The 144,179-nt window shown below is 42.2% G+C and overlaps 6 protein-coding genes across 8 annotated transcripts in view; all 6 read left to right on the top strand.

Annotated features, from left to right (window-relative positions):
* Positions 1–2,187: 2,187 nt before the first annotated feature.
* ftcd (formimidoyltransferase cyclodeaminase) lies at positions 2,188–12,327 on the top strand. Its single transcript, XM_030067923.1, has 14 exons — positions 2,188–2,249; positions 3,084–3,267; positions 4,914–5,042; positions 5,661–5,749; positions 6,158–6,337; positions 7,356–7,493; positions 7,970–8,101; positions 8,836–8,897; positions 9,194–9,320; positions 9,506–9,667; positions 10,248–10,291; positions 10,439–10,577; positions 11,684–11,779; positions 12,214–12,327. Exons 1-14 carry the CDS (start codon positions 2,196–2,198, stop codon positions 12,295–12,297), a joined length of 1,620 nt encoding a protein of 539 aa, XP_029923783.1. The 5' UTR covers positions 2,188–2,195; the 3' UTR covers positions 12,298–12,327.
* An 849-nt stretch (positions 12,328–13,176) lies between these two features.
* adgrg7.1 (adhesion G protein-coupled receptor G7, tandem duplicate 1) lies at positions 13,177–34,244 on the top strand. Its single transcript, XM_030066386.1, has 13 exons — positions 13,177–13,263; positions 18,793–18,933; positions 19,276–19,364; positions 23,104–23,252; positions 24,282–24,395; positions 24,931–25,121; positions 26,587–26,739; positions 28,766–28,878; positions 30,524–30,876; positions 31,592–31,673; positions 32,748–32,906; positions 33,159–33,321; positions 34,029–34,244. Exons 1-13 carry the CDS (start codon positions 13,177–13,179, stop codon positions 34,242–34,244), a joined length of 2,010 nt encoding a protein of 669 aa, XP_029922246.1.
* Positions 34,245–41,056: 6,812 nt separating this feature from the next.
* LOC115370820 (growth/differentiation factor 8-like) lies at positions 41,057–44,734 on the top strand. The gene is made up of 3 exons (XM_030067982.1): positions 41,057–41,330; positions 43,481–43,851; positions 44,300–44,734. Exons 1-3 carry the CDS (start codon positions 41,057–41,059, stop codon positions 44,678–44,680), a joined length of 1,026 nt encoding a protein of 341 aa, XP_029923842.1. The 3' UTR covers positions 44,681–44,734.
* A 6,659-nt stretch (positions 44,735–51,393) lies between these two features.
* Positions 51,394–110,919, top strand: stat1a (signal transducer and activator of transcription 1a). 3 transcript variants are annotated; one of them, XM_030067838.1, is made up of 25 exons: positions 51,394–51,513; positions 53,385–53,513; positions 54,437–54,581; positions 55,133–55,228; positions 56,201–56,287; positions 56,595–56,673; positions 56,938–57,029; positions 57,841–57,992; positions 58,884–59,042; positions 59,908–60,000; positions 60,333–60,392; positions 60,497–60,517; positions 61,131–61,221; positions 61,367–61,408; positions 62,018–62,107; positions 62,683–62,781; positions 62,892–63,027; positions 63,740–63,795; positions 64,476–64,567; positions 64,819–64,958; positions 65,743–65,931; positions 66,403–66,478; positions 67,478–67,574; positions 68,704–68,742; positions 70,620–71,400. In XM_030067838.1, exons 2-25 carry the CDS (start codon positions 53,386–53,388, stop codon positions 70,659–70,661), a joined length of 2,301 nt encoding a protein of 766 aa, XP_029923698.1. In that variant the 5' UTR covers positions 51,394–51,513; position 53,385; the 3' UTR covers positions 70,662–71,400. The 3 variants fall into 3 exon arrangements, with proteins under 3 accessions (XP_029923698.1, XP_029923712.1, XP_029923705.1); XM_030067852.1 differs by lacking the exons at positions 51,394–51,513; positions 68,704–68,742; positions 70,620–71,400 and adding an exon at positions 110,139–110,919 and having other exon boundaries at positions 53,386–53,513; XM_030067845.1 differs by lacking the exons at positions 51,394–51,513; positions 68,704–68,742 and having other exon boundaries at positions 53,386–53,513.
* On the top strand, positions 76,053–95,965 carry LOC115372813 (NACHT, LRR and PYD domains-containing protein 5-like; the record flags this gene model as incomplete). Its single annotated transcript, XM_030070957.1, has 7 exons — positions 76,053–76,126; positions 78,134–80,161; positions 82,239–82,409; positions 85,371–85,541; positions 93,621–93,783; positions 94,319–94,358; positions 95,395–95,965. Coding segments are annotated over 7 exons (3,195 nt in total), but the record flags the coding sequence as incomplete, so codon positions are not given.
* Positions 110,920–143,824: 32,905 nt separating the features above from the next.
* LOC115371026 (stonustoxin subunit alpha-like) overlaps positions 143,825–144,179 on the top strand; it is a 1,873-nt gene continuing 1,518 nt past the window's right edge. Inside the window, exon 1 of the mRNA XM_030068145.1 lies at positions 143,825–143,847. The gene's annotated coding sequence lies outside the window, so the exon portion shown is untranslated. The remainder of the gene's footprint in view (positions 143,848–144,179) is intronic.

A 144,179-nucleotide genomic window follows, 5' to 3' on the forward strand; every position in this document is an offset into this window, starting at 1 on the left:
AACCGTTATGAGTTGAGAGATTGCCCAAATATTTATGTAAATGGGCAAACTATTAAGAATGTACGTGAAATTAAATATTTAGGAGTCACACTTGACCCGACCTTAAGCTTTAAGAAGCACGCGAAAAAACTAGCTAACTCGCTGAAGTTCAACATGGCTAACTACCGACACATAAGGAGTTCTCTGACACTTGAAGCATCAAATACATACCTGAATGTAATGATACTCTCTCACCTTTCTTACTGCATGTCAAGTTGGTCGCAAGCAGGCAAAACAACACAACGATCTCTTGAATCACTATACAAAAACGCCCTCAAAACCCATGATAAGAAATCCCGAAACTATCATCACTGTCATATTCTTGATAAGTATAAGATGCTGACTTTTGAAAATTTGATCATGTACTCAAATGTTCGGCTACTGTTTAAGATCATCCATAATGATGCTCCTCCCCCTCTGAGACAGTTTGTGACTCTGAACTCTGAAATAATGACCCGAGCCACTAGATCAACTACTCAGGGGGCGTGCAGGATCCCACAACGTAAGACTGCTTTTGGTAAATCGTCTTTCATCTTCACTGCCATAAAACAGTGGAATAGCCTCCCAACCAAACTCACAACCACAACAAATCTACACACTTTTTCCCGCTTAACAAAGCAGTGGCTACTGTCACACCAGAGCTGCTCGCACCTGTAGTCGCACCTGCGGCTGTGTGCGTGTGTGTGTGTGTGTGTGTGTGTGTGTGTGTGTGTGTGTGTGTGTGTGTGTGTAAGCACATGCGGGGGGGGGGATTTTGGGTTTTAAGGGTCTGAGCTTTGTATTAGCTTTGTAAGTAACTATGGCCGATGGTTTATTAGTTTACAATATTTTAATGATTGTACATTTTGTTTGTTCAGGGACTAAGGGTGGAAATTAGCTTTAGGGCTATAGCCTTGTACAGTGCATCTCTCCCTTTCGGGTTAATGTCCCCTGTACCTTGTCCCTGTTTTCAAAAAATAAATAAATCAAATCAGGAACCACTACAGGAACGTCCTCTCGGCCCTCTCAACTGCCGTGTCTCCACTGAGAAGAAGGTTCCTGTAAAGTTACTGGGCTCTGGATGTGACGTAATCGTTGCGCGACCATGACCGAGGCATCAAAATGCGTGTTGTTAAAAAAGCGTTAGCATCCCAAAAAATGCCAGCTAAAAAGTGTGTTGTTAGCGTTAGCTAATGTTAGCTAGCACATTAGCGTTAGCTTGGTAGTTGTGGCCGTGTTGCTAGGGATGCCAACGTTAGCTAATGTTAGCTAAAACTAACAATAGCATCCGACTATTTTGTCGTTTTCTGTTGACACCACATCCCGCCGTGAGTATATCCAATCAGCACTAGGTAAACCCCAAGCCCTACCCAGGAGTTTTTTGGGTCTGTTCTGAGTCCCTAACCCGAGGCAGGAACTGTTTTAGCCCCTGTAAAAGTTCAGGAACTCTCTCCTTCGGGGGTGGTTCCTGCGGTGGAGATACACAGCAACGGCCCCGGATTGCAGATGTCTGGTTAAGTTAAGCCAGATAACTAAGAGAAACCCCGGGGATGTTAATCCAGCTTTATAGTACAGGCCCCTGGTGACTGAGGACTTGATTATGCCTATATTGTTAATGGTGCACTGTATATTGCATTTTTAAATGTCATAATATCATACTCCTTTGTCTATGAAATATACTTTATTATTGATAATGCCTATATTCTTACTGGTACACTTTATGTTGCATTTTGTGTGCTTATCTATCTGTTTGTAGCATGTGAGTAGATATGTTATTTAACTGTTTATAATAATAATCCGATTTGTTTCCAATGCTAATCAACTTTTTGTTTGTTTGTTTGTTTTGAGTGGTGGGGCAATCAACCTGGTAACATGTTTTTTTTTTTTTTTTTGCAGTGAGAGGGTTCAGTGATCAGGACAAAGGAGGTGAATCAATGCCAGGCGACCTACATACACACAGGCCTGAGCCGCCGGTTAATGATTGAGCTCACACGTCTGCAGGACCGTTGCTTAAAAATGCAGTTTAGGGGGTAAGGCTGTGTGTGTGTGTGTGTGTGTGTGTGTGTGTGTGTGTGTGTGTGTGTGTGTGTGTTAGGACTGTCAATGCACACAAGCTGTAGGCTGCTGCCTGGTCACAGTTTCATTTGGGACAGCAGTGTGTGGGACGTGCAGCAGCCATGGCCAAGCTGGTGGAGTGTGTGCCCAACTTCTCCGAGGGCCGGAACAAAGAGGTGAGGGAGCCGGAGCTGCAGCTGTTCACCTCTCCGCTTGCCTTCTTTCTGTCTGTCCGTTTTTCTCTTTGCACTGGAGAGAATTTTGGTGATGCTAGAAATCCTTGAAAGCAATTGAATTTAAGCGTGGTATTTTCATGAGGTTTGAAAAGTGCTTGGATTTTGAATTAAAAAGTTTTAAAAAGTGTGTGAGACTATAAACCACCAAAAATGACAAAAAGAATATCCAAAGTAGGCCTTTTTTAAAATGAAAAGAGATAAAGTGAACACTGTAACACTTGCGTGGGTTTCCTTTTTTCTTTTTTCCTTTTTTTTTTTGGAAGGTTTTCCTGTAATTTCCATTTCTCTGAACTTTTTTTTATTTATTTATTTTATAGCATTTGTCTTGCATTTTAAAATATATAATCAGATGATATAATTCTGAAAAGTTGAAAAATAATTACCTTTTTAAAATATTTTTTGGGATAATTTCTGTAATTCTCGTTTTTTTATGCTTTTTGGCTGATTTTGGTCATTGGGATCATTTTGTTTTTCTTTTTCTGTTTGGATAATATTCTGGTCATTCTCTGTTCTTGTTCACCATGAGGCAAGTTTATGTTTATCCTTTAGTAATATTTTTTTCTTTTATTTTGTGATTATTTGTTGAGCAATCCAGTAAATTTGATCAGGTTTCAAAGGGTTATATAAAAACCTTTTTCAAACTGACTAAAATGCCGCCCAACATGACACATGAGATCAGAAACGTGTTTGATGACAGAAACAATCATAACCATGTGGTCAAGCATCAAGCATGTGTTTTAGTCAAATGGGAACGCATTTCATTCTGCGGGCCAGGTGATCGATGCCATCGCCGACGCCATCTCGGCCACAGACGGCTGCAGCCTGCTGGACGTGGATCCCGGCTCCTCCACCAACCGGACCGTCTACACCTTCGTGGGTTCTCCTGGCGCCGTGGTGGAGGGAGCGCTGAACGCCGCCCGCCAGGCCTTCAGCCTCATCGACATGACCAAGCACTCAGGTCAGTCCAGCTCCTCCTGCCGAGGTGCCCTGGAGCAAGGGCACCTGTTGCTGTTAGCGTTCATTTATGCAGAAAAAAAAATCACATTGAGAGCAGCGAACCTTCAGACCCAAATCTGTGAGAAGCCCGACCTCTAGTGGTGAAACGGAGGTCATGCCACCTTCTGGGGAAACTGCTGTTTTTTGTCGAGTGGAAATTATCCGGATTTAAAGTGAAAAAAAAAACAAAAAACACACACATGGACTTCTCATGAACTCGTAATTCCTGATTTGAAACTCAGGTCTTTCTCAGCAAGGGTATTATAGTTTTGCATTTTTCTTTATATTTTATTTTTTTGTTTTATTTTGTTTTTCTTTTCGTTTTAATTACATTTTTTTAGGAGGGGGATGCTTAGTTTTAGATTAATTTTTTAAAAGCATCTGTGTTAATTTTAGTCTTTTTATTATAATCTGGGGTATTTTTCAGGGGTCAGAATCAAACAGCTCTTGCTTGTGCGACTGCGTGAACAGAGGCTTATGAACCATCTGCTGTGTGAAACTGCCAAAGCTAAAGAACTGCAACATAAAATTCAAAGATAATTATACCCATTCAAAATACTAGGCCTATGTATGAAATTAACTGATAAAAGAAAAACTAAAGACATTTTCTCTATCATCTTAGTGTATTTTAGTTAGTTTTGTGAACTCGCAATATAGTGTCAGTTAGTTATTGTTTTCGGTAAAGCCTCATTTTTCTTTTCATTTTTGTTGATGAAAATGTTTAATTACACCTAGTTTTCATTATCCTTTTTGTTAATGATAATTACCTTGTTTCTCAGAGTTTGAATTTTCTTTGAGATTTCTGTGTGGTCATAACCTAAAAATGAGCTAAGGTAAGAGCAAGAGATAAATGTGTTTTGAGCTTTTCAGACTTTGAAGATCACTTTGAACATTTGGATACTTGAAAAACTTGAAGGTTGACCCATTCCTGTGAAGTAACATTTATGTTTAAACTGCACGGTTGCCCTTTAGCCGTGACGCTGTTTGTATATTGAGTAATGCCAGTTGGCAAATGAAAGCAGCTTTCTTTTGTGTGTCCGTATTTAACCTTTCAAATTTTCTTGAAAGTGGCAGGCAGGAAATGCCAAGTGGGAAGTTTTACTAATTCCCAGTTTCCTAGTGTTTTGAATGCAGCACAGTGCATTTTGGCTAAACTTTTCTTGCCCCTTTTGCAACTAACTGCCAAACTATTTGGTCAACACACATGTAGTTTTCTTTCCAGTAACCTTGTACCTTCATTTTATTTATTTATTTATTTTTTTGGAGAGAATACCCTAGTTATTGAATTATAATCAACATGTTCAAATCCCAGTGTGTAAATGAGAAAGGATCATGTGTTTATGAGGAGTTTGCACAGGCTCTTGCTCCCTGTGGCATAGATATTTGTTAATGTCATACTAGACTCACTGACTGACTCGTGGTCAGTCAAAACCTCTGAAACTTTGGACGGTGGAAGGTCAAAGCTCCTGAACTCAGAGATAACATCCCCCCAAACATCAATCACTCATGAAAAGAAAAAAAACAAAAATCAGGCTGGAACTACCCCTCTCTTCTATTGGCTCCATCTTTGTATTTTGTTTTCTATTCTGTTTTGTTTTTGTTTTTTAGGTGAACACCCGCGGACTGGAGCGCTGGACGTTTGCCCGTTCATCCCCGTCCAGAACGCCACCATGGACGACTGCATCAGCTGTGCCAACACTTTCGCCCAGAGACTCAGCGACATGCTCCACGTGCCGGGTCAGTTTTCAACCTGGGACAAATTTAATGGGTCTTGCTAATCACTGAATTGTACCCCAAAGTGCTCAGTTTCCTCAAATTACCCCAAAGTACCCAAAAGTGCTCATATTTTCCCAAGTTACCCAAAACGTCACACAAAAACAATAGTCCCCAGCTACAGGCTGATGAACAGCGAATTTCAGGAAATGTATTCCAAGAAAGGGATATCAGAGAGTTTGGTGATTTTATTTTATCCCAGGAAAGGTCCCTACCACCGAGAAGGCACAAACATATTTCTGAAACTAAATTTAGACCCTGGTCCCTGTGGTCGAAGTGCAGACAGTTCCTCAAAATGTTCCTAACACCCGGGGAAAGTTCCTAAAGTACCCAAAAACTCATGTTACAACAAATCACCCCAAAATGTCGTTTCGAAGTAAACACAACCAGCAGCACCCAGCTGCAGGTTGACGAACTGTCAGATTCTGAGGGATGTGTTCCAGGATATCAGAGAGTTGGATGAATTCTCGGGTAAATCAGGGAGTTTTAGTGGTTTTCCCAACTTGCTTCTCACAAGTTGTGGAAAAGTTCTGAAATTTTTCATCAAGGTCAATAAACACCAGATCACAACTCTGTCAACAGTTTATCTTTACGGAGAAGCGGCACGGAAAGAGTCGAGGAGGAATCTTCCCTCTGTTCGAGCCGGAGAGTACGAGGCCCTCCCAGACAAGGTAAGCATTTTTCATGATGTGTGCACACAAACACACACACACACACACACACACACACACACACACACACACACACACACACTCATCTTCAGTGTTCAAATCTTGTTTTTCTTCCAACAACGCACAAAAATCCACCAGTGGGATGAGATAGTCTCAATGGTTTCCCATAACTAATCGACTTGTTTCCAGAATTTTGTCATTTTCTTGAGCCTAGTGGCTGATGTGCCTCATTCAGCCCTGTTTCAACTCATTTATACTTGTTCTTATAAACATTCCTGGAAAACTGCATTCAACAATTGTGATTAGCTAATCCCACTGGTGGATTTTCTACCTTGTTTGAAGAAAAGCTGAGGATGAGACTGAATATCTAAAATCAGTTCACCACTGCCTCTGGCCTCTGTGCTCTAGCTGAAACAGGCTGAATGGGCTCCTGACTACGGCCCTGCCACCTTTGTCCCGTCATGGGGCGCCACGGTAACCGGAGCTCGCAAGTTCCTCATCGCCTACAACGTGAACCTCATCAGCACCAAGGAGCAGGCGCATCGCATCGCGCTGGACATCAGGGAGCAGGGCCGAGGAAAAGACCAGGTGCATGCTGGGTATTTAGCCGCTGTGGTTGATTCAGTGACTCTTTACAGATCTGTTGATTGAATTCTCAGTACAGAGTTCAGTAAGTGTGCTGCCCCGCGATGCTTTCAGATGATTCTACATTCGTGCAGGACACTCAGTAACTGGACTTTTCTCGGCTGAAATAGTGATCTAATTGCAAAATTGGCTTGGTGGTTTGTTTGTTTATTTCAACTGATAGTAAAGAGATCTATAGACGTCGGCTCTGCCTGACATCAACAATGTGCCTGAGGAGTGTTTGACGTAACGATGGAGAAGAAAAGACCTGCCTATCAGGTGTTATTTTGTTATACTTGGGAATTTTTTTTAATGTATTATGAACCGTGCCTGCAAGTTATACATTCATGCCAACAGATTTGTGCTCAAAATCCAAATATGCTGTTTACAAATCCACTGGCAATGAATTTGTAATTTGAAAACAGGGATTATGAATCTTAGAGCACATTTACACTTGGCTCTTTTTTTTAATCTGCTGACCCCGGGGGTGAGCCATAGTTTTATTTTTTGGTAAGAACTGAGTTCAGTATTCGTGCTCCTCTCTTTGATCGACAATTAGATGCTTTGATGATTAAGATGCATCGATAAAGAGGGATGTGAACGTGTATAAAAGTATCTCAATGTTTAGTGGTAGGCAATGTTGGGCATGTACACAGCAAAAAAAGAAAAAAATGTCAGGTTTGAACAGCTACAACATATACACATATGACCACTAGATGGTGCCAAAAACTGCCAAATGTCATCCTACAGCTATGATTAATCTAATTTCAAAAATCATCCTGCTCCTCATCTTCAGTGCTAAAGTATTGTTTTCATTCAAACAATCACTGGTTTCCAAAGCATACTTTTGCAGTGTGACCTTCTGTTACTCAAACTAGCAGTGGTGGTGGTTTTCTCGCTGAGGACGGCCCACCGCTGCAGTAACAAGTACAGAGGAGACTGAACATGAGGTTGATCATGACGTTGTGTGCCTGCTCCCCAGCCCGGGCTGCTGAAGAAGGTGCAGGGCATGGGCTGGTACCTGGAGGAGGCCAACATCGCCCAGGTCTCCACCAACATCCTGGACTACGAGCTGACGCCGCTGCACACCGTGTACGAGGAGATCTGCCGAGACGCCGAGGTCAGAGGTCGACTCGGCGCTCATTCAGCCCTCAGTTTGAAGTCAGACGTCAGAAATAACCCAGCCGGCTGGTTGGCTGGGCAGCATTATAAACCTGTTCCAGAAAAAGACACATGGAAGCCTGTTAGAAGCTGATTTGTTAAGATTTGGCCACATTCATAAGCGAGTTACCTCTGAAGGTTAACAAAGTGCAACGTCACATTTCAGATTCATGGATTTAACCCGCTACCATTCAGGTATTCTAATCAGTTTATGGTCACAGCATGTGGTAAATACATTACAAGTTGCACAATAAGATTTACTATAATAGCATCCAAAATGAAAGGTTAATTCTTATCAGTTTCCTGTCAAAATGAAGTTAAATTGAGAAGAGCTTCTAAAAAACTAACTTTAGGATGGTGTAATGTATTTGGTGGTGGGGTGACTTGGTGGTTAAAGTATGGCCTCATCATGAGTGTACTTCCTGGTGTCCGCAGGATCTGAACCTGCCTGTGGTCGGCTCTCAGATTGTCGGTCTGATCCCGCTGAAGGCTGTGCTCGACTCTGCCGACTTCTACATCAACAGAGACCGGCTCTTCATCATCGAAGAGGAGCACAAAGTCCGACTGGTGAGGACTCGGCGGAGGATGAGATGACTCAGATTGAAGATGTGATGGACTGAATTTGTTATTTTGCAGATGTAGTATTGCTCTTGGCTGCTTTAATTTTGTGATGTCTAGGTGATAAAATACATCAAAATGATAACTTTACAAATAGTTCTATTGTGTTTACTGTGTGTGCTATGACGTGAGGGATTCACTTGGGAGATTTTCTTGTGATCACTGCTGAGGCTGCAATTATTGACAGATTCTTTCAATATTTGGTATGGACATGGGTTGTGGTTCGACTATGAAATGTTAACAAAAAAAAAAAAAAAAAAAAAAAAAAACAGAAAAAAACATCGATAAATGCCTATTACAAGTCCCCAGAGTCCAATGTGATATCTTCAAATTGGTTCTTTAGTCTGAAGAGCAGCCCAAATTACAAAAAAAGGCATTTTAGAAAATATGAAATGCAGAAAAGCAAGTAAGTTTTAGCACATGTGAGGCTATAACCTGCAAATGTGGCATCCTTCCTTGATAAATGACAAAAATGAATTAATTGCTCATCAAAAAACTAAGTAAAAAAAAATATATTATTTTTTTTCAATTTCTAATCGATTAATAGACTAATTGTTTCAGCCCTAGTGTGCAGTTCTGAGCTGGAAACAACAGGTTTTTGAGTTGTTTTTGTTTTTTGGCAAAAGGTCTGTTCTCACTCTTGGCATAAAATTACTTAGTAAAGTTTGTCTGTCTCTCTGCAGGTCATCAGTAAGCTCGGCCTGGACTCTCTGGGCTCATTCAATCCAAAGGAGAGGATCATAGAGTGAGTTTACATAACAGAAAAGGCTCTGAATTACATGCAGTTGTGTTATGCAACACATTTGGACACACACTGGCTTCTCTCCAGACGCAGTTTCACTTGTTTGAGGGATTTTCTCCAGACGAGTGTCAATATGTTGAAACAAGGCAGATTGCTGCACGAGTATCGAGATGTGACTCTGGGACGTGATCCCACTCTGCTGATAGAATTGATTTCATTTGTTTAACAAGAAAGAGGAATTGAAGACTTACTGGGTTAATTTTGTTCTTCTAACTGTTTTATTTTTTTTCACTGTGCAGGTACATGGTGAAGTCTGAGGAGGACAGAGGTCTGGTGTCTCTGTCCCTGCAGCAGTTTGTTCACAGTGTTGGAGCCAGGACGGCAGCGCCTGGCGGAGGATCTGTTTCTGCCGCCGTGGCTGCTCTGGTGAGACCAAACATCTGAGCATCTCCTCTCCAATTTCTGACCAACATTTTTCCAACTTTTGACTGTCTCCAACTTCTAACAAACATCTCTCTAAAATACGAATTTACTGACTTCTTGTGTGTCCGTGTGTGTGTGTGTGTGTGTGTGTGTGTGTGTGTGTGTTGTTGTTGTTGTTGTCGCTGCAGGGTGCTGCTCTGGGCGCCATGGTCGGCCAGATGACCTACGGGAAGAAGCAGTTTGAGAACCTGGACGGCGTGATGCGGAGGCTGATTCCTCCGTTCCACCAGGCCATGGACGAGCTGCTGGCCATGGTGGACGCCGACTCGTCCGCCTTCAGCAGCTACATGGTGAGCAGGAGGCCGACAGGACAGTGTTCCTGTTATCGTTTGTGTGTTGACACTGAACATATCAGAGTCACCTCAGTCACCAAGTCTGCTGCATGCAGCCTGATGAAAGCAGTGCAAAGTACAAATTTGTCAAAGGCAGAGGTGATCTACAGGCAGAAATAACTAATTTTATTTATTCTACTTACCTTGTGTTATTATCACTATAACCTATTTCATTACTGTTTTACCGTCTTAGTAATTATCCTCCAGTATAAATAAGATTTTAAAAAATACAATGCATACACATATAGTGTATTTGTACCCACATTTATTCACAAGTTGCAAATTGCATTTATACATACAAATACAAAAACACAATTAAAAAAAACTCAGAACAAAGGCTAACTAACAAAAAGAAAAGAGTTTGAACAGGGAATACAATAGGACCTGCAATAACATTTTATCTGTATGATTTTACGTGTATGATCATTTGGATTCTGTGATTTGGGAATAAACTACTTGTTGCAGTGAATCCTCATTCACAAGAAACCATTATATAAATTGTGAAACTGTAATCTCTGTTTGTCTCTGTCTGTCACAGGCAGCTCTGAAAATGCCAAAGAGCACTGCAGAGGAAATGAAAAGGTAAGGTTTTAACCCTGGAAACCGCTCACACTGTGCTGAACACTGGAGGAAAGAGGAGGTGGACGACACAACATCCTTCTCTGTCCATGTAGAGAACATTTGTTTATGTCCTGGATGTGTCATTTTAATGTTTTGGTGTCATCAAAGGCGTGACGCTGCCATGCAGGAGGGTCTGAAGAAGGCGGTGGGCGTTCCTCTGGCTCTGGCTGAGCGGGTCAACGTCCTCTGGCCTTCACTCAAAGAAATGGTTGTCTACGGAAACATCGCCTGCAAGTCCGACGCTCAGGTACGACAGCGGTGTCAGAGCCCATCGGCTAAGCTCTGACCACGACTGAGCATCTGGGGGCCACGGACGCTTTGTTGAGTTTTTAGCTGGAAACCATTTCAGTTTCTCCACACAATACACAAAACATCAATCATTTTTATAGGTGAGATCCAGATGCATTTTTTGCCACCTCATTGGCTCCACACATGAACTGTTTAACTTCATAAAACCACTCTGACCACAAATGAAAACGGAAACCAGACCATTTGCAATACCAAAATCTTGTCCCACACCTACAGCTTCTTCCAGGTGAGAATGATGAAAATGTGGTGAACCTGTGATCCATCCAGCCCTCAGTGAAGGTGGGATGGTGGGAACCATATTTCTTGACCTGTATAAGGCCTTTGGTCAGATATGCCGTCTAAATTCAGTCCGTCCTGTTTTATTTGTGTTCACGTCTTGGCGGGAGAAGTGAAGAACTTTACAAATATTGACTATATTTTATTAGAACCACATGCATTTTGTTTTAAATATCTTATTATAAAGAATATTCTAATAAAGCATAATAATAAAATGTATTTGTATAGCGCTTTTCACAGTTGTAGGTGACAAAATGCATTAGATAGATAGATAGATAGATAGATAGATACTTTATTCATCCCGCAGGAAATTCGCAGTTTTTCAGCAGTATCCACAGATTACAGATAAAATAAAATAAAAAGATAAAAAAATAAATAAATAAAGAATAAGATCTAAGTACAACAGAATAAGATCTGAGTACCCAACCCAGTGTGCAAAAAGCAATGTGCAACAACAAAAACAGAAAAAACCGTGTGCATGGGTGTATAAAATGTGCATAGAGGTAGGTCAGTGTGCAAATTTAGAAGAAATTACAATGGCATCATCCAGTTACAGAATAATAGAGAGTAGAGAGAACAGAGGATAATACAAATACAAAATACAAAAACAATGAATATGAAGAACAATGTTTCAAATACACATAAACACAATAATTTTTTTAAAAAAAAGTTAAAAAGTTAAAGAAAGTTATTTCATGTTTTTGTGTGTGTGTGTGTGTGTGTGTGTGTGTGTATTTAATTCTCTGTGTGCTCTCTCGTGGCGTTCAGGTCGCAGCTAAAGCCCTGGAGACGGCAGTTTTTGGTGCGTACTTCAATGTGGTCATCAACCTGAAAGACATCACGGACGGCGCCTTCAAATCGGCGGTAAGAGCCGACTCCCTCTGACCGAGCAGCAGTTCCAATTAATATGTTAATTAATAATGAATATGTTCGATATGCACATTTCAAATAAAAATGCACAAAACAGACACTGTCATCTTTTAAATCTTCACGACATATACTTGTATCACAAAGCCAATTTATAATTTTGTATTTTCATGATTTATGTTTTATATTTCTAGATACTGTCATTTGTTTGAGTCTTTTTTCTACTTTCGGCCCTTTTTATTTATGTTTACTTGAGTTTTAGGTTTTATTCCATTCTTGCACATTGTGTATTGAAAACTGCTCTTTGAATACATCTTGTTGGTATAGTGCTATTATTATATGAAAATCAATAACCATCAAGGCAGTGAGGTGTGCGAAATAGTTACCTGTTTGTTTCTTGTTATGTATGATTTATTTTGTGTGCGCTGCAGACCCAGCAGAGGGCGTCATCGCTCCTGCAGGAGGCCAAGGAGAATGCTGCCGCCATCCTGCAGGCGGCCGACAGCCGACACTGAAGCTTCAACGCTGCAGCTTTTTTTTTTTTTTTTTTTTTTTTAGTTATGGCTGTTGATATTTTCTCTGAGAAAACCCAGTCCAGCCGGAGCAGAGGAGCGTGTCTCCTCGGTGCTGCTGCAGTAACCAGACTTGTACTTAAATGCTTCCTGCAAAAAATAAAGAATAAGAGCATCAACAGTCTTCCATCGTCATGCATCTCACTAATTAAATAATCAATACTTTATTAATCCCTGTCAGGCCCCTGCAGCTCCTGGGAATCAAAAATCCTCCTCCTCCGACAGACGAGGACTTGGTGTCGGCGTTAATTTCTCCAAACTGATTTGGCGATCAGGGGTCTTTGAGTTTCAGTACCATTTTTGTTCAGATGTGAAAGAGATTCTCAGAGAACTGATAACCTGCTGCATTATTATAAATATGAACGTTTACACAAGGAATTGACCCCAAAGCAGTTAGAATAAAAGTATGTTTTATTTAACATGACCAGCACACTAGAGCAGTCAGCACAACACACTGCAACAGACTCCGAACAAAACAATAAAAGATTCAGGGATTAAATGAATCGATAATCTGATCACCATGAATGTTAGAAATGATTTCTTGATCAGTTGAACTCAGCCATACTTCACCTCAGTTTCATGTTTCAAACAAAACAAAACAAAAAACGTTAAATCTCAGATCACCAGAGTCTCATCATGTCACGGCTAACTGCTGTTTTTGGACTTCTACCTGTCCACCTTTCCACCTGTGTCTCATTAGCCACTTAGTTAGTCCCGCCTCCTGTCTTATCCTCACCTGCTCTCCCACACCTGTCCTGAGTCTGTGTGAGTGTCCTTGATTGGGCTGTTAACTCCCCAGTGTCTCCCTCAGCTGGGGGCCTCATGTCGCACTGGGGCCTCATGTCGCGCTGGGGGCCCTCCCTCACTGAATACCACACCACAGTGTTGTTCTTCACAAGGCCACTAGAGGTCGCTCAGTTCTAAACCATAGGTAGAGCTCATAACAACCTGCTGCACAAACTAAATAACAGGTGTTTTTTTTTTTTTTTAACAGGAGAACTGTATAAAAAAACTTTGAGCTTCTCTCGACGGTGGGTATGTTGTTTAAATAAAAATGTAAAATTTTTGGCCGTATTAAACTCTTCAAAAGGTCACATATGTTGTTATTTTTAGTTGATGACCAGATAATTAAACAAAGCCATTTATTGTACATATATATAATAAATATTTTACAGAAATTTACCACAAGTCACTGAAAATTTTAAAATAACAAAAGAAATAGGGAACCAGACTGTGAAAATAAAAGCCCTCCTGTGGGCTCCTGGGTTTCTTGGTGAGGTTCTGTATGTAACAGCAGCCGTGTTGTGACTAATCTGTTGCCCACATCTTTATGATCAGATCAGCTCCTCCCACAGGTGAATATTAACATGAATTATACACACACACACACACACACACTGACAGTTAATGTAGAGGATCATGATCACGCGCTAAAAATGATGGACTTTTACTTTTTGCTCCTTTTCTCTTTGGGTAAGAAAACTTAACTGATTATCAATCAATCTGTATTTATCAATCTTTAAGTTGACTAAAACTTAACTTTTATTATTACAAACACATGAATGTAAGAATGAACTTTGAGCTTTATTAGTTATTGTTTAACTGAGGTTTCATTTTCTGCATGGTGAGAATCAATGTCCCGACATGTTTAAAATAAAAAGTCAGACATTACTGATCTGTGCAGCTGAGATTCATAACAAAAAGTGTTTAGCTGAAAATATAAAAAATTACCACAACCATCTCACAAGGAGCAGACCTGCTAGTCCATTTGATTTCACACTAATGTATTGCTGATTTGAACACATATTGCAGTTTTTCAAACATCCCAATACTTTCAGTATCAAAAGTATTATTTGGATATCAACATTATCAAAGCAAAATGTGACAGCTGCAATAACCCGAAGAAAATGCGCATTAAAATGCATTTATTTCAAACTCTGCATGACAAAAACTTAAATCATGAACAATTCTTCCCTGAGTTGCTCAATCACTCAGACATTCAAAGCATCAAAACTACAAACAGAAAGTGCCACAGGCCTTGGCTACCAGCAACTTCTCAAACTCACAAAGTTATTAAGTAAAATGAATTTTGAAATAAGCACGACATGCTGTGCTGAAATGTTTTGTACAGTGTGCCGGCTCATATTTTTGACTTCAGGCGGGACGGAACAGCTCTTTGTTGTTTTGTTTGCACTCGTACAAATGTTGGGAAGGATCTGGAGCTCAGACCCGCACGGACATCAAAAGTGATACTGTGAATTAAAAATTAACTCTTAAGGCAAAGTTTATTTGTGTAGCACTATTCATGCTCAAAGAAATGAGCATGAAGTGCTTTACAGAGGCATACAGATGCACACAAAGAAACCGCAGCCAAGCCCATAGAGGAACAATAAAACACTGAGAAAATATGAGCAGGTTAAAATCAATACAAGCAGAGAAAATAAAAGATAATAGAAGAAAAAACAAACCAAGAAAAGTTTAAAAATGTTAAAAGTAACAAAACAAGAACACGCAAAAAATGTTCTTTTTTCCTTATGATTAGGAGGTAGTATTGTGTGGGGAAAGCTTGTTTGGTTTTGATTCTGGGTTGATTGTAAAATGCACCGTGTCATGATCATAAAAAGTGACACCAAGATTTCTGCAGCTCGAGGTGAGACTGGCGGAGAAGAAACAAAGGCATGATGATGTGGTGTCTGGGCCTGTATTAATAACTTTGTACTCAGTTCAAGGGAAATTGTGCAAAAGACAGATTTCAACCTAATGTAGGCGTGCCTGGACAGTGACTAACTGGGTATGGTTCATAGGATAAAAAGCAATAAAATGAAAACTAATACAGTGTCTCTGCGTAATGTGTCCTAGTGGTAATATGTAGAGAGAAAAAAAAACACTAGAGGTAGTAGAGCCCGGGGCCGAGTGTGGGACCGGACCTGGGGCTGAGCCTGGGGCCGGGCCTGGGGCCGAGTGCGGGACTAGTCCTGGGGCCGAGCCTAGGACAGGGTCTGCGGCAGTGCCTCAGGGTCCCCTGGACAGAACTGACGAATGTGGCCTGGAAAAACATCTGGGCTGCCTCCTTCAGCCTGCGTCCACCATGACCCGGTCCTACATAAACAGTGTATTACATAAACCACCCATCTATCTTTAAATTAATTTTGTTATTACAATCACATATGCCAAAAACTATTTGTAAATAAGGTGCCTTTTTGAAGTTTGGGTGAGGCAACTAAAGCAGTTTAGTTAGAGATTTCACAACATTTCAGCAGATCAGGCTCTGTAAAACTCCTCTAACTCTAGCACCACTGTAACCTTTGAGTCCTGTGTTTCAGCATTTTTCAGTGGGGCATTTTGTTTTTTCTTTTTAGCTGTTTGTGGTGCAGGTTTGCAATACTGTATAATATAATCCCCTTTCTAGAAACTAATTACTAATTACCTCCTCTTCCAGCTGTTCCCTTGGCCTCCTCAGCAGGAACCAACCAGATCACCACTGCTGGCATCACGACTACTGCAAACCCTCCCAGTACTCTCCATACTCCTGCGATTACTGCAACTATTCTGACCACGACTGGCCTAACAACTACTAACACCCATAATACCACTATCACTACTACTACTTCCAATTTTTCTACTACTGATACTTCTATCACGACTGCAAAAAACACCACTAACCCCCCCACTACTACTACTACTAATACTACTCCTACCACCACCAATCTGAGTAATACTACTACTGTTGTCTCTACTACCACCACTGATCTATCCAGTGCTACTGACTCTCCCGGTATTACTAACAGTACTACTATTTCTACCACCATTTACCCAACAACTGCTAACTCACTTAGCACTACTGATTCCCCCACTGCTACTAATACTACTACTGTTACTACTATCACGCCTATTACTCTTACTACCACTGACTTCACAAACACTACCAACCCTGCCAGTGCTGCTACAACTAATACAACTATTTCTCTTACCACCACTGATCTAACTATTACTACTAACACTGGTCCCTCCAATACTACTACAACTACGACTAGTGACCCCTTCAACACTGCAGCTACTTCCACTACTGACCCCCCCAATACTACTACTATAACTACTACTGACCCCTTCAATTCTACAACTACTTCTACTACTGACCCCTCCAATTCTACTACTACAACTATTTCTACTACTGACCCCTCCAATACTACTACTACTACAGCTACTACTGACCCCTTCAATACTACAACTACTACTACTGACCCCTCCAATACTACAACTCTGACTGCCACCACTGATCTAATTACAACTACTACTAACCCCTCCAATATTACTGCGACAACTACTACTACTCCTACTACCGATCCCTCCAATACTACTACTACTACTACTACTACTACTGACCCCTTCAATAATACAACTACTACTACTCCTACCACCACTGACCTTACAAACACTACTGACCCCTATACTTCTACTACTACTGCTACTACTAATCCCTATAATAATACAACCACTCCCATCCCCACTACTTACCTTACAAACGCTACTAAACCCCCAAGTACTACTATTACTCTTACCACCACTGACCTGAGCAGTACGACTGCTGTCACTGCTATTATTCTGACCACTACTGACCTAACAAACACTACTGACTTCTCTAATGCTACTACCACCACTCCTCCTACCACCAGCAATGTAGTAAACACTACTAACCTTTCTAGTACTACTACTGCTTTCACTGCTCTGACCACCACTGAGCTAGCAAGCACTACCGACCCCTCCAGTTTTACTACAACTGCCACCCCAACCACCACTGATGTATTAAACTCTACTAGTCCCTCTACTACTACTACTAATACTACTGTTATTCTTACCACCACTGATGTAACCAGCGCTACTGACTTTTCCAGTGATATTACTAGTGGTAGTACCACTTACCCAACAACTGCTGACCCACTCAGTACCACTCCTGCTAATACTACTGTTATTCTTACCACCACTGATCTAATCAATGCTACTACTATCACTACCAGCACTCCTTGGACCACTGATCTAACAAATGCAACTTCCCCTAGTCCTACTACTGCTACTACCACTCCAATCAGTACTACAGTACTCACAAGTATGACTACTACTGCCACTTCCAGCCCTCTGGTTTGTGTTAATGGAGGAGAGTTGTGGGCTGGTGTCTGCATCTGTCCTGATGAATGGACCGGAGTAACATGCTCAGTAGGTAGGTGGGCTGCAACAAGTGTGATAGGAATCCAAATGCACCGTTTTTCTGAACTTTTTTATAAAGTGTTACCAGGGGCCCAGCACTGAGCCATGAGGGACACCAGATTCAGTTCTTTAGTCTTTATTCTTCGTTCAGATCCCCATTAGTTTCCAGAAGGTGGTTGCTAATCTTCCCCTGGGGTCCACACAGAAACAGCAGCAATAAAAACAAGTGATAATTAAAATCACACTGTATCAATAACACAAAACAGGGAAACAAGCCGAATGTAAAGATCAGTAAATAAAGTAAAATAATTCTATATATGAAACAAAAATAGTAAACCTACAATGAAAGCAAAAACAAAATGAATCAAATATGCAACAACAAAAATCAAAGGTAGAAACAATAAGAAGCCACAGTAGAACCAATGACACCGAGCAGAAACCAGAGTAGGCAGTTGGGGTTCAAAATCAAAGTCTCACAAATTATTTTATTTAAGCAAAACAAGATTTTAACTGACAAGATGAAATTAACTGACTTGTAAAGGTGGATGGGCTTTGTGGTGTAAGGCCCAGAGCAATGATGATATAACATTGTCAAGTCACATTTTAGCATCAGTCACCAGTTTGCATTCTCCCATGTTTTCTCAGAAAATTTCTGCCGAGCAAAAGAAATAGACGGACTGACCTTCCCACGCACTCCCATCGGCTGGTTTGGATACTCTGAGGAGGTTTGTCCCGAAGGAGCAATTAGTGGTAAGTTTCTTCCCCCCTGCTTATACACCGATCCCACCATTTATAATTACACACATGAATCCATCTAGAATATATGCATCGATCTATCTATCCATCCATCCATTTCTAAAATTTTTCTTCAGTTCTTTCCCTCTGTATTGATGGATGATTTTGTAATGCGAGGTTGTTTGTGCTTTATTGATGAATTGGTACTTCTTGTCCTCCATTTACTTGTCCAGCTGGCTTATCAAAAGCCTCAACAAGATGTTCAAACCAGACTGGACTGCCGAGTTTTGACAAGCTGCAGGTTCTCCAGTGTGACCTGACTCTTAGTGACATACAAAAAAACGTGAGAACTCACATTTTCACTCCCTTCTCAACCGTAAAAACACTCGCTGAAGTTCTCCTCTGGTATTGAAGAATGTATCATCAGCACAAAATGTGAAACAAACTGGTGACAAATTAAAGGAGACAAATGAGTAGAAAAAGCTGTTTGTACTCTTTCAGCTCAGCAGCTCAGCTGACCTGCAGACGCTGGCGGCCAGCGCTCAAATTCTGACCTCCAGACCCGACGAACTGACAGCGGCAGACGTCACCACCGCAGCTGAGATCGCCAACACACTCCTCTTGTCCCCGAATGTCACGGAGGTACAAAGAGTGGACTCCATTCGGGGATCTATCTGCCCGTTGTGCCTCTGCAACATCCAACTACGTCCTGTTTCGTTTCATTTTGTCTCCTCCACTTAATCAAGCAAGGAGAAGGAGAAGGAGGAGACATGTTTTTCTCACTTTTAGTGCATGAAGCATGGATTTGCATTTTGTCCGACTGCCAGACTTTTCATTAGCTCACCCTTCTCCTCCTTCATCACCTGTGCACATCGCACTATATTAGTCAATCTTCCCCCCGGCCAAGAAATGGCAAGAATTTATGTCTTTGTGAACAGCAGCTGCAAATCTGAATCTGTCTGTCCTGTGCTCATGTTCTTGCAGAGTGTCACGGTGGCGGCGATAGCTACTGTCAGCCAGCTGCTTAATGCCAGTACAAAGGTCAACACTGAGGAAAATGATGCTGCTCTGAGGTACATAACACAAGTTGCAAAAACAATTATACCCTCTCATTTAAACATGAACTTCTCAACATCTTAAAGTACTCCTCCAGTCATTTATTAAGAAAAGTTCCTACAATAATCTCTCTTCATTAGTATTACATATTAAGAACATCCCTTTGTGCTGTAAATGTAACTTTAAATATCACTATCATTAAAAACATGTAAATCTATGAGTATGCAAATAGGCCCCGCCCTCCCCGCTGCTTACTGGCACAGCAGCTCATAACCTCATAACCTCTTTAAGTTAGATCTTTCCTCTCTCTTTCTCTTTAAGTTAAATCTCCGTCACATTAAATCTCTGTGATGACTCCCGGGCTATTCTGCATCTTATTGGTTCATCTGGTATTACTTTAACCAATCAAATTCCTCTGGCCTAAAACCTGACCAATCCCAGCCAAGGAACACACCGTTCATGTTCGCGTGCCACGCGAGGAAGGCAGAGAAACTTAACGTTCCTCTCTTAAAAAAAACTTGATCGGCAGAATTAATTAAAAAAATATGGGTGCCAAACAATTTTAAAATTATTTTAGCAGGAACAATGTCGGCCGCTTCGTTGTGAGTGAGCCCTGAAGAGGCAGGAAGAAACATCTGAAATCGGTTGGCTCTAACGCAACATTACGGTGACGGTCTGGACTTGCTTTAGTTTTCTGTCTGCTAGCTAGCTAGTAGCTCCAGACTCCACAAAGCTACACTCTGTCTGACGTTAGCTATGAAATGACAGCGAGGCTGAAAAGACTGAAGCTGGGATTACAAAGCTTCTTCATACCCTGAGCTGACCTGCGAACTTGCAGAAGGTAGGCTACGTTCATCTACTTTGCTACAGAGCGCACTGACTGGGAGCTTGGCTAGCACTCTCTCTCTCTCTCTCTCTCTCTCTCTCTCTCACACACACACACACACACACACACACACACACACACACACACACACACACACACAGGATATAAATAACTGGTTGTGTGCAAGTTTAGAAATGGATATTTTGCTGATTTTATTGTTCTTTATTTTTCAAATGCTGCACATCCTGTGTTGTTGAGAGATACAGGTGAATCTATTGATCTGTTGATTGACGTGACTGTGGAGTAAACCCTGTTGAGATGCAGCAGGTGAATGTGAACCGCTGTGTCATACATGACACATGCCATGTTGAAGTCATCACTGTTTTTATTACGCATTATTACAGGAGACAGTCGAGCACACCCTGGAGTGTAATAATGCGATTATACAACTATTACCAACAAAATAAAATATATAATCAAAATGTATTCATACTGTGGGCATTTCACTCTCAAAATACAAAAGTTTTTTGCTAGTATTCTCTCCGTTTCAGTGGAAATACATGAGATCTGACGGTAATTAGTCCTTGTCAGCCAGCCAACTTGGGCTTATCATGTTTTCAAGACATCACGCTTTCCCAAAATTGAATAAATACCTCACACAGCAACACAAAACTGCTCTGCTAGTTCAATCATGTTGTAACTAGAATATCCACTGGAATTTTTTTTCATGGACTGATAGTTATACTTCTGCCGACGTCTCAGTCATTTTTCAGCTAACAGGTGCTGTGACAACGACTCAGCTTTTTCATCTACATTTCATCTTACATTAACAGTTCTATTTAAATACAGGCTACTGCTTTCCAGTGTCGGCCACAACAAACATCTGTCTTTTCATAAACTCACCGGCTGATGTTTTATTTCAGCTGGGGGTGTGTCACTCCAATTTAACGTCAGCTCCGATTAATGTGGCGAAGCAGCAAAAGTAAGGACAGTAAGCAGTCACATTAAGGCTGAACAGAGTTATAGAATCACCTTTTCAGGCTGTTATCAATTTACCTCTGAAATGAAGACGGCAGTTTTCACAGCTGTGTTTATTTATTAAATGTTCATTTCAATGTACAGATGCAAACAAATTGACAAATTAATTAAATCAATGGATTAGGAATCTCATAAAGACTAAACAAATGAATAACGATTAATAGGCAAATTATTAACTGATAACATTAACACATTAATAACAAGAACAAAGTTACAGCTGCACATCTCCGTGGAAGAGCTTCCAGATACAGTCCGTGGTGCTGAATCTGCCTCAGCAGGTACTGTCGGTGGTGCTGAATCTGCCTCAGCAGGTACTGTCCGTGGTGCTGAATCCGCCTCAGCAGGCTAGTGCCTGCTGTTGGTGGTGCTGAATCTGCCTCGGCGGGTACTGTCCGTGGTGCTGAATCCGCCTCAGCAGGTACTATACTGTCGGTGGTGCTGAATCTGCCTCGGCGGGTACTGTCCGTGGTGCTGAATCCGCCTCTGCAGGCTAGTGCCTGCTGTCGGTGGTGCTGAATCTGCCTCGGTGGGTACTGTCCGTGGTGCTGAATATGCCTCGGCGGTTACTCTCTGTGGTGCTGAATATGAGCTGTGGCATTTAATTCTTTTTATTATAGAAATTAAAGCTCCATAAAATTCATGGAGGATCTTGTTTAGCTCTTCTTTCCCTACAGCTGAGCAATCAGCTGTTTGCCCGGTGTTTGTCAGGTAGTCTTGTAGACATTTGACGGCCCAAGACGTTGACTGGGCCTTACCGGCTTCATTTCCTGACCTCTCCAGCTGATCCAGCTCTTCACTCGTCACTCTCGCCTATCTCTCCTTTTTCTCTTCTGACTTGTCTTCCTCGTTCAGCCATTTATCCAAACTTAGGTCGCCAAATAAATCAAAATTGACAAAACGATCCATTATGCAGGCGAACAAAGTTGATAGCAACTTTTGATGCGAGTTTCAGTGAAACGTTTCGTGTTGCCACGGAAACCACACAGAGTCGGGCAATAAGACATAGGCGGAGTAATATTTTCAGTGATGAGGTATTTTTCATTTGCACAGCTAGCCGTGCTGTCATGTTCATTTGAGATCGTTCTAAACGTCCGATTGACCCATCAGATTGTTCGGTTGGACCTACGTGTTGTATAATAGATATTTCATATGCATGTGCTATGCAATTTGAGTTCTGCTGCGTTAATTGACCCTTGGCCATGCCAAGAACCCCCTGCACGTTACTGTCCGTCTGTCTATCTAACTATCTATACAGACAGGCAGGCAGACAGAGACAGACAGACAGACAGACAGACAGATAGATTTATGTCAAAAACACAGAGGTAGGTGTGGTGAGTCTCTTTCTGGATACGGGTCTGCCTGGACACTGTGTCATGTTTGAAAATCTATCCATGAAAAATATATTTTTTCTCAGTGAATCTCTTAGTTGCACTAATATTGTTCATGGGAAGCAGCTGTTTCCAGTTGGTGTTGTTGTTAAATAAAACACCTAAGTGACCAGCAATGATATGCAAAGCAGCGCCCTGTCAGCTGGCGGCTGAGTTGCTGAGGGATTTGTGACCCAGTCTGACCTCTGTCTGAAACACACACACACACACACACACACACACACACACACACCTCCACCTTCAGCAGAGGAGTGTGAAAACACCTCTCTACTGACAAACTGAGAGCAGATACAGTCATCAGAGTCAAGATCACATGTTTTAGTCAGAAACAGAAGAAAAACACAGGACATGAGGGCACATTGGGGCACATTGGGGCACATTGGGGCACATTAGGGCGCTGACTTTAAAACCTCTATTGGGTCACACCAAAGTGCAGTGGCAGCTTGAGGTTATTAGGTTGTACATCAAACATTACATGCTGCATCAGCCTCTGTGTGTCTGCAGCCTCACGCTGACCCTGGACCACCTCTCTGTCAACCAGAGTGCCAGCCTGGGAACGTCCCAGTCTCAGGTCGTCCAGCCCAACCTGGTCATCCAGTCGGCTCAGATCCCTGTGGCAGACACTCAGGGAGTCCAGTTCACCGCACTCACAGGTGACTAATTTCATTTAATCCACTTACTTTTAAAACTTGACAATAAGACTTCATTAAACAGCTCCCGTCCTTGTTTCTAAAGTGTAGTCGCTTATTTAGGCTTGCTTGCTGTGTGTCTGTTGTTAAATAAAGTTAGACTTTATCTAAGTTGTCAAAAAAGGCTGCCTGCTGTCCGAGCCCCACCAGCTGACTTTAAAATCCTTACCAGAGATTTTTGTTGCTTTTTAAACACTTGATGGCTCATCCTGTTGCAGGTTGGAATATGATCATTATTGTTTTTAGCCAGCAAACTTGATGCTCTTGGTTTTAATAATTGGTTCGTGTTGTCAGAATCAGAATCACTAATGAACTGGCTGAATGACTGAATGAAATGTTCACTGGGAGGTGTGTTCAGAATCAGAATCAGATGTAGTTTATTGATCCCCGAGTGGAAATTGCGCCAGCTCCAGTTGCTCAAATTCTCCGGAGAAAAATACATATAAGCAGAGGTGAAATTATAAGAAATAGACAGGGGTAAATAAGAAATATAAAAATATGTGCATGAGAAATTTGTAAGAAAAAAAAGTGCATTATTAAAAACGTGCATTAATCCTACAATAATTTTACAACATCAAATATGTAAAAAAAAAAAAAATAAGAAATGTCAGGTAATTGTCTGTTAGTTCAGAAAGCTGCTACAGTTCTGCTCTGATGAGTTCAAAAGGCATCATGATTTCAAAGGTGCTTTTGGAGGCCTGATGGATGAAAAAAAATACAGCCATACTGCATTATTTAAAATTTCTGTCTACTACTGAGAAAAGATGGCCCCAAACTTTATCTCCATGTATTAAAGGCACGATATGCAAAAATGGGTCCTGCCCAAACCACAGATCCTGACTGAGCCCTGAGCCACAGCGAGCTCATAGTCTGAATATTAATGTGCACGTAAACCCACTCGATCCCGTGCCCGCACTGATCATCTCCATGTATGAATCATGACAAATAAAGGTTTCGGTAACATGCCTGACCCCTCTGACTCCTGCTGCTCAGGATCCAGCGGCAGCTTCGTGGCCGACAGAATCCAGTTCAACAGCAACACGGCAGGCGTCCAGGTGGAGGACGGCTTCGCTGCTGACGTGCTGGTGCACGTCCGCTTCCCCCCAGGTGAGGAGGTGAACCCTGTTTGTTTTCAGTGGGAGCCCCGCCCCCTGAAAATGACACGCTCATTCAACTAAACTGCAGTCTGTATTTTGAAGGAAATCGATTTTTTTGTCACGGATTACGTTTGTTTATAATGTCGCCTAACCTTTCACACCTTACATACACAGCTAGTATCAAATCAAACAAGATAAAAACAGTCAACATAAGAGACCTATTATTCACAAAACATATTAGTAGTAATAATAAGTAAAAAACAACAAACTAATGTGACTAATAATAAAGGTAATGATAACAACAAGAATACTAATGCTACTAAAACTACTAAGGATTAAAAATAATGATGATGATAGTGTTGTACAATAAATAGTACAATTTAAAGTGTGAAAAGTGTGAAAGTGCAGTGCATTTATATGTATATACAGTACATATAGTACTGCTACAGCAACAACAAAAACTACTACTACAGGTACTGTTTCTACTCGTCGAGTGCGACTACAGTGATAACAGTGTTTCCTTCTCTGTGTGTGATCTCGGGAAGCTGTCCGAGCCCAGCGAAGGTCCTTGAACGTCTCTCTGGGCTTCGTTTTGTACCAGAGCGATAGTTTCTTCCGGTCCCGGCTGTACCGGCGGCAGCAGGGCTCCTCCTCCGTCAGAGTGGTGTCGGCCAGCGTCAGAGCCCGGGGCCGGGCCGTGGTGCCGCAGCGCGTCCACATGATGTTCAGACCCACGGTGAGAGCAGCACGCCCCTGTCTGTTAATGTAGTTAAAGGGGCATTACGTACTCTGTGACCACCATCGACTTTTGTGGCCTTTAGTGTTCACTCAGGATCCTATAAAAGGGCCCTAAGCAAGCCAAACACACTGCTTATCCTCTTTAAATAAAAAAAAAAAAAATTCTTGCACTTTTTTTCATTTTTTTGGGGTAACTTAGTAGTCATTTTTTGGTGATTTGGTTCACTCACTGATGGGCAAAGTGCAGGGCTATCACAGGTGTGGTTTCCTCTCCTGGACAAGTGACGCCTGTGGACTCAAAGGATCCACTGGGTTAAATCTTCCTACCGCTGTCTGTTTCACACTTTCCTGTCTTTCTCTTTTGATCTGTCTCAGCTCTCAGGGGTCATTTAAGTTTTATTGCTCTCTCACAAGCTTCCTCCAGCAGCACCGTGAGCCATCAGCAGGTGACTGCCTCTGTTACGAGATGCTTTTCAGAAGCTATAAATCAGTATCATAAACTCTTCACCGGTAAGCAGCTGTGGCTTTACACCAAGTGAGTGCTATCTCAGTATTGTGTGAGAATGCAAATAAATCAGTCACTCATTAACTCGATCAACAGTAAAAAACAAAACAAACAAAAAAAAAAAAACACAGTCATTTCCTTTAAAATGTGCCTCCCGGAAATCAAATGCTGTCAATCCTGTTTCTCCCCTCGGAGTTAATAACTTATATAATGACATGTAATCACTGAACCAGCATGAATCCAGCGAGGGAACGTCCACCAAAGTGCCAGAAATATTGCATTATTATCGTCAGCAAACTATGATGGCACATCAGGGAGGAAAAAACAAATGGAGCCGGGGGAGGCGGGATAATATTCAGAGAAAAGACTCCGAATTTCTAAGATTAAAGTGGTGAATTCACAAAAAAATACACACATTTATGAGAAAAAAGATTGAAAGTTGTCAGATTTGCGTCACAAATTTAAGAGAAAAACAGTAGTGGGATCCAGTCAGGAGGAAATCCTGCTGGTCTGAGTCCAGAACCCCAACCTCCTCCTCAGCATCTGGACTCTGAAGAGACGTTGCTGTGACTTGGGCCGATTCAGAAGAAAACAATCTGCTGATTCTGGGCTCAGATCAGCAGGATCTCCTTGTTCCTGAATCAGAGTAGAATCTGCTGAGGGGATCAGCTGCAGGCCCTTAATCTGTTTGCCAAATTGGCCAAAGTAGCAATTTCTTATGTCATATCTCTCTTATTTATTAATATTTTTTCTTTAATATTTCCTCCTTCTCAATTTTGGGCACTAGCAAAGTGTTTAGATTCCAGAGAGATTTGTTTTCCTTGTGAAGTTTTCATCCCCTCTCATTCTCAAACTGATGCCCATTTGTAGGTTTGGTTCGTTCCTTTGAGGTCACGTTGATTTCTTTTGAATCGAGTGCGGTGCTGATGTTGTTGTTGTTGTTGTTGTTGTTGTTCAGGTGCTGGCTCACACACGCCTGTACGACTACGCCTGTGTGTTCTGGGACTACAGTGTGAATGACTGGAGCACGCAGGGCTGCGTGAAGGGGAGGGAGTCTGACGGGCTGCTGCAGTGTTTCTGCAACCACACCACCAACTTCGCCGCCCTCATGGTAAAACGCCACGCCACGCCGCACCGCGCACCTTCAGCTCCACATGAGCTGGATGCTGGATCCTCTGGTCTGTGTTTGTTTAGTTCATGGCTTTTTGAAAACATCCCGTGCCGTGGTTGTCAGTTAAAATAGTTATTATGAAAACAATTCATTCAACATTTTAAAATATGACAAAACAACAAAACAATGTTATATATGTGCACTGTATGGACAAAAGTATCGGGCCACACCTCTTCATCACTGAATTCAGGTGTTTGATTCAGTCCCGTCACCACAGGTGTATAACCAGCAGCAGCCATGCAGTCTGCCTTTCCCAACATCAGTGACAGAGCGTCTGGTTCTAAAGAGCTCACTGAGTTCCAGGTGCTGCTGGAATAGTGATGGAACAGGAAGCCACCGCTGCAACAAGTCAGCTGCTCAACTTTCTTCCCTCCTAGATATTCCACCATCAGCTGGAAGTGGGATTATTGCAAAGTGGAAGCGTTTAGGAACCACAGCGACTCGGACGGAGCGGTGTAAAGCATGCTCTGATGGACGAGTCTGGGTTTGGGGAACGCCAGGAGAACGTTCCCTGCCTGAGCGCATTGTGCCGACTGTGCAGTTTGCTGGAGGAGGGGTCACGCTGTGGGCTGGTGTTTCTGGGCTTGGCCTCGTCCTCTCAGCTCCACTGAAGGGAAATCTGAACGCCTCAGCTCACCGACACATTTTGGACAATTCTCTGCTTAAAGCTCTGTGGGACCAGTTTGGGGAAGGAAGGCCCTTTCCTGTCCCAGCATGACTGAGCCCCAGTGCACAGAGCAGCTCCATAAAGGCGTGGCGGGCTGAGTTTGGCGGCCCGCACAGAGCCCCGACCTCAACCCCATCCAACACCTTTGGGATCAACTGGAACGGAGACTGGGAGCCGAATGGGAGCTCAGAGAAGCTCCTGCAGGTGGACCAGGACTTTTGTCCATACGGTGTCTAGTTCCAGTTCACTGCCCTGCATTATCTTCTGTCACCAAAACTACCATCCAGTTTATTGTCCTTAACTGACTCTTGGCTGAACTTCAACTTTAACTTCTGCACTGTTCTCGGAGGCTGTAAATGTTTACCAAACCCTCAACACACTCACACTCACATCAGATCTGCTGTCTCCACTCCAAATGGCATGATTCAAGGTCAGGTTGAAGGCATTTATTGCTCTTAGTCAGTCTTTACAGTCTCAAAGGCCTTTGAGACTGTAAGAAAACCCTGGAGAACACTTTGGTGCTATTAGCTAACTGGACTGATATTAGGGTGGGACCCGACTCAGACTTTGTCCAGTTGAATCAGATTTGGTCATTCAGAATGCCAATGTGGCTATCTGTTGATTTTTTTTTTTTTTAAAAATTCAGACTTGATGGTAATCAGGAAGGGTGTGGCCACGAGTTCCAACATTGATACATCACATCAACAACAACAGTTACATTCACTTATAATCAAGTGCTAAGAGTCATATGGATGTATTTTGGAGCTTTTTAAGTCTATTTACAAAGATAGCTGCAGAAAGATTTTTGCCTTTTTTACTTTTTTTATTTCATCCTCTTGTTGTTGTATGTCCTGATGCTGATTTTTTTTTTTTTGTTTGTTTGTTTGTTTGTTTGTTTGTTTGTTTGTTTGTATTTTGTATTTTGAACTCTTGATTTTTCTCTCTAGCACCTACCCCTGCAGGCTTTGCGTTTTGCCTGGCTGTCAATATAAATAAGAATTTGTTCTTCCCTGGTTAAATAAAGATTAAATAAAAATACATATACATTAAAATATCATGCAGTTTTGTCAAAATCGCATCAGTGATGCAATAAAGAAATAGCACACAAGTATTATTGGGCCGTGCAGGGTTTGACTTATTGTTGAAATGAACAATATCTTGAAAAGGGTAGATTTTTTTTTTTTTTAATATCACTTGCTTTGAGGAAATGAATCCATTAAAACCCACGAGCAGACGAAGAAGATTTTGACCAAATAAACTGTAAAGTGCACTGTTTAATTGTGTTTTGTGTCTCCACAGTCATTCAGGGAGGATTACAAATACGCTGAGGCCCTGAACATCATTTCCACCGTGGGACTCTCTCTCTCTGTCGTCGGCTTGATCATAACCATCGCTCACCAAGTCAGAGAAGGGTAAGACACAGAGGACACAGGTTTACTTTTTCTTCACCAGTGAACACTATCAAGCTTATTTTCTCAGTTTTCTCTATTTTCTCAGTGACACCGATGTGTTTCAAAAGTTTCAGCAGTGAAATTTTCAAGTCAAGTGAGAAAAACCTCAGCAAACCTGTAGTTAATGTTGCAGGGATATATTTCAGTGATAATTGTGTTTTGATGTCATGACACTGTTATGACTAAAAGGCTGTAAATAATGGTAAAATAATACTTGTATGTGTTGTATCTGTTATTCACCTTCAGTTGTCATGACTGTCTAACAGTTTTCTTCAAATTCTGTCAGAAAAGAGCTCATAGCAGCAAAAAAGAACATGAATGCTTTTGTTTGAAATTCAGAAACTCTTTATGCTGTGCGGTCGAACTCTTGATTCTCCACTTAAATATTCACCACAGCATAAAGCGATGTACTCTTGTTAAAGAATGACCAGGTTTACCACCTTTCGTGCTCGAGTAACCGTGCATAAACGACCTGCATGTTCAGACCGTGGACTCCCTCCTGGTTCCTCCAGTGACAGGATACAAACCGACTCTCAGGCTCGAGCCAGTGAGTGAGGAGGTTTCCTGGCCAATGAGTGAACGGGAGGCGGATGTTGAGTTTGGTGTGTGTGCCGGCCGACGTCCAGGTGCCGGTGCACAGCTGCTTCTGCACTGCCTCCACCTGTTCAATGGTGAAGCAGACGTTCTTTCAAAATGTGACCTTAAAGCCCCGTAGAGACTCAGCGGGGAGAGCTGGCATGGACTTTGGTTGCCTGGTTCACGGGAAATAAAGAGTATTTCCGGGTGGTTCCCGTTGCCAAGACAACAGCTGCAGTGTTCAGCTGATGTCATGGTGTTGGCAGAAGAGTTTGTTTGACTTTGTTTAACTTTATTGAAACTTCCATGGTGACGTGAGCAGCAGCTGCTGTTGGCTTGATGTCTCTGTCACTGTCGCAGCTCGCAGCAACAACAAAGGAGGAAGTTCAAGTACACACATGAAATTAATTACTGTAAGTACTACTGCAAGAACTACTGCAAATACCGCAAGTACTACTGCAAGTACTGGAGTACTACTGCAAGAACTACTGCAAATACCGCAAGGAAACACAGCTACTCACACACCGGCAGGACATCCTAATTTTGTGTTGTTTTAATAAAGTTATTTAATAACATTTAGGCAAAGTCAACAACAACCTGCCAGGTGAGACTCCAATGTTTTTTATTTGAATCCAAACCAAGAGCCACAAGCTGATTTTCACAAATCTTTGATTAATTTTCTTGTGAAAACAGAACATTTTCTGTCAGCTGTGCGTCAGTTCTTCCAGTGTAAACAAACTCCTCCTACATGCTGTGAAATGACTGAACGCTGCAGCTGTTCACTGACAAGGTGAAGCACCTGGAAACACTGAGCTGCTGTGAACCAAAGGCCCATAAAAGCCCACCAGTGATGCATTCCTTTCATGACTGGATATGATGTGTCAGGAGTTGTGTTCTTTCTGTTTTGGAATCAAATTGAAATGCTTCATGCATGTAAAAACTACACTAAAGGGCAAATATCAAAAACAAAAATGAGCAGAAATTCATGCTGCAAGTGTCCTTTTAAATAATTACTTTTCAACTTCTCTAGCTTTAAAGCAAGAAGCTTTGAGAGGAAGAATGTGACACTTGTGCAGGTGAGTATCTGCGTCAGTCTCCTCGCCTTCATCATCACCTTCCTGGTCGGAGTCAACAACCCCGCAGAACAGAGCGCTGCTGCTGTGAAGGTCAACACCACGGAAATCAACACCATTCCTCACTCGGACGTTCACATCGAGCCGGATCGCGGCCCGTGTACGGCGGTGACGGCTCTTCTCCACTTCTTCCTGCTGGCCACCTTCACGTGGAACGCCGTGTTCGGCACCCAGCTGACCGTCCTCATCCGGACATCGACTACCCATCTTCCGCCCTCCTGCACCTCAGTCAGCATCGCAGTGGGATGGGGTAAGAGATTCAAGACATTCAACCCTCAAACAACCAAAACCAGAGGATCCCAGGATGCTTTTGTTGGGATAGCACACTGGCAGCTTGAAAAGTAAAAAGTGACCAATGTGAGTTATCACGGTTGGTCAGTTTAACCTTTTATTTCATCAAATAGTTAATTCCCAATCTTTGGAAGCTCTATGATGTATAATTTTGCAGTTTCCCGTCAATTTTATTTGATTCATGTCAGTATGATTTCTTTGGAGAAATGATCAGGAAGCGAGGAGTTCCAGAGTGACGGTCAACTCGGTTTCAGATTGCGCAGAGCCAGAACTTGCTAAATGTTAACTGGCTGTCGTTTGCTTTCGAATTTTACCCCCTGAAATTGTGAATTTTTGCTTTAGAACCTAAAAACCAGCAGTTCAACACATGCACTTTTTTGTGGAGGAAATGACTACAAAAATTATCTTCAATCTTAAACAACACATCAATATATAAACCAATACAAGTAGAGAGATGTTTTAGTGTCTCTGATTCCAGAAACCTTGTTGTTTTAAGAAAACTTCCCTTTTGTGAAGCAATGTTTTTGAAAAATATTAACATTCTACTGGGAAAAAAGTTTAATTTGTTGAACCCTTGGAAACTTCTTGGTTTATTTCCTACCTTGTTAAATTAAAGATGAGATGATCATGGCGGTAATTAATAAGAATCCACTAACTTGTTTTAACCTCCTCAGGAGTACCCGCTGTCATGATGGCCATCACACTCGGGGCGACCTACAGGGTCAACACACCTTTGGACTACAGACGAGAGGAGTTGTGAGTCGGTTATTTGTCCCTGTATTTAGTTCTGATGTTCGGACACATCAGCACTTTTCCTTGTTTGCAGAAGTCAGCATGTCAGTGTGTTTCCGTCATTCTGTTGCTGTTCCTGTTATTTGAAGGAACTTTGTCATTTCAAAAGGACAAAATCCACCCTCAAACATTTTCACACTGTCACACGAGCAAGGATTTTTGGCTGGTCATCCACGAAAATAAGAAAAACCACTCGTAGACGAGGTGAGGTCCCAGTTTGATGTCTGAAAATGTTTCAGCGGTACATGTCAGGTTTTGCCGTCAGTCCCTCACAGCCAAAGAGCGAGGCCCTCTTCTCTCGAGAGCCGCCGTTCAACAACCAAACAGGAGCAGCACATAGACCAGAATGCACTGCAGTTGCAACACGTTTTTGTTTTTTTTTTGTTTTTTTATATTTTACTCCAAAGCAACATATCTCAAAAACAACTGGGGCAGATTGTCATGTAATTTGTTGAGTGGATTCAAGCTCCCCAGAGGATGAACCCTATCAGTTTATGTGACCTTTCCCCCCCGTAGCACCACGAAGAGGCAACATTTCACCCTGAACATAATACTTCAAAATCTACTCGGCATCCTGTCTTGTAATTTGGAGAGCTCATTCACGCTCCCCACAGGATGAACCCTGTCAGTTCTGCTCGGCTCAGTTCTGCTGACCTTTCCTCGAGCACTACCCTCAGGCCAAAACGTCAGCTCTGCAGAAACAATATCACAAAATGCAGCCGGTGGATTCAAACTCCCTGAAGAAAGGCTCCTCTTGATTGTGGTGACCCTGTGATCTTAACTGTAGCGCCTCCCTCTGGCCAAGCATGTGATTCGTACCCAACATATCTCTAAATGTAAGGAAACACCGATAAGTAATTTTATAAGTAAGCACATTTGAATTCCCCCGACATGCACTCAGCAGGAAACTCTTTTTTGCTCTTCTTCTGTTTTTTTTGTTTTTTGTTTGTTTGTTTTTGGTATTCTGGGAAATGTAGGAAATCCCTGCCTCTCATTCCCTAATTTTACTGTCACTGATTTTGTTTTTTGATCCTAAAGTTGCTGGCTTGCCGCTGTGGACCGGGACGGCCACTTTGACTTTGGAAAACCGATGTTTTGGGGATTCCTCCTTCCAGTTGGTCTGATCCTCGTCTACAACACCACACTGCTGGTTCTCATTGCTCTGGAGACATGCAAGACGAATCCTGTTCTAGCCAGGTAATGGAGATTTTACATTAAAGCTGCAATTTGCAATTTTTTTCTATTGTTAGTCCGTCCGTTAGTCCTCAGAAAGTCATATTAAAAACATTAAAAATATTAAAAAGTCATAGTTGCCTGTAGCTGTAGATGTGGTAGTAGTTGTGTTTGTTTAAATATTTTCATGCAGTTTTATCATAATGACAGCTGCTGCTCAATATCTAGTTCCTTAAGAAAAAAAACAAACTCAATTCACCGCTTTCCATTTCGCAGCGCAAAGTCAAAGTCCTCATCAGCGGGGAAAAAGCTCCTCGTTTGCTTTTCCTTGGCTGTGTTACTGGGTCTCTCGTGGATCCTGGGCTACCTGGTACTCACCAGTGAAGAGGAGGCCCATCTCATCTTCAGCATTTTCTTCTGCATCTGTACCACCACTCAGGTAAGAATAATGATGATAATTATTATTGTTATTATTGTCGTTTATATAGCACTTTCCAACCTTAAGCTTCATTCATTCATTCATTCATCTTCTAAACCGCTTATCCTCACTAGGGTCACGGGGGGGTGCTGGAGCCAATCCCAGCGCTCATAGGGCGAAGGCAAGGAAACAGGTCGCCAGGTCGACAGATCGCCAGTCCATCGCAGGGCAGACAGACAAACACTGACAAACCTTAAGCTTAAAAGGTTAAAAAAAATACTTGGTGGCACATGGAGAACAACCTTGCAGTGGCTTTAGATTAATTAAAAAAAATTCTGATTACTCTTAAAAGACCGTCCCAGTGATTCTGCATATTTACAAAACTGTCTACAAAATGTTCCTCTGATCTCCTCCCTACCTGGAGACTTAGCTTGAAAACTTGGTGAGAGCAGGTGTAGCCACATAGCAAACAAACCGCTTGACCAGAGCGACGGCTGGCTGTGCAGTCGACTCGTCATTATTGCCATTATTATGGTCCTGACATGTTGCATAACCTTGGCGGAGGCACGCAATTCACTGTCAGTGCCTGGGAGTCCTGGGATAAAAACACTTCAGGATGATATCTGAGCAGAAAGTGGACACAGGGTCTCTTTCACCTCTCAGGCCCTGAATCAACCAAAGGGGTTGGAGATGAGAATCTAACAAACTTGTTCCCCTTTGCCTTCCAGGGGCTTCAGATATTTATCCTCTTCACAGCGAGAAAGCCGGCCTTCAGGAAAGCCGTGGCCTTGTCCTTCAGGTATCTGTCCTCTGCCAGCGGGAAGTACAGCCTGAAGAGCAGCCGGGCGTCGCACAGCACAAGTTCTGACAAAAATGGGACCTGGAAGGACCTGGACCAGGAGTTACCTGACATAGACCTGCAGGACCTCGCACCCTCACGCTAAGTTCAGTGTGCTAAACTTTATTGTCCCCAGGGGAAACTGGTCTTGGGCGAAGTGCTCCGCTCCGTCGCCTCACAGACAGAAGCTCAAACAGATTGATCACGTAAAAACATCGTGAGAAACACGTGTAGCGCTGACAACACGCAGGCAGCTGAGCGGCACACGGACAGGCCGGGCCTCGTCACGCCTCACGCGCTCTTCTGTTTATTTATGAGGGAGTGTGTGCCACGCAGCTCAAGCTTTCAAATGTAACTGTGAGCAGGAATGAACTGGTTACTGCGGAATGATTTAAAAAAAAAAAAATTACTGTCTTTCATGATTGTGGGTCTTTGTTGTTACCATAACAACAGAGGATAAAATGGCTGTTTCCATATCAATGTGGCTTTTTACATCTTTTTTTGCATTCAGGTGAACATTTTGTGTAAATGACAATAATAATAACATAATAATAAAAACATCTCTCTGGGTTTGTATCTCTCTGGGTTCGTATCTGTATTTTGCAAAACAAAATTCAAACACACTTTCAGCACCAACACCAACACAAACACACAGGATCATCACTGTAGGAACAACAAATCCCAGTTCCCACTTTTTAAATGAATATCAATATCTCATTTCTTGTTATTTTGCTCTTTGAATTGGAAAGTAGATCCGGCACATAGCATCTGAAGTGAACTTCCACATAGTAACCTTACGCCGAGAGGGAATGACTGGATTGTACTTTATTGTAATTGTATTGTATTGTTTTATAATGTGTGTACACATTTGTGTGTGTGTATGTGTGTGTGTGTGTGTGTGTGTGTGTGTGTGTGTGTGTGTGCTTAATTGCAATTACACACACACACACACACACACACAAACGGGTACTTATACTTTTTTCTTTTTTCCTATTTTTATACTTGTATTTGAATTAGTTATTATTATTTTATTTTAATATTTATTTTTTATTTAATGGGGGGATATATTAATTTTTAAAAATATGTTTGGTCATTTCTTGTAATTTTATGATAATTTTCTTGTATTTATTTATTTAGATTTTTTGTGTTAATGGTCTTATTTTCTTGTAATTCTTGCAATTTAATTTAAAATTTATAATTATATAGTTTCTTGTAAATTTTATACAAATCATTTTTCAAATTTTCTGGTAAATATTTATAAATTAATGTATTAATATCTGTTCATATCTGGCTAATTAATCTGGCTTTTTTTTTTTTTTTTGGCTAATTTGCTTTGCCTTTTTCCCTGCACTTCTCTGGAAGACATTAAGTCAATTTTGTTTTGAAAGAGCTTTTTTTTTTTTTATTAAGCATTTAGCAAACTCTGTCAGACAGCAGCTCACAGTGACACTGACAGGGGAATCAGCTTCATGATCTCAGTGACGGGGGTGAGCAGCTGTGCAGAGGAGCGAGGGAACGACAGAGTTTCCCTTCAGACTGTCCAAGATCACCTTCATGTTTTCACTTCAGATCTGTGGGTTTGTCTGTTTGCTCCTCTGGGAAAATACTTTGAGCTTTTGGCCTGAAGAACTCCTCGAATCAGAGCCAGAGGTCAGGCTGGACTCTCCCATCACGTCTCCTCGTCCCTCTGGAGTCTCGTGCAGTGTGAGGTCCGTCCAGCAGGTGGCAGCCTCCTGTTAGTGAGGTGGAAGTGAGTGCAACCTGGCAGATTTGAACAGCTTTCTCCCTTTAGAATGACCACTTCCTGTGGGATCCTAGACAGCAAAATATTTGTGTTAATCTGGTTTATTAGCTTTCAATGTGATGAGTCAGCATCAAAAACAAAACTGGGACTTTTCTGACAAAATGATTTATGATCATGGTGCAAAAACATCCCAATGAATGTCTTAGCAGGAAAAGCTGATCAAATTCTAATTAACAGATTCCAGATGATTGATCATTAACGAGGGATTGAAGAGAGAAAGTCCACTCCCGTTCAGTGCTGAGGAAAACCACGTGGAGGAGAAATGTCTCAAGACTTGACAAGGAAAATCATTTCTCCAGGTTACAAGAGGATTTGTAAAGAGCTGCTAATAAGCTGTGTGAAGCTGAGACGTCCAGGCCCAAGTGAACACCTCCATAATCAATCAATCAATCAATCAATCAGTCAGTCAGTCAGTCAGATTGGATTTCTACATCACCTTAACATTAACATTAAACTGCAATGTGCTGAGACTGCACACGGGAGGAAAACACTAAAACATGACAAAATGCAGACAATGAGGAGATTTAAAAAAAAAAAAAAAAAATGGATTTATTATTATTATTTTTTAAATCCATAAAAAAAACTGCCTCCTTCATCAAACAGAAAAAAAATATTGATGACAATGAAGACATTGTTGTTCATAATTTGGCAAAACTGTCATCCAACAAAAAAATATCAAGGAAAACGTGTTTTTTTTTTTTGTTTGTTTGTTTTTTAAAGGTGTGGAACAAGTCCATTTTGATGAGATTTGAGGAATAATAATAATCACCTCGCAGGTTTGCAGCTGCGTTTAGTTTTATTGACCTCTTTACTCTGTTTACTGTCAAAAGTCATGGAAACAACAACATTTTCCAGCCTGTAAAAAGGCAGAAATGTGCTCCCACATTCAAATATTCCTGATAACAAGAGAAAGACGACAGGATCCGGCCTTTTCTCCTCCTCCTCCTCTTTTCCTTCTTCTCCTCCTCCTCCTCCTCTTCTTCCTCTCCTCCTTCTTCTTTTTCCTTTGTTTTGTTTTTTGGTTTTTAGAAGACTAACTACCATGAAACTTTCAGTGTATTTTTTTTTTAACATCTACAAACCATTAAAGCCTGCTTAAAATGGATTTTTAGCTTTTTATCACTTTTAGGCACAAGGAGGAGAAGGAATCCAAGGTTTTCCTCATTAGTTTTTTTTCCATGACTTTTTACAGTAAACAAGGCAGAGAGGTCAACAAAACTAAACTCAGCTGAAACTCCGTTATTTCTGCTGTAACAGGAATATTTTGAAATGAGCACAGAATCTGAATATTTCTGATTCAAGAGACAAAACCCCTTTTTGTTTCTAATGAATCCCCAAGGAGCAACTTAAAGTGGAACTGAAGCAGCACACACACACACACACACACACACACACACACATACACACATACACACACACACACACACACACACACACACACACACACACAGATATGAGAGGCTGAGCTGACTAACACTGACATAACCTTGAGCCTGACCCCGCTCATGTTTTCATGTCCACAGAAAAAAAAAAAAAAAACTGAGCCCTGCATGTAAACATGTGGAGTGACGAGCAGATCCAGTCTGACGGCGGCGGCTCGTCGTTTCCTGTGACGGAAAAAAACAAACCAAACCAGAGGAAAGTCACTCAGAAACCAGAGAGACGTTTTCCTTCCCAAAGCTGCACAAACACACAGCTCGTCTCCTCTGCAGCGTCCAAACCCTGTTTCCACCAGTGGGATTAGATAATCCCACTCAGGAATTCAGGAAACCGCATCTGTCAAAGGTACATTACATTTTTGCTGTTAACATCAGTCCTCTTCAATCAAAAATGTCTTTTTAGCGTTGACAAACTATTTTTGAGTCGCTGATTGACCAGACATGTGTGTCACTTTTAAGTGTCCCCTGGAAACACTTCCTGTTGTTTTGTATTTTCTAAATGCTGCACGTGTTTTCATGGAGACGTTTTCTTAGTTTGCCTGTGTTTCTGAAGCCGCAGTGTGTTGAGCTCTCTGGGCCACCGTAGCTTCGTGACAGTTTTCTGAATGTTGTGAGACGTCCTGTCAGATCACGTAGTCGCCCTCGGAGTCGATGAAGGGCAGCTCCCCGAGCCGGACCTGAACCTGCCAGCACAGCAGCAGAGCCTGAGCCACCACGTCCTGGGACAGCTTCTGCGCAAAGTCCAGCAGCGTCCTGCTGACCGGCTGTGGGACATCCCATGCCAACCCGTCCTGTGGTGATCCATCCCGTGGCGGCCGCGGGGTGTCCGGTCCAGGAGAATCATCTACTGCTGATGTTTCCTCTGGAGCGAGCGAACACTTCGCCTCCCTCTCTGGAGCGATGAAGGCCTCCGTCTCGTCTTCATCTCGCTCCTCAGCGGCCGCCTCCCTCGGTCGGGCCGGTCGGGCCTGTCGGGTCGGTGGGCGGCGGCACAAGCACGTCGACCCGCCGCCTCCCATTTCAAACAGACGGTGAAACTTCCTCTGTGGTGGAAGATCCTCAGGGTTTCCTGTTCAGGTTCTCCTTTCCTGAAATGAGGCAGAAGACGTGAGCAGCGCCGCACCTGGAAAACCCCAAACACCTCAAAGTCATTTGTATCAGATTTGTTCACATTTTCAAGCTTTTGTCTCTTTGTTTCTCTGTTGTTTATGGAGAAATGAATCCAGTTTCCTTATTTCCAAATCATTAATTAAATGTTGACAAATGTTCGTGAAAACAGAAACAAGTCATCCTTTTGTTGTCACTGTGAACAAAGAGACAAGAAAGTGGACGTGCTGCTAACCAGCTGGTGTTTCTAATGATTTCATGCCAAATTTATAAGGCAAGGTGTTCAAGCCTTTTAAGAAAATTCACTTCATTTCATCACCAACTTGACCTTTAAATATATCATTTTAATAACTTATGCATTTTAACAGGTTTTTACACATTTCAAGTGATGATTTTGCTACTTCTTTAATAGTATGTTTTTAATTATTATTTTTGCAACAACAGGAAAATCCAACCATTAAATATGCATTGAAGTGTAAAGAAAAGAAACTAATAATAACTAATAATAAAAAAAAAAAAGTCATAAGCTGGATCAATATTTCCACATTCACATGACGTTTGTTGTAAATATTGTGCTTGTATGTTGTGACTTTGTTACTAATTTTATGTTTTATGTTTCTTCTTGTCTTGTCTTTGTTGTTTTCTTTTTCCTGTCAAACTCTGTTACAGTGAATGGCTGCTGTGTCAGAACTGTACACACACACACACACACACACACACACACACACACACACACACACACACAAACACTGCAAATCACTTAAAACACCAAACAGATTTTATACCCTCAAGCTGCTGCTGAAAAAGGAAATCAGAGTCTCTTTCTGCTTTTTTAAAAAAAAGATCAAATCTAACATCTTAATGTACAGCCGTAAACATGTAAGTAAACATGTTTCTCTGTTATCTGAAACTAAAATAAGTGTCATCCAAGCGTTTCAAAAGGAACAGAACCTCAGTGTGAAACACAGGACAGAGACTCAAAAAGGACAAAACTACAAACATCACCCAAAAGCACCAAAAATAATGATAATGATAATAATAAATACAAAGTAGAGTACATATAAAGTGCTGAGTAGTTAACTTGAAAAGCGCTCAGTTAAATTTACTAAGAATTTCTGTGTGGAAATTATTAACTCCATTTGTTTGTTTTTTAAGCAAACAGCAGGCCGACAGTGTCTGAGTGTTACCTGGCGCTCCGCTCTGCAGCTCTGCGGCTCCCTGTGAGCTCTCTGACCGCTCAGCCTGTTGTTTTTCTGTCTGCTGCCGTCGGTGGGAGGAGCAGAGAGCAGCACAGATAGCACAGCTGAGCCAAACCGGCCGGACGGCTCAGATTACTGGATTATGGCCTCCCGCCCGGTGACGTCATGGGGTGGGCGGCCAGGAGTCGGTGTGCGTCCGTTCATAAAACAGAAGCAAAACCTCCAAACTGAGGCTGAGCTTTCCACCGAGGTGAGGCTGGTCACAGCTGATTCATCATCATCAGCTTCATCGTTTTCTTTATTTAAAACGCTGGAAAAGGAGAGGAACTCTTATTCTCAGTGATGATGAGGTGACATACAAAACAGAGACACAACTAAAATCAAATAGCAGTAAAAGAAGAACACACGGCTGTGTCGATTAAAAACAAGGTAAAAATAGCTACAAAGTAAAAGTGTAGGAATTGACAGTGAGATAAATAAATAAATCAACGGTAACAAGAATAATTTAAAAAAAATTAAAAGCAATGACAGTACAGTCAATAAGCTTGTATTATTTTCTCCTTCACTACTTTTTAAATCAGACCCATTGCAGAGAACAAATACTCAGTGGCAGTCTGTGGGACCTTTCACAATAAAAGCTCAGTCAGCAAAGATGAGAAGAGGAACCTGCTTCTACTTTGTTGGTTCTACTTTTTGTCATTTCTAAAGTTTACAATAAAAGGTGCACTGGGAAAAACTGCAACCAGGACCATGTAGACTCAACTGGCAAATATGTCTGGAGATGAGACCCAAGTAGACTCAACCATCACATGATGTTCTTGTTCCACATGTGTCAGTTTTTCTCAGAATTTCCAGGAACCCTTTCTCTTCTCTCTCCTTCGCAATTTGGTGACTTTATCATCTCAGAATTTTCGATTTTTTTCTGATAAATTTGTGATTTTTTTTCATAAATTTGTGTTTTTTTCCCCCCATAAATTTACCCGTTAACCTCAGAGAATATCCCAGATTTTGCTCATAAATTTAATCTCGGAAATTTTTCTCTAATATCACCCGCCCCCTCCCCTGACACTCCGCCCTGAGGTTACTGGTTTGTTGCACAATTATGAAGAAATACTTTGGCTCTTTTATTCTTCTGTGTGTGTGGCTTTAAATTTTCCCTTTTGTTTAAAAAAAAAAAAAAAAAAAAAAAAAAAAAAAAATCCGCAGTGCAGCCAATCATAAAGAGGAGCGACACTGGAGAGTCTTTATATCAGACAGAGTTACAGGACGGACCTCTCCGTCCTCCTCCTCCTCTGACTCCTCTCCTTCAGCCCTGATGCTGCTGCCGCTCTGCCTCGCCGTCTTCCTCTCTCCGGTTCTTCCGCAGGAGATGAACGACACCTCCAAGCTGCTGGCGGAGGGGTCCGAGCAGTGTTCCACCTGCGAGTTCCGGGAGCACAGCAGACTCATGCGGCTGCACAGCATCAAGTCTCAGATCCTGAGCATCCTGCGGCTGGAGCAGGCGCCCAACATCAGCCGCGACATGATCCGCCAGCTGCTGCCCAAAGCGCCGCCGCTCACGCAGCTCCTGGATCAGTACGATCCGCGCGTGGAGGACGAGGACCTCGCCACGACCGAGACCATCATCACCATGGCCACCAAGCGTGAGTTAAAGAGGAAAAGTATCTGTTAAATATGTGCGTAACGCGGTGCCAAAGTCCGTGCATAAAATCTGCATAAAGTTGGTGTCCGTGCACCTGCAGCTGTCTGAGAGGACTGGGCTTGTCAGAGTGGGGCCCCCAGGGGTCCCCGAGGGGGTCCTCAGCCAAATGAGGAACACTTTCATCTCAGCATAATTTAATTCACAAGATATGTTTTCCAGTACAAAACACATAAGAGATTATTAACTTTAAGCTGCCATTTATTCATGTTGAAGTATTCCATATGTCAATTTAATACGCAACAAAATTAAAAATTCAGGATCGACAGGCAAAATTACTTCAGATGGGGGTCCGAGGCTCAGTGAAAGTCAGTTTTGGGGTCCGGGTCAGGAGACTGTGACACGCGGACATTTAGATTCACTCATATTTCCATAAATGTCTGTGCTTGAGGGGGTTATATATTTTGGGAAAATGTTGCTACCTGGAATTTATTCGAGAATACCCGAAAAACAAGTTTGATTCATCCATTAAATCGCACTTTTTACTCGTAATAGTCCGATGATTCCTGTCTTCAGCTCCGACACATCAGGGACGGACCTGTCAGTGTGGAAACGACACACTGACCCTTCCAGTTAAACCAGTGATTTAGTGTCAAATCTTAAAATCCCATTTTGGCAAAATGAAGTGAGTGAAATGAAAAAATCTGACGCTGTCATTGAAGTTTTACCGGTTTCAGTAATTTTCCAAAATGTCAGCATCTTTCAGCACGTTGATCTTATTTGTAATAAAATATGTTGCATAACTCAAATTGCCATTGCCTTGATAGCAGACGGAATCAGGCTGATTTTTCTGCTGCCATCAGGAAAATCACACTTGATTCACACATTTTGGAAACAAGCTGATTTGAAATTTAAAGTGTAGGCCTACTTATTTTTTATCTGGAAAATCTAAAACTCTGCCAGAGGAAATTACTTACATTTTTGAGGAGATAAAGCAGGTATATAATGGCTAATGTAAAGTATAATATTGATTTTTTTTTTTTTTTTTTTTTTTATGTGTAACTGATCAGTATGTATATACTGATGCACTTTTTATCCATGTTAGTGTATTAGTAAGCTGCTGATGGTGATATTAATATTTATTATAATTTATTTCTGTAACTATTTTCAAAGCTAAGCATTTTATTTTTTATTAATAAATAAATAAAATAAAATAATTATGAATTATGACATAGGACAGTAACAGGGTGGCTACATATTTTTCATTAACAGAAAATGTAAAAATTAACACTTAATAACCAAGAAAAGTAGACTAAAGAAATTAAAGATGACAAAGAGAGAAGTAGTTATTAATAAATAAATAAATAAATAAATAAAATAAGGTAAAACATAAAAAATGCTTGCAAACAAATATAATTTTATCTGGAAAAAAGAAAAGTGAAGGATTGCAATTGAGTGGAGGATAGCAGCAAGACAGTCACATTAAAAAATGTAAAAATGAAACACTTTATAACCAAGAAAAATTGAATAAAGAACTGAAGGATGACAAGGATGCTTGCAATTAACTATAATTTTATCTGGAAAAAAAGAGAAGTGAAGGATTTCACAAAAATAAATTAAATAAAACAGTAACAGGACAATTGAATTTTTAACAGAGACAGAGACATTAGAAACAACTAAATAAATAAATAAAAAAGAAGGCTTGCAACCAAATCCAATTTATTAGAAATAAAAAAGAAGGACTTAAACACCCCATGAAAGGGACTCTGATTTTCTTGATTTGATGTACTTCCTGTTGAAAAAGGAAGTTGGGGACAGGACATGGTGCAGGGAAGGATCGTTCTCAAATGCAGCCTAATGGGAGGGAAACAGACTTTTGAAGGGACAGGTGGATGAGAGAGGATGTTTAAAGATTTGTCAAGGTTTTATTGATTGAAATTTTAATTTGCAGCCACTGGTGCAGGATGATGTCACTGTTTTACAGGAAGTAGAGGTCATGTGGCGTCATTTCATGGGAACTTTAACAACAAAGAAAATTTAAACTAAAGAAAGCAGCATTACAAAATTTAATAACAGCAACAGTATCCAAAGCGATCAAAAATGCTAACAGGAAAGCTAAGATTTTTTTTACATTGAATGAAAAATGTCTTCTAGCCAATCCGATCGCACAGGACGACCTGGCCTCCTGCTGCCTGTTCAGCCTCAGCCCGAAGATCCAGCCCAAGAACATCCTGAGTGCTCAGCTGTGGGTTCACCTGCGGCCAGCCGACGTCGTCACCACCGTCTTCCTGCAGATCTCGCGGCTGAAGCCTGGCAAGGAGGGTAACAACACGCGCGTCCGCATCCGCTCGCTCAAGATCGACACGGATGCAGGCGCTGGCTCCTGGCAGAGCATTGACATCAAGTCCCTGCTACAGGCATGGCTGCGGCAGCCCGAGACCAACTATGGCATCGAGATCAACGCCTACGACTCCCGAGGAGAGGACCTGGCTGTCACGTCGGCCGAGCCCGGGGAGGAGGGCCTGGTGAGTGCTGGGCTGGATGGTGCTTTAAAGGCATACTCCAACATTTTGAGCAAAATCCCCTTTTTCCATCTTTGAGAGTTGCTGTAAACTTTATTTGATGGAGCTAGGCTAATGACTCCCATTGACGTCAAGTCTTTATGCTAAGCTAAAAGGAAATGCTACCCATAGGAACTGAACTACTGGATGTCCAGAGGTGGAAATGGTTTCCAACATCTGGTTTCAGTCTGGGGAAGTTGGGAAAACTGTATATTTGCTGAAACATTGGAGTATTCCTTTAAAGAATTGGTCTCCTTGTACACCTGTCGATACTCTGTGTTGATTGTTCTGCTGCTCCAAAATCTGTGGATGAGCCAAGCAGCACAGACTCAACCCAACTGTGAACCTGGATTAAATGTGGTTTATCTGCGTAATCCAACCTTTAGTTTGTGACTGTATGTTTCCTTCGCAGCAACCCTTCATCGAGGTGAAGATCCTCGACAGCTCCAAGAGATCCCGCCGTGACTCGGGCCTCAACTGCGACGAGGAGTCGGTGGAGACGCGATGCTGCCGCTACCCGCTCACCGTTGACTTTGAGGAGTTCGGCTGGGACTGGATCATCGCACCCAAACGCTACCGGGCCAACTACTGCTCAGGAGAGTGTGAGTACATGCACCTGCAGAAGTACCCGCACACCCATCTGGTGAACAAGGCCAACCCCCGGGGCACGGCGGGGCCCTGCTGCACGCCCACCAAGATGTCGCCTATCAACATGCTCTATTTCAACCGCAAGGAGCAGATCATCTACGGGAAGATCCCGTCCATGGTGGTCGACCACTGTGGCTGCTCCTGACGGGGCAGGCGCAGAGTTTTAAGGGGAACCTGGGACTCGGTGTCAACTTCCAGAAGCTATATTTCCACTCAGTGCCCACAGAGACATCTGTAATGTTGCAAAAAGTAAAACATAAATCAGGTGCAGTTGTTTTCTGTTGGCTGGGTTGAAGTGAAAGTGTAAATCTGCTCCCTAATTGTCAACAAAAGAAAAAGGTCCATAAAAAAATAAGAAATATTTTTACACCAATTGATTTGTATGGGGAAAGTATTTCTTTAGGCAATGTTGGCCTCAACCGTTTCAGCTGAAGACAAAAACACTTCAGTTTCCTTCACATCAGTTTGTAAAAGACCTTTAAAAATATTCAAAGAAGGGAGCACTGCTAAGGTGATAACATTTTGTAGCTCGTCCCATACCCAAAGTGCATAAAAGGAGAGGTTTCTGAGTGCACCATAAAAGAATGCAACTATGATCTAGTACTTTACTTGCTTGGATGTAAAACCAACAGGCATGACATCTCTGGAACTTGAGGTGTTCAGATATTTTGCAAAGACTGCAAAGCCACAATTTGCTGCTTATTCCACCACCAGACCAACAGGGCCTGGTCAGTATCTCAGACACTGAAATCTGATTAACCTTTTGGGGAATGATGTGTTTTTACATCGATATCCAGTATACACAAAATGAAACTGATCTGCCCACCAGAGCGCCACCGACAGGTAGATTAGTTCTATGCTTCCTGTCTCTCTGTGGACGATGCCATGTTTGAAAAAAAAATGAACCAACTGGGTCCACCAAGAACTACTTTGACAGGGTTCTGTATAGATCCTTTTTTGTTGTTGTTGTTAAAGTTCTTGGAAGAACCATTGCCTCAAACAACTTTTTTGATGGGTCTTTGACATACCTTTAGTGATGCTTTGAAGAATCATTTTTTAAATGGGTCTTCAATGAACTGTGAAAGGTTCTTTGTGGAATCAGAAATGGTTCTATAGCCCCAATATGATGAACTATTCTTTGGTTCCAGTCGACACCTTTATTATACCTTTAAGAAATGTTATTTCTATATATCTTTTCCCTCATCTTTGAAGAACAATTATAGGTTCATTGAAGAACCAAGGTCTGAAAGGAACTGTAAATGGTTCTCCTGTGGCATCACTCAAGAATCATGTTTAGTTCCAGTTTGCACATTTATCTTTCTGTGTGTAATAAATCAGAAATAGACAAAAATAATCTGAAAATTTGATTTTAAAAATGTCAATCAGCAATGTCTCACAAACACCACATACACAAAAAAAATTATACCATATTTCACATTAATTGAAGATATTGTTTTGGTTTGGCAAAAAGTAGAATTATTGACTATAAAAAAGACTCAATACTGAACAAAATGACTTGTAAAGACTGATTTTTTTGTTGCAAGATAGATCAATGAATTGTGGGTAGATCGGTGAGTAGACAGATTACAGAGCACAATGCAAAGCTCAGCTTCTTCAACAAAACACTGTGTTGTGACGTCCTGTCCTGCGAGGAGAAGCTGGACACTCGTCCTGCCGTGACCCTCAACAAGAACAAACCCTGCAGGGCTCCTTTACATGTGTGCCCTTATTTTGAAAACATGAACCAAATGACTTCAAACTGACAATTCCCCCTTCCTCGCCTCAACACTTGTTTGCAAACTCCTTGCTGTGAGCAGTTTTCAAGGCGATGAAGGGAAAGACAAATGTTCCCACATTGTAAGGGTGCAAGCTGGGTGAGGCTGGGTGCAGATGTGCCTTTATTTTTCTGTCAGAACAGGCAGTGCCGGAATGACACAATTTGTGTTGTGCATGATCAAAATACACTGCAAAAAATGCTGAACTCCACAAGGGTATTTATCTTGTATTTCAACTTGTCACGTGACACTTTACTCAAAAGCAACATTTCTAATCTTTCGGGTGGATTGCCATGAAATTTGTTTAGCGCATTCATGCTCCTCAGAGGATGAACCCTGTCAGCTTCACTGACCTAATAACCTTTCCCCTAGGGCCACCATCCGACTACAATGTCACAAGATATCCTGAACTGTCAGTAGTGGATTGGCATGATATTTAGGGTTTACATTCATGCTTCCACAAGGAAAATTCCTCTTGAATGTGGTGACAATTACCCCATTACCCTTTTCTTCGAGCACCAAGCTCAGGCCAAACATGCGACTCGTACACAACATATCTCTATGAGGACCCTGTGTCCATCTGGTTTTAACATGCTACATTTCAGGTATCCTGATCATAAGTGGACAGCGTTAAATACAAGTGGAAATGACCACAGAGATGCATTGGGGGATGTAATAACTCAAACCACTCACCGAGGTTGTCCAGGACAATTTTTACCATATATGTCTGTAATGTAAACGCTGACGTGTCCTGATGCATCCCAGACAAGAACACAGTGAAGGAAGTGATGCAGACAGTGAGGGAATCTGAACGCAACTGGTCTAAGACACCTTGGAGAGGACAACAGGTGTGAACGACAATGTGTAGTGGCTGGTCACTTGTGTTTAATTCAATTCAATTCAGTTCAATTCAATTTTATTTGTAAAGCGTCAAATCATAACAGAAGTTATTTCAAGGTACTTTACAGAGACCTAGCAAATTTTGGCTCATTCCATGAACCAAAATCTCCCCCAAGAGCAAGCACAGGGCAACAGTGGCGCCAAAGAAGTACTTTTAGCAGGGATAAAACGTCAGGCAGTAATTTGTTAATCATATCTGTGCTCCCCAGAGAATTAATCCTTTCAGTTTTGGTGTCACCATTACCTTTTCTCTAGAGCCACTCTTAGGCCAAAATGTCAAATTTGATATCTTACAATCTATTGGTGAGCAAATTGCCATGACATTTAGTGTATATGTTCATGCTTCTCAGATGATGAACCCGTAGCGCCACCGTCAGGCCAAAACGTCACAAGATACCACTGGATGTGATTTGTGGATTGCCACGATATTTGGTGAGTGAATTCATGCTCCACAAAGGAAGATTCCTCTTGATACTGACCACCCCGTCACTTTTCCTCTACACCCACCTGAAGGCAAAAGTGTAAAATTTGATTTATTCGAATATTTTGCAGTGATTGCCACGTAAATTTGAAGCCACATTCATGCTCTGCAGAGGACGAGCCCTGTCAACTTTGGTGGAATCGTGACCTTTCCCCTTTAGCGCCATCCTCAGGACAAAATGTACAAACCTTGTTTTCCCACAACTTGCAGTGTTCACCTCTTCCAGAAAAATGCAGCTTCTTGTGAGACATTTAACTGGCTGTTTATTTAAGATATGAGTCACCATTTTGTGACATCAGAGATACCATATTGACTTGCAGCAGGAGACATTTCTTAAACCCAGTGCTGTATTTTGGACAAAGAAATTAAATTAATCAATTGAGTAATTAATTAATTAATTAAAATTAATTTAAATAAAATAAAATAATATAGGTTTGCATATAACCAAATACTTTGCATTTAGCTTCATATTCAATACTAAAATCCCTCTGCCAGTGGGATGAAATTGTATATTTTTAGCCTTTATTCTTTTTTTAGTTAACTTTATTGTATGTTTCTACTGTTGCTGCTGGAACACCAGAATTTCCCTGGTTGGGATCAATAAAGTATATCTATCTATCTATATCTATCTATCTATGAAATAACCCCACTTGTTTCCTATGCAATTGTTTCTGTAATTTTTCAGCAAGTGGAATTATTTCATGCTGCTGGTAGATTTGAACACTGAAGATGAGACTAAATGATTTGATAACATGGAGATTTTTTTTTTTTTTTTTTTTTTTTTTTGCAATGCTAAAGTGTAAAGGTTCAATATCCATTGAAAACAGTGGTGGGCTGAGGGGGCAGCCCTGCCTTTTCACACAAAATGACACCTGGATGGAAACAAGTGGGATTATCTCATCCCACTGGCAGATTATTGACCTTGTTTGAAGAAAAACAAGATCTGAACAGTGAAGACAAGACTGAAGGACCTGTGAAGTTTTTTTCCTTCAGCGTCCAGGAGCACAGAGGGGGTTGTGATCATGATTTGCAGATGTCCCGTCCTGTTGTTGTGGATCACAGATGTGGTTCCTGACCCAAACGTCCTCTGTTTGCTGTTGGGACTGAGTGTTCTGCCGTGACACAGTTTCAGGTTTGTGTTCTTGATGTGAACTTTAGTTAACTTTTTCAGTCAGAACACTGCAAAAAAATGTCCATTCTGACAAGTTATCTGGTATCATAATCAGTTTTGAACTCTGCTTTCCTTTAATAAATGTTAAAAATAAATCTTCATCTTCATCGCTTGGCTTCAGATACAGATGAAACTATATGGCTGGTTTGCATTGGAAATAAATAACCTAAATGAAAACATTAAAAAAAAAAACCTCTCTTTCTAATTGTCTTCTTTTAAGACTCAGTCCTGCATTAAATGATTTGGTAAGACTGATTTTGAAGAGCAGCCATGTTGAAATGTTGACCCACTGTTAGAAATCCAGTGATAAATGCTTACATTATGATGCTTATATTGTAATATTTATGAAACAAGTTGTTTTACCTTGTGAATAAGGGAACTTTTCTCACCTTATTGTTAGACATTTTTGTTCTGCTTTAAGAGACATTGTTTTCAGGGTTCAGTTCCAGACTGAATGACTTTTAGGATTTGTATTTTTGTAATTTTGGTGAAGCCCAGAGCTGCTGATGAGTGATTGGGGGTTTCATTGGACTCTTGTTATTATTTATCTTTAGTGACGGCGACCTCGTGGGTAGGGTCTTCAGCCTCTGTTCACTCACAGAGTAAGAACTTGAATTCACTATTTGTCCAAATTAAATTTCACTGAACTGAAAGACTGCGAGACTAAAGACTCGCTGATGGAGTCTGGTGGTTTGTTGCTCTTGTGTGAGACGTCATTCGTCTGATGTGGCTCGGAGTGGAGATGTTATTCCTCACATGAAGCAGCAGCCATTGCATCATTCTGCTTACAGCACCGGGGGAGGTCGTAGAGTTGTGTTGAAGACGAGGATGACTTCCTGCTGGGAGAGCAGAGCAAACTGAGCCGACAGTCTGAGCGAACAGACGGGCCTGGAGCCTTTATTTCATGTTTGGAGGTGCCTGGATTCAATCTGATGTTCAGGTGTCGAACGTTCACAAAAACACAAAGGAAGGAGTGAAATTCTCTTCCACTTTGAGTTAGGAAAACTCCTGAGGCAGTTCTAAGTTCTGTTCTTTTGAGAACTGAGTGGGATTCATGACAGGGTGGGTCAGCCTTTAAAAAATTGCTGTGGGTTATTAAATCCTTCAAGCTTTCAAATATTCAGTAATCTCATGGAACCTGGGGAAAAGGTGGCTGGATTTTAGATTTTTTTTTCAGCAAAAACAAGATCCAAAACAAAATAAATAAATAAATAAATAAATAAAGATTGCATAATGTAAATAATATATATGAACACACAGCAGGGAGGCAACAGTGTCTGGAGGCGGGCTCTCTGACCTCTGGCCGTAAATGCAAATGAGCATTTAGGGTTTTAATTCTTGAGTGGAAGGGCTCTGATCCTGCATAGCATGGCACTAACACTGCAGAGGTTGAGGGTTTAATTCCCACTGAGGCCTCCCACATATCACAGCAGATAAAAACTGCTTAGGACACCTGGTGTGTGTGTGTGTGTGTGTGTGTGTGTGTGTGTGTGTGTGTGTGTGTGTGACCTCGGCCAGACCAAACTGTGTGACTTCTCAGTAAAGGCCTGTAGAGGCAGATGCAATGTAATTTGTTCGGACTGGACTTTTTAATTGTTTTATTTTTCGACCTAAAATACTGTACCCATAATTTATCTGGCTGCATGCACTGATTTAAAAAAAATAACCGTATGAAAAAATGAATAGGAAAATGATATGTACTATACTAAAGGAATACTGATATACGTGATAGAAAGAGAAAACTATCTTAAATCCTCTATAAATGCGCTAATGAGCCCATATAGATATAGTGCAGTATTTTTCTTTTCATAATGGTACAATATATACAGATGTAAATAATATACAGGCCGGATTTCACACTTGCAGAACACAGCAGTGATTAAAAAAAAAAAAAAAAAAAAAAAAAAAAAGGACTAAAACTGAGAAAGACATAATTTCTGTTCTTTTTTTTTTTTTTTTTTTTTTTTTTTTTAATTGGAAGTGAAAAAGTGTCTGACAACGTTGAAAAAAACCCTGCCAATTATATAGTTTTACAACAGTTTGGTTTGGGATTCAACATTTTTGCGTAAATTATTAAATTTTTTCCTATTTCCACACTCTGGATCAAAATGCACAAAAACAAGAAGCGTATTTTTTCGAAAGTGTGTAAGTTTAGGTTTCAGTAATAAAGCAGTCCAGCTGCTTTCGCTTTCTCTGAAAACACGTGGTTCGCTCCGGCTGTTCTGTTTACCTGCCTCTCTCCCTGGATTAGCCGACGTTACATTGAGTTTAATAATCCATCAATAATTTCAACACATAATTTGACACACACAGGGTCCATGCTGATATAATTACATGCATATATCTGTGGTTATACTCAGACTAAGCTCTTTTTAATTAAAAGCCCCCATACCGTGTTTGTTTTGAGTGGGAGAATGGGTTAACTGTCAGAAGAGCCAACGGTCTGTATTCTGATTGGCTATCGTAATTGAAGGGCGGGGTCTTGCTATGACTCCTAAGCGTTTATTGGATAACGTCACTTCCGTACAGTAGACGGACTTGAGCAACAGTAAAGAAAACCCTGTCAGCCAGGGCCACAAGCTGCAGGAGAAACGTCTGGAAATAAAGCATAATTTCTGTTAGGGATTATCATCACGCCCTCAGATTAAAAGGTAAGTTTAAGTGCTTGTGTGTGTACAGAATGACAGCATTTGCACTGGACTGGAGCTGCGTTACGTGGCGTTTTGTCTTGTGGCGACCAAGTCGTGCCAAACTGTAGACAGAAATTTGGCAATTTAATTCTTCGTGAGCTGTCAACATAAACTCAACTCGTAGAAAACAAGTTGAATCCTTTATGAATTATTACCTGACACTGATAAATTCGGCATAGATACAGAACAGCAAACAGCGTCTGCTCATTAATACTTGTAACTTTTATAGTTGTTTAGTCTTTATTTTTTGACGACTTTAATGGCGAACCAGAGCTTGAAGTTGACATTTTACAGGAAGAAGTGCACTCTGGAGGATTATATGTATGAGCCGAATTGACAGGTGGAGGTTGGTGATTCAGAAAAGCTGATGTATTTTGTTCTAGCAGGTGTACACGACTGCCGATACACACAGAGGCAGTAAAACATCAGATTTTTGAATGTTGCTTTGTTAAACGGAACTTTTCTAGGTCATTACGCGGGTTGCACTGACGATTTTTCAAAGAGCTGCAACATTTTTGGGGGAGCAAATGTAGAAAGGTAGATTCCTATGCCAATTCAGCTTCAGAGCAGCCCTACTGACAGTAAATGCGAAAATGTAGAATTGAGTTTCCCAAACATTTGAATGTCAGTGAAAACAGAGTAAATAGATCCACAGCAATCTGCAGGTTCCTAGAAGGTTCCTGTTGTCCGGATGCAGCTGACGCAGAGCCAGGGAAGTGAAACCTAAGATGCCAGCCCTCATCCTCACTCTCACTCTCTCTCTCTCACACTGTGTTGTCGTCCAGTGACTGGAATATGAATGAGCTTAAACTACACCACGTTTTGCTGTAGGACCCCCTGCAGGCCCCCACACCTCACTTTGGAAACCACTGGGGGAGCTTTTCTACAGGAATATGAGCACACCTTTTTTTCCCTCATGCAGAAGCCCAAATAATCGTATTTAAAATCCAAATTACAGCATGTATGCAAAAAAAACAAAAAAACAAAACAACAACAACAACAACAGCAACAACAAAAATCAGTATAAATAGAGAAGAAATGACATTAAGTTACATCAGTTGAAAAATCTCATGTCCAGATTAAATAATGAGTAGCTCGGTGTTATGTTCTAATTTGATGCCAGCAGAGATTGGGTTTCGTTTGTTGTGAAGTGGCAGATTTCCCACTTCAGATCCGGTTCTGTCAGTTTGAACAGGCCTCTGTTTTCAGCTGAGTGATCAGTTCATCTGTGCTTCAACAACTACAAGATTGATTGGCTGATGAGTCAACTGACAGAAATTAATTGATTATAATTTGATAATTATGGTCGAAAGGTCTTATTTTACTCTCTGATCAAAATTCACTTTTTCTTTTATTTTTAAAATTTTTTAAAAATATTACCATCATTCTTCTAATTTTTTTTACAGCTCTTGTAATTTAATCTAAATATATAATTGCAAAAATGTTCTTGAATGTTCTTGTATTTTTTTCCTTTTTTCTTTGCTGATTTCCCTGTCTTTCCCCCTCTTTTTTTTCTTGATTTTGCCAAATTTGCTGCTCATTTCCTACATTTTTTTCCTTGTCTCCTGCATATTTTTGGGTCATTTCTTGCTATTTTATTGTTCATTTTCCAGTCTTTTTTGCTGTTGTTTTGCTGTTTCTCCTGCCCTTTTTCTCTCTCTTTTTTTTTTTATGAATTAAAAAAAATATATTCTGGTCATTTCAAGACAACATTTGATGACGTCACCTCTGTCTCTGATCACCTTCCATCAGATTTAGGCTTCATTTTAACACTCCTGTTAAAACGATTAAGTGATTAAGCGAGTCCTGACAGTTTCCCTTGTTGCCCACAGGATGGCGCAGTGGTGCCAGCTGCAGATGCTGGACTCCAAGTACCTGGAGCAGGTGGACCAGCTGTACGACGACTCCTTCCCCATGGACATCAGACAGTACCTGAGCAAGTGGATCGAGAGCATCGACTGGTAAGACGCACTCGACTCCTCCCCTCGTCTCAGGCTCGGTGTCGTTTCTTTTCTGCAGGAAAGAGACTCTGCATCCTGCTTCCTCTCAGAGAAAATATGAGTAAGTAAGTGAAGCTTAATATATGGAGCACACAGTGACAACGTGCCTCACACACAAGGAAAATAAAAAGAAATGCATAGAAAAAAGAAAAACATAAAAATCTACATAGCAGAGCACAGACAGTGAAGATAAAGATCTCTGATAGAGATCTCTGGAAAGTCCCGCCTATAAAAATGAGTCTTGAGAAGTGTGTGAAAGCGTGTAAAAGTGTGTGAAAGTGTGTGAAAGTGCATGGAGTTGAGCAGGAAAGAAGTAGTCAAATAACTCTTTAACTGCGCCCAACACTCACCTTTCCCTCTGTTGCGCATTTCTTTAATAGCCTAGTTTTTTCACAATAAAACACTTGCCAAATAAGAAATGGATCAGGATATCATCCTTTTTTTTTTTTTTTTTTTAAATGAACACGAGATTGGATTTGCCCACTCAGTGATCTGCAACTACAAAAACTGAACCAACACATTATGCTTTTTAATCGTTCTAGTATTGTCTTTTATTGAAACCTTATTTATGCAGTGAAGTTGTGCTGAGATTAAAGATTAAAGATTATACTACTATATATAAAATTGGCACCTTGAATAAAAAAAGCAATTCAAAGCAATTAAATACAGTCCAAATAAAAAGCTATACCTTGATAATGATAATGTATAAAAAAGATTTTAACAATCATGTAAGTGCGTGCATCAGTTAAACCCTGTGCACTCTGTAAGCTAGGATTTAACTGCAGTACTAGTAGTAGTGTCAGTGGTAGTTGTATTTAAACTGCAGTATCGGTAGTAGTTGTATATGTTCTGCAGTATCAGCGGTGATGTTGTGTGTACTTCAGGGACACAGTGGCAGTGCAGGATTCTCTGGCCACCGTGCGGTTCCACGACCTCCTGGCTCAGCTGGACGACCAGCACAGCCGCTTCGCCCTGGAGAACAACCTGCTGCTGCAGCACAACATCCGCCGCATCAAGAGGAACCTGCAGGTCAGAGCCGGACCGGACCGGACCGCACCGGACAGAACCGGACAGAACCGGAGTAGACCTGACCAGACTAGACCGAACCAAACAGACAAGACCACACCAAACAGAACCAGACTAAACTGGACCAGAAGCAGACCGAACCGGACCAACTTAAACCAGACCTGAACTGACTTAACAGACCAAACAAAACCAAACCAGATCAGAACAGACCAGACCAGACCAGACCAGATCAAACTATGCTTTAACAAACCAGACCAGATTAGACCAGAAATGACAAACCAGACCAGATCAAACTATGCTTTAACAAACCAGACCAGACCAGACCAGAACTGACCAGGTGAGACCAGATCAAACCGGACCAGACCAGAACACCAAGTCTGATTTGAGCTGAACCATACAGACCAGACCAGACCAGACCAGCTCCACGTGTCTGATCTGAGGGCGGTCAGAGGTTTTTTTTTTTTTTTTATTGGTCACTCAGCAGAACACCCTGCCAGGACACAGCACTCCATACACATCAGGTGTGTGTGTTGTGTCTTTTGTGTGTGTGGCAGGACCGGTTCCAGGAGGACCCCGTCCACATGGCCATGATCATCTGCAGGAACCTGAAGGAGGAACGCAAGATCCTGGGCAACGCCAAGAGCACCGAGGTAACACTCGTCGTCATTTCGTAAGAAAAGAGCCAAAGTCTGATGTGACGTGATCAGAATCCAGGCTCTTCAGCTCAGAAAATAAAAAACCCAAAGTATTAATTTGATCAAGATATGAAGGGAGAAAAGGACGACAATCCGAGCACCTTAGTGAATCTGGAATCAGACGTTTTTATTTAAGAAGTGACTAAAATGATTAATCTGTCATCAAGGTATAATAAACAAATTTTCTGTTGGTTTAACTAATTAGGTGACTTATTGTTTCAATGGCAGACGATATTGTAACTCTTCTTTCTCATCTCCGTCCATCTGCTGCCTATGACCTCTGACCTTTGACCTCTTCACCCTTAGTTGTAATGTCAGCTCATGAAGTGAAGCTCATTCTGCTTGTCTCTGTAGAGCCGTGTCAGCTGAACGTGTAAAATGCAAAGTGTTTTAAATCAGCAGAGTTTACTGTGAAATTCCTGACGTCACCGCGTCGGCAGAAGAGTTAAAAAAGTTAAAAAATCATCTGCTGCTGCTGAAGTTATTTAAAACTGATCAGAAGCTCACGTTAATATGAGCTAATTAGAAGTTAATCCTAATTAGCTGCGTTATCGTGTATAAAGTTGTTGAATAATGTTCAATGCTCAGCTCCTCCTAAAACCGGCGAGCTCTTATTTGAATCCAAATCAAGAGCCACGAGGTGATTTTCACAATTCTTTGATTCATTTTATTTTGAAAAACGACGCCAACAAACTCTTCGGCCCACACCGTGACATCACTGAACGCCACAGCTGTTGCCTTGACAACGGCAACCACCTGGAAATGCTCTGATTTGCTGTGAACTAAAGGCCCACGGTGGCTCTACCCAGTTGAGTGTTTACATGTAGCCATCAGAGACAGTTGGAGGTTTGTGTGTGTGTGTGTGTGTCTGTGTGTGTGTGTGTGTGTGTTGTGGAAAGTCTGAGCTCTGTGCTGTCGGCTCTGCAGGCCGGAGGAGAGGGAACCGTGTCGGCCATGGCGGTGGAGAAGCTGAAGCTGGACAGCAAAGTGAAGGAGATGAAAGAACAAGTCCAGGTGAGAACAGCCGCCACCTTGTTGACAGTCGCTTCAGTAATCGGATTACTCTCTGATGCGCGAGCTGCCATGACAACAGAAAGTCGGTTTTCATCACCGGGTTGAGGAATACTGCGACATTTTGGGCAAAATCCTTCGAGAGCTAGAAAATAACCTCTTTCATACCAAGAAAGGAAGGTATGGACATGTCAATATCGAATACTATAAAAAAGTTATCGATCGGTCCAAATATCAGTGATAAATCGGTCTGACCCTTGACCCCTGGCATGGCTAAAGTGTTCTGAATGGTTGTAAATGTGGTTGTCAGGTGGTGGATCAGAACATCAAGAGCGTGGAGGATCTGCAGGACGAATACGACTTCAAAATGAACACGCTGAAGAACCGAGGTGAGAGGATAAAACTGAGACCCAAAGTTTGGAGGTCAAAACCCACATCAGCAGTTTGGGAGTGATTTTAGCCTCTTTGGGTTGGATTTGAATTGTTTTTAACTCAGGCTCAGTGATTTTTTTTTTTCTCCCTACAATGATCCTGAGGAGGTTTGGCAGAAACACCTGTGTTTTTTCATGGAGAGGTTTGTGCGGTCAAAACCTGATTTTTGCGGCTATGTTGATGTATTTATTTTTATTGTATGTATTTAAATCTCACTGCAGAGAACGAGATGAACGGCATGACGCCCAAGGAGCTGGAGAAGGAGAGGATGACTCTGGGGATGATGTGCTACGAGCTGAAGACAAAGCGGCAGGTAAAACACTTCCCTGAGTTTCCTAAAGGAATGTAAAGGTCAAAAGTCTGGAAAGTTATGGAAAATAAATTTAATTATCTGCAGGTCTGAAAGTGTTTGAGTCAAGTTCAGCGGCTCTTCAGGTTCAGGTTTTTGTCAGTTTTGAGATGATTTATGTTTGTTTTTCACATTTTTAAAAATCATTTCCTGAACCACTAAATATGACCAATCATTAATTAACGTTAATATAAATAATAAGTAATTGTCCAAGCACAGAGGGCCACCTGCTCACTTTCACAGCACCTTTTCACCAACACCTGTGAAATAAAAAGAAATTAATTAATTCATAATTAGCGAGGTGCTGGCTGCTGATTGGCTGGCTGGATCAAATAGTTTTAATAATAATAATTTAATAGTTTTCAAATTAGTTTGTTCTGTATGAGAAAAAAAACAAAACTCACACATGCATACACACACACATATATGTATTATTCATGCTTTAAATGGTCAGCAGTAGTTCATGTAGGATTCTCAGGATTCATTTGTGAAACTGGTTGACGTTACATAATAAATAAATGAATATTCTTTTGATAAAGTTATATGTTTAAGAAAGCAGCCCCCTGTGTGTCGCTGCAGAATCCTCAGAGAAAAGATCTCAGTGTCGTTCCAGATCAATCATTCACCGTATCGGCTGTCGTGTCAGTGTTTTTAATTCCTAATGAACTCCAATCAGTAAGAAAAAGGTATGAATTTTTGAAAGTGGACCTGTGTGCATCTGTATGTTCCATGTCTTCCGTGTGTGTGTGTGTGTGTGTGTGTGTGTGTGTGTCAGGCCGTGGTGGGCCAGCTGGCCGAGGTCCTGAACGTCACCAACACTCTGCTGACGGAGCTCATCTCCGAGGAGCTGCCCGAGTGGAAGCAGCGGCAGCAGATCGCCTGCATCGGCGGGCCGCCCAACGCCTGTGTGGACCAGCTGCAGAACTGGTGACAGCACGCAGCCAATCAATCAATCTGTCAATCAATCAATCAATCAATCAATCAGTCAGTCAATCAATCTGTCAATCAATCAGTCAGTCAGTCAATCAGTCAGTCAGTCAGTCAAATGGAGAACAAAATGCTTCACACAATAAAGTTTTTGTTTAGTTTTGTGGAAACTTTCCAGCGGATTTAATTTTCAATATTTCATATAAACTCCAACCTGTTGACTTATTCTTATAAACGATGACTGTCCTGTCTCTGTTCCTCCTCTTCCTCCTCCTCCTCTTCCTCCACTCCCTCCTCCTGCTCCTCTCTCTCTTCCTCTTCCTCCTCCTCCTCCCCCTCTTCATCATCTTCTCTCTCCTCCTGTGTCCTCTCCCTCATTGTTCTCTCTCTCTGACTCCCCTTCCTCCTTCTCCTCATCCACCTCCTCTCCTTCCTCTCCCCCTTCCTCTTCCTCCTCCTCCTCTTCCTTGTCTCCCTCCTCCTGTTTCTCTCTCTCTTCCTCTTCCTCCTCCTCTCCTTCCTCTCCCCCTTCCTCCTCCTCCTCCTCTCCCTCTTCCTCTCCCCCTTCCTCTCCCTCTTCCTCCTTCTCTTCCTCCTCCTCCCCTTCCTCTTCTTCCTCATCTTCTCTCTCCTGTGTTTTTTCCCTCATCCCTGTTTGTTCTCTCCCTCTTCCACTCCCTCTTCCTTCTCCTCCTCCTCTTCCTCCTCTTCCTCTCCCTCATTCTGCTCCTCCTCCTCCTTCTCCTCTCCCCCTTCCTCCTCCTTCTCCTTCCCCTCCTCCTCTCCTGCTTCTCCTCCTCCTTGTCTCCCTCCTCCTCTCCCTCCTCCTCCTCTCCCTTCTCCTCCTCCTCCTCCTCTCCCCCTCCTCCTCCTCCTCATGCTCCTCCTCAGGTTCACGGCGGTGGCAGAGACCCTGCAGCAGGTGCGGCAGCAGCTGAAGAAGCTGCAGGAGTTGGAGCAGAAGTTCACGTACGAGAGCGACCCGATCACGCAGAAGAAATCCTTCCTGGAGGCTCGAGCCCTCGAGCTGCTCAAGAACCTGCTCACCAAGTAACGTCTCACCACGCCACTCACCTTCGGGCCACCGGGGGGCGTAACGCTCCAACAAGAAGGAGTTTCTGAGAAAAAAATGGATGTTCTCTGAGATTAAAGTAGTAAATTGATGAGGAAAAAAACAAATTTGTGAGCAAAAAACTATTCTCTGAGGATAGTTCCTTGGCCAAAAATATAGTATTTTTCCATTTTTTGTCTATTTTGTTTCTCATAAATTTACAACTTAAATCGCAAGTTTTTTTCTTTCAAATTTATGACCTAATAACCTCAGGGAATATCTAATTCTCAAAATTCTCCAAAATTGTACGACTTTAGTCTGAGAAATTCTGCATTTTGCTCGCAAATTTGTGACGTAATAATCTCAGAAGATATTGGAGTTTATGTCTCATGAATGTACAAATTTAATCACAGACATTTTATATTTTATTCTTGCAAATTTATAACTATTTAATCTCAGAGAATGCCTAAATTATTCTCTCTGTAAATGCACGCCTTTTAATCTCAGAAATTCTTAGTTTTGCTCGTAAATTAATGATCGAACAATCTCAAAGAATATACAAGTTTTGTTTCGTAAATTTTTACATCTGTTGTCTTGGAGTGCCCCCTCCCCCGGCACTGTGTTATTTATTTTTTCCTACAATGGCCCTAAAATGCCATATCGCATTTACAGTGTTGCTGTCTGTTAACTCTCAGTCCACAGTGAGTTCTTGTGTCTATTAAAGCCACATATCAGGACGCCTTGGAAACAGTTTAACTCTGTGTGTGTGTGTGTGTGTGTGTGTGTGTGTGTGTGTGTGTGTGTGTGTGTGTGTGTGTGTGTGTGTGTGTGTGTGTGTGTGTGTGTGTGTGTGTGTGTGTGTAGCTCCCTGGTGGTGGAGAGGCAGCCCTGCATGCCCACACACCCTCACAGGCCGCTGGTCCTGAAAACAGGCGTCCAGTTCACCGTCAAACTGCGGTGAGTGGAACCACAGACACACACTCAGCTCCGGGTCTGAAAACTGGGGGCCCGAACAGATTTTGTTATGAGGCCCTGCCGGTGAACACCGAAAAACGGAATAATTTCTGCGTTTCTCTTTCCAAAGAAAATAAATGTTCCATAAGTAAGAAACAAGATCGTCCTGTGTTTAGTTTTGTCTCTCAAAGACATTTTTCTCTTTTCTTAGAGTAAAAACAAAACAAACGGATTTGTAGTGTCTGTAATATTTTATTCCATCCGGGAATCAAACCGTCAACCTCTGCCTTTGTGTTTCCTGCCGACTGATCGCTCCTTGGTGTTTGTGCTTGCAGGTTCCTGGTGAAGCTGCAGGAGTTCAACTACCAGCTCAAAGTCAAGGCCTTGTTTGATAAGTAAGCTGATCCAGGGTCAGAGGCTTTCTGTCGTTGTGTCGTCTTTGTTTGTTGTTGTGATGCGTTTGATCACGTGTCTAACTGATCTGGTTTTGCCTCCTCAGGGATGTAGCAGACAAGAAAGGGTACGAGCCAAAATCATTTCATACATATTTATTTATTTCATGTTTATTTGGTACATTTGATGTTTTTTATTTTATTTTATTTTATTTATTTTTTTATTTTACAGAATACAGTGTTTATATCATTAAGCTAATTTGCAGTGTGTCCCTCATTCGGCCTTTGACTAAATATTAAAAAAAAAAAAAAATTAAAAAATTGTAATTTTGTCTTTTTCCTTGAAGGACAAAAGTGCATTCATCGCACACTGGATTAAATTAATTGATTAATTCTCTGAGATTAAAATGGTAAATTTATCAGAAAAAAAACACATTTATGAGAAAAAAATGGAATATTGTCTGAGACTATAAACTCATAAATTTGTAAGAAAAACCTTAAACTCTAAGATTAAAGTCACAAATTTACAAGAAAAATTCCAATGTTTTTTTTTTTTTTTTTTTTTGGTCATGGAGCCCATGTCTTCTTTTTTTGTTTGTTTTGTTTTTTTGTTTTTATTTGTTTTATATATGTTTTTATATCAAGACCATAAGTCACACACTGGATTAAAACAGTGTAATGTGAACTACTCTTCAATTATTAACAGTTTATTAATCGGTGGATGCCCTCGTGTAATTTCAGTTTTCGGAAGTTCAACATTTTGGGAACCAGCACTAAAGTCATGAACATGGAGGAGTCAAACGGCAGCCTGGCGGCGGAGTTCAGACATTTGGTAAGAGCCGAGGTGTCGCGCGTTGTGTTTAAACATTTGTACAGTTAAACATTTCTGGAAAAGTCAGGAGTGCACTCAGGAGAATATTAGATGTAAAGTTCACTGCCATTTTCTAACTAGACTCTTTTTTTCCCCCTCCAAACAGCAACTGAAAGAGCAGAAAGTCGCCGGCAACCGAACAAATGAGGTCAGAGACACTTTAGGATTTCATTTGAAAACAAAAACTGAATTTATTCACACAGCACCTTTCTGATCAAAGATACGAAGTGGTTAAACAAAGAGAACAGTGGAGTTTCAAAGTGGAAAAACTCAGATGATTCAAAACTTGATTTTCAGCAGAGGGGAAATCATTCAGTCAGTCATTTTGATGCCAGTAAAATTCCTACCAAGCGATTACCTCAAACAATTTTTCTACTTGTTTTTTTTTTTTTTTAAATATATGAACAATGACTTGAACTCAGACTAGTTAAACTTCTTCCGTCTTGTTGGAAAAATGGAATAATGAGCTGTATCCTTAATTCTGCGTTTTTCGTTTTTGTAAGTAAGCAACAAGAAATGGACTTGTGTTTAGTTTTGTGACAACATGAAGAGCAATCGAGTCCCGTTTTCCCCTTTTCTGTGAAAATAAGCAAAACAAATGGCTGTCAGGTTTCTGTAATGCTGTATTTCATCTAGAAGTCAAACTGTCAAACTCTGCCTTTGTGTTGTTGTTGTGATGTTTGTTTTTCAGGTTCCCGGTGAAGCTGCAGGAGTTCAACCACCAACTTTATTTAAAATGTAAATTTTTCCTCCTCAGGGTCCTCTGATCGTCACCGAGGAGCTTCACTCCATCTGTTTTGATTCAGAGCTTCAGCTCAATCAGTCGGGCCTGGACATCAAACTGGAGGTCAGAGGTCACGGCCCTGCTGCTGTTCATGTTCTGCTGCTGTTCATGTTGTTGTTGTTGTTGTTGTTGTTGTTGTTTTTGTTGTTTTTGTTGTAGTGTTGAATGTTGATGTTTCTGTTAATGTTTTTTTATAATTATGATGTTAATGTTACTGTCATAATAATAATAATGATGATAATTTTATATATATTAATATTGCTAATGATAAGAACAATAAGAATAATGTTGTTGTTGTTGTTGTTGTAGTGTTGAATGCTGTTGTTTTTTTAATGTTTTTTTTTTTAAATAATTATGATGTTAATGTTACTGTCATAATAATAATAATAATAATAAGGATGATGATGATGAGGATGATAATAGCAATATAATAATATTGATAATGATAAGAATAATGTTGTTGTTTTTGTTGTAGTGTTGAATGTTGTTGTTTTTGTCAATTTTTTAAAAATTATTATTATGTTAATGTTACTGTCATAATAATAATAATAAGGATGATGATGATAATAACAGCAACATAATAATATTGATAATGATAAGAACAATAAGAATAATGTTGTTGTTGTTGTTTTTTTCAGACGATGTCTCTGCCTGTCGTTGTCATCTCCAACGTGAGCCAGCTGCCCAGCGGCTGGGCCTCCATCCTCTGGTACAACATGCTGACCACCGAGCCCAAGGTGACACACACACACACACACACACACACACACACACACACACACCCTCCTCCTCTGTCCTCCTCTGCTGTGGGGTTGACCTGCACCTCCTGTTTCCTGTTTCCTGTCAGAACCTGAAGTTCTTCCTGTCCCCGCCGCCGGCCACCTGGTCTCAGCTGTCTGACGTTCTCAGCTGGCAGTTCTCCTCCGTCACCAAGAGAGGCCTGAACCAGGAGCAGCTCCACATGCTGGCCGACAAGCTGCTCGGTCAGAAACACAACACAGAACCCAAACCAGAACCAGATCATGAAACAGAACCAGAACCAAACCCAGATCACAAGGAACTAATAGAGCCACTGTCAGCACCAGAACCAGACCTAACAACACAACTAGAAGCACGACTGCATCCACTACCAGAACTACAACCACTGCAGGCAGAACCACAGGCAGAACCTTAAAAGGAACCCAAATCACAAATAGAACCGCAATCAAACTAGAAGCAGAACCTGAACTAGAACAGGAGCTACATCAGCCTCAGCTAGAGCCACAGCCACAGCCACATTTAGCAATTCAGCCAAAAAAAAAAAAAAAATCCACCAGAACCAAACCCTCATCCAGAACCACAACAGAAACTGAAGAAGTAGAAGGAGAACCACAACAATCAGAACTACAGCGCCATCCAGAGGCAGTCAGGCTCCTAAAAGGGAATTAGATTCAAGGGTTTGGAGCCTCAGGGTGGTCCGGTGTCCCTGAGCAGGACCCTGACCTCTGACCTCAGGTAGAGTCAACACAAAAGACCATTTCCCTGAGGATGGCTGACATTTTAGTGACATTATAGCATTAATGCACCACAGCAGCTACAATAAATTCCCTCATGACAGTGTAGCTGTCCACATCCCCGTCGTCACAGATTCAAACTGAACTTTAAGTTTAGCCCAACAGGTGAGTGGAGTTTAAACTTACATGTGAATCTGTGCAGGTGCCAAAGCCCAGAGGAACCCGGAGGGACAAATCCCGTGGACCAAGTTCTGCAAGGTGAGCGCTTTGGTTTGGACTCACAGTCGAGATACAGTTTGTGCTCGGTTTACGTCCATGTGCCGCAGCCGAGAGGGAGAGGACATACAGACGTACATACTCCAGAAAAGACTAGTAGTTTTTAGGATTAGCTAAAACTGCTGGCTGGTTACAAACAAAACAGAGTGAAGCAGCTTTTCCTCTCTATTCACCAGGTCTGCATCAAGCTTCCAGCAGATCTGAGGTATTTTAAACCGAAGCGTAAAACTCTTAACAAAAAGACATAGGTTTTATGGATTTGTTATAGAGCTGTAACTAACGATTAGTTTCATTATTGATGAATCTTATCGATTATTTCCTAGATTCATCGTTTAGTTGTTTGGTCCAGAAGATGGTGAAAACTGTCTCTCACTGCCAAGGCGATGTCCTCAACTTCTTGTTTTGTCCACAACCCAAAGATGTTTAGTTCACTGTCACAGAGGACGAAAGGAGCCAGAATAAATGTTCATGTCTGAGAAGCTGAAATCACAGAATCTGGAAATGTTCCTCTTAAAAATGACTCAGAACAGTTAGTCGATTATCAAAATAGTTGGTGATTAGTGTGCAAGTCTTCTTTATGATCAAACTTCTCCTGATACGGTGCTACAGTGTGATGTGTGTTTTAACTGAAAACACTGACATGCTGTTGTGTCTGCGAGCAGAGCCCGAATGAGAAGAGCTTCCCGTTCTGGTTGTGGATCGAAGGAATCCTGGATCTGATAAAGAGACACCTCCTGTCGCTCTGGAACGACGGGTCAGTCCTCACCGCTGCTTCCTGATGGGGTTAACATCAACACTGAATATGTCAGAAAGTGAAACCAAGTCTCTCTTTAAAAATGAAACCAAGTCCTCTCTGCTAAAAGTGAAACCAAGTCTCTCTGCTGGTTAACTTGGACTTGGGCTTTTCCATTTCTGGTGTTCACAGAAGGTTTGAAAAGAGAAATTTAATGGTCTTTCTTTGTGTGTGTGTGTGTGTGTGTGCATGTGTGTGTGTGTGTGTGTCAGCTCCATCATGGGCTTCATCAGTAAGGAGCGGGAGAAGGCCATGCTGAGTGACAAATGTCCCGGGACGTTCCTGCTGAGGTTCAGCGAGAGCAGCAGGGAGGGAGCCATCACCTTCACCTGGATCGAGCACGACATGCACGGTGAGCAGGAACCACCAAGACATACACACATATACACACACACTTACATATATCAACAGGCTGTGATCAGACATGAGGCTTTACTGCACCTGAAAATCCTGAAAAGCTTTTAAAATGTGTTTTCCACGCCTGGAGTTTTTCAAAATGAAAAAATATCAAAGTCATGAACTAATAACTTTTTTCTTTAGTTATTTTTCACAGTAAATGCTTTTAGCATTTTTAAATCAAGTGAGTGTGTGCAGGTTGTAAACCAACATGAAGATGTTGTTGGCCGGTTCTCCACATTCCTTGTTCCTTCATTGGGTTCCAGACGAGCTATTAAAAATGTTCTCTGATGGTTTATAGAGACATTAATCCATTCACTGAGGAAATAATCTGCACATTAATCCACAAGGAAAAGAATTGTTAGCTGCTGCTGCCACCAAATAACTCCAATAAACATGAAGAACCTTTAGCACTTTAAAGAACCACAGAAAGTGTGTGGAGAACCTGCAGAGGTTCTTCAGCTGCTGATGGTTCTCTGTAGAACCAGAGGGCATTTTGAAGAACCTTTTAATGAACCAGTATTTTTCTGAGAGTGGCTGCCGCTGTGCCATCTGATGCAGCATTCACTTTCACTCGGACAGACGATTTTCACTCTTGTAAATTTCCCACCAGCGAAAAAATAATTTCTATCAGACTGTCCAAACTGGGGGGGCGAGGCCTGTTTTTAGGGTGGCGGCTGCCGGCCCGTGCCACCCTGGCTGATCGGCCGCCACCTGACGCTGTGTCTCCGTCCATCCAGACAAGCCGGTGTTCCACTCGGTGGAGCCGTACACCAAGAAGGAGCTGACCGCCGTCTCGCTGCCTGACATCATCCGCACCTACAAGGTGATGGCGGCCGAGAACATCCCGGAGAACCCGCTGCGCTTCCTGTACCCCGACATCCCCAAGGACAAGGCCTTCGGGAAATACTACCCCAAAGCCTCAGAGAGTAAGAGCTGACCCCTCCCTGTGTCCTGTTAAAACAAACCACGAGTGTGTGTGTGTGTGTGTGTGTGTGCACATCAAGGTTACCATTGATGAAAACCAACAAAATATTGAAAAATAGGTGTGAAAAAGTACTTTTGTCAACTGAAATAAAAATGAGGCTTTTGCGCGCCGTTAGAAAAACAGGAATTAACTTCACACTCACCTGAAAAGATAATTTGCATGAGAAAAAGATTTGTCCCAATAAAATCTTACATTTCGTCGAAATCTGTCTCAAAAAGCTTTATATTTAATCACCTGAGACTTGTGGAAGCCTGGTAAAGTTGAACAGTCTTCTCATTTTATCAGCCAGTGTATGTATGTCTTGTTTCATTCACATACATTTAACATTTAAGTTTTATATATTGTTGTTTTGTAACTTTGTTAAATACACAGTTTTAATAAAGTAGATGGGTGTTTCTCTTTTTTTGTCCAGCTCAAGAGCCGATGGACGTGGAGGACACCGAGAAGAGCGGCTACATGAAGACGGAGCTCATCTCCGTATCAGAAGTGTAAGTTCACAAAAATAAAAAACATATTCAACTTTTATTTACACTCAGCATCGTGGTAATTTTTAAAATCTTTTTCAATGTTCAAATGTTTAATTTTCAGTGAACATTTACTTGAAGAGTTCATTTGTAAAAACACATAAATGTCACTGCTTTGTGTTGTTGTTTTTTTTAAATCCAAAATCCAGTGTTGTCTATGCATTAGGCTGCCAGTTTGATTTTTTTTTTTTTATTGGCAATCTGGACAAAAATGATATACACAAGTAATACAATTGAAGATAATTTGATTTTGCAAATGAACTCTTTTTTTTTTTTTTACCATTTTTATTGTATCAAAACTAACTTAAACTGAGCCTCACTAAATAAAAGGCCATGAATGTTTCCAAGATCAATATTTTTGACCAAATACCTGCATATTAATAGAAAAAGAAAAAGAAAAAAGGATAGAGCGCTACTGGAATCCCCTTCACTGGTGCTCATGGAGTATGTGGGAAAAGAGGAAAAAGGAGTACAATCCAGGCACTCAAGTGAATTAATAGGTTTAAAAAAAAACAAAAAAAAAAAAAAAAACAACTATTAATTCACTTGAGTGCCTGGATTGTACTCCTTTTACCTGCATATTAATATTGTAACAAAACTGACGGGATTACTGTTGGTTCACACAGTAATATTTTTGATTAAAAAAACATGACATGACAAACAACAGAAAACTGTAAGTACCAGTTTACTGTAAAACGTGAAGAAGAAAGCCTTCAGGCCATATCACGATACTAAGACGCCCACACTCCCAGATGATACCTCGTTTTATATCGCAAAATATCGATATAGGAGACACTGCCAAACCTGAGACGTGTTTGAGTTATTTTCTGGAGGACGTTTCCTGTTCTCCCTCTTGGCCGTCAGCTGAGCGACAGGAAGATGAAAACCCTCAGAAATCAAAGAGGAAACAGAGTAAAAAGCTGCGAGTTAATAAAAGTGTGTGTGTCGTCCTCTGGCCTGCAGCCACCCGTCCAGACTGCAGGACAACATGATGCCCATGTCTCCGGACATCGCCAAGGCTCTGGAGCAGTACGTCAGCCCCCGAGACATCGACGCTGTGGTGAGCACTGCCACAAATACTGCTAAAAATACTGCTGTCTGTACTGCCGCAAATACTGCTGTCTGTACTGCCACAAATACTGCTAAAAATACTGCTGTCTGTACTGCCACAAATACTGCTGTCTGTACTGCCACAAATACTGCTAAAAATACTGCTGTCTGCACTGTGGCAAATACTGCTAAAAATACTGCTGTCTGTACTGCCACAAATACTGCTAAAAATACTGCTGTCTGTACTGCCACAAATACTGCTAAAATACTGCTGTCTGTACTGCAACAAATACTGCTCACAGCACTTGTCATAGTGGTGCTCAAAGTACTGCTGTGTACTGCTCAAAGTGCTGCTGTGTACTGCTCAAAGTACTGCTGTATACTGCTCAAAGTGCTGCTCAAAGTACTGCTGTGTACTGCTCAAAGTACTGCAGCCGTGTTTGTTTTTAGCTAACGTTTGCTAACTCTTATCGCCAAACGTTAGCTAATGCTTCGGCATGGCCGTTTCTAACCTTAACCAAGTAACTTTGGTGGCTAACAAGCTAACGTTAGCCGGCGGTTAACAGTCACATGACCCTGACGCAGGCTCCACCCCATTGGCTCTGAGTCTAAATGTTGGTGTGCAGCATATTTTTGGTTTGCAGACACGTAAAAGGTCAACGTTTTATTCTGGCCACTGTGTTGGTACTGCTCAAAGTACTGCCGTGTACCTCTGAAAGTACTACTGTGTACCTCTGAAAGTACTGCTGTGTACCTCTGAAAGTACTACTGTGTACTGCTTTGAAAGGACGGTGCCAGTTCATTTCAACCTGGGCTTCATTTTGTTCTTGTCTTTTGTCGATGAGACGATAAAACTTCTGTACCGCCACATTAGATAGATAATAAAACACGCTGCAAGAAAACCTGCTCCTAACCAGGTCTCATCTTCAGCGTTCAAATCTCATTTTTAATCCATCAAGGCTGTGAGGTAATCCCACTTGTTTCCAGAATTTTCGCAAGCGCTCATTAAACTGTCAAACCAGGAGAACGAAGCCCAGCTTGACTTTCACTGCCACTCTGTCGTCTGTACTCTGCCTTTTATTCTGCATTTCAAATTATTTTTTTCTCCGTCTTGTTTCCTTCCTGCCTTCCTGCTTCAGACCAACAATCTGCTCCAATTGACAGACTTTGACACTGAGGTAGAGTTAAAGGGATATTTCACCCATTTTGAAAACATATTGCATGATATAACTAACTACTAAGTAGTTAGTAACTAATTACTAACCTTTTTAGTGTGAATGTAGATAAGTAGTTATAGTTATAGTTTTAAGTTTTTAAGTTTACAGTCTTGTTTGTCTAGATCTACCCGGTCTCACGGTAGTTTGTGATACAGTCACCAAGTTTAATCTGCAGTTGTATCCATGACCTTGAATTGCCTTTTTTTTTTGGTGACAGTACAACTTTCAAAGTCGTCTTCAGGCATGAAACACAACCTCCAGCTGAGGGAGTGTGTGTCATGCCTGAAGCTAACGCATCGTGAGGTCCTATAAAGTCCAGACTTTATTTTTTAGCAGCTATTTTCAAAGTGCCATTTTAATCTTAAAGTCCCCATGAGACGACGTCACATGACCTCTACTTCCTGTCAAACAGAGCGTCTTAAACAGGGAGCCTTTCTCAGTTGGCGTTCTTGTCTGTTCTTGTGAAACGTCGTCAGTCCTGCTCCAATTCAAGTTCACATCTGACCAAGTTCGGTCCAAATTCCCGCATGTGTTCTTGCTCCGCCCCTTTTAGCAGGGATGCATCGGTTGGTGACTTGTGTGCACTTGGAACAGCCAGGTATCCCAGCATGCATTTTGCACCAACCAGCAGCGATGGCGGCAACACCGGAGGAGAGAACTCAGAACTGTAAAACTGATAAATGAGAACATGAAGACGAGAACGAGGCAGAGCTGTAGTCATTTTAACATCAATAGTAGCTCTCTGAGCTGTAGGCTGTAATTTATTTGAATTAAATTAGTTAAATAAAATGGAATTTATTCATAAGAAACAGAGGAGGCAGAGTAGTGTTTATATCATTTTTCTTTTTTTTATTATAAACACTACACGATATCTAGTTATATATTAAATATTGCCAAGACAGTTGAGATGGAGAAGTCCTCAAGTTGCTGCTGTTCCAGTCCGTCCTCTAAGTCTGTTCTCCGAGTTGACCTTGACCTTGACCTTGACCTTGACAAGTCCCAACTTCAGAGCTCACAAGTTTGAACTTGGTGTTGAGAAACGCCCAACGACTTCACCCTGCACCAAATTAAACTTTTATCCAATAAAACTTTCACAAAACTCTAAACCTCCTCTCATCCAGCAGTTCCTTCAAAATAAAAGTCTGTTTCTCTCTTAAACTGAGATCCAGTTGTTTTTGCACTTGTGAATGATCCTCCCCTGCACCAAGTCCTGCCCAGACTTCCTGTTTTGACAGGAAATACATCAAATCAAGAAAATAAGAGCCCCAACTCCCAACACTGGAGACTAAAATAGCACTTTGAGAAGCTTGATAATAAATATGTGCCCAGTGTTTGTTTTCATAAACATTATGTAACATTAATGTTTCTGAAGCTTAACCACGATAGCACCTTCTGCTGAAGGATAATTCACTATGAAAGTGAATTATGACATGAATTAAATTTGCGTCCAAATGCACAGATTACCGTGAGACAGGGCTGCATCCCATTATTTATGAAACAGCATCTTACACATGACATTAATCTAACGTTTTTTTTCCATCATTTGATGACTTCATCCATCAAAAGTTTGACTTAAGACGATCAGAAGCTGGAAGATCTCAGTTTGTGAGACTGTAACCAGGAAAATGACACTTTTACCAAAATGACAGTAAAGCTATCAAAATCCTCATCACTTCATTTTCTGTTGATCAGCAAATCATTGCAGCACTGTTAGGAAAGTGATGTGGCTTTTTTTTTTTTTTTAACAAGAGCAGGAAAGACAGATTTACCTCGGATGATGTTCTTGAAGTTAACATTTATAGGTTTTTATTTTTGTTTCTGTGTTCTCGTCTGTGCAGATGAGTGCCGACTTCGAGGAAGGAGGTTTGGACCAAAACTGAAGGAAGAGGCTACGAGTTGTTTTAAATCCTGATCTACGTTTTTATGAGGGGCCTTTATTTTGGTGACAGTATGTGCAGGATTATTCTTCAGGACGGCTGAGATCAGCTGGGTCACGGCTCCTTCATTATGATGGAGAAAAAAAATTTACAGAGCCGGGGAATATTCCAAGAATATTCCAAGATAAAAATTTCTGAGGTTAAAGTCAGAAATTTACTGTGAAAAAACTCACAAATTGATGAGACAAAAAACTTGGCAAAATAGTTTTTCTTAGCCCTTTTTTCGGAAACTGTATAATCTAAGAATTCACAAGTTTATCCTCATAAATGTGTGGGTTTTTTCTCATAAATTTGCCACTTTAATCTCAGGGAATAGCCAAGTGTTTTTTCTCGTAATATTTTTCTTTCTTTCTACAATGGCCCGAATATGCCATCGTCCCTAATGTGCTCACTTCAGAAAAAAGAGATAATCCAGAATGAATGAATGTAATGCACTTCTGTAACAGAGAGAATTTTTTCTCCTGAAATTATTTTTTACGATTATTTTAACTTCCTCCTCTGCCCTCTCCAAACCTGCCTGTACCTACGATTGTGTTTTCTTGCTGTATATACATATATGTGTTATTGTATAAATAATGTGAAGTCTGTCAGTGCACCTTCCTCACACATTGTGTTGATTTCAGCGACGTGGAGAACGCTGACTCTGCTGTTGCTGCTACATTAAAAAAAACACAAATGATCATACAGAGTCAGTCTTATTGCTGCCTTAAGGGAAGAAGTCAATGTTGAAGAAAACCTGCTTTTCAGAGTAAAAACAACTATGTCCCATCACTCCCATGTAGCGATAGCTCCCCCTACAGGCCATTGTTAGATTTATTTAAATCTCGATTTGAGGTTCCTTTAAATGGTTCCTCCTGTCATCTCAAACATAATCCACAGAGCGACAGTGTCATACATATTCTGCATCTGCGCCGCTGAAGCTACATCACATCAGCTTCACTTTTTCAAGATTGGCAAAACTCTCCATGGAAACTCCACCAGTGACTCTCAGCTCAAAGGCCTCCGGTGCTGCAGTGCACAGATCATCCACCAGGGGGCAGAAGAGATGTATCAGATTATATTCATGGGGCGTTTCAGGAAAGAAGATCATCTCCCAGATGTGGATGTCAGAAACTCATGAAGCAAATATGATGCACTTGGCGTTAGAGTTTGATCGTTTTTTTTTTTTTTTGTTTTTTGTTTTTTTGTTTGTTTGTTTATCTTAAAGCTGAATTCTGATTATGTTTTTAACCTGTGTGTGTATGCAGCAGGAGTCAATGTTGCTTTTGCTCATCACAACAATAACAGTTCTATTCCAGTCGGCTCAGATCCGTTCTGTTTTGTCCAGTGTTCTTCTATTCAGATCAGATCTGCTCCACTCGCTTCACTTCTATTCTAGTCAGATGGGTTCTGTTATATTCAAGTCAGATGTTCTACTCAGGGAAGTTCTATGCTAGTCTGTTCAGTTCCTCTCTATTCTGTTCAGTTCTGTTCACTGGTCTGACCCTAAGAGCTACGCAAAGGCAAAACACACATACACATTACACGTTATTTTTAAAAAAACATTTTATTTGGGATGGTGAATCAGTTTATTAAAATTCTGTCAGTTCAATAGTTATTTCAAGTTGTTTTATAGAGATCCAACAGATACTGGCTCAGAACATGCACCAAGATCTCCCCCCAGAGCGAGCACAGGGAGACAGTGGCAAGGAAAAACCCTTTTAACACAGAGAGAGAGAGAGAGAGAGAGAGAGAGAGAGAGAGAGAGAGAGAGAGAGAGAGGCGGCTTCCTCCTGGGGGGACACCGTGCTGTGGAGAGAGCAGAAAGTCCACGGTTACATCATATCTGGAAACAGCTGCAGAAGGTGCATTCACGGATCACATGTATTAAATCAGCTGATGCACAATGATGGAAAAAGTCCAGGTTTGTAAAGCTGCGCCGCGGCTCGTCCGGCAGACGCACAGAGCCCGTGTTCAAAGCACAGCTCAACCAAAGCCAACTCTCTGAAAACAAGGTAAAAAAAAAAAAAAAAAATCTCATTGTCACCAAGTCATTCGTAAGAGCAGCAGAGGGATGCAGGCGGGAGCTGCTGAATTCTCCCATGAGCCCGATGAGGACGTGAATGCAGCACAGTGAACGCAGTGAAAGTGAAACTTTGGTTGAAGGTTTGGACGAGCCGCGCCCAGGAGGCTCATCTTCATCATTAATGTTGGACTGTCTCACTGTCATGATGTAGAAGAGCTGCACACGTTCGGACGGCAGGAGAGGATTTCTGTTTCATCTTTGAGTTTAAGTCCAAGAAGAAATAATGAAAGAAAGAAAGGAAAAAAGAAAAAAACGTCCGCTTCTGCTGTGAGTCTCTACTTTTGTCTGACGCCATTTTCAAGCTGCATTTTTTCACTGTTGAGTTCATCTGTTAGAAATAAATGTAAAAAACAAAGCAGTGTTCATTTTCTTAGTGGTGATAAAAAAAAAAAAAATCTCATCAGGCGTGTAAAAGACTGTCTAGTATTATCCGACTGGATATAATAGGGAAGGCTGGGTCATGGAATTGTGGAATGGTGGGAACATTTAAACACAGGGATTCAAGAGCCGTTTAACCATTTATTGAGCAATGGATAACAGGGGGGTAGATGGATGGATGGATGATTTCTATACAAAATAACAAAGCTTCAATGCATTGCTACACACACCAATTAAATTCAGTTTTAAATAAATATGATGCTTACATTTTAATGCATCCACAATGAAAGGAGAGGCCTGGGCTTTCTTTATCATAACCCTCAGGAGTCTGATCACAAACAAAGACAAATCAGCAATAAATAACAGATACTGTTATATAAACTTAAAACTTGAATTCTTAATCATTATATTCACAGTAATTCACTCTTTTGAGGACAAACAAAGTCTTTGTGTAATTAGCAAGACGTTAATAAAAAAAAAATGAGATCAGTATCAAGAATGACCAAAAAAATTAAATTAAAATTAAAAAATATAACATACATTTGCAAAATAACCCTTTTGGAATTGAAGAAGAAAATAACAACAAAAAATGTATTCTATATATAGACTTAATATAAAATAGCAACAAAATAACTGATGTTTCCACAAAAATATGTTGAAACACACATTATTTATGTGCAGCTGCACTGACTCCATTTAATACAGTGAATGCCTGCTCCATATACAGTTGTGCTCATAAGTTTACATACCCTGGAGGAATTTATGAGTTTTTGGCCATATTTCAGAGAATATCAATAAAAAGAGAAAAACTTTTCTGTCACTCATGGTTAGTGGTCAGGTGAAGCCATTTATTGTCAAACAACTGTCTTTACTCTTTTTAAATCATAATGACAACAGAAACTACCTAAATGACCCTGATCAAAAGTTTACATACCCTGGAGATTTAGGCCTGATAACACGCACGCAAGTTGACACAAACAGGTTTGAATGGCTACTAAAGGTAACCATCCTCACCTGTGACCTGTTGGCTCGTAATCAGTGTGTGTGTATAAAAGGTCAATGAGTTTCTGGGCTCTTGACAGACCCTTACACCTTTCATCCATTGCTGCACTGACGCTTCTGGATTCTGAGTCATGGGGAAAGCAAAAGAATTGTCAAAGGATCTGCGGGAAAAGGTAATTGAACTGTATTAAACAGGAAAGGGATATAAAAAGATATCCAAGGAATTGAGAATGCCAATCAGCAGTGTTCAAACTCTAATTAAGAAGTGGAAAATGAGAGGTTCTGTTGAAACCAAACCACGATCAGGTAGACCAACACAAATTTCAGCCACAACTGCCAGGAAAATTGTTCGGGATGCAAAGAAAAACCCCCAAATAACTTCAGGTGAAATACAGGACTCTGAAAAAAAGTGGTGTGGCTGTTTCAAGATGCACAATAAGGAGGCACTTGAAGAAAAATGGGTTGCATGGTCGAGTCGCCACAAGAAAGCCATTCCTATGCAAATGTCACAAAGCATCCCCCTTACAATATGCCAAAAAGCACAGAGACAAACCTCAAAACTTCTGGAACAAAGTTATTTGGAGTGATGAGACCAAAATTGAACTTTTTGGCCATAACCATAAACGTTACATTTGGAGAGGAGTCGTCAAGGCCTATGATGAACGGTACACCATTCCTACTGTGAAACACGGAGGTGGATGGCTGATGTTTTGGGGATGTGTGAGCTACAAAGGCACAGGACACTTGGTCAAAATTGATGGCAGGATGAATGCAGCATGTTATCAGAAAATACTGGAGGAAAATTTGCACTCATCAGCCAGGAAGCTGCACATTGGACGTACTTGGATGTTCCAACATGACAACGATCCAAAACACAAGGCCAAGTTGACCTGTCATTGGCTTCAGCAGAATAAAGTGAAGGTTCTGGAGTGGCCATCTCAGTCTCCTGACCTCAATATCATTGAGCCACTCTGGGGAGATCTCAAACGTGCAGTTCATGCAAGGCAGCCTAAGAATCTACAGGAACTGGAGGCTTTTTGCCACAAAGAATGGGCAACTTTACCATCTGAGAAAATACAGAGCCTCATCCATAACTACACCAAAAGACTTCAAGCTATCATTGATGTTAAAGGTGGAAATACACGGTATTAACAAGTGGGGTATGTAAACTTTTGATCAGGGTCATTTGGGTAGTTTCTGTTGTCGTTATGGTTTAAAAAGAGCAAACACAGCTGTTTCAAAATAAATGGCTTCACCCGACCACTAACTATGTGTGAAAGAAAAGTTTTTCTCTTATCATTCGTATTCTCTGAAATATGGCCAAAAAATCATAAATTCTTCCAGGGTATGTAAACTTATTAGCACAACTGTATCATCCCTGTGGTGTATGTGTGTGTGTGTGTGTGTGTGTGTGTGTTTGCACTTCTTAGACTGACTTAAATCAGAAGATGAGTGACTGTGTGGAGGAAGAGGAGGACAGAGCAAAGTCTGCAGTGTCCGTGAAGAGCGACTGGTCAAACGAACAACCTCCAAACTTCAGTGCTGAACCTGGAGCTTCAGACACAAAGTAAGACAGCTGTTAGAGTGCAGTGTCTGTTCACAGTTTTCTTATGAAATCTGTTTGTGGCGCATGGAGAAAGTAGACGTGACCCCAAAACTGATGCTTCAGATCATGAGCCACATCCGCTCTTTTGGCTGGACCCCCCCTCACAAAAAAGGCTGCGACCAAATCATGAGCTGCTGTGAGCGACTGGGAAAGCTGAGAGCACCAGTGCTGCCAGTGGAAAAGTTAGTCTGGAGCCCTGATTTACAAGAACTAATAACATGTTTCAAACATTTGTGTTTCCAGAGGTTCCTGCCACAGAGCAGAGTCTGCAGTGTCCAGCTGTCTGTCCATGAAGAGTGACTGGTCTAACGAACAACCTCCAAACTTCAGTGCTGAACCTGGAGCTTTAGACACAAAGTAAGACAGCTGTCAGACTGTGAGCCTGATGGAATATGATGACATGAGATTATATAGCAGAGCAAGTAGAGAGGAGATCAAGAAAAGAGAGTGCAAAGAGAGAAATGACTGCTCCCTGCTCTGCAATCCAGCTGTTCAACCAAAACACATCTGGCTCTGTGCTGTTTTCCACAAACTGTGATGCTGTTTGATGTTTTGCACCAAAACACCTGAGAACATTTCCACGTGCACCTGCACTCACAAGTTCTTCACACACCTGTGTCTGAAGTTTAGATTCACATTCACTGACAGATAAATCTGATCCTGTGCTGCTCAGACTGATGTGCATGTACACACACACACACACACACACACACAGAGTGCGGCAGTGAGCAGTGGTGTCCATGACTTTAGTTAAAGTGTAGATCCTCCTGGTCAAATATTACTGCTCTGCCAGTGGAAGCTGCTCAGTCAAATGTTTTACTTGAGTTAAAGAAATCTCTTTTAAAAATACTTCATTATTCAAAAGTACATTTTCATTTCAACATCAAGGTAAAAAACACAATGTTCAACACATTGCTGTATTATTATCACAAGGCATTTACAGAACCTGAGAACTCTGGAAAAAAATATTGTTTCTAACTTTGGCTAAATTTGAGCTTTTTTTGTGTGTCTGAATGAAAATGGGTTCTCTGGGCAGCCACGGTTCTCCCCTTTGCAGACACGCCCACCTTCTGCTAATCCCATGCAGTTTGGGCCCCAAAGCCTGCAGTCCACATGTGTTCTTGTGGCCTGTTGTAAAATGGTGTGTGTGTGCAGACTGGGGCCTAAACAGTCTTGGAGCTGCATCAGTTGGCTTTGACTGGAAAGCTGAGACTGTTGTGGATTCAATGAGCCACATTTGATTCCTGTGTGATGATGTTGGCCCCCATAGCAGCCATTTCACTGCAGGCAGAGACTTTTGTCCAACTGGACGTCGCTGTAGAAAATGACCTCTAGTGACCTCTAGGAGAATCACAGCCTCATCAAACTTTACAGACACAAACTAGAGAGCGAGGCCGTTCAGAGGAGCTCTGCTTCTGCAGCTGGACTGACAGGAAGGGCCAGTTTCTGACACATTTCCACAACAAGGATAAGAGGATACTTAAGAATCACAATATGTATTGATCGGCTCCCAGGTGTCATGATAGTATCGGATCAGGAGTGTGGTGACTATCAAAACTTAAATTAGTCACTGAGAGGAGATAGCTGGGATCTGTCTGACGCGCTGAAAGAGGAAGCATGAAGCCATGACTGCCGTTCGAGGGTGTTTATTTTGACCCTTTCAGTGAAATATACATATTGCAGATAGACGGTAACAAAGATTTTACTTTAACACTTCAGCGGTCAACAGAAAATATTGGCACCCTGCCTCACCCTCTCTTTGTACCAACCTAATTCACAGACAGGTAGAAGTGCAGGTGATATCACTCAGGCAATCAATCAGCTACAGTCACACACCCAGCCACACACTCACAAGACACACCTTCACAAGACACACCCTCTAACACACATTACCCAAGGTGACAAGTGAAAAACACATCCATGCTCCTACAGGAGATAAGCATATTGTCCCAGCCTGAGTGTTGTAATACCTGACTTCTGGTCCTGGAACCACACAGGAGCACTGGGACCCAGCATGAAAACCCAGCATGTATTGTGGAGATTTTTTGTTTTTGTTGCTTGTCAACTTTTCTTTTACAGAATGACAATAAAATTAAATAAATAAAACATGAGCTGTCAAGCTGTTGGATTGCTGTATTTGTCATAATCTGCAGAAACTCAAAGTGGATGTCATGCTGCTTACATGGACATTTAGTCTTGTAAATACTATCTTAATTGCATTAATATTAGCATATTGTAGTCCATGTAAATGTAGTCACAGAAAGTGACATAAGAGACCACTTATGACATTTTAAAAAAGATTTTAAGATTTCAGTTAAAACGTAATGTTGTCTAAACACAAACAAACTGCTTTCATCTCCACAGGGACAGGAAGAGGAGTCGAGGTGATGAGAAGGAGCAGCTGTCCTGCTGTGCTTTGTGTCAGGAGCTCCTGAGGGATCCAGTCTCCACCAGCTGTGGACACTGGTTCTGCAGACAGTGCATCACCTCAGACTGGGACCAGTCTGATCCATCAGGAGACTCTGCCTGTCCCCAGTGTGGAGAAAGATCCAGAACAAGACCTGGACTGCAGACACCCAGTCAAACCAGCACAGTGGACAGCGGTCTGCAGGAGGTTTTAGACGAGCATAAGATCAGTCTGAGGAGGAGATGTGAATTTGTGACAGAAGGAACTGCTGCCGCAGAAACTGGAACCCCCCTCAACAGGATCTACACTGAGCTCTACATCACACAGGGACGGAGGGAAGAGGTTAATACCCAACATGAGGTGTGGCAGCTGGAGACAACGTCCAAGATGGAGACCCTCAGTGACACTCCAATCAAGTGCCACGACATCTTTAAACCCTTACCTGGCGAAGACACACACATCAGAGTAGTTGTGACGCAGGGCATTGCCGGGATTGGAAAAACCTTCTCAGTGCAGAAGTTCACTCTGGACTGGGCAGAGGGCTTGGAAAACCAACATGTCAGTCTTGTGGTTCTGCTTTTGTTCCGGGAGCTGAACTTGATCAAAGATGAGCGCTACAGTCTTCTCCAGCTGCTCCGTGTTTTCCACCCAACATTACAGACGGTCACAGCAGAGAAGCTCGCCGTCTGTACAGTCGTGTTCATCTTTGACGGCCTGGATGAAAGCAGGTTTTTATTGGATTTCCAGAACAATGAGGTCGTGTCTGATCTCACACAGACATCATCAGTAGATGTGCTGTTGACAAACCTCATCAAGGGGAACCTGCTTCCCTCGGCTCTCCTCTGGATAACTTCCAGACCTGCGGCGGCCAATCAGATCCCTCCTGCATGTGTCGACAGGGTAACAGAAGTCCGAGGGTTCACTGACCTCCAGAAGGAGGAGTACTTCAGGAGGAGATCCAGTGATGAGGAGCTGTGCAGCAGAATCATCTCACACATCAAGGCGTCCAGGAGCCTCCACATCATGTGCCACATCCCAGTCTTCTGCTGGATCACTGCTACAGTTCTGGAGCACATGTTGACTACAGACCAGAGAGGAGAGCTGCCCAAGAGCCTGACTGAGATGTACTCACACTTCCTGCTGGTTCAGACACAGAGGAAGAAGCACAAGTACCATGAGAGACATGACGGGAGTCAGCAGGAGCTGATGGAGACTGACAGGGAAGTTCTTCTGAAGCTGGGCAGGCTGGCGTTTGAACATCTGGAGAAAGGCAACCTGATGTTCTACCAAGAAGACCTGGAGGAGTGTGGTCTTGATGTCACAGAGGCCTTGGTGTACTCAGGAGTGTGCACAGAGATCTTCAAAAGCGAGTGTGTGCTCTTCCAGAGAAAAGTCTACTGCTTTGTTCATCTGAGCATTCAGGAGTTTCTGGCTGCAGTCTACATCTTCCACTGCTTCACCAACAGCAACACAGAGGTACTGGCCAGAGTCATGAGGAGAGAATGTGATGACAAAAAGCCATCGTTGGATATCTTCCTGAAGACAGTCATGTATGAAGCCCTGGAAAGTAAAAATGGTCACCTGGACCTCTTTGTCCGCTTCCTTCATGGCCTCTCACTGGAGTCCAACCAGAGGCTCTTAGGAGGCCTGCTGGGTCAGACAGAGAGCAGACCAGAAGACATCCAGAGAGTCATCAACAACCTGAAGGAGATGAACACCTACAGTGCCTCACCTGAAAGAGGCATCAACATCTTCCACTGTCTGATGGAGATGAACGACCTCTCAGTACATCAGGATATCCAAGAGTTCCTGAAGTCAGAGAACAGATCAGAGAAGAAACTCTCTTGGATCCACTGCTCAGCTCTGGCCTACATGCTGCAGATGTCAGAGGAGGTTCTGGATGTGTTGGACCTGCAGGCGTACAAAACATCAGATGAGGGACGAGAGAGACTGGTCCCAGCTGTGAGGAACTGCAGGAAGGCTCGGTTAGTCCTGATGTGAAATCAACATTATCCAAACAGTGTAGAGCTGCTTCCATACCTGACACCATCAGAAATACATTAAAGATATGTAGTTCTCTAAATATTCAGAATAAAGGATTGATTCTGTCAGAAAAAAAATATACTTCAGGCAGTCCAGGGTAAAAGGAGGCAACATGATGGTGATGCCCATAGCAGCTCACCCCTACAATACTTCAAAATCAGAAGCATGTTTTTGCTGTGTAATTGAACTTGAACATCAGGTTTCTACTGCTTGGTTTCTTCTGTATCTGAAGGAAACTGAATCAGGTCAACTGGACTTAGTTATATGTCTAGAAGACGTTTTGCCCCTTAACCAAGTGGCTTCATCAGTTCACGCTGTTCACTAGACCAGACTGGTAGTCTGACTACCAGTCTGGTCTGTTGAAATGCTCCTAACTTTGGCCCTGATTGGTCCAGAGACTGGGTGCTGGTGTCATGTGATGCAGAAGCTCTTGTTCTCCAGTTTTACTCTGAGAAGATGGTCGACTGAAGGCATCTGAGGACTTTTCACTGAGCCATTCATTTGTTATTTATGGACGGACCTATGGCTGTTTTCACGTCTACCGTATTTAGCACTGAATTGGAATTATTTTTGACCTTTTATCATTTCTTGCTTTCATTGTCTGTTTATTTGTGTTTTTAATATTTTGATGTCTTTTCATTTCAGGTGTTATCTTTATCTTTTCATTTACTCTGATGGTTTTGTAAAGCACTTTGGAACTTTGCTATAAAAGTGTAATATAAATATGAATTAGTGTTATCAGTATTATTATTAATGCAGTTGTTATAATAATCAGTGGTGTCAAATTATCGCGTTAATTGAGATTAATTAATTACAGTCATATTTAGCGCGTTATGTTTTTTAATCGAGTTAATCTAATTTTTAATCTCTAATTTTACTTTTTATAAAATCGGTTTGTAGGCGTTGGGCTTCCTGTTGGGGGTGGAAAACAATGGTCAGTGACACCCTGAAGTGGACATTGATTGGCTGTCATTGTGTTTGTGCCGACCTGTCACTGGCCCGGTGGCCTGCCCGTCTTTTTTTTTTTTTTTTTTTTTTAAACAGGTCGCAGGCCAGGCCAATCAGCTGTCGGTCCGGTCCGGCTGGCCTCACCAGTCAGATCTTTTTTTTTTTTTTTTTTAAGTCAGAGAGACAGGCCAGGCCAATCAGAGGCCAGCAACCTGTGAAGAGGTGAAGACATGATTGGTTTGTTTTGATTAAGACCCGCCCCAACAGCCCAAGTCCGTTGTAAACAGGCAGCGCATGCTGAGGAGAGGGTGTCGCGACTCGTGTGTGTGTGTCTGACTGTGGAGGAGAGGAGAGGAGGTGGAAGAAAAGGTTGCGTGATCGAAGTTAATACATTACCGTATTCATCCGAATATAAGACGATATTTTTTCCATTGAAAATGCCCTGAAAAAACGCCCTCGTCTAATATTGGGGGTCTAAGCAAATATACATGTATTGTGCATATGTAAACCAGTAGGTAGGCTCGCCTGATGCCGCGATTACCGGCGAATGGCCGCATTGCGCAGTCATTGCAGCCGTGTATGAACAAAAATTGATATGGCAGTAGGCTATGTGTGCGCCGCTCACCTGTCAGATCCGGCAGACCAGACCCGGTGTCGCGGCCGGCTCGCCTGATGCCGACCGGTGGCTTTTTTATTCAAACAAGATTTTGTCCATATAATTTTTTTTTTTTTTTTTTTTTTTTTTTCCAAAAAAGGGTCTTGAAAAAGAGGGGTCGTCCCCCCGACCCGCATCGGACTGATCTGCTAGAATAATGTAATGAATTTAAAGGGAAATACCTCAAGTTGAGGGCTTTTCTCAGCAATTTTAGGTGAGATTAAAAAAGAGATTAATTAGATCAATTAATTACAGATCATAATTAATTAATCTCTCAATTTTTTTAATCTCTTGACACCACTAATAATAATTATTTCATTGGTCTGTCCTGCCTTCTTGAATATTTTGAAAAATCTCTGACTGATAAATATCCAAAACACTGGAAATTATAGCTCCATATTTTATTCTTCATTCAGACTGAGGTACTGCGGGTTGTCAGAGAGCAGCTGTGCTTCTCTGGCCTCGGCTCTGAAGTCCAACCCCCATCTGACAGAGCTGGACCTGAGTGAGAACGAGCTGCAGGATTCAGGAGTGAAGCTGCTGTCTGCTGGACTGGAGAGTCCAAACTGCAGACTGAAGACTCTCAGGTCAGACTGCACTTTTTAATGATGTGTGAACATGTAATATTCTGTTAGCTGAACAGGAGTTTTACAGGCTTCCATCTCAAATTGTTGTCAAACTGTATTTTCACACAATCCTTGTGTGTTGAACTGAAAAACTGTGAACTTGGGTGATGATATTGTACATTATTTCAACATGCAGGGGTCCAAATGGCCTCCGTCTGTGGGAATCTGATATTTATTGTGGTAATTAATGAACACAGTCGACTGTCACCATGTTTTTGACTGAAAACCGTGATATCCATATTGTGAGGATCTTGTTAGGATGACTGGTTGGTGCTTTCATCAAAGTGTAACTTAGTGATGAACAGTCATTAGTAATATGGATATGATGAGCGAGCAGGCTGAGGCCAATAACAGAGCAGTGAGGAGCATCTAATAAGTTGGGAAAACTGCATCCCTTTACTGTAATGCAGCCTTTAAAAGCAGGAGAGGACAACACTGATGCCACAAGATATTACCATATCCCAAATCCCACATGATATCTGATCTTATATCACACTATCCATATTATATCAATATATTGATGGGCCCACCTCTACTGCCATCACCTGGGGCCTCATTTATAAACATTGCGTACGCACAAAACAGGGCCTGAAATTGGCGTACGCCACTTTCACCGCAAAAGTTGTTATTTATAAGAAAAAAAACTTGACGGGAGAATGTGTGGTCCTCCATATAAATTTGGAGCTTTGTGTACGCACATCTTGGAGACAAGGGGAATTTGACAACGCAAATGGTGAGTTGGTGAATTGAATCCAAACTGCATCATGATTCATCTCTCACATTTATTTACACTCCATATCAAACGTAAGTTGTAAATCCACTTCATCACAAACATTCCAAACAGCTGTGATATTTGTAGACAAATTACACAAATGACATTAAAGAACTGCAGCCCAGTGCGTTCCCCTGTCACCCTTCCGTCTTCAGATCATGCCAGGGTGGTGGATATCGCAGACTGAAACGTAGATTAAAATTGAAACGTAAGTTGTGAGGCCAGCAGTCTAATTGCTGTAAACATATAAATACCATGGTGACACTCGTGCGTAATGCTGTGTGATGGATGCATCGGCACATTGTGCAAACGGGAGGATCAGGAGGGAACAGGTTTTCAGAGACCATGAAGATTTCCTGGCCCATGATGATTTAGATTCCCTAGAGTAATGCTCTTGGATCTGTGTGCTGAACTGAGTCCATTATTAGAGAGGCTAACCCAGCGGAACCACGCTGTCCCTGTTCAGGTACAGGTGTTCACTAGGGCTGGAGTCAACCACATAAAACCTTGGTTGACTGAAGTCTTGAAATTTCGACCAAAAGTCGACTAATCCGGGGGCGGCAGGAATACAAAAAAAAAAGTTTCTATTTTTAGATGAATTCACTGGGCAGTAGCCTACCTGGTAGCTTTGTCCGCTTAAATGAATTCTAAATAAACATAAACAACTAGTATTTGCAGTATATTAAATTGTTTTTACCTAATTATTTTGCACTGAATGACACACTGGAGTCGGTCGGCTCTGACAGCGCTGCATCACGTGCACCTACACAACATCACAGCCTATGATTTCCGTAAATAGGACTATGTCAACTAGTGACATCAGCACAAGAACTGTTGAGATATAACATAATTTAGACAATTGTTTTTGTCATGTGTTATAATAACTGACAGGACCTTCCACTCTTATTCCAGCCTGCACTGTGCGTGTCCTCGCACAGAGCGAGGCTGAGCATCTGAGACATGAACAGACTGGGGGAAGCTGCTGTTGTCGCGGGTGTGCGCCTGCAGTTATGAAAGGATTATTAGACTAAAACTTTGAAATATGCCAATTCTAATATGTTTCTACTCCAAACTGACGGAGCAACCTAACACAGACATGTTAGCTTACTGTTTTTAGGTGATATGCCATGTTGGTCGTTGAGCTGTGATACACAAACTGTTGCTTGCAAAGTTAGCATTCGACTTTTTTTCCATCTATTTTGGTAAAATGCTGCCACACTGACAACGTCTTTGACCTGGTAGAGGACTAAATGTTCATTAAAAGATTGACATTGATATGACATTATCCATAAGTCTGGGATATCACAGCTCTAAGCGCAATAATGCCTTCCGTCTTGGATGGCATTGTTAATGTGACCAGTGGATACATCAGATTTCCCTTCACTGTGGGAGAACAGGCCAACAATAAAAAGCAGTTTGCAGCAATGTCCGGTTTTCCAAATTTGATCGGCTCAATGAACTGCACTCATGTTGCTATAAGGGCTCCATGTGACAATGAATGTGTATGTTAATAGAAAACATGCACATTCCATTAATGTACAAGTCATATGTGACCCCAACATGCACCTGACAAATTTAGTGGCACGATGGCCTGGCTCACCACATGACTCCTTCATCCTGACCAACATGGGCCCACCTCTACTGCCACCACCTGGTCAGTCTGTTGAAATGCTCCTAACTTTGGCCCTGATTGGTCCAGAGACTGGGTGCTGGTGTCATGTGATGCAGAAGCTCTTGTTCTCCAGTTTTACTCTGAGAAGATGGTAGACTGAAGGCATGTGAGGACTTTTCACTGAGCCATTCATTTGTTGTTTATGGACGGACCTATGGCTGTTTTCACGTCTACCGTATTTAGCACTGAATTGGAATTATTTTGGACCTTTTATCATTTCTTGCTTTCATTGTCTGTTTATTTGTGTTTTTAATATTTCGATGTCTTTTCATTTCAGGTGTTATCTTTATCTTTTCATTTACTCTGATGGTTTTGTAAAGCACTTTGGAAGTTTAAAGTGTAACATAAATATAAATTAGTGTTATCAGTATTATTATTCATTGGTTTCTCCTTCCTTTTTGAATATTTTGAAAAATATCTGACTGATAAATATCCAAAACACTGGAAATTATAGCTCCATATTTTATTCTTTATTCAGATTGAGTGGCTGCGAGTTGACAAGGAGCTGCTGTGCTTCTCTGGCCTCGGCTCTGAAGTCCAACCCCCATCTGACAGAGCTGGACCTGAGTGAGAACGACCTGCAGGATTCAGGAGTGGAGCTGCTGTCTGCTGGACTGGAGAGTCCAAACTGCAGACTGAAGACTCTCAGGTCAGACTGCACTTTTTAATGATGACATAAATATATGGATATTGTTTGAATCCTATAGTAGCACTAAATGTCTATAAGGCTGATATTGCTGTGAAGTATATGTTGTGCTTTTTTAAAGTCGGGGCTGCTGGTAATTTTAGTTTTTGTGAGGATGGTTGGTCAGGTTCTGTATCATGGATGCATGTGTGCTTTGTGAGGTTTGACAAGTAACTAACAACCGTCTCATGTGTCAGGAGAGAGAGAGAGAGGGAGAGAGAGAGGGAGAGAGAGAGAGAGAGAGAGAGAGAGAGAGAGAAACATTATTCTTCTTTTAGATTTGAGTGTTTTTGTGTGTTTGAAACATGGTTTCTGTCAAGAACCACATGACTTCTATTAAAAAGATCAGGGGCCTCATGTACAAAGACTTGCGTGGATTTCCTAGTGAAACATGGCGTACGCTTAAATCCAGAAAACGTCATACGCACAAAAACAGTGGAGGAGTAGCCGACTCCTCCCTGTCCACGCCCCCATTTAAATATGCAAATCATATTTAAATGAGCCCGGCACCTGAGATTGCCCTCTGCATGATCAGAAAACTACAACCTCAACATGAATAAGACGGAAAAAAGAGAAATTTGACGGAATGTGAGTTAGAGACGTTCCTCACTGAAGTGGAGGCGCGCAGAAATGTCCTGTTTGGCACGAAACACGAAACACAAGAGGATTGAGCGGGAGAGTGTGTGTGGGGCTGTCAGTGCTGTGGAGTAGGAAAGGCACACACACGCTGAATTAAATGCATTGGTGAATACGTGAATTCTGTGTCCTTTCCTTTTTTATATGGTTGAAATCAAATGTTGCCAGGCCGAATGGCCTCCTGGGTAAGATGTGCATTCATTAACTTCACTTGTTAATTTTATACACCACTTACATGGATCTTGTTGTAAATGAATGCAGAAGTGTGCCGGGGAAAAGGTGAGGCTGATTAAGACATTTCACATTTTATGCAGGGGTTTATTTTTATTTATTTATTTTTTTTTTTTGGCATTTCTGCTTTATTTGATAGCCACAGTAGAGACAGACAGGGGAGAGAGAGGGGACGACATGCAGCAAAGGAGCTGAGGTCGGATTCGAACCCCGGTCGCTGCGATCGGGGCTGAGCCCTGGTGCACGGTGTGCGCTCTTGGCCGGTGAGCCACCGGGGCCCGACGCACAGCTTCATTGACATGAGGACTTTACACACAGAGACAGTCAGGGGCCGTTCAGAAAGCTCTGAAGCTGTAGTTTAACCAGCAAAAAACAGCAAGTCACTAACTTGAACCACAGACTGGTATGATGCTGTGAAGACAGGGTCATATTTGGGGGCGCACATGCTCAGTGCGCATGAGGGGGATTAATTAAACGAATAAATGATTTACTCACCAAGAAGCCACCCATCGTGCACAGTGCCAGCTTGTAGTCTGCTCCCTCAGAATGGATGAATCGTGCATTGAACCAGGCCACCTCGCCACAATGTTGGTTAGTTGCATTTGTGCATCACATATGATCTTTATTTATATTTATTTGTTTGTTTATTTAACAGGGACAGTGCACATTGATTAACACTGCTGTAAATACGCCAGAGTTAGCCAAGAGGCTATTTTGCATCTGTAGTCCCTGGACAGATGTTACAGAGTCACCCTAAAAACAGGTAAAAACATTCATTAAAAATGGGGGCTTCACAGTAAAATTTATATTTGCTCATAAAAATCAATAACTTTAACAGACGGTGACAGAGCTGGAAAAAAGAGAGATGCGAGGCAGGTAGGTAATGGAAAGACAGGGGACTCAGGAAGACGAATTTAAGGATAGATGCATGGATGGATGGATGGATGGGTGGTTAGATGGATGGGTGGACAGATGGATGGCAGGTAGCTCCAGCAACATTGCAGCAGCCAAGACTGGCCTCACTGAGTGTGTGATGCAGCTGCTCTCTTCGTCCATGTCAAATGTGTAGACTACCACTACGCCTTCGCGCAGCGCATTTTACCGCCCTCGTCTAATATTGGGGGTCTAAGCAAATACACATGTATTGTACTTGCATGTGTTCCGTGCTTGAATACAGTACACTTCCCCCACTCTGGCACGGTTGGAAGGCGTGAGCTCCAGCACGGTACGGGCGTTCATTCATGGTCACGCACGCAGCGCGCGAATGTGGATGCAACGTAAATCATGCAACTTTCCTCCTGCCTCCGCAAAATCGATTAATGCGCAGCGCGATTACCGGCAGATGGCCGCGTCGCGCAATCAATAATCAACCATGGTGTCTGTGTCGCTGCTGCTGCAACCGCGTATAAACAAAAGTTGACTTATGATGAAAGGTATATATGGCAGTCTGTGAGCGCCGCACACCTGTCAGATCCGGCAGACCTGACCGGGTGGGCGCGGTGCCGGCCGAGGCACTGGCCGGCATCAGGTGGGCCGGCTGGTGTGCGCTGCCACCCGGTTGAATGTAGAAGCCAGCTGACATGCCACTCCGGCTGTCAGTTGGACGCTTTCTGAAGTTACCTCCGAAACTGTCAAGGTAAATAAACATCCCTTAACTCCTTAACCCTGGCCATGAGTGCAAAGTGAGACGGTGGCGGTCTCAGAAAGAAGAGCTAAAAAATGCCCACAGCCAGAGAAGGGCTTATCATGGTCCACAAACTGGTCGATTCAGCGAGACTGACAGGAGGGTGTGCGATTTTGTGAATGAGAAACGTAGTGAAGGACTGCCCGTTATGAGGGCTGTGATGCAGCAGAAAGCACTTGAAGTTGCCACAGAGGTCAACATCCCCCGCACTGAGTTCAAAGCTAGCATGGGCTGGTGTTGCAGAATGCAGAGGCGGATTTAAGAAATTTGGAGCCCAAGGCAAAGGCAGGCATGGGGCCCTCTGAGATGAGAGGACAACACACATAATACGATAAGCATTCTGCTGGCATTTTAGTGAAAGGATTTTAATCAAAAACATAATTAATGTGTGCAAATAAGTAATAACTGTATTAACCATAAGGCAAGGCAAGGCAAGTTTATTTGTATAGCACATTTCAGCGACAAGGCAATTCAAAGTGCTTTACATAGAGCATAAAGGCATTAAAACAAAATAAAAGCAACACAAGAAAACATACATAAAAACAATTAATAAAAAGAAGCTAAAAGGAGAATAAGATAGAACAGGAAGTTAAAAGTTACAGTGCAGTGTAAAATATTAAACCTTAATGTGGTCTAATGGAAGGCAGCGGCAAACAGAAAAGTCTTCAGCTGTAATTTAAAAGAACTGAGAGTCGCAGCAGATCTACAGTTTTCTGGGAGTTTGTTCCAGATATGTGGAGCATAAAAACTAAACGCTGCTTCTCCATGTTTAGTTTTTACTCTGGGGACAGAAAGCAGACCTGTCCCAGACGACCTATGAGGTCTGGATGGTTCATAATTTAGCAGTAGATCAGAGATGCATTTTGGCCCTAAACCATTTAGTGCTTTATAAGTGTATGAGGAGTTTTATGGGGCCCTCAGGAACTTGGGGACCTAGGCAACCGCCTAGTTTTGCCTAATGGTAAGTCCGCCCCTGGCAGAATGTCCATATAAAAAGTATTTTTCCAAAAAAGGGTCTTGAAAAAGAGGGGTCGTCTTAAAATCAGGGTCGTCTTTTATCCGGGGTAATACGGCTGGCACGTGCAGAGGGGGGGGCGGAGGGTGCTGGAGCCCCTGCCCCTTTGCCCCTTGATGACCAAAGTGCCCTTTTGTCAAAGTCATTTTTTTTTTTTTTTTTTTTTTTTTGTAAGTGCGTGTGTGAAAGTCTGTCTGTGTGGCCCAAAATAATAAGAAATAAAACAAAATAATAATAATTTAGATCTACCTTGGTCAGTCACATGATCCGCGACGTACCCTCACTCTGCCCTCACTGCCCTGACGTGCCCAGACGTGCCATGTAGCTAAGCGCTGCTAAGCAGCTAGAGACGGCCACTGCTAGTCTCGCGAAACTGAAGAAGACCCGAGGGAGTAAACAGCTGGTCCGGTGAGTCGGTTTTGCAGAGGTATTCATTTGTGCACGGTGTATTCTTGCAAGATGACTGACGTGAAGTGAGCAATGAGCATCCTCTGTGTCGTCTGTGTGCAGAGTCAGACGAGTGAGTGAGTGAGTTAACCACACAAAGCGTGCTGTGGGGAAAAAGTATGTCAGGCTTCTTGTTGTTTCTGTATGTTTCTCTTATCATGGGCAAAGTGCATTAGAGAGATGTCATGTATTATTTTACTCTCAAGCAGTGTTTTTCCTATGTTTCTAGAGGCAATGAGGCATAGACTATATTGTTTCACTAAAACAATGCACTATGCATATTCACATAATTTTGGACTATTACAGTATAAATACAACAACAATAACAACTAGACTTTGTAAAGTTTCTGAAGAAGTTTTGATGTGCTTGCCACCCTTGCAACCGCCTGGACATGCGCTGAACCAACAGCCCTATGCTGTTTGTGGGTTGCATAGTGTTGTCACTCTTGGCTTGTGTGGACTGAGAGAGAAATGAGGTTCTATAAAGCACACAGCATGAGTGACAGTGGTGCTTGGGAGAGAATCGCTTAAGTAGTAGTCAAACAAATGCTTTTATCTCAATGACAGTAAGTCCAAGCAGAAAATAAAAGGTATTATGAGAAAGGCAAGGCTTTGGGCTTTCAAACTGTGTCAAAATTATGTTCCAACAATTAGAAGAATTTGAATTGTGATTTTCTCAATCTCTCATTTTTGTATCATTACTTGTTTGTTTATAACATTTACACACAAATATAATATGCATACAAAATATATAACTTAGTCAAACTGAATAAAATCACAAAAATATTTAAATACATCATTCAATTATTTTTTACTTCATTATCAGCACTAGGAATAATTGTAGCAAACGTTGCTACAGTTCAACCAGTTATATTGTAAGGTACGTTTCTGTATGGTGTTTCAAATTTGTGTTCCATGTGCCCCCTTTTAACTTTGAGTACCTGCCCCTCCAAATGTCTCTGCACGGCCCTGTAATATGGTACATAAATTACTGTGTCATCAGCATACATTTGGATGTTGGTGTCAGGACATACAGATGGGAAATCATTGATATATAATGTAAATAGCAATGGGCCCAGGATGGATCCTTGTGGGACTCCTGTGGACAGATGAAGGGCAGCTGATTGATGATTCTGTACTTGGACAGACTGAGATCGATTTGACAAATATGATTCTATCCACTTAATTGTATCTGAACAGAAATTGAAACTAGATAACTTAGACATGAGAATTCTATGATTAACAGCTTCCGCTACTTCCCCAGGATTGTTTGTAAGCATTCCATTTACTTTAAGTTCAAGCAGTTTCCTTTCTTTATTGTGATGTCCTGTTAGTTTTTTTTAACTGGTTCCAGATAATTTTAGAGTTACCTCTTGCCTTTTCTATTATGGTCAAGAAAAAATCTGCCTTTGCTTTTCTTAGTTTCTTTACCACCTTGTTCCTTAAACTAGCAAAGTGTTGTCTGCCATGACTCAACTTAGTTTTTATTGCAGTTTTTAAGACAAGATCCCATTCTTTCAGGTCTCTTACTAAATATTAAATCAATTTGAGTACTGGTGGAATTAGTTATTCTTGTGGGCCCACTAATCAGTTGCATGAGGTCAACGTTATCGGTTATCTGTTTGAGGTTCTTTCTAGAGGATTTGTCCTCCCAATTGATGTTAAAATCTCCCATAATAATTACTTCTTTGTTGAAATTACATTCTTTTAATAATTTCTCAAATTTCTCATAGAAACTAGTATTGGAAGAGGGAGGCCAGTAAATTACAATAAGAATAAAGGACATCTGTGGTGACAAAATTATATTGAGACCAATACATTCCAATTCCTTACAGTTTGGCCAATGGATTTCATTACACTGGATACTATCTTTCACATAAATCATAACTCCTCCTCCCTTTGAGCACACTCCTGTAAATGTTAAAACCAGGGACTTTTAATGCTGCTGATGGAGTGTTTTTGTGAAGCCAAGTCTCAGATAAACAAAGGAAGTCTAAATTAGAATCCAGTAAAAGATGATGGACTTGATCATCTGTACACTGATTGATTTAAAAAATGCTTCCTGTTGACATAAACAAATTTACCTCTGATGGCGCTTAGCAATGTGTGCGTGTGTGTGTGTGTGTGTGTGTGTGTGTGTGTGTGTGTGTGTGTGTGAGTGCAGTCAATAGCTCTGATTACATTAGGAACACCGGCAATGTCTTCTAATAGTCTACTGCTAAAGCAGCCACTGTTAACGATATTTTCATCACTTTGCATATGCTTTTATATCCACTAATCTAATTCCAGACACGTGGATGTGTTAATTATTCATCAGTTTTAATTGTTCATGTGTCTGGGACTAACCGTCTTCACATTCTCAACAGTTTCCCAGCATCACCTCTAAGTGTCGCCAAAGCACCAATCGCTGTAGAAACGTGCGTACGCCAGCCATGAAGTTGGCGTGAGGCATCGCACATTTCCACGCTCATTTCACTCTTCATACATCTGAACTTTGCCGTGGAAAAGGGCGTACGCCACGTTTTTGTGCGTAGGCACCCTTTACATGAGGCCCCTGGTGAGCCGTCGGCTCCAGATCGCTGGTGTGACGTGTGGAAGAAAATCAAACACATCAGAATGTTTTTAGGCCGACACTGTGGGGAGCAGACTTTCAAATAACAACATATTCATTTATTTAGGAATAATTAGACTGTTGTTCTGTTATGGTTTAGCCTATTGTTTAGTATTTTCACTTTCTTACAAAATGAATAGCTGTATCAGTGTGAGCAGGCTGCTGGAAAACATGGCAAATCCATAATAATAACTAGACAGTGAAGTAGAAAAAGCTCTCAGAGCACAAGGAGCCAGTTCACTGAGGAGTGACGCTTCAAATCTGGAATTATGGAAATGGAATGACTGACAGGACGTTTGAATCCCCTTTAACCGCTGTTGACTCTGTCATGCAGCACCCTGATTGGAGGAAAATGTTGAGCCCATGCTTGCATGAAGATACAGCACAAGACTCATTCCATTCCTAAAAGACAGGAAGTGGTTTGAGCTTCACCTGTGAGGCTGCTGCTCTTCAGAGACAAGCAGCCAGTCAGACGCAGCTCTGTGACTGAGGCCTGCCACAGATAATAATAATAATATCCTTTATTTAACCAGGTAAAAAACTCATTGAGATTCAAAATCTCTTTTCCAAGAGTGACCTGGCCAAGATGGCAGCACAAAAACAATGGTTACACACAAGACACAAATAAAATACAATCACATAGTACAATCACACGATCCTATTGAGCTCATTTCCCTGCCTTTTATAATTGACTAATTGACACATCTTATATCTCCCCCAGAGATATAAGATGTGTCAATTTCAAGTCCTTCTGCACATCATTCCAAGTAGACGGAGCAGAAAATTTAGAAGCCTTTTTGCCCAGTTCAGTTCTGACTCTTGGGACCTGGATCTGTATAATGTCCAAAGAACACAGGCCATAACGGCTGAGGTTTCTACACAAGTATAAACACAAATATGTAGGCAAAAGTCCAAGAATATATTTATTAATAAAAGTCAGCCAGTGAGAGAGTCTACGGGCATACAGAGATGGACAGTGTGCGAAGGCATATAAGGAACAGTGATGTACATGATAGCTGCAACCAGTGATGAAACGCAAAGCACAGTGATAAACAGTATCCAGTTTCTTCAAAAACTGATCAGGAGCGTTGCTTTGCGCGCTGACTTGCAATGAAAAACATGATTTATTTCTATAAAAGAAACCCAGATTCAATTTCAGCTTAGAAACAAGTTTATCGATGTGCAGTTTAAAGGACAGGTTCTCATCAATTAGAATGCCTAAGTATTTATAAGATGTGACCATTGCAATTTCAACCCCATGAACAGTTTGCAACCTCGGAAGGTAAGATGGAAGCTGCTTGCCATTTGAAAATAGCATGGTCTTTGATTTGTCTGCATTCAGCACTGACTTGAGCTGGGTCAAATGGGACTGATCTGCACTCTTCCTGTCTTATAGTTTATTTTTTATTCTTTATTCAGATTGAGTGACTGCGGGTTGACAGAGAGCAGCTGTGCTTCTCTGGCCTCGGCTCTGAAGTCCAACCCCCATCTGACAGAGCTGGACCTGAGTGTGAACCAGCTGCAGGATTCAGGAGTGGAGCTGCTGTCTGCTCTGGTGGAGAGTCCAAACTGCAGACTGAAGACTCTCAGGTCAGTAGAGGGGTGGAGTCAGTCCTCTCAGGTCAGTTGAGGGGTGGAGTTAGTCCTCTGAGGTCAGTAGAGGGGTGGAGTCAGTCCTCTGAGGTCAGTAGAGGGGTGGAGTCAGTAGAGGGGTGGAGTCAGTCCTCTGAGGTCAGTAGAGGGGTGGAGTCAGTCCTCTCAGGTCAGTAGAGGGGTGGAGTCAGTCCTAGAGGGGTGGAATCAGTCCTAGAGGGGTGGAGTCAGTCCTCTCAGGTCAGTAGAGGGGTGGAGTCAGTCCTAGAGGGGTGGAGTCAGTCGTAGAGGGGTGGAGTTAGTCCTGGCGGAGCAGCTTGGTTGCTTGGTTCTTGTGCTGGACACAGTCAGTGCAGGCAGCATTTCCTGGGAAATGTCCAAAGTGCTCAGTGGCCTCAGGACTGGACAGACAGACAGAGAGAGATCAGCCAATCAGAGCAGCCACAGTGTGTTGGGGTCATGTGACCTGCAGGTGATGATGATGATGAAGAGGATGATGGTTTTGTGTTCATCCCTACAGGCTGGAACATGAAGACTGGATTCCAGCTGACAGCCTGAGAGGATGTGAGTACACACACAAACATACACACACACACACACGCACGCACGCACGCACGCACGCACGCACACACACACACACACACACACACACACACACACACACATGAAGCTTTACAGAGAATGGGAGCGAGCTGAAACTAAATGTGTGTGTGTTTCCAAAAGCAGCTCAAATCAGCTGACAGGACAGAGAAAGCTGGGCGTCCTGGGAGCTCACGTGCTGCAGAGCTCCAGCTTGTCCAGGCTGAGTCGTGGGTTTGAATCCCACCTCAGGCCCTTTGCTGCAGGGCGGCCCCTCTCTCTCCCCGGCCTTTCCTGTCTCTCTCTGCTGAGTCCAGTCAAAGCTACAAGGACAAAAACAACTTTAAAATTACAGAGAAAAATGAGTTTTCCTCTGTCGATTGATCTCATACATAAGCCTGGGATTTTTTTTCTTTATTAGTGAAAGAAAGGTGAACAAGTGGAGTGCAGAGAGTGACAACATTAGAAAACAAATTAGAAAAGGAGAAGACAGGACTGAACAGATGTGGAGAGAAAGAAAGAAGCAGACAGGAACTCAAACAAAACAACACAGAAAATAAGAAGAAGAAGGAAAATTAAGAAAGCAAATCAATTGTAGTTTACTTTTGGTGTGTGTGTGTGTGTGTGTGTGTGTGTAAGGGGGGGTGTATGATGGGGGGCAGGCAAGGACAGAGCGGGGTAGAGAAAAAGAGAGGGAGATATAAGAAAAAACCTGAAGGAGGAAAAAATGTCTCTTTAGTTTAATTTTTGATATGTATTTTTTTTTTCTCTGGTATTTTGGGTGGATATGAAATCTGCCTTACAAACTAAACAACAAATAAGCATAAAAACAATAAACTAAACAAGCAGATCCTCTTTAAAAATGAATTCAAACCAAACTCAAATTGAAAACACAAAGTGTAAAATGACATTAGTTTTTATTTTTAATGAAAGATGCAAAACTATAATCACCTTCTAAGAGCCAAGAGAGTGTGAGTGAATGAGGCTTTCTGAGGTGTGTTGTGTGTCTTCTCCCCATCAGATGCCTGTGATCTCACACTGGATCTAAACACAGCGCACAGATACCTCCGTCTGTCTGAGGACAACAGGAAGATGACGGGGGTGTTCAAGCTGCAGCCGTATCCTGATCACCCAGACAGATTTAACCAGCCTCAGGTTCTGTGTAGAGAAGGTCTGACTGGGCGATGTTACTGGGAGGTCCAGTGGAGAGTACACGTTTCTATAGCAGTGACTTACAGAGGAATCACAAGAAGTGGTAATGACTGTTGGCTTGGATACAATAAACAGTCCTGGAGTCTGACATGCTCTAATGACTTCTACTCTGCCAAACACAACCGTGAGTTCACCAGACTCTCTGTCCGTCCCCGTAGCTCTGACAGAGTAGCAGTGTATCTGGACTGGTCTGCTGGGACTGTGTCCTTCTACAGAATCTCTTCTGACAGACTGAGACTCCTGCACACCTTCAGATCCACCTTCACTGAGCCGCTCCACCCTGCGTTTGGTGTGTCGATATCTAGTCCTCCTAGTGAGGTGGAGCTGCCAGTTTGTCAGAAACAAACTCTGACCTGAAAGTGTTGAGAACATGTTTGGCTGATTTGTGTTTTATGGTTGATTTTTCTTTTTCTTTTTTTTTTTAAAATTGTATCAGGCATCTTGGTGGATAATTGTTAATTGATTGATTGGACAGGCTTGTAAAAATAATGAGTCATTATAATGTTTGTATATTCAAATCTTAGGGCTCTATTTTCCCGGCGCAGCACAGGGTGGCGCAGTGAGGCGAACCCCACGCAGAGCTAATTTGGACCAGCACGACCCGATGGGGTGCACAGTTTGGTATTTTGGCAGACCGACGTGCGCTGAGGTGGGAGTGGCGTTGAAGCAGGGGGAGGGGTCGACAGATTCAGCTTGGCGCAGTGACATTTTCGTGCCAAAAGGCTTCGCCGAGGTGCGCTCAAAGCTCGCCACCTGAAACCAGGTCTACTTTCAGCGCGAGGCGGAGCGCAGCCGGCGTAGTGGAAGTTTGGCTGACCGGAGGGCAGTGCACACACGTCACCAAAACCTCACAATCAGCACAAACGGTGCCAATCTCCTTTGATCTGACATCATATGTGACGGGACAGTCAATATGGAGATAAGTTTATGTGCTGATTGAGACAGTAGCATTTAATAGTGGTTTTTGTCGGTATTTATTGCATTGTTACTGTGCCTGACATTCTGGAAACCTGCCTGTGAGGTTTTGGTAACGTGTGCGCACTGCTCGCTGGTCTCCTGGGCTCCACTCCGCCTGCAGCAGTAGACCTCCATGTCAGTTGTGTAAACTTTCATTATGCCTTCGCGCAGCGCATTTTAAAGGCGAGGACAGGACATTTGATTGGTTTAAAGTGAATCGGCTGTGTCAAACCCACTCCACGCCTTCTCTCCTCCCCTGCGCTGGTAGGAGGAACGGCGCAGTACTTGCGCCACAGCGCACGGTGTACCAAAGCTGCAAAATCCACTTGGCCTCACCCAGTCTGCAAAAACAGAGCCCCTAATGTTGTGCAAAAGTGTCATTTAAACCTCCTCCTGTTATATTAGACAAGAGTGGCACTTCTTCCTATATTCAGAGAATCTCTAATACAGGGAGAAGTGCCACTCTCCTCTAACTTCCGGTTCTCGGAAACACGTCTCTGTCCATGGGAGGGCGCTCGTGGGCGAGTGCAGAATGAATGGGAGTCTATGGGGATACACCCCTAAAAATCCACTTTTCTCTGGAAATAATTTTTTGTCAAACAATTTGAATACTGTTTTCAAAAGGGGGGCTAAAAAAATACACTCAGCTGAATATTGGATTTTTTAAGTTCACCCATCTGTTCTAAAAAGTGTGATGACGTCACACATTTCATATGGCGAGAGGCGCTGCTTTACGGCGATTTCCAGAGAGCAGACGGAGACACTCGAGACACTTTGGCCAGAGCCCGTCTGCGCTGTATTAGACATTCTCTGTATACACAAATATCAACTTTGATAGAAAAGTCCTCCTTAAGAGTGGGGTTTCCAGATTCTCTTGGTCTTCAGGTGCCATCAGGTGGGATCCCTGGTCGTAAACAGCCGCAAGTCCCTCACTGACCAATCAGCATTCATTAGCAAATGCTAGCGTGTTATAGCCAACAACAGCCCAACCTGTAGGAAACTGAAAGGATATAAGTTCTCGCTAATTTCACTTTTAACCAATAATCCATACTGAATTTTCAGAAACTACAACAGTATTTGCGATTTTTCAACCATAAACAGGTGTAAGAGACAAATTTAGCCTTCTAGCTCCATAGAGCCCCATTCATTCTGCACTCGCCCGCCATCACCCACAGTAGAATTTCAGTGGAACTGCAACCAAGTTCGATACAATGGGGGTTAATGGAGAGTGGCAAAGCTCGTTGTAAGAAAGGCTATTGGAGCAGCCAATCAGAAGACTCGACTGCATCACGTGATCAAAGAGAATTCCCGAATCTGCGGGACTTTCATGTTCCTGCGGTCCAGAGAGCGGTGTGGTCATATTAGTATCCTTAAGCTGTTCTGGTTATGTGAAATTGGTGTTCGTGCGTCCATGAGGATAGGTAAGTCACCTAGGCTGCCATACTTACCTTATTTACCCTTAAGTTAATGGATGTGCTCTGTATATAGTTAAAATCTGTGTAAAGTGATTTATTGTGGTCAGTTCGCCATTGCCAATTAGCTACATGCTATGAGCCGAGCTCACTGGACGTTATGCCCACTGCTGGCGCCGTGGCGCCCTCAGCCCACTAGGGGGCAGTGCAGGATTGTGCCATTGCAGGAATGCACTGTTCAGCTGCATGACTATACATGTTGAATATATTTTGAGTGTGTGTGTGTGTGTGTGTGTGTCAGTTTTGGATAATAATAGTTAAGATTAGTTACAGTTAATTATTATTCATTTTTATCACAGTAATTGTTAATTGTCTTAGTTACAGCATGTTAATATTGTCATTATACTAATTGTGTCTATGGTTTTTGCTTAATTTGTGACAGAACCACATGCACCTACACATACCAATTGACTGTCACCTGTACCTGTAACCTGGTGCAACTGTTGATTGCTGTCTGCTGGACCAAGTTAATAAATCTTTGAAAAAGGAAACAGGATTCATAATTGTGTTTTGACCGACACCCAGGGGCGAATGTTATTCAGCTATACAGCATCTACAGTCCTTTGCTAGTCCTCAGCTACACTCGTCGTAGACGGACTCTGATAAAGCCTCAGGCAACCGACTCCTAGTCTCGCGATATCCGATCCACAACCCTACAATCGATTCATCTAAGGATTCATGGCTGATTTGTATCAATTGAGGAGTCTGCTACCGACATATCCATATCTCTCACCTGTAAAATCGGTTATCCGGCCATATCGGTTAATCGTTCCCAACCCTAGTTAAAATACAAGATTGTAGAAAGCATGACGACTGCAATCGAAAACATCTGCGAATGTATCGCCATCGAAATTGATATGGGAAAGAAGAAGAGCATCATAGTAAGCTGTGTCTATAGAGCTCCGGATTCTAATATTGAAGAGTTTAAAATGCCTTCGAAGCCATGATTCCAAACACCGAGCAAAAGGTATTATTCTTATATGTGGGAATTACAATATAGACTGTCTTAACCCTAATAGACTATCAGTGATTGATGAATTTATGGATGCAATGTATAGTAGGGGCTTATACCCCAGTATAACCAAACCAAGTCGAATTACTACCCAATCAGCAACTGTCATAGATACTATATTTACTAATAATTTAATAAATAACCAAGAGAGTGGATTATTAATTAATGATATTACTGACCATCTGCCAGTGTTTGCTATTTATGAATGTGAGCTCAAGTGTGTAGACAAAAGAAATATATATATATGCCGAGGAGATTAAGAACAGAGGAAACTTTAAACAAATTTAGGCATTACTTATCAGTTCATGACTGGAGCAACGTCTATGGAAAAGAGGATGTTGATTCAGCCTATAATTCCTTCATACATGATTTCTTGACAATATACCACAAAAACTGTCCAATACAACATAGAAAAACCTCGAAAGGACTAGAAAACCCCTGGATTGCAAAGGGTCTGTTGAATGCCTGCAAGAAAAAGAATAGTTGTTGAGTTGTTGAGTACTTTTATTGTCCGAATCTCTTCTGAAATTTTTCTTGCGTCCAAGACACTTGTTTCTCGTGGCAAAACAACAGATACCAGATAACATACATATACACACATACATATAACATATAACATAAGACACCCATCAGACATATAATGTGCTACAGTAGCGGTTTTAGGCATGGGCGAAGCGGGCGGCATTTTTTTATGTCACGTGGGGGGGCCCCACGAGCACCAAAAAAATAAATAAATAAATAAATTTTAAAAAATCATCAGCACCGCGGAGCGGTTTTCTGTCCCCGGTATGCACGTCATCACATTGAAATACGACAAAAGGCATGTTCCAATGTCATCATAAATCAGTGTAGTTCAAATACATTCATCATGTCTTTTAACTAAAAGATGTTTTTGGTCCTTTTAATCAGACATGGGATGTTTATTTACCTTGACAGTTTCGGAGGTAACTTCCTCCTCCTTCAGAAAGGTCCAACTGACAGCCGGAGCGGCACCTGGCAGATCTGGCAGACCAGACCTGACCGGGTGGCCGCGCACCGCGCGGTGCCGCAGCCGGTGCTGGCGCGGTGCCAGCCGGCGCCAGGTCTGCTGGATTTCTGCGCACACAGACTGCTGTACTTTCATTATAAACCGACTTTTGTTTATATGCAGTTGCAGCAGCACAACGGACATGGACGGGCGCAAGGCAGTATATAGACTGATGTGCCATTTTTTGTAAATGTAGGGCCCAAACTAGCAGAGGAGATACCTTTGCTACAAGGGGGAGATGCTACACAATTTTTGGGCGAAAGAAACCCGGAAACTATTTTCCTGAGAGAAACTGACACAAGTGAAGTAACTGACATAGTTAGAAATTTTAAAAATAAAACTTCAATGGACTGTGATGGCATTGATATTTCATTAATTAAACAAGTAATCATAGAAATAGCAGACCCTATAGTATATATCTGTAATCTCTCATTGAGACTGGGTTCTTTCCTCAATAAAATGAAAACCGCAAGTGATTCCCATCTTTAAAGCTGGCGAACATAATCTCTTCACCAATTATAGACCAATCTCCCTGCTTCCCCAGCTCTCCAAAATTTGAGAAAAAATATTTGCTGTTAGATTGGATAGTTTTCTGGATAAATATGACTTACTCACAGACAGTCAGTATGGATTTAGAAATAATCGATCAACATCATTAGCTTTATTAGATCTTGCTGAAGAACTAACCAGCTGTCATGTCCTAGAAATTATTACGTATGTTATTTTGTTAGGTTTTGTTGTGTCATGTCTTTGACGTTATGTGTTTTGTTATGTCTTGTCTCGTGACTTCCTGTTTTATTTTGATATCCCACTCTCCTCTTGTGTCAGGTCACTTGCCCTTCCCCTTGTGTGTTTCCCTCTAGTCTGATTGTCTGCCACGCCCTGATTGTTTCCACCTGTTCCCCATTACCTTGTGTGTATCTATAGTCCGTGTTTCCCTTTGTCCTGTGCGAGTTCGTCCTGCTTCGTCTTGTTTGGTCCTGCTTTGTCATGTTTGTCCTGCTTTGTCACGCCAAGTCAAGTCAAGTTTCGTCAAGTCTTGTCAGGTTATGTATTTTGCTTTGTTACTTTGTTTGGTCATAGTTTTGTTCTCAAGTCTTTGATTTTTGTCTTGCCTTTGTTTTCTAGTATTCCTCGTTAAGAGTGATTTTCTGTTGCTACTTTTGTCATAGAGAATTTTCAGTTGTTACTTTGTATTGATATTTAAGTTGTTACTTTCTTATTAAAAGACTGTTTAGTTCAACTCTTGTGTGAGTCGTGCGATTGGGTTCAATCCTTGTAGTCATAGTTCTGACAGAACGAACTGGCCATTCTGAACCCAGCCGACTCAGATCAGTTTTAACATGGATCCAGCTGATCGAGGCCAACTATATATCAATATTGTCAATTTGGATGTGTCTGTTGAGAGCCTCAGGGAGGCTCAGCCCCACCAGGTGGCTGATCGCGTGAAAAGGATCACTAAACAACTGGTATGGTTCAGGGAGAGGCCTTGGGCGGGACTAGTTGCTCCCTGCTTAGGAGATGTTTTTGAAAGACTTGACGAGGTCCTGCGGAACGCCTTGTCAGAGTCTCCAGTTTCCTCCCAGCCTGCATCACAGTCTCAAGCCACGAGCCCCAGCAGCCAAGTGAGTCAAGCCACCAGTCCTAGCAGCCCAGCTACCTGCCATAGCAGTCCTAGCAGCCTAGCTAGCCCAGTTACCAGTCCCAGTAGCCTAGCTACCAGTCCAAGCAGCCCAGCTACCAGCCATAGCAGCCCTAGCAGCCTAGCTAGCCCAGCTACCACCCATAGCAGCCCTAGCAACCTAGCTAGCCCAGCTACTACTCCCAGCAGCCTAGCTAACCCAGCTACCAGTCCCAGTAGTCCAAGCAGCCTAGCTAGCCTAGCTGCCAGTCCCAGCAGCCAAGCTACTAGCCATAGCAGCCAAGCTGCTAGCCTAGCAGGCCCAGCTACTAGCCTCTGCGGCCTAGCAGGCCCAGCTACTAGCCTTAGCAGCCGAGCAGTACCTGTCCCAGTTCCCAGAACCAGATTGGCTGCCCCAGTCCCAGTTCCCAGGGTCAGACAGGTTGCTCCGGTCCATGTCACTGTCACAGTACCTCGAACCCAAGTGGCTGCCCCGGTCCCAGTTCCCAGGTCCAGACTGGCTGCTCCAGTCCATGTCACAGTTTGCCAAGCCCGACCGGCTGTTCCGGACCCGGTCTGGGTTCCTGCCCCAGTACCCCGAACCGGACTGGCTGCACCTGTCCCAGTGCCCCGAGCCAGACTGGGTGTCCCAGCCACTGCCCTTGTCCCAGTTCCCCGTATCAGACTGGCTGCCCAGGTTCCTGTCACAGTTCCCCAAGCCGGACCTACTGTCCCAGTCCATGTCACAGTCACAGTACCTCGAGCCCGACTGGCTGTCCCGGCCCCAGTCCATGTCACAGTTCCCCGAGCCCGACTGGCTGCCCAGACCCCAGTCCCTGTTCAAGTTCCTGGAGTGGACATTGCCGCTGCCCGGCGGCCTGGAGTGGACGTTGCCGCTGCCCGGCGGCCTGGAGTGGACGTTGCCGCTGCCCGGCGGTCCCGAGCCCACGTTGCCGTCGCCGCTGCCCGGCGGTCCCGAGTCCACGTTGCCGTCGCCGCTGCCCGGCGGTCCCGAGTCCACGTCGCCGCTGCCCTGCGGTCCCGAGTCCACGTCGCCGCTGCCCTGCGGTCCCGAGTCCACGTCGCCGCTGCCCTGCGGTCCCGAGTCCACGTCGCCGCTGCCCTGCGGTCCAGAGTCCACGTCGCCGCTGCCCTGCGGTCCAGAGTCCATGTTGCCGCTGTCCTGCGGTCCAGAGTTCACCCTGCTGCTTCCGCTGCCTGGCGGTCCCAAGTCTGCACTGCAGGACGTTATGGTCGCTCTGCGGTGTGGTCCCGCCCGCGCTGCAGCCATCCGGGGTGGGTCCGCCTTGGCCGCCAGCACTCTGGCCGTCCGCCAGAGCGCCACCTCGTCCATGGTTCCCATCGCCCTGGCCGTCCGCCAGAGCACCGCCTCGTCCATGGTTCCCTGCGCCCTGGCCGTCCGCCAGAGCACCGCCTCGTCCATGGTTCCCTGCGCCCTGGCCGTCCACCAGAGCACCGCCTCGTCCATGGTTCCCTGCGCCCTGGCCGTCCGCCAGAGCACCGCCTCGTCCATGGTTCCCTGCGCCCTGGCCGTCCGCCAGAGCACCGCCTCGTCCATGGTTCCCTGCGCCCTGGCCGTCCGCCAGAGCACCGCCTCGTCCATGGTTCCCAGCGCCCTGGCCGTCCGCCAGAGCATCGCCTCGTCCATGGATCCCTGCGCCCTGGTCGTCCGCCAGAGCACCACCTAGTCCATGGATCCTTGCGCCCTGGTCGTCTGCTAGAGCACCGCCTCGTCCACAGACTTCTGCGCTGGAGAATTTTGTTTTGTTTTGCCTAACATTTAAATCAAGTGGTGGAATTGCCGCAGGAGTTTCCTCCTGCTCAACACGGTGTCGTTTGGTGAAAAAGCCAAGTAAGCTGCTCTGTTTCGCTACAATAAACTCCGTCTCCGTCTCTCTTTTTTTCTCTTTACCTGTACACATTTCTTTCTTCCCGAGTCTGGGTGGGACCGTTTGCGCGCAAACTAACTCATTCATTTCACTGGGTCACATGCTGATGACCAGTGTCGCTAGTTACTCAAAAAAGTAATACATTACATATTACATATTACTCTCAAAAATAGTAATGCCTTACTTTACTTTACTTTAGAAAGTAACTGCTTATATTACTAGTTATATTACTAGTTACATTTTTTTCTTAATTACTCTATAATTGCCTGAGATGCATCAGATGGAGGGAGAACAGACAAAGGAGGAGTGTTCTTTAGAGTCTTTATTACGCCAACAACAGACTGGCCTAGCCAGTACTGGTATAGGTATGAATGCAACAAGTGTACTTGTGCAATCAAGTACAAACAAATATTAAATTCCTTAATGTAAACCAGGGCTCTCAAGTTCAGAGTGAGATTATGGCGGTGGTGGCTGCGGCGGTGGGGTAGGCTATTTTAGGCTACTACTAAAAAAGAGTGTGTTTTTAATGTTAAAGACTAAAATCTTAATGAGAATGCACACAAATGAAATAGAAATTACCTTAAATTAACTGAGGTAACAAATAAACAACACTTTATTTATTTAATGATTACGTTGTTATAGCAATAAAAGGTGAAAATGATATGTTATTAATGATCGAACAAAAATGACGAGGGTGCATCAGTAATTATTTCACCTGAGGGTTGACAGAGTACGTTTTACAGTAACAATATGTTAAATTATTATTTGTTTTAACAATGTAAATTACTTATCAAACAGACCTAACAATTCAGCTACCAATGAATGAGCAGTAGTATGCATGTGATAACATAGATTGAAAAATAAGCCGAAGTGATACCTCTTTTCTGAATAGACAAGCTAAGCCAGTGTGCTGCTGTTAGCCAGTGAAAAAAGAGCGGAGTGGCACCTCTTAGCTTTGTTACAAAATCTATGTCAGTGCGCTGCTGTACCCTGGAAAGTTTCTTTGCCTTTTGGACTCGGTTTCCCGTTTTATTTGGCTAATTCCGCGATTCCATCCGTGATTGCAGAAATTATAGGGCCCTACCACTGTTATTAAAAAATAAAAAATAAAAAAATGAAAAAAAAATAGCAGCGCAACTTGGTGGGCGTTATCCTGGTAATTTCTCTGCCTGAGAAATACAAGGTGTGGCACGTGAGCGTGTGAACGGGTTGAAATGCCTGTGTCTCACGCCCAGTGCGTGAGACTTGAGAGCCCTCTGTGTGCGTTGTGTGTGATGAATGATGTGTATGACTGGCAAATGTAACGCAAGTAGAGCAAGTAACTAGCTCGGGAAAACTGTAATAATATTACCATTTTCAGAGAAGTAATGCCTTACACTACTAGTTACTGAAAAAAGTAATATTATTACAGTGACGCGTTACTTTGTAACGCGTTATACCCAACACTGCTGATGACGCAGCCAAGGGGCGGGCGCTCACGTATGATAGAAAGCTGCTGATTGACTTTAATCCCGAAAACATATTCTTCTGATTGGGTGGGCCTGGCTTAAAATGGGTGGGCCCAGGCCCACCCCGGCCCATTGCTGGCGCTGCCTATGTCCCGACCAGGTTAGTTTCATGGAGTCTGTTACTGCGGTAACTGACCGAGAGCTTAAGTTACCTCCCTCTGTGAAACAGGCTGGAGTTATCCCTCTTTCACTTATTTCAGTTATCCCTCGTTCACTCCATTTTAACGTCAGCTCCGATTAATGTGGCTAAGCAGCAAAAGTAACGACAGTAAGCAGTCACATTAAGGCTGAACAGAGTTATAGAATCACCTTTTCAGGCTGTTATTAATTTACCTCTGAAATAAAGACCACAGTTTTCACAGATGTATTGATTCATGAAATGTTCATTTCAGTTTCACACATTAATTAAATCAATGGCCCAGGAATCTCATAAAGACTAAACAAATTAATAACGGTTAATAGGCTAATAAATAACTGATAACATTAACACATTAATAACAAGAACAAAGTTATAGCTGCACATCTCCGTGGGAAATCTGACAGGTACTGTCCGTGGTGCTGAATCTGCCTCAGCAGGTACTGTCCGTGGTGCTGAATCTGCTTAGGCTGGCACTGTAGGATTTTTCACGGAATCTCCGTGGAAAATCCTAATAATTTTGTTTAAAATAACAGACGGCAGAACTAATACGCCACGCCAAAACTCGCCTGCTGACTGAATGAATGAGGAAATTACCGTGTAATAATAATAATACCGTGTGCGGCTGAAAGAGGGTGGACACAGAGAGAAACTCGAGGTTTTATGAGAAAAACATGGACCCGACCAGGTTAGTTTCATGGAGTCTGTTACTGCGGTAACTGACCGAGAGCTGAAGTTACCTCCTTCTGCGAAACAGGCTGGAGTTACCCCTCTTTCTCTGCTTTGACTTACCTCCCTTTGTGAAACGGAGTTTTCACTAAACCTGGTTTGGGAAGCGGACCCCAGGACCATGGACAGTGCAGCTTCCTTGCATTGACAGTTCTTTGTGCTTAATTTCTGCTGAGTTTTCTTTGCCTCATTTTTAATTTTGTGACCTGAATTGAATTTTGGTTTAAATGGGTGTGTTGCTGCTTTGATGAAGCCTAATTTGATGAAGTTTTAAATTAATTTTTGAAATATTTCGTTAAGAAATATTTCATGAGTAATATAGTTGTCTTTGTCAAATTTTATTTGGCATTAGTAAATAATTATGCACATTTACAGATATTTTACATGATATGAGTGATAACACGTGTTATAAAGGCTATTTGGCACAATAGGTGTGCCTTGAGATTTTTACTTGTCCTTTAGTGTGCCATGGGCACAAAAAGTTTTGCGTGCGTGCAAAACATTGCTTTGCTTCAAAGCCACCAACATGAGCAGAAATTCAATTCATTTTGGGTCGGGATTCCCTTTTTTTACCCGTCGGGATTTTCTTGCATCCATGATAACCTGAGAAATTGACTGCTTGGGGCACAGCGGCCAAACTGGCCGTGAGGGGTGCAATTATTTTCAGGGCACTACGGCCACAGCGAGGAGCAACGACGGCCATGGCCGTCTTGGCCGTGGTATAATTCCCACCCTGGTGGAGTCGTATCCTAATTTCTGCGTTTCTCTTTCCAAAGAAAATAAACGTTCCATAAGTAAGAAACAAGATCGTCCTGTGTTTAGTTTTGTCTGTCAAAGACATTTTTCTCTTTTCTTGGAGTAAAAACAAAACAAACGGATTTGTAGTGCCTGTAATATTTTATTCCATCCGGGAATCAAACCGTCAACCTCTGCCTTTGTGTTTCCTGCCGACTGATCGCTCCTTGGTGTTTGTGCTTGCAGGTTCCTGGTGAAGCTGCAGGAGTTCAACTACCAGCTCAAAGTCAAGGCCTTGTTTGATAAGTAAGCTGATCCAGGGTCAGAGGCTTTCTGTCTTTGTTTGTTATTGTGATGCGTTTGATCACATGTCTAACTGATCTGGTTTTGCCTCCTCAGGGATGTAGCAGACAAGAAAGGGTACGAGCCAAAATCATTTCATACATATTTATTTATTTCATGTTTATTTGGTACATTTAATGTTTTATTTATTTATTTTTACTGAATACAGTGTTTATATCATTAAGCTAATTTGCAGTGTGTCCCTCAGTGAGCATTTGATTAAATATTAAAATATATATTTATATATATATTTGAATGTGTATGCAGTTTGGTAAATTTAAACAAATGCATGTTTTGTCTTTTTCCTTGAATGACAAAAGTGCACTGCTGTGTACTGCTCAGAATGCTGCTCAAAGTACTGCTGTGTACCTCTGAAAGTACTACTGTGTACCTCTGAAAGTACTGCTGTGTACCTCTGAAAGTACTGCTGTGTAGCTCTGAAAGTACTGCTGTGTAGCTCTGAAAGTACTGCTGTGTACCTCTGAAAGTACTGCTGTGTACCTCTGAAAGTACTACTACTGTGTACCTCTGAAAGTACTACTGTGTAGCTCTGAAAGTACTACTGTTACTGTGTACCTCTGAAAGTACTGCTGTGTACCTCTGAAAGTACTGCTGTGTACCTCTGAAAGTACTACTGTGTACTGCTTTGAAAGGACGGTGCCAGTTCATTTCAACCTGGGCTTCATTTTGTTCTTGTCTTTTGTCGATGAGACGATAAAACCTCCGTTTCGCCACATTAGACGGAAAATAAAACACGCTGCAAGAAAACCTGCTCCTGACCAGGTCTCATCTTCAAATCTCAGTTTTAATCCAACAAGGCTGTGAGGTAATCCCACTGGTTTCCAGAAGTTTCTCAAGTCAAGTGTAATTGTCTGGAGCCTTGAGGCTGATCTGCTGTGTTCTGCCTCGGTTCAGCACATCTGCACTTGGACTGTGTCGAGCTGTGCAGCTGCTGAGAGTCCAGACAGCGCCTCCTGCTGTTCACGAGCGAACAGGAGGAGGCGCTGAGGAGCAGCAGAGCAGCAGTGGTGCTCCTTAAACTGTCAAACCAGGAGAACAAAGCCCAGCTTGACTTTCACTGCCGCTCTGCCGTCTGTACTCTGCCTTTTATTCTGCATTTCAAATCATTTTTTCTCCGTCTCATTTCCTTCCTGCCTTCCTGCTTCAGACCAACAATCTGCTCCAATTGACAGACTTTGACACTGAGGTAGAGTTAAAGGGATATTTCACCCATTTTGAAAACATATTGCATGATATAACTAACTACTAAGTAGTTAGTAACTAATTACTAACCTTTTTAGTGTGAATGTAGATAAGTAGTTATAGTTATAGTTTTAAGTTTTTAAGTTTACAGTCTTGTTTGTCTAGATCTACCCGGTCTCACGGTAGTTTGTGATACAGTCACCAAGTTTAATGTGCAGTTGTTGTATCCATGACCTTGAATTGTCCTTTTTTTGGTGACAGCACAACTTTCAAAGTCGTCTTCAGGCATGAAACACAACCTCCAGCTGAGGGAGTGTGTCATGCCTGAAGCTAACGCATCGTGAGGTCCTATAAAGTCCAGACTTTATTTTTTAGCATCTATTTTCAAAGTGCCATTTTAATCTTAAGCGCTGAGAATTCATTTAAAGTCCCCATGAGACGACGTCACATGACCTCTACTTCCTGTCAAACAGAGCGTCTTAAACAGGGAGCCTTTCTCAGTTGGCATTCTTGTCTGTTCTTGTGAAACGTCGTCAGTCCTGCTCCAATTCAAGTTCACATCTGACCAAGTTTGGTCCAAATTCCCGGATGTGTCCTTGCTCCGGCCCTTTTAGCGAGGATGCATCGGTCGGTGACTTATGTGGACTTGGAACAGCCAGGTATCCCAGCATGCATTTCGCATCAACCAGCGGCGATGGCAGCAACACCGGAGGAGAGAACTCAGAACTGTAAAACTGATAATTGAGAACATGAAGACGAGAACGAGGCAGAGCTGTAGTCATTATTTTAACATCAAGAGTAGCTCTCTGAGCTGTAGGCTGTCATTTATTTAAATTAAATTAGTTAAATAAAATGGAATTTATTCATACGAAACGGAGGAGGCAGAGTAGTGTTTATATCATTTTTCTTTTTTATTATAAACACTAGAGGATATCTGGTTATATATTAAATATTGCCAAGACAGTTGAGATGCAGAGTCATCAAGTTGCTGCTGTTCCAGTCCGTCCTCCAAGTCTGTTCTCCGAGTTGACCTTGACCTTGACCTTGACCTTGATGTCGACAAGTCCCAACTTCAGAGCTCACAAGTTGAGAAACGCCCAACGACTTCACCCTGCACCAAATTAAACTTTTATCCAATTAAACTTTCACAAAACTCCAAACCTCCTCTCATCCAGCAGTCCCTTCAAAATAAAAGTCTCTTTCGCTCTTAAACTGAGATCCTGTTGTTTTGCACTTGTGAATGATCCTCCCCTGCACCAAGTCCTGCCCAGACTTCCTGTTTTGACAGGAAATACATCAAATCAAGAAAATAAGAGCCCCAATTCCCAACACTGGAGACTAAAATAGCACTTTGAGAAGCTTGAAAATAAATATGTGCCCAGTGTTCAGTTTCATAAACATTATGTAACATTCACGTTTCTGAAGCTTAACCAAGATAGCACCTTCTGCTGAAGGATAATTCACTATGAAAGTGAATTATGACATGAATTAAATTTGCGTCCAAATGCACAAATTACCGTGAGACAGGGCTGCATCCCATTATTTATGAAACAGCACTTTACATATGGAATTAATCTGTCGTGCAGCAAATCACTTTTTTTTTTCTTTCATCAATTGATCGCTTCATCCATCAAAAGTTTGACTTAAGAGAATCAGAAGCTGGAAGATCTCAGTTTGTGAGACTTTAACCAGGAAAATGTTGGCATTTTTACCAAAAATGACAGTAAAGCTATCAAAATCCTCATTGCTTCATTTTCTGTTGATCATGTTGTGGCTTTTTTTTTTTTTTTTTTTTTTTTTTTTTTTTACAAGAGCAGAAAAGACAGATTTACCTCGGATGATGTTCTTAAAGTTAACATTTATAGGTTTTTATTTTTGTTTCTGTGTTCTCGTCTGTGCAGATGAGTGCCGACTTCGAGGAAGGAGGTTTGGACCAAAACTGAAGGAAGAGGCTGCGAGTTGTTTTAAATCCTGATCTACGTTTTTATGAGGGGCCTTTATTTTGGTAACAGTATGTGCAGGATTATTCTTCAGGACAGCTGAGATCAGCTGGGTCACGGCTCCTTCATTATGATGGAGAAAAAAAAATTACAGAGCCGGGGAATATTCCAAGAATATTCCAAGATAAAAATTTCTGAGGTTAAAGTCAGAAATTTACTGTGAAAAAACTCACAAATTTATGAGACAAAAAACTTGGCAAAATAGTTTTTCTTAGCCCTTTTTTCGGAAACTGTATAATCTAAGAATTCACAAGTTTATCCTCATAAATGTGTGGGTTTTTTCTCATAAATTTGCCACTTTAATCTCAGGGAATAGCCAAGTGTTTTTTCTCGTAATATTTTTCTTTCTTTCTACAATGGCCCAAATATGCCATCGTCCCTAATGTGCTCACTTCAGAAAAAAGAGATAATCCAGAATGAATGAATGTAATGCACTTCTGTAACAGAGAGAATTTTTTCTCCTGAAATTATTTTTTACGATTATTTTAACTTCCTCCTCTGCCCTCTCCAAACCTGCCTGTACCTACGACTGTGTTTTCTTGCTGTATATACATATATGTGTTATTGTATAAATAATGTGAAGTCTGTCAGTGCACCTTCCTCACACATTGTGTTGATTTCAGCGACGTGGAGAACGCTGACTCTGCTGTTGCTGCTACATTAAAAAAAACACAAATGATCATACAGAGTCAGTCTTATTGCTACCTTAAGGGAAGAAGTCAATGTTGAAGAAAATCTGCTTTTCAGAGTAAAAACAACTATGTCCCATCACTCCCATGTAGCGATAGCTCCCCCTACAGGCCATTGTTAGATTTATTTAAATCTCGATTTGAGGTTCCTTTAAATGGTTCCTCCTGTCATCTCAAACATAAGCCACAGAGCGACAGTGTCATACATATTCTGCATCTGCGCCGCTGAAGCTACATCACATCAGCTTCACTTTTTCAAGATTGGCAAAACTCTCCATGGAAACTCCACCAGTGACTCTCAGCTCAAAGGCCTCCGGTGCTGCAGTGCACAGATCATCCACCAGGGGGCAGAAGAGATGTATCAGATTATATTCATGGGGCGTTTCAGGAAAGAAGATCATCTCCCAGATGTGGATGTCAGAAACTCATGAAGCAAATATGATGCACTTGGCGTTAGAGTTTGATCGTTTTTTTTTTTTTTTGTTTGTTTGTTTGTTTGTTTATCTTAAAGCTGAATTCTGATTATGTTTTTAACCTGTGTGTGTGTATGCAGCAGGAGTTAATGTTGCTTTTGCTCATCACAACAATAACAGTTCTATTCCAGTCGGCTCAGATCCGTTCTGTTTTGTCCAGTGTTCTTCTATTCAGATCAGATCTGCTCCACTCGCTTCACTTCTATTCTAGTCAGATGGGTTCTGTTATATTCAAGTCAGATGTTCTACTCAGGGAAGTTCTATGCTAGTCTGTTCAGTTCCTCTCTATTCTGTTCAGTTCTGTTCACTGGTCTGACCCTAAGAGCTACGCAAAGGCAAAACACACATACACATTACACACGTTATTTTTAAAAAACATTTTATTTGGGATGGTGAATCAGTTTATTAAAATTCTGTCAGTTCAATAGTTATTTCAAGTTGTTTTATAGAGATCCAACAGATACTGGCTCAGAACATGCACCAAGATCTCCCCCCAGAGCGAGCACAGGGAGACAGTGGCAAGGAAAAACCCTTTTAACACACAGAGAGAGAGAGAGAGAGAGAGAGAGAGAGAGAGAGAGAGAGAGAGAGAGAGATTCCGCTGTTCTACCTATCTAAGCTATCTCTGTCCGTCGGCGGCTTCCTCCTGGGGGGACACCGTGCTGTGGAGAGAGCAGAAAGTCCACGGTTACATCATATCTGGAAACAGCTGCAGAAGGTGCATTCACGGATCACATGTATTAAATCAGCTGATGCACAATGATGGAAAAAGTCCAGGTTTGTAAAGCTGCGCCGCGGCTCGTCCGGCAGACGCACAGAGCCCGTGTTCAAAGCACAGCTCAACCAAAGCCAACTCTCTGAAAACAAGGTAAAAAAAAATAAAAAAATCTCATTGTCACCAAGTCATTCGTAAGAGCAGCAGAGGGATGCAGGCGGGAGCTGCTGAATTCTCCCATGAGCCCGATGAGGACGTGAATGCAGCACAGTGAACGCAGTGAAAGTGAAACTTTGGTTGAAGGTTTGGACGAGCCGCGACCAGGAGGCTCATCTTCATCATTAATGTTGGACTGTCTCACTGTCATGATGTAGAAGAGCTGCACACGTTCGGACGGCAGGAGAGGATTTCTGTTTATCTTTGGCTTCAAGTCCAAGAAGAAATAATGAAAGAAAGAAAGGAAAAAAGAAAAAAACGTCCGCTTCTGCTGTGAGTCTCTACTTTTGTCTGACGCCATTTTCAAGCTGCATTTTTTCACTGTTGAGTTCATCTGTTAGAAATAAATGTTAAAAACAAAGCAGTGTTCATTTTCTTAGTGGTGATAAAAAAATAAAAAAAAATCTCATCAGGCGTGTAAAAGACTGTCTAGTATTATCCGACTGGATATAATAGGGAAGGCTGGGTCATGGAATTGTGGAATGGTGGGAACATTTAAACACAGGGATTCAAGAGCCGTTTAACCATTTATTGAGCAATGGATAACAGGGGGGTAGATGGATGGATGGATGATTTCTATACAAAATAACAAAGCTTCAATGCATTGCTACACACACCAATTAAATTCAGTTTTAAATAAATATGATGCTTACATTTTAATGCATCCACAATGAAAGGAGAGGCCTGGGCTTTCTTTATCATAACCCTCAGGAGTCTGATCACAAACAAAGACAAATCAGCAATAAATAACAGATACTGTTATATAAACTTAAAACTTGAATTCTTAATCATTATATTCACAGTAATTCACTCTTTTGAGTACAAACAAAGTCTTTGTGTAATTAGCAAGACGTTAATAAAAAAAAAAAAAAATGAGATCAGTATCAAGAATGACCAAAAAAAATTAATTAAAATTAAAAAATATAACATACATTTGCAAAATAACCCTTTTGGAATTGAAGAAGAAAATAACAACAAAAAATGTATTCTATATATAGACTTAATATAAAATAGCAACAAAATAACTGATGTTTCCACAAAAATATGTTGAAACACACATTATTTATGTGCAGCTGCACTGACTCCATTTAATACAGTGAATGCCTGCTCCATATACAGTTGTGCTCATAAGTTTACATACCCTGGAGGAATTTATGATTTTTTGGCCATATTTCAGAGAATATCAATAAAAAGAGAAAAACTTTTCTGTCACTCATGGTTAGTGGTCAGGTGAAGCCATTTATTGTCAAACAACTGTCTTTACTCTTTTTAAATCATAATGACAACAGAAACTACCTAAATGACCCTGATCAAAAGTTTACATACCCTGGAGATTTAGGCCTGATAACACGCACGCAAGTTGACACAAACAGGTTTGAATGGCTACTAAAGGTAACCATCCTCACCTGTGACCTGTTGGCTTGTAATCAGTGTGTGTGTATAAAAGGTCAATGAGTTTCTGGGCTCTTGACAGACCCTTACATCTTTCATCCATTGCTGCACTGACGCTTCTGGATTCTGAGTCATGGGGAAAGCAAAAGAATTGTCAAAGGATCTGCGGGAAAAGGTAATTGAACTGTATAAAACAGGAAAGGGATATAAAAAGATATCCAAGGAATTGAGAATGCCAATCAGCAGTGTTCAAACTCTAATTAAGAAGTGGAAAATGAGGGGTTCTGTTGAAACCAAACCACGATCAGGTAGACCAACAAAAATTTCAGCCACAACTGCCAGGAAAATTGTTCGGGATGCAAAGAAAAACCCCCAAATAACTTCAGGTGAAATACAGGACTCTCTGAAAAAAAGTGGTGTGGCTGTTTCAAGATGCACAATAAGGAGGCACTTGAAGAAAAATGGGTTGCATGGTCGAGTCGCCAGAAGAAAGCCATTCCTATGCAAATGTCACAAAGCATCCCCCTTACAATATGCCAAACAGCACAGAGACAAACCTCAGAACTTCTGGAACAAAGTTATTTGGAGTGATGAGACCAAAATTGAACTTTTTGGCCATAACCATAAACGTTACATTTGGAGAGGAGTCGTCAAGGCCTATGATGAACGGTACACCATTCCTACTGTGAAACACGGAGGTGGATGGCTGATGTTTTGGGGATGTGTGAGCTACAAAGACACAGGACACTTGGTCAAAATTGATGGCAGGATGAATGCAGCATGTTATCAGAAAATACTGGAGGAAAATTTGCACTCATCAGCCAGGAAGCTGCGCATTGGACGTACTTGGATGTTCCAACATGACAACGGTCCAAAACACAAGGCCAAGTTGACCTGTCATTGGCTTCAGCAGAATAAAGTGAAGGTTCTGGAGTGGCAATCTCAGTCTCCTGACCTCAATATCATTGAGCCACTCTGGGGAGATCTCAAACGTGCAGTTCATGCAAGACAGCCTAAGAATCTACAGGAACTGGAGGCTTTTTGCCAAGAAGAATGGGCAGCTTTACCGTCTGAGAAAATACAGAGCCTCATCCATAACTACACCAAAAGACTTCAAGCTATCATTGATGTTAAAGGTGGAAATACACGGTATTAACAAGTGGGGTATGTAAACTTTTGATCAGGGTCATTTGGGTAGTTTCTGTTGTCGTTATGGTTTAAAAAGAGCAAACACAGCTGTTTCAAAATAAATGGCTTCACCCGACCACTAACTATGTGTGAAAGAAAAGTTTTTCTCTTATCATTCATATTCTCTGAAATATGGCCAAAAAATCATAAATTCTTCCAGGGTATGTAAACTTATTAGCACAACTGTATCATCCCTGTGGTGTATGTGTGTGTGTGTGTGTGTGTGTGTGTGTGTTTGCACTTCTTAGACTGACTTAAATCAGAAGATGAGTGACAGTGTGGAGGAAGAGGAGGACAGAGCAAAGTCTGCAGTGTCCAGCTGTCTGTCCATGAAGAGCGACCGGTCTAAAGGAGATACTCCATTCTTCAGTGCTGAACCTGGAGCTTTAGACACAAAGTAAGACAGCTGTCAGACTGTGAGCCTGATGGAATATGATGACATGAGATTATATAGCAGAGCAAGTAGAGAGGAGATCAAGAAAAGAGAAAAAGAGAGAAATGACTGCTCCCTGCTCTGCAATCCAGCTGTTCAACCAAAACACATCTGGGTCTGTGCTGTTTTCCACAAACTGTGATGCTGTTTGATGTTTTGCACCAAAACACCTGAGAACATTTCCACTTGCACCTGCACTCACAAGTTCTCCACACACCTGAGTCTGAAGTTTAGATTCACATTGACTGACAGAGAAATCTGATCCTGTGCTGCTCAGACTGATGTGCATGTGATGCACCATGACTCACGTCACACACACACACACACACACACACACACACACACACACACACACAGAGAGAGTGCGGCAGTGAGCAGTGGTGCCCATGACTTGAGTTAAAGTGTAGATCCTCCTGGTCAAATATTACTGCTCTGCCAGTGGAAGCTGCTCAGTCAAATGTTTTACCAGAGTTAAAGTAATTTCTTTTAAAAATACTTCATTATTCAAAAGTACATTTTCATTTCAACATCAAGGGAAAAAACACAAGGTTCAACACATTGCTGTATTATTATCACAATGCATTTACAGAACCTGAGAACTCTCTGGAAAAAATATTGTTTCTAACTTTGGCTAAATTTGAGCTTTTTTTTGTGTGTGTGTGAATGAAAGTGGGTTATCTGCGCAGCCACGGCTCTCCCCTTTGCAGACATGCCCACCTTCTGCTAATCCCATGCAGTTTGGGCCCCAAAGCCTGCAGTCCACATGTGTTCTTGTGGCCTGTTGTAAAATGGTGTGTGTGTGTGCAGACTGGGGCCTAAACAGTCTTGGAGCTGCATCAGTTGGCTTTGACTGGAAAGCTGAGACTCTTGTGGATTCAATGAGCCACATTTGATTCCTGTGTGATGATTTTGGCCCCCATAGCAGCCATTTCACTGCAGGCAGAGCATTTTGTCAAACTGGACGTCGCTGGAGAACATGACCTCTAGTGACCTCTAGGAGAATCACAGCCTCATCAAACTTTACACACACAAACTAGAGAGCGAGGCCGTTCAGAGGAGCTCTGCTTCTGCAGCTGGACTGACAGGAAGGGCCAGTTTCTGACACGTTTACACAACAAGGATAAGAGGATACTTAAGAATCACAATATGTATTGATCGGCTCCCAGGTGTCATGATAGTATCGGATCAGGAGATAGGCATATTGTCCCAGCCTGAGTGTTGTAATACCTGACTTCTGGTCCTGGAACCAGACAGGAGCACTGGGACCCAGCATGAAAACCCAGCACGTATTGTGGAGATTCTTTGTTTTTGTTGCTAGTCAACTTTTCTTTCACAGAATGACAATGAAAACTAGAGGATATAAAGTTTCTGAAGAAACTTTGATGTGCTTGCCTTGCGAGCGCCTGGACATGTGCTAAATCAGCAGCCCTATGCTGTTTGTGGGTTGTGTAGTGTTGTGGCTCTTGCCCAGGTGGGGAGTTGAACCCTGGTCTCCTGCATGGCAGGCAGAGACACTATCCACTGTGCCACTGGGGCTTGTGTGGGCGGAGCCAGAAATGAGGCTCTATGAAGCACACAGCATGAGTGATAGTGCTGCTTCTGTGAAAAATCACCTAAAAGTAGTGGTAAAAAAAATGCTTTTTTGTCAATGATAGTAAGTCCGAGCAGAAAATAAAATGTACCATGAGAAAGGCAAGGCTTTGGGCTTTCAAACGGTGTCAAAATTATTTTCCAACTCCCAAAAATGGCCGAGAAACGGCGAGTTGAAAAAGTGTGTGTTTCTGCTTCTCTCCCGAGACTTTGCATCCCAGATATAATGGGAGTCTATGGGGGAGAGAGCTGGCACTCCTGCCTCGTTAAGGGTCACAGTTTAAAAAGTTGAAGGTACTTTGCTTTTGTATTTGCATTTTTCAAAGCACAACTATTTTTCCTACAATTTGATCCCAAATTTATGCATGTGGAGTGAAAATTGTGGCCAGCAGAGCAAGTTTAAGACAAAGGTTTTAGGCGAATTTTCAGGGCTGCTCCACTCTAGCCGCTCAGGAATGCCAGGAATGCCACTCTAGCTCAACTCCATTAGTGTGTATTGCGTCTGGAATTCCGATTTCAAACTGGAATTGCGGAAAAACGGAATGTCGGATCGGTCTGAAAATCGAAACCCTGCTTCTTCTCAATAAGACGCACGTTTTTCGTATTTGGTGCGTGGACGCAGGTCCAAAGCTCTGGGCCCTGGAGCCTTCCAAAGTTTTGGCCATTCATTTTCTATGGCCGAAATTTTCAGGAAAATTGGAATTTTGAGAATTCCGTGAGTCGGATTCCTTATAAAAGTAATAGCACACTATTCCCGATCGGGCCGCACATTTTCCCAATTCATTGTGTGGGCCTGAAATGAAAGCTGTAGGAGGAGTTACGGTCCAAAAAAACGGGGTAAAGAAAGAAATCCAAAAGTCGAATAACGTAAGTGTGCAAGCAAACAGCTTGCCCACTAATAAATATGCAAGATTTTAAGATGTGTTGCCTTTTCAAGGCAAGCACATAAAAAACAACATGAGTTGTCAAGCTCTTGGATTGCTGTATTTGTCATAATCTGCAGAAACTCAAAGTGGACATCATGCTGCTTACATGGACATTTAGTCTTGTAAATACTATCTTAATTGCATTAATATTAGAATATTGTAGTCCATGTAAATGTAGTCACAGAAAGTGACATAAGAGACCCCTTATGACATTTTATAGAAGATTTTAAGATTTCAGTTAAAATGTAATGTTGTCTAAACACAAACAAACTGCTTTCATCTCCACAGGGACAGGAAGAGGAGTCGAGGTGATGTGAAGGAGCAGCTGTCCTGCTGTGCTTTGTGTCAGGAGCTCCTGAGGGATCCAGTCTCCACCAGCTGTGGACACTGGTTCTGCAGATGGTGCATCACTTCATACTGGGACCAGTCTGATCCATCAGGAGATGCTGCCTGTCCCCAGTGTGGAGAAAGATCCAGAACAAGACCTGGACTGCAGACACCCAGTCAAACCAGCCCAGTGGATGGCAGTCTGCAGGAGGTTTTAGACAAGCATAAGATCAGTCTGAGGAGGAGATGTGAATTTGTGACAGAAGGAACTGGTGCAGCAGGAACTGGAACCCCCCTCAACAGGATCTACACTGAGCTCTACATCACACAGGGACGGAGGGAAGAGGTTAATACCCAACATGAGGTGTGGCAGCTAGAGACAGCATCCAAGACGGAGACGCTCCATGACACTCCAATCAAGTGCCACGACATCTTTAAACCCTTACCTGGCCAAGACACACACATCAGAGTAGTTGTGACGCAGGGCATTGCCGGGATTGGAAAAACCTTCTCAGTGCAGAAGTTCACTCTGGACTGGGCAGAGGGCTCGGAAAACCAACATGTCAGTCTGGTGGTTCTGCTTTCGTTCCGGGAGCTGAACTTGATCAAAGATGAGCGCTACAGTCTTCTCCAGCTGCTCCGTGTTTTCCATCCAACATTACAGACGGTCACAGCAGAGAAGCTCGCCGTCTGTACAGTCGTGTTCATCTTCGACGGCCTGGATGAAAGCAGGTTTTTATTGGATTTCCAGAACAATGAGGTCGTGTCTGATGTCACACAGGCATCATCAGTAGACGTGCTGTTGACAAACCTCATCAAGGGGAATCTGCTTCCCTCGGCTCTCCTCTGGATAACTTCCAGACCTGCGGCGGCCAATCAGATCCCTCCTACATGTGTCGACAGGGTAACAGAAGTGCGAGGGTTCACTGACCCCCAGAAGGAGGAGTACTTCAGGAGGAGGTCCAGTGATGAGGAGCTGTGCAGCAGAATCGTCTCACACATCAAGGCGTCCAGGAGCCTCCACATCATGTGCCACATCCCAGTCTTCTGCTGGATCACTGCTACAGTTCTGGAGCACATGTTGACTACAGACCAGAGAGGAGAGCTGCCCAAGAGCCTGACTGACATGTACTCACACTTCCTGCTGGTTCAGACACAGAGGAAGAAGCACAAGTACCATGAGAGACATGACAGGAGTCAGCAGGAGCTGATGGAGACTGACAGGGAAGTTCTTCTGAAGCTGGGCAGGCTGGCGTTTGAACATCTGGAGAAAGGCAACCTGATGTTCTACCAAGAAGACCTGGAGGAGTGTGGTCTTGATGTCACAGAGGCCTTGGTGTACTCAGGAGTGTGCACAGAGATCTTCAAAAGCGAGTGTGTGCTCTTCCAGAGAAAAGTCTACAGCTTTGTTCATCTGAGCATTCAGGAGTTTCTGGCTGCAGTCTACATCTTCCACTGCTTCACCAACAGGAACACAGAGGTACTGGCCAGAGTCATGAAGAGAAAATGTGATGACAAAAAGCCATCGTTGGATGTCTTCCTGGAGAGAGTCATGTCTGAAGCCCTGTTGAGAATGAATGGTCACCTGGACCTCTTTGTCCGTTTCCTTCATGGCCTCTCACTGGAGTCCAACCAGAGGCTCTTAGGAGGCCTGCTGGATCGGACAGAGAGCAGACCAGAAGACATCCAGAGAGTCATCAACAACCTGAAGGAGATGAACACCTACAGTGCCTCACCTGAAAGAGGCATCAACATCTTCCACTGTCTGATGGAGATGAACGACCTCTCAGTACATCAGGACATCCAAGAGTTCCTGAAGTCAGAGAACAGATCAGAGAAGGAACTCTCTGTGATCCAGTGCTCAGCTCTGGCCTACATGCTGCAGATGTCAGAGGAGGTTCTGGATGAGTTGGACCTGAAGGCGTACAACACATCAGATGAGGGACGATTGAGACTGATCCCAGCTGTGAGGAACTGCAGGAAGGCTCGGTTAGTCCTGATGTCAAATCAACATTATGTGTAGAGCTGCTTCCATACCTGACACCATCAGAAATACATTAAAGATATGTAGTTCTCTAAATATTCAGGATAAAGGATTGATTCTGTCAGAAAAAAAATGTACTTCAGGCAGTCCAGGGTAAAAGGAGGCAACATGATGGTGATGCCCATAGCAGCTCACCCCTACAATACTTCAAAATCAGAAGCAAGTTTTTGCTGTGTAATTGAACTTGAACATCAGGTTTCTACTGCTTGGTTTCTTCTGTATCTGAAGGAAACTGAATCAGGTCAACTGGACTTGGCTTCATCAGTTCATGCTGTTCACTAGACCAGACTGGTAGTCTGACTACCAGTCTGGTCTAGTGAACAATGATGTTACTGCTCAGGCAACAATGGAAAAATAAACATGACTTGTAACAAATAATCTGGAATGAACTTCTCACTCAGACACACTCAGAAACAAAGAACAAAGAGATCCTCCTCACCTGAAGAGCAGAGAGTGAGGGAGCTCAGGAGACTTAATACACCTGTGTGAGCTCCTGTCTTTAATTAACACACCTGTGACTGATAAACAGTCATCAGTAATATGGATATGATGAGCGAGCAGCCAATAACAGAGCAGTGAGGAGCGTCTAATAAGTTGAGAAAACTGCATGCTTTTACTGTAATGCAGCCTTTAAAAGCAGGAGAGGACAACACTGATGCCACAAGATATTACCATATCCCAAATCCCACATGATATCTGATCTCATATCACACTATCCTTATTATATCAATATATTGATGGGCCCACCTCTACTGCCATCACCTGGTCAGTCTGTTGAAATGCTCCTAACTTTGGCCCTGATTGGTCCAGAGACTGGGTGCTGGTGTCATGTGATGCAGAAGCTCTTGTTCTCCAGTTTTACTCTGAGAAGATGGTAGACTGAAGGCATGTGAGGACTTTTCACTGAGCCATTCATTTGTTATTTATGGACGGACCTATGGCTGTTTTCACGTCTACCGTATTTAGCACTGAATTGGAATTATTTTGGACCTTTTATCATTTCTTGTTTTCATTGTCTGTTTATTTGTGTTTTTAATATTTTTATGTCTTTTCATTTCAGGTGTTATCTTTATCTTTTCATTTACTCTGATGGTTTCGTAAAACACTTTGGAACTTTGCTATAAAAGTGTAATATAAATATAAATCAGTGTTATCAGTATTATTATTAATGTAATTGTTGTAATAATTATTTCATTGGTCTGTCCTGCCTTTTTGAATATTTTGAAAAATCTCTGACTGATGAATATCCAAAACACTGGAAATTATAGCTCCATATTTTATTCTTCATTCAGACTGGGTGACTGCAGCTTGACAGAGAGCAGCTGTGCTTCTCTGGCCTCAGCTCTGAAGTCCAACCCCCATCTGACAGAGCTGGACCTGAGTGAGAACCAGCTGCAGGATTCAGGAGTGGAGCTGCTGTCTGCTGGACTGGAGAGTCCAAACTGCAGACTGAAGACTCTCAGGTCAGACTACACTTTTTAATGATGTGTGAACATGTAATATTCTGTTTGCTGAACAGGAGTTTTACAGGCTTTCATCTCAAATTGTTGTCAAACTGTATTTTCACACAATCCTTGTGTGTTGAAGTGAAAAACTGTGAACTTGGGTGATGATATTGTACATTATTTCAACATGCAGGGGTCCAAATGGCCTCCATCTGTGGGAATCTGATATTTATTGTGGTAATTAATGAACACAGTCGACTGTCACCATGTTTTTGACTGAAAACCGTGATATCCATATTGTGAGGATCTTGTTAGGATGGCTGGTTGGTGCTTTCATCAAAGTGTAAATTAGTGCTGAACAGTCATCAGTAATATGGATATGATGAGCGAGCAGGCTGAGGCCAATAACAGAGCAGCGAGGAGCGTCTAATAAGTTGAGAAAACTGCATCCCTTTACTGTAATGCAGCCTTTAAAAGCAGGAGAGGACAACACTGATGCCACAAGATATTACCATATCCCAAATCCCACATGATATCTGATCTCATATCACACTATCCATATTATATCAATATATTGATGGGCCCACCTCTACTGCCATCACCTGGGGCCTCATTTATAAACATTGCGTACGCACAAAACAGGGCCTGAAATTGGCGTACGCCACTTTCACCGCAAAAGTTGTTATTTATAAAAAAAAAACTTTACAGGAGAATGTGTGTTCCTCCATATAAATTTGGAGCTTTGTGTACACACATCTTGGAGACAAGGGGAATTTGGCAACGCAGATGGTGAGTTGGTGAATTGAATCCAAACTGCATCATGATTCATCTCTCACATTTATTTACACTCCATATCAAACGTTCATTGTAAATCCACTTCATCACAAACATTCCAAACAGCTGTGATATTTGTAGACAAATTACACAAATGACATTAAAGAATTGCAGCCCAGTGCATTCCCCTGTCACCCTTCCGTCTTCAGATCATGCCAGGGTGGTGGATATCGCAGACTGAAACGTAGATTAAAATTGAAACGTAAGTTGTGAGGCCAGCAGTCTAATTGCTGTAAACATATAAATACCGTGGTGACACTCGTACGTAATGCTGTGCGATGGATGCATCGGCACATTGTGCAAACGGGAGGATCAGGAGGGAACAGGTTTTCAGAGACCATGAAGATTTCCTGGCCCATGATGATTTAGGTTCCCTAGAGTAATGCTCTTGGATCTGTGTGCTGAACTGAGTCCATTATTAGAAAGGCCGACCCAGCGGAACCACGCTGTCCCTGTTCAGGTACAGGTGTTCACTAGGGCTGGAGTCAACCACAGAAAACCTTGGTCGACTAAAGTCTTGAAATTTCGACCAAAAGTCAACTAATCCGGGGGCGGCAGGAATACAAAAAAAAAAAAAGTTTCTATTTTTAGATTAATTCACTGGGCATTAGCCTACCTGGTAGCCTTGTCCGCTTAAATGAATTCTAAATAAACATAAACAACTAGTATTTGCAGTATATTAAATTGTTTTTGACCTAATTATTTTGCACTGAATGACACACTGGAGTTGGTCGGCTCTGACAGCGCTGTATCACGTGCACCTACGCAACATCACAGCCTATGATTTCCGTAAATAGGACTATGTCAACTAGTGACATCAGCACAAGAACTGTTGAGATATAACATAATTTAGACAATTGTTTTTGTCATGTGTTATAATAACTGACAGGACCTTCCACTCTTATTCCAGCCTGCACTGTGCGTGTCCTCGCACAGAGCGAGGCTGAGCATCTGAGACATGAACAGACTGGGGGAAGCTGCTGTCGTCGCGGGTGTGCGCCTGCAGTTATGAAAGGATTATTAGACTAAAACTTTGAAATATGCCAATTCTGATATGTTTATACTCCAAACTGACGGAGCAATCTAACGCAGACATGTTAGCTTACCGTTTTTAGGTGATATGCCATGCTGGTCGTTGAGCTGTGATACACAAACTGTTGCTTACAAAGTTTGCATTCGACTTTTTTTCCATCTATTTTGGTAAAATGCTGCCACACTGACAACGTCTTTGACATGGTAGAGGACTAAATGTTCATTAAACGTTCTTAATTAAGCAAATATTTGGAAAACCAGGCCTAATTTTTTATTCCATTCAGAACATACGGGCCTACCTATCTGTCTCCAGTGGGTTGGGCTCATCCAAAACTGTGAAAACAAGGAGGGTGTTCTGAAGACAGACTGTTCCCTGTGAAACAGGCTGTTCTGAAAACACCCCCATCAGCACTTAGTGCTTTTCTCCTGATAAAGTGAACACGGCAAATAATCAACCAATCAGATTTTGGTCGACCAAGAACGTATCGACCAATAAATCGACCAGTCGGCTAACAGACTGCAGCCCTAGTGTTCACACCTCTGGGGTTTCTGGTAACCGGCTCTGACCAGCATGAATTGGCCGACAGGTACGTGTTTAATATCATCAACAACATAATGTTCAACTCTCTGCCTGAAGCCACTTTTGGCTATAATTCTGTGACATTATCCACAGGTCTGGGATATCACAGCTCTAAGCTCAATAATGCCTTCCGTCTTGGATGGCATTGTTAATGTGACCAGTGGATACATCAGATTTCCCTTCACTGTGGGAGAACAGGCCAACAATAAAAAGCAGTTTGCAGCAATGTCTGATTTTCCAAATTTGATCGGCGCAATTAACTGCACTCATGTTGCTATAAGGGCTCCACGTGTCAATGAATGTGTATGTTAATAGAAAACAAGTCATATGTGACCCCAACATGCACCTGACAAATTTAGTGGCACGATGGCCTGGCTCCACACATGACTCCTTCATCTTGACCAACATGGGCCCACCTCTACTGCCATCACCTGGTCAGTCTGTTGAAATGCTCCTAACTTTGGCCCTGATTGGTCAGGAGACTGGGTGCTGGTGTCATGTGATGCAGAAGCTCTTGTTCTCCAGTTTTACTCTGAGAAGATGGTAGACTGAAGGCATGTGAGGACTTTTCACTGAGCCATTCATTTGTTATTTATGGACCGACCTATGGCTGTTTTCACATCTACCGTATTTAGCACTGAATTGGAATTATTTTGGACCTTTTATCATTTCTTGCTTTCATTGTCTGTTTATTTGTGTTTTTAATATTTCGATGTCTTTTCATTTCAGGTGTTATCTTTATCTTTTCATTTACTCTGATGGTTTTGTAAAGCACTTTGGAACTTTGCTTTAAAGGTGTAACATAAATATAAATTAGTGTTAACAGTATTATTATTCATTGGTTTTTCCTTCCTTTTTGAATATTTTGAAAAATATCTGACTGATAAATATCCAAAACATTGGATATAGCTCCATATTTTATTCTTTATTCAGATTGAGGAGCCTCGAGTTGACAGAGAGCAGCTGTGCTTCTCTGGCCTCGGCTCTGAAGTCCAACCCCCATCTGACAGAACTGGACCTGAGTGAGAACGACCTGCTGCAGGATTCAGGAGTGGAGCTGCTGTCTGCCGGACTGGAGAGTCCAAACTGCAGCCTGAAGACTCTCAGGTCAGACTGCACTTTTTAATGATGACATAAATATATGGATATTGTTTGAATCCTATAGTTAGCACTAAATGTCTATAAGGCTGATATTGCTGTGAAGTATATGTTGTGCTTTTTTAAAGTCGGGGCTGCTGGTTATTTTAGTTTTTGTGAGGATGGTTGGTCAGATTCTGTATCATGGATGCATGCGTGCTTTGTGAGGTTTGACAAGTAACTAACAACTGTCTCATGTGTCAGGAGAGAGAGAGAGAGAGAGAGAGAGAGAGAGAGAGAGAGAGAGAGAGAGAGAGAGAGAGAGAGAGAGAGAGAAACCTTATTCTTCATTTAGATTTGAGTGTTTTTGTGTGTTTGAAACATGGTTTCTGTCAAGAACCACATGACTTCTATTAAAAAGATCAGGGGCCTCATGTACAAAGACTTGCATGGATTTCCTACTCAAACATGGCGTACGCTTAAATCCAGAAAACGTCGTACGCACAAAAACATCCAGATGTATGAATCTGTGCGTACACATGAATCCAAGCACATTTCCTTTGAACATCCCAATCAACGTGGAATTAAGTGGAGGAGTAGCCGACTCCTCCCTGTCCACGCCCCCATTTAAATATGCAAACCATATTTAAATGAGCCCGGCACCTGAGATTGCACTCTCTGCATGAACAGAAAACTACAACCTCAACATGAATAAGACGGAAAAAAGAGAAATTTCATGAAATGTGAATTAGAGATGCTCCTCACTGAAGTGTAGGCGCGCAAAAATGTCCTGTTTGGCACAAAACACGAAACACAAGAGGATTGAGCGGGAGAGTGTGTGTGGGGTTGTCAGTGCTGTGGGGTCAGAGAGGCACACACACGCTGAATTAAATGAATTGGTGAATACGTGAATTCTGTGTCCTTTCCTCTTTTATATGGTTGAAATCAAATGTTGCCGGGCTGAATGGCCTCCTGGGTAAGATGTGCATTCATTAACTTCACTTGTTAATTTTATACACCACTTACACGGATCTTGTTGTAAATGAATGCAGAAGTGCGCCGGGGAAAAGGTGAGGCTGATTAAGACATTTCACATTTTACGCAGGGGTTTATTTTTATTTTATTTAATTTTTTTGGCATTTCTGCTTTATTTGATAGTCACAGTAGAGACAGACAGGGGAGAGAGAGGGGACGACATGCAACAAAGGAGCTGAGGTCGGATTCGAACCCCGGTCGCTGCGATCGGGGCTGAGCCCTGGTGCACGGTGTGCGCTCTTGGCCGGTGAGCCACCGGGGCCCGACGCACAGCTTCATTGACATGAGGACTTTCACACAGAGACAGTCAGGGGCCGGTCAGAAAGCTCTGAAGCTGTAGTTTAACCAGCAAAAAACAGCAAGTCACTAACTTGAACCACAGACTGGTATGATGCTGTGAAGACTGGATCATATTTGGGGGCGCACATGCTCAGTGCGCATGAGGGGGATTAATTAAACGAATAAATGATTTACTCACCAAGAAGCCACCCATCATGCACACTGCCAGCTTGTAGTCTGCTCCCTCAGAATGGATGAATCGTGCATTGAACCAGGCCACCTCGCCACAATGTTGGTTAGTTGCATTTGTGCATCACATATGATCTTTATTTATTTTTATTTGTTTGTTTATTTAACAGGGACAGTGCACATTGATTAACACTGCTGTAAATACGCCAGAGTTAGCCAAGAGGCTATTTTTCATCTGTAGTCCCTGGACAGATGTTACAGAGTCACCCTAAAAACAGAATAGAATATGAAAATGATATTGAAATTACAAAGTTACTGAGGTCAATTATAAACATGCAAGAACAATTAATAAAATTAAGAAAAAAAAAGAAAAAAGAACATATATAATAATAAAAAAAAAACATCATTCAGGACATCCTTAAAACATGCAACACCGAGACTCATGATACAAGATATGCAAGACAATAAATACATGAAGATATTAATGTTTATAGAAAAGTAGATTGAATAAGACCACATTGGGCTGCATTGTTAGACAACAACTAGAACATGAAAAGCAGAAGCACAGAATACAAAACGCATGCACAGTATGTAAAATATGACACAATAAAGGCAAAACCACAGTAAGACATGCACGCAGGTACATGAAGGCAGACTGGCAGTAGCAAGATAGCAAGATAGCGACATGTGACAGTAGACAGCAAGGGAAGGTGAGCACAGACAGACTGAGGACAGCAAGCTGCGACTAAGTCTTAGTGCTGACATAGCTGAGTACTAATTAACCATTTCTTTAAATGAGCTGTAAAAGAACTATACGTATCCAGTTCTCTAATAGTTGCTGGGATGGAGTTCCATTCTAGTGCAGCTTTAACAGAGAATGCAGACTGACTGAAAGTACTTTTTCTGAGTGGGATGATGCAATCCCCTCTTGCAGCACCTCTTGTGAACCCGTATGCAGTTGTTCTTATGTTGACAAACTGTCTGAGCGGAGGAGAGGTCAAGCCATATATAATCTTGTACATAAGACAAACATCTACATATTTAATCAGGTTTTCCCAACTCAACAAGTTATATTTTTTTAATATTGGACAATGATGAAAGTGTACCGGTTGTAAGTGCCAGCTATTGTTGTTGTGGTGTTTTGTATTGGATTTTCTTTGCATGCCATATTTGGTCACTTTCAAGGTGAGTCACGTGGTGTTGGTGGTACGTCAGCAGCGTAGTAAAATCAGCTGTTCTGGAGCGGGCTTTTATGAATGAACTGAGAGGGTGAGAGGGGAGGTCTCACTTTTGCTGACCGCTTTTGGACGCCTTTTGAATGCCTCGAATGGTTTTTGATCGCTCACCAGTGTCGAATGGATTGTGCCTTTTTTAAGCTTTGGAAGGTTGTTTTCACTGTGTGTTTTTATCAGCAATAAATAATCAAAACGCAACGCCTTTGAAGCGAAGATTTATTGACAAGCCAGCGCGTCCGGCAGGTAAGATCTTCTCCCCTGCTTAGCCTCTTGGCGACTATATTTGCCTTTTGGATAGTCGCTTCTACATTGTCAGCAAAACCAAGACAAGTTGAGTTGAATTGGAGCCGCGAGGGACTCAACAATCCACGCTTTGGACGCGGAGAAAATGAATGGAAATTGAATGATTGATTCCACTCAGGACGCCTCACACAGCTTCAGCCGGGCAACATCGCATATGAGCAGCAGTATGTAACCTGTTTTATAGTTCTTCTGTTACGTTGGTCTGTTGGAAACAGTTTGAACTGGTTGCTACCGAATGGGAAATGGCATGTTGTCTCGGTCTGTTGATTGTCGCTATGGGCGGTTGATGCAGTGTTTGGACTGTGGCGTCCAACTAATGGTTTGCTGCGCAGCGCTGGATTTCATGAAGTTATGAGCGACTTCTGTGGCTATTGATATTGCTGGTTTTGTATTGGATTCTCTTTGTGATTTTTTTTTGTGCATGCAAAATGAATGCTGCAAACGCTGGTTCAACTGTTGGCAAACCTGAAGAGAAAAGAAAAATAATTCTCACGGAAAAGGCCATGTTGAATAAAATTGAATCAATTCAAAAGGAGCGTAAAAGGACAGTGGATGAAATAAAACGTTTGATTTTGTCTATCAAAGAGCTCATGAGGGATGAAAAAAATGTTACACTGGTCAGATCTCAGCTTGATGTCTTGATGCAATTATCCGATGATGCCATTGCCCTACATGAATCACTGATGCCGTTAATTCCCACCGATGAACAACAAAAACAAAATGAATGGTTTTCAAAGGTCAGCAAACATAAGGAGGGATGCATTAAAGATGTCGAAGCATGGTTTAAAATAACCAACATATCTCCAAGTAAACCCTTGTCGGAAACCCACGTATCTGGAAGGTCACAGCAGCAGGCCTCAGCAGTGGAAAAGGAAGCACAGGAGCATGTGGAAAATGGGAAAGAGCTTCACTTTCACCAAAATCCTCAAAATGATGATCAGGATGAAATAATGCCATTTGACAGCATTTCAAATAAGGGCAGCGTGAAATATGGCACAAGGTCTAATGTGTCTTCTACTGCATCTGCGCGCCTCAGAGCTGAGGCTGAAATGGCTGCTTTGTTGGCTCGGCAAAAGTTGCTCAAGGAAAAACATGCTCTTGAAGAACAGGAAGAGCAAATAAGGAAACGAAAGGAACAGCTTCAGCTTGAAGCAGAAATAGCTGCATCCATGGCAAAAGTAAGTGTTTTAAGAACTGCTGGATCAAGTAGGATGAGTGCTTCTTCTAAGAAACTGGATGGCATGGAGTCCTATTTTGAGAAGGGACTTAATATCTATGCTGAGCCTTTTGTACCATGTGAAGGTGAAAAGGATGGAAGAGGGCCGTGTATACTTGGAGGAGCAAAGGCAAAACAATTTCAAGAAGCTAACAAGACCCAGCAGGGGTCCTCAATGCCAATAAAACCACAGATCATAGATGATGCAGCGCCTCTAGTGTCTCATCTCAAACATGCAAATGTACCCTCTTCGAGGAACATCAGCAGTGAACATGATATGATGTCTATAATGGAAAAACAAAATGAAATCACATCAATGCTGGTACATCAACAAAATCTAGCGTCACTGCCAAAATGGGACATGCAGATTTTTGACGGCAATCCATTGCAATATCATGTCTTCATGCAGTCGTTTGAACAAACAATAGAACTAAAGACCAACAATGACAGGGACCGCCTTCACTACCTCGAGCAATACACCAGGGGGCAGCCACAACAGTTAGTCAGAAGCTGTCAACACATGACTGATGGAAATGGATATATCACAGCAAAGGCTTTGCTTCATGAACATTTTGGAAATGATCACATAATAGCATCTGCTTACATGAATAAAATATTTTCATGGTCACCAATTAAATCAGAGGATGCAAAGGCATTACAAGCATATAGTCTGTTTTTACGTGGATGTGGTAATGCCATGAAGGATATATATAATCTGTGTGATTTGAATACATCTGCAAATATGCTCACTGTGATTAAGAAGCTACCATACAAGCTAAGGGACAAGTGGCGTACTACTGCTTGTGACATACAGGAAAGAGGTCAGCGCAGAGCCATGTTTGTTGATATTGTAAACTTCATTGAGCGTCAAGTGAAGATCGCTATGGACCCTGTATTTGGAGACATACAGGATGCTCCAACACTGGCAGCAGTCAAGGAAGGCGGCCGAACAAAATCCATGCCACGTTCGAAGGTTAAAGGGAGCAGTTTTGCTACGACTGTTTCAACAATTAAAAAAGGGCCTCCACCAGAAAACAAAGGGGATGGATCTGAGAAGCCTTGCCTCTACTGTAAAGCCCGTGGACACACACTTGAGTCGTGCACTCTATTGGAGAGGAAGGCTCACAGTGAAAAGATGAATTTCCTGAAAACGAATGGAGTTTGTTTTGGCTGCTTGTGCACTGGGCACGTCAGCAAAGAGTGCAGGAAGCGTCTTTCATGCAAAATATGTGGTTCACGACACCCTAGCTTGCTGCACATCCATCAGAGGGAAAATGAAGTGGAGGCAGAGAAGGAAAAGAGCATCTCAGAAAAGGCAGCAGACAGCGGTATGGTCGAAATACGAACTAGTGGTCTCACTGGGGCCGGTGACCAGGACTGTAGACTTGCCATCGTACCAGTCAGAGTCAAATCCAGTAAGGGTCAAAGGGCAGTTGAAACGTATGCCTTTCTGGACCCGGGAAGTACTGCGTCTTTCTGCACTGTAAGTCTGGTGGACAAGCTCGGACTCCCTGGGAGGAAAACGAGGATTCTTTTGCGCACCATGGGCCAAGAGAAAGTTGTCGACAGTGGTATTGCATCTTATTTGGAAATCGCTGGATTGGACAGTGATGTGTATTGTGAAATACCAAAGCTCTTTGTGCAACATGAGATGCCTGTTGACAGAAGCAACGTCCCACGACAGAAGGACTTGGAAAAATGGCCTCACTTGAAACATGTCTGCTTGCCAGAAATAGACGCTGATGTGGAGATTCTGATAGGCACAAATGTACCCAGTGCTTTGGAGCCCCTAGAGGTTATTAGGAGCGTGAATGGAGGACCATATGCGGTCAAAACGAGGCTGGGCTGGACAGTAAATGGACCACTTGGTGGATGCAGTGATAGTTCCAGCTGTCAGTCAGCAGTAACCATCAATAGGATTTCTGCCGTCACACTCGATGAGCTCTGGAATAAACAGTTTATGACAGACTTCCCTGAGAACAACCAAGATGAATTGCTGGGGATGTCAAGGGAGGATCGCAGGTTCCTGGAAATGGCTGACAGATCTGTGAAATTGGTTGATGGCCATTACAGCATTGCTTTGCCTCTTAAAGACAGAAATTTAAGCATGCCTAACAACTGCATAGTTGCCGAGCAACGCATTTCTAACTTGAAGAGGAGGTTTGTTAGGGAGCCATCATTCCACAAGGACTACACTGCATTCATGAACGACCTGATAGCAAGTGGATTTGCAGAAAGAGTGCCAGACACAGATTTGAAGCGCAGTGGCGGCAGGATTTGGTATATCCCTCATCATGGGGTATACCATCCTCAAAAGGGGAAGATGCGTGTTGTTTTTGATTGTGGAGCATCATTCAAAGAGGCTTCACTCAATGCACATCTCCTGCAAGGACCAGACCTCACCAGCATGTTGATTGGCGTTTTAACTAGGTTTAGGAAAGAACCTATTGTTCTCATGTCTGACATTGAGGCCATGTTTCACCAGGTTCGAGTGCCAGAGGAAGATGCAGACCTGTTACGTTTTCTATGGTGGCCCAATGGAGACTTTAGCCAGTGTATGGTGGAATTCAGGATGGTTGTCCATCTGTTTGGGGCTACATCTTCCCCAAGCTGTGCTAATTATGCTCTCCGGAGGTGTGCTGAAGATAACAAAGAGCTTTTCAGCCAGCAGGTGTTTGAAACCATCATGCACAGTTTTTATGTCGATGACCTCCTTGCTTCTGTGGCCTCGGAACAGGAAGCTGTGTGCCTGTATGAGGATCTAAGGAGGATATGTGCCAAGGGAGGCTTCCGTTTGACTAAATGGATCAGTAACAGCCACTGTGTGCTGGCAACAATACCAGAGGAGGAAAGGGCGAAGGAGGTCAAGGATCTAGATCTGGATCAGGATGTCCTACCTGTGGAGAGAGCACTGGGAGTGCGATGGTGCGCACAGTCTGACACCTTTGGATTCTGTGTAACCTTTCCAGATAGGCCATTGACACGCAGAGGAATCCTTTCAACTGTCAGCTCATTCTATGACCCTCTGGGAATCTTGTCTCCTGTGATTTTCACAGCTAAAAGGATCCTTCAACACCTGTGTCGCAAAGGTCTGGGATGGGACGATACTATACCAGAATCTGCTGCCCAGGAATGGACAGGCTGGGTGAATGAGCTGCAAACATTGAATACCTTCAGCACCAGCAGATGTTTGAAACCTCCCAACTTTGGAGAAATAGCTGCCGCTCAGTTACATCATTTTGCGGATGCTAGTGAAGAGGGATATGGGACCGTCAGCTACCTGCTGTTGCATAATCACCAAGGTCTGGCACACAGTGCTTTCATAATGGGAAAGTCCAGGTTGGCACTTTTGAAGCCTGTGACAATTCCACGCATGGAACTGACAGCAGCCGTGGTAGCGGCTCGTATGGATAAGCTGTGGAGGAGGGAGTTGAGGATGGAGCTACAAGACTCTATTTTTTGGTCAGACAGTACCTCTGTTCTGAAATACATAAAGAATGAAACTTCAAGGTTTCATGTCTTTGTAGCTAATAGAGTCACTGAGATTCTAAAGATGTCTAATCCATCTCAATGGAGGTATGTGCCTACAACACAAAATCCAGCAGATCTTGCCTCCAGAGGTATGAGAGTGGAGTCTTTTCTGAAGAATGGAATGTGGTTGTGTGGTCCCCCATTTCTCCTGCAACCAAAGGAAGCTTGGCCTGCTGATCCGGATGACTTGGGAGAGCCAATGTCTGGAGACCCAGAAGTCAAGGTCTCTGCTATTGTTTCTGTGGAACAAGAGAAAGACGATGCAGTGACACGTTTGATAAACCGCAGCTCATCCTGGACACGTCTCTCAAGAGTGATGGCCTGGATATTAAGGTTTAAGGCTTTGCTATTGAAAATAAGAAAAGGGAAGGAAGTTGATCTTTTACAGTCTGCATCAAAGGCAAAGCAGCATGAGGATGTTGAGATGTGTCGTGGTACTCTCTCATTGGAAGAAATCAAAGATGGTGAACTAGAAATAATCAAGTTTTGCCAGAGACAGAAGTACTCAGAAGAGTTTTCTTGTCTCCAGAGGGCAGAGAGTGTGAAAGGACACAGTCACATATGTACACTCAATCCGATGCTGGAGGATGGCATTTTGAGAGTCGGAGGTCGGCTTTCTAAGGCGGCTATGCCTGAAGAGTCTAAACACCCAGCTATAATAGCTAAAGACCTTCACATCTCAGACCTCATTATACGCCACATTCATCAAGAGGTTGGTCATGGTGGCAGGAACCATGTGCTGTCGAGGTTACGTCAACGCTATTGGATTCCTGCTGCAGGTGTTGCCATACGAAGGATTTTATCCAAATGTGTTGTCTGTCGCAGGCTATATGGAGCCGCTGGTCAACAGCAAATGGCAGACTTGCCTGTCGATAGGGTTTCACCAGATGAACCTCCCTTCAGTTACGTCGGGGTTGACTATTTTGGACCTTTTGACATCAAGCGTGGAAGGAGTTTTGTCAAAAGATATGGAGTTATCTTCACTTGTTTGGTGATAAGAGCAGTGCACATTGAAGTTGCTTCATCTTTAGACACGGATTCTTTCATCAATGCCTTGCGACGCTTTATCGCAAGAAGAGGACAGGTTAAGGAGCTCCGGTCAGACAATGGCACTAATTTCATTGGTGCAGAGCGTGAGTTGAAACGAGCCATTGAAGGATGGAACCTGGAACAGATCAACGACACGCTCTCATTGAAAGGAATTAAGTGGACCTTTAATCCACTGACCGGATCACATCATGGCGGAGCATGGGAGAGGTTGATTCGTTCCGTCAGGATCTTAACGCCACTTTGAGGTCACAAAGTTTGGATGAGGAGGGACTCCAGACAGTCCTCTGTGAGGTTGAGTCCATTCTCAATAGCAGACCCCTTACCAAGGAATCCACGGACTTAAATGACCTAGAAGCACTTCCACCCAACCACCTTCTGCTTCTAAAAACTAATCCTTGTTTACCACCGGGTCTGTTTCACAAGGAGGACAGTTATGCGCGTCGCAGATGGAAGCAGGTCCAATATACTGTATTTCCGATTTGTTTTGGAAAAGGTGGACTAAGGAGTATTTGCCTCAGCTACAGGAACGCCAGAAGTGGACCAAGGTCAAGAGGAACTTCATTCCTGGGGACATTGTGTTAATAGTCGATGATTCTGCACCTCGGAATTCCTGGGTCATTGGAAGGGTCACCGAGGCGGTGCCAGACAGAAGAGGATTAATGCGGCAGGTCAGAATTAAGACCCAGACCAGCACTCTCAGCAGGCCAGTGACCAAGATCTGCCTTCTTCAGGAGTCGGCACAGTCTTGAAGGCTGTTTTGACTTCTTGGGCCTAGACTTGACGTGACTGGTGACTCACTTAGGACATGTGCTGGTAACCTCTGTCCTAGACATGACTTGACATGACACTACTCAGGGAGACTGGATGAAGATTTACCGTGAACTTTAATGGACTATAGACACTTTACAGAAAACAAGAAAATGAGATGAATGTAAAGGGCCTGATTAATTATTATAGTTTGCTTAGGTGGGTTATGTATTTGTAATTATTACTGTGGTAGCTGTAATAATTATGGGGCCGGAATGTAAGTGCCAGCTATTGTTGTTGTGGTGTTTTGTATTGGATTTTCTTTGCATGCCATATTTGGTCACTTTCAAGGTGAGTCACGTGGTGTTGGTGGTACGTCAGCAGCGTAGTAAAATCAGCTGTTCTGGAGCGGGCTTTTATGAATGAACTGAGAGGGTGAGAGGGGAGGTCTCACTTTTGTTGACCGCTTTTGGACGCCTTTTGAATGCCTCGAATGGTTTTTGATCGCTCACCAGTGTCGAATGGATTGTGCCTTTTTTAAGCTTTGGAAGGTTGTTTTCACTGTGTGTTTTTATCAGCAATAAATAATCAAAACGCAACGCCTTTGAAGCGAAGATTTATTGACAAGCCAGCGCGTCCGGCAGGTAAGATCTTCTCCCCTGCTTAGCCTCTTGGCGACTATATTTGCCTTTTGGATAGTCGCCTCTACACCGGTTTCTTGTCAAGGATTTTAATTGTTCGTTTATACAAAGACTCTATTGGTTTTAGAATGCTGTTGCTAGCCTGCGACCAGGTTGTTAAACAGTAAATGATATGGGAAATGACCATGGAATGCATGTACATCTTGGCTGCCTCTGTTGACATATAATCTCGAATGAACCTGAAATTTGAAAGATTGAATTTGACCCGGTTACAGACCTTTTTCACCTGAGCCTTGAATGAAAGTTTGGAGTCAATCAAAACACCAAGGTACTTGTATTCAGATACAACCTGTAGCCTCTCCCCTGATACAAAGACATCCGGCTCTACACTAGAACTGTTTGTCTTGGTGAAAAACATACATACTGTTTTAGACACATTCAGTTGCAAACAGCTTTGCTTTAACCACACTGTTACATAAGCCATGGAGTTTGTGAGTTTATTAGCAACTTGTGTCATGCTGCCACCATGTACCGTATTAATCTGAATATAAGACGATATTTTTTACGTTTTTACGTTCGATTACTTCAGATCCGGCAGACCTGACCGGGTGGGCGCGGTGCCGGCCGAGGCACCGGCCGGCATCAGGTGGGCCGGCCGGTGTGTGCCGCCACCCGGTTGAATGTAGAAGCCAGCTGACATGCATGCCGCTCCGGCTGTCAGTTGGACGCTTTCTGAAGTTACCTCCGAAACTGTCAAGGTAAATAAACATCCCTTAACTCCTTAACCCTGGCCATGAGTGCAATGTGAGACGGTGGCAGTCTCAGAAAGAAGAGCTAAAAAATGCCCACAGCCAGAGAAGGGCTTTTCGTGGTCCACAAACTGGTCGATTCAGCGAGACTGACAGGAGGGTGTGCGATTTTGTGAATGAGAAATGTAGTGAAGGACTGCCCGTTACGAGGGCTGTGATGCAGCAGAAAGCACTTGAAGTTGCCACAGAGCTTCAAATATACCTGAAGCTGTGATTTCGATCGATGCGGAAAAAGCCTTTGACCGGGTGGAGTGGGGATATCTTTTTTATACACTAGAGAAATTTGGATTTGGTAGAAATTTTGTTGCTTGGATAAAACTACTCTATTCATCCCCCACAGCTTCAGTTAAAACCAATAATACCCGTTCAGAACAGTTTCCCTTGTACCGCTCCACTCGGCAAGGCTGCAGCCTGAGCCCGCTCTTATTTGACATTGCCATCGAGCTGTTGGCCATTTCGCTTCGATCAGATCCTCGAATAACAGGTATAATCAGGAACGGTTTGGAACAAAAGATTTCGCTTTATGCGGATGATCTACTTATATACATATCCAACCTCTCAGTATCTATCCCAGCTGCACTGGACATATTCACCTCATTTGGCCATATATCAGGTTATAAAATAAATCTGGATAAAAGTGAATTGTTTCCTCTAAAAGTACCAACACATAATTACTCATTACATAATTTCCCATTCAAGATTGTCCCACATGGCTTCACATATCTAGGTATTCAAATCAGGGATAAATTTGGGGACTTATTCAAGTTTAATTTCACCCCTCTTTTAACCCGATTACAGGAAGATTTCAAACGTTGGTCGCTGCTACCTTTATCCCTTACAGCTCGAATTAATTGTATCAAGATGAACTCTCTTCCAAAATTTTCCTATCTCTTCCAATGTCTACCCATCTTTCTCCCTTACTCCTTTTTCCATAAAATTGATAGTTTAATATCAGAGTTTGTTTGGAACAAGAAAGTTCCTAGACTTAGCAAAACTCTACTACAAAGACCAAAACTCCTGGGAGGATTAGCTTTACCTAATTTTAAATTTTATTATTGGGCAGCGAATCTCAGAATAATGCAATACTGGATGCAGATGGAGCACTCACTATCACGCCCTGTGTGGATTACTATGGAGGCCTCCTCAGCTAAACCTGCTTCACTTACAGCTCTTATTCATGCCCCCATAAAATTTTCTATTTCCCCCTATTCCAAAAATGTTATTGTTAAATCAACAATTAAAATATGGAATCAGCTCAAACGGCACTTTGGTTTCCAAACTCTCTCCTGTCTGACTCCAATAGCTGCTAACCCAATCTTCCACCCTTCTTTAATAGATGGAACTTTTTCCTCATGGTACTCACTAGGTATTAGAAGTCTAAAGGACCTATACATAAACAATACGTTCGCATCTTTCCAACAACTCTCTGAGAAATACTCTCTCCCTAATCAACATTTTTTCAGATACCTACAAATTCGAAGTTTTGTCCGCAATATGAATCCTATATTTCCCAACCTTCCAGAGACAACACCCATTGATTCTTTTTTAACCCCATTGTCATCCACAAAGGGCATGATATCTACCATGTATAATGTTATCTATGCTTTACGTCCCACCTCCATACACAATATTAAAAACAAATGGGAGGAAGACTTGGGTGAACAAATCCCTGATGAGACATGGAATAAAATCCTACGTCTTGTTCACACTTCTTCTATTTGTGCAAGGCACGGGCTCATCCAATGTAAAATCCTTCACCGTATGCATTTGACCAAAGTCAGAATGGCTAAAATCTATGGTAGTGCTGACTCTACTTGTGACAGATGTCGTTCAGCCCCTGCAACATACATCCACATGTTCTGGTCATGTACCTCCTTGCACAACTATTGGACTGAAATATTTAATACTATTTCAACAAGTGTTGGAACAACAATTAAGCCGACTCCCCTAACAGCTCTTTTTGGAACCTCTCCCCCCACTATATCATTGTCCAAATACAAAACAGACTTTGTGGCCTATACCACACTTTTAGCTAGGCGCCTGATTCTGTTAAAATGGAAATCAGCTTCTCCACCCTGTCATTCTATGTGGATAAGAGATATTCTTCATTTTATTAAACTGGAAAAAATTAGGTGTACAATGAGAGGTTCAACAGCCAGCTTTGAGAAAACATGGGGACCTTTCTTTAGGATAGTAGATAAACTACAGTTCCCCTGTACTCCGAAATAATGTCTTTTAATACTCACCTCCAATCATATTGAGGTACCGTAAATTATACTGAGCTTGTGTGACGTACCTGTAAGCTACATTCTCTTCTGTCTCTCTTATGTAAGTGTGAAATGTATGTAAATATATATTCATAGATTTTCTGTGGTGGGTGACAATGTGAATTATATATTGCTTTTATTTATTATTATGATTTCTTTTTTTTTATTTTTATTTTTATTTTATTTTTACTTTTATTCCATTTATTTACTATTAATTTATTTATGCTCCAATTATCCTTTTTTTTTTTTTTTTTTTTTCCCTATTCTCTAGTTGTTCCTGCGTTCTGCTTGTTGTTTTAGGATATTAACTCAGGGTATACATCTAACAATGGTGGAAAATATATTACTGTCAATTTTTCTTTTCTTTTGAGAAAACCGATACAGTTTACATTGTTAATTTCTACCGAAATAGAAATGTATATTTTTGTATTTTTGTGTACGTACCTGTCCTAATTTGGGCCTGTAAACTTTGAAATTGAACTACTGACTAATGTATGCCCTGGAAAATCTCAATAAACAAAAATGAGAAAAAAAAAAAAGAAAAAAAAAAAAAGAAGTTGCCACAGAGCTCAACATCCCCCGCGCTGAGTTCAAAGCTAGCATGGGCTGGTGTTGCAGAATGCAGTGGCGGAATTAAGAAATTTGGGGCCCAAGGCAAAGGCAGGCATGGGGCCCTCTGAGATGAGAGAACAACACACATAATACGATAAGCATTCTGCTGGCATTTTAGCGCAAGGATTTTAATCAAAAACATAATTAATGTGTGCAAATAAGTAATAACTATATTAACCATAAGTGTATGAGGAGTTTTATGGCGCCCTCAGGAACTTGGGGCCCTAGGCAACCGCCTAGTTTTGCCTAATGGTAAGTCCGCCCCTGGCAGAATGTCCATATAAAAAGTATTTTTCCAAAAAAGGGTCTTGAAAAAGAGGGGTCGTCTTAAAATCAGGGTCGTCTTTTATTCAGGGTAATACGGTACATAAATTACTGTGTCATCAGCATACATTTGGATGTTGGTGTCAGGACATACAGATGGGACATCATTGATATATAATGTAAATAGCAATGGGCCCAGGATGGATCCTTGTGGGACTCCTGTGGACAGATGAAGGGCAGCTGATTGATGATTCTGTACTTGGACAGACTGAGATCGATTTGACAAATATGATTCTATCCACTTAATTGTATCTGAACAGAAATTGAAACTAGATAACTTAGACATGAGAATTCTATGATTAACAGTATCAAATGCCTTCTTGAGGTCAAGGAACACAGCTCCAACACCACCACCTTTATCCAATAGAGATTTGATTTTCTCTATTAAAAAGCAGTTGGCTGTTTCAGTTGAATAATTGGCTCTGAAGCCAAATTGCATTGGGTGCAGAGCAAATGAGCGAGTATTCAGATGGCAGGTGATTGGTTCAGCTACCACTTTCTCTGCAATCTTTGATACTGTAGGTAGGATGCTGATAGGTCTGTAGTTGCAGGTGGAAACGGGATCTCCACATTTAAATATTGGGACAACAACAGCTGACTTCCAAACAGTCGGAAACATTCCCTGAGAAATCGAGAGGTTAATAATTTTGGTAATAGGATTAGTTAGTGTTGTCCTGAGCTCTTTGAGTATAACTGCATCCGTACCAAGTATATCCTTTGCTCTGGATGGCTTAAGAGATCTAATCATTCTGGCAACCTCTGATTCAGTGACATTCCTTATGCTAAAAGCCGGTTCCATTGTATTGACTGGACAAACATTTGTGTACTCAGGTGAAAACATTGTGCAATGGTAGCTACAGAATCAATAAAGTAGTGGTTAAGAGCTTTCGCTACTTCCCCAGGATTGTTTGTAAGCATTCCATTTACTTTAAGTTCAAGCAGTTTCCTTTCTTTATTGTGATGTCCTGTTAGTTTTTTTTTAACTGGTTCCAGATCATTTTAGAGTTACCTCTTGCCTTTTCTATTATGGTCAAGAAAAAATCTGCCTTTGCTTTTCTTAGTTTCTTTACCACCTTGTTCCTTAAACTAGCAAAGTGTTGTCTGCCATGACTCAACTTAGTTTTTATTGCAGTTTTTAAGACAAGATCCCGTTCTTTCAGGTCTCTTACTAAATATTAAATCAATTTGAGTACTGGTGGAATTAGTTATTCTTGTGGGCCCACTAATCAGTTGCATGAGGTCAATGTTACCGGTTATCTGTTTGAGGTTCTTTCTAGAGGATTTGTCCTCCCAATTGATGTTAAAATCTCCCATAATAATTACTTCTTTGTTGAAATTACATTCTTTTAATAATTTCTCAAATTTCTCATAGAAATTAGTATTGGAAGAGGCAGGCCGGTAAATTACAATAAGAATAAAGGACATCTGTGGTGACAAAATTATATTGAGACCAATACATTCCAATTCCTTACAGTTTGACCAATGGATTTCATTACACTGGATACTATCTTTCACATAAATCATAACTCCTCCTCCCTTTGAGCCCACTCCTGTAAATGTTAAAACCAGGGACTTTTAATGCTGCTGATGGAGTGTTTTTGTGAAGCCAAGTCTCAGATAAACAAAGGAAGTCTAAATTAGAATCCAGTAAAAGATGATGGACTTAGACTGATGGACTGATCAATTTAAAAAATGCTTCTTGTTGACATAAACAAATTTACCTGTGATGGCACTTGGCAATGTGTGTGTGTGTGAGTGCAGTCAATAGCTCTGATTACATTAGGAACACCGGCAATGTCTTCTAATAGTCTACTGCTAAAGCAGCCACTGTTGTTAACGGTATTTTCATCACTTTGCATATGCTTTTATATCCACTAATCTAATTCCAGACACATGGGTGTGTTAATTATTCATCAGTTTTAATTGTTCATGTGTCTGGGACTAACCGTCTTCATATTATCAACAGTTTCCCAGCATCACCTCTAAGTGTCGCCAAAGCACCAATCGCTGTAGAAACATGTGTACGCCAGCCATGAAGTTGGCGTGAGGCATCGCACATTTCCACGCTCATTTCACTCTTCATACATCTGAACTTTGGCGTACGCACCCTTTACATGAGGCCCCTGGTGAGCCGTCGGTTCCAGATCGCTGCTGTGACGTGTGGAAGAAAATCAAACACATCAGAATTTTTTAGGCCGACACTGTGGGGAGCAGACTTTCAAATAACAACATATTCATTTATTTAGGAATAATTAGACTGTTGTTCTGTTATTGTTTAGCCTATTGTTTAATATTTTCACTTTCTTACAAAATGAATAGCTGTATCAGTGTGAGCAGGCTGCTGGAAAACATGGCAAATCCATAATAATAACTAGACAGTGAAGTAGAAAAAGCTCTCAGAGCACAAGGAGCCAGTTCACTGAGGAGTGACACTTCAAATCTGGAATTATGGAAATGGAATGACTGACAGGACGTTTGAATCCCCTTTAACCGGTGTTGACTCTGTTATGCAGCGCCCTGATTGGAGGAAAATGTTGAGCCCATGCTTGCATGAAGATACAGCACAAGACTCATTCCATTCCTAAAAGACAGGAAGTGGTTTGAGCTTCACCTGTCAGGCTGCTGCTCTTCAGTGACAAGCAGCCAGTCAGATGCAGCTCTGTGAGGGAGGCCTGCCACTGATAATAATAATAATATCCTTTATTTAACCAGGTAAAAAACTCATTGAGATTCAAAATCTCTTTTCCAAGAGTGACCTGGCCAAGATGGCAGCACAAAAACAATGGTTACACACAAGACACAAATAAAATACAATCACATAGTACAATCACACGATCCTATTGAGCTCATTTCCCTGTCTTTTATAATTGACTTGAATTCCCCCAGAGATATAAGATGTGTCAATTTCAAGTCCTTCTGCACATCATTCCAAGTAGACGGAGCAGAAAATTTAAAAGCCTTTTTGCCCAGTTCAGTTCTGACTCTCGGGACCTGGATCTGTATAATGTCCACAGAACACAGGCCATAACGGCTGAGGTTTCTACACAAGTATAAACACAAATATGTAGGCAAAAGTCCAAGAATATATTTATTAATAAAAGTCAGCCAGTGAGAGAGTCTACGGGCATACAGAGATGGACAGTGTGCGAAGGCATATAAAGAACACTGATGTACATGATAGCTGCAACCAGTGATAAAACGCAAAGCACAGTGATAAACAGTATCCAGTTTCTTCAAAAACTGATCAGGAGCGTTCATGAAAAGCAAGTCTCCATAGTCCAACAAGGGTAAAAAAGTTGTGGTGATCAAGCGTTTTCTGACTTGCAATGAAAAACATGATTTATTTCTATAAAAGAAACCCAGATTCAATTTCAGCTTAGAAACAAGTTTATTGATGTGCAGTTTAAAGGACAGGTTCTCATCAATTAGAATGCCTAAGTATTTATAAGATGTGACCATTGCAATTTCAACCCCATGAACAGTTTGCAACCTCGGAAGGTAAGATGGAAGCTGCTTGCCATTTGAAAATAGCATGGTCTTTGATTTGTCTACATTCAGCACTGACTTGAGCTGGGTCAAATGGGACTGATCTGCACTCTTCCTGTCTTCTAGTTTATTTTTTATTCTTTATTCAGATTGAGTGACTGCGGGTTGACAGAGAGCAGCTGTGCTTCTCTGGCCTCGGCTCTGAAGTCCAACCCCCATCTGACAGAGCTGGACCTGAGTGTGAACCAGCTGCAGGATTCAGGAGTGGAGCTGCTGTCTGCTCTGGTGGAGAGTCCAAACTGCAGCCTGAAGACTCTCAGGTCAGTAGAGGGGTGGAGTCAGTCCTCTGAGGTCAACAGAGGGGTGGAGTCAGTCCTCTGAGGTCAGTAGAGGGGTGGAGTCAGTAGAGGGGTGGAGTCAGTCCTCTGAGGTCAGCAGAGGGGTGGAGTCAGTAGAGGGGTGGAGTCAGTCCTCTGAGGTCAGTAGAGGGGTGGAGTCAGTCCTCTGAGGTCAGCAGAGGGGTGGAGTCAGTCCCAGAGGGGTGGAGTCAGTCCTCTCAGGTCAGTAGAGGGGTGGAGTCAGTCTTCTGAGGTTAGTAGAGGGGTGGAGTCAGTCCTAGAGGGGTGGAGTCAGTCCTAGAGGGGTGGAGTCAGTCCAGGCGGAGCAGCTTGGTTGCTTGGTTCTTGTGCTGGACACAGTCAGTGCAGGCAGCATTTCCTGGGAAATGTCCAAAGTGCTCAGTGGCCTCAGGACTGGACAGAAAGACAGACAGAGAGAGATCAGCCAATCAGAGCAGCCACAGTGTGTTGGGGTCATGTGACCTGCAGGTGATGATGATGATGATGATGAAGAGGATGATGGTTTTGTGTTCATCCCTACAGGCTGGAACATGAAGACTGGATTCCAGCTGACAGCCTGAGAGGATGTGAGTACACACACAAACATACACACACACACGCACGCACGCACGCACGCACGCACGCACGCACACACACACACACACACACACACACACACATGAAGCTTTACAGAGAATGTGAGCGAGCTGAAACTAAATGTGTGTGTGTTTCCAAAAGCAGCTCAAATCAGCTGACAGGACAGAGAAAGCTGGGCGTCCTGGGAGCTCACGTGCTGCAGAGCTCCAGCTTGTCCAGGCTGAGTCGTGGGTTTGAATCCCACCTCAGGCCCCCACAAATTAGAAAAGGAGAAGACAGGACTGAACAGATGTGGAGAGAAAGAAAGAAGCAGACAGGAACT

This window comes from Myripristis murdjan, chromosome 2 (genome assembly GCF_902150065.1).
Source record: "Myripristis murdjan chromosome 2, fMyrMur1.1, whole genome shotgun sequence".
Taxonomy (NCBI): Eukaryota; Metazoa; Chordata; class Actinopteri; order Holocentriformes; family Holocentridae; genus Myripristis; species Myripristis murdjan.

Bases quoted from the DNA above. Each gene is read 5' to 3' on its own strand.
- ftcd (XM_030067923.1), top strand. From the start codon at position 2,196: ATGGCCAAGCTGGTGGAGTGTGTGCCCAACTTCTCCGAGGGCCGGAAC. The intron at 3,268-4,913 runs GTCAGTCCAGCT...TTTGTTTTTTAG, and splicing joins CGACATGACCAAGCACTCAG to GTGAACACCCGCGGACTGGA. The intron at 6,338-7,355 runs GTGCATGCTGGG...CCTGCTCCCCAG, and splicing joins AGGGCCGAGGAAAAGACCAG to CCCGGGCTGCTGAAGAAGGT.
- stat1a (XM_030067838.1), top strand. From the start codon at position 53,386: ATGGCGCAGTGGTGCCAGCTGCAGATGCTGGACTCCAAGTACCTGGAG. The intron at 62,108-62,682 runs GTCAGAGGTCAC...TGTTTTTTTCAG, and splicing joins GCCTGGACATCAAACTGGAG to ACGATGTCTCTGCCTGTCGT. The intron at 66,479-67,477 runs GTAAGTTCACAA...TCTGGCCTGCAG, and splicing joins CTCATCTCCGTATCAGAAGT to CCACCCGTCCAGACTGCAGG.
- adgrg7.1 (XM_030066386.1), top strand. From the start codon at position 13,177: ATGTCGCACTGGGGCCTCATGTCGCGCTGGGGGCCCTCCCTCACTGAA. The intron at 28,879-30,523 runs GTAAGACACAGA...CAACTTCTCTAG, and splicing joins GCTCACCAAGTCAGAGAAGG to CTTTAAAGCAAGAAGCTTTG. The intron at 32,907-33,158 runs GTAATGGAGATT...TCCATTTCGCAG, and splicing joins ACGAATCCTGTTCTAGCCAG to CGCAAAGTCAAAGTCCTCAT.
- LOC115370820 (XM_030067982.1), top strand. From the start codon at position 41,057: ATGAACGACACCTCCAAGCTGCTGGCGGAGGGGTCCGAGCAGTGTTCC. The intron at 41,331-43,480 runs GTGAGTTAAAGA...AATGTCTTCTAG, and splicing joins CATCACCATGGCCACCAAGC to CCAATCCGATCGCACAGGAC. The intron at 43,852-44,299 runs GTGAGTGCTGGG...TTTCCTTCGCAG, and splicing joins AGCCCGGGGAGGAGGGCCTG to CAACCCTTCATCGAGGTGAA.